This window comes from Lampris incognitus, chromosome 10 (assembly GCF_029633865.1).
Source record: "Lampris incognitus isolate fLamInc1 chromosome 10, fLamInc1.hap2, whole genome shotgun sequence".
NCBI classification, from domain to species: Eukaryota; Metazoa; Chordata; class Actinopteri; order Lampriformes; family Lampridae; genus Lampris; species Lampris incognitus.
The window spans coordinates 51134368-51264707 of NC_079220.1; the positions used below are offsets into that span (position 1 = coordinate 51134368).

The 130340-nt window shown below is 44.8% G+C and overlaps 4 protein-coding genes across 5 annotated transcripts; 2 read left to right on the forward strand and 2 right to left on the reverse strand.

Moving 5' to 3' along the window:
* The first annotated feature begins 4799 nt into the window (after window positions 1–4799).
* On the forward strand, window positions 4800–5927 carry LOC130120153 (somatostatin receptor type 2-like). The gene has a single exon (XM_056288821.1). The coding sequence runs from the start codon at window positions 4800–4802 to the stop codon at window positions 5910–5912; it is 1113 nt and encodes a 370-aa protein (XP_056144796.1). The 3' UTR covers window positions 5913–5927.
* A 7020-nt stretch (window positions 5928–12947) lies between these two features.
* Window positions 12948–70567, reverse strand: usp22 (ubiquitin specific peptidase 22). Its single transcript, XM_056288820.1, has 14 exons — window positions 70171–70567; window positions 69275–69307; window positions 31229–31361; window positions 25731–25844; window positions 25516–25617; window positions 24103–24269; window positions 20483–20642; window positions 19708–19813; window positions 18474–18632; window positions 17308–17434; window positions 16390–16481; window positions 15850–15912; window positions 15251–15400; window positions 12948–15050 (listed from the first exon to the last, which is right to left on the reverse strand). Exons 1-14 carry the CDS (start codon window positions 70288–70290, stop codon window positions 15008–15010), a joined length of 1569 nt encoding a protein of 522 aa, XP_056144795.1. The 5' UTR covers window positions 70291–70567; the 3' UTR covers window positions 12948–15007.
* A 15188-nt stretch (window positions 70568–85755) lies between these two features.
* Window positions 85756–86704, forward strand: med9 (mediator complex subunit 9). The gene is made up of 2 exons (XM_056288624.1): window positions 85756–85885; window positions 86079–86704. The coding sequence occupies exons 1-2, from the start codon at window positions 85782–85784 to the stop codon at window positions 86296–86298; spliced, it is 324 nt and encodes a 107-aa protein (XP_056144599.1). The 5' UTR covers window positions 85756–85781; the 3' UTR covers window positions 86299–86704.
* Window positions 86705–87857: 1153 nt separating this feature from the next.
* On the reverse strand, window positions 87858–89430 carry LOC130119557 (dexamethasone-induced Ras-related protein 1-like). Of its 2 annotated transcripts, none has more exons than XM_056288090.1 (2): window positions 88996–89430; window positions 87858–88817 (listed from the first exon to the last, which is right to left on the reverse strand). In XM_056288090.1, exons 1-2 carry the CDS (start codon window positions 89264–89266, stop codon window positions 88291–88293), a joined length of 798 nt encoding a protein of 265 aa, XP_056144065.1. In that variant the 5' UTR covers window positions 89267–89430; the 3' UTR covers window positions 87858–88290. The 2 variants fall into 2 exon arrangements, with proteins under 2 accessions (XP_056144065.1, XP_056144067.1); XM_056288092.1 differs by having other exon boundaries at window positions 88407–88743.
* Between the last annotated feature and the right edge of the window lie 40910 nt (window positions 89431–130340).

A 130340-nucleotide genomic window follows, 5' to 3' on the forward strand; every position in this document is an offset into this window, starting at 1 on the left:
TCCGGCAGCAACTCAGTTTTCCCGGGAGGTCTCCCATCCAAGTGCTAGCCAAGCCCACACCTGCTTAGCTACCGTCATTTGGCAGAGCCAGGGTACACGTTGGTAAGGCTGCCGGCCAAAAATGATCCAGCTAATCTCTCTGGGTTGGCTTGTGAGAAGCGGGGGTGTAGTGTTCTACAACACTGACACACTTCAGCCTAACCCACGCCACCATCACTGTCCTCTATATCCACACCCCTTTTTTTAATTCGTTTTTCTTTATGTTAGTGGTTGGGCAAAACCATAAACACTGCCATAGCCACGAGGTGCTTGACATGATTAAAATGGGTTGGTCTAAAATTGTGTGAATAAACTTTGCTTTTCTTAATGATTCTGTATATGTCCCATAACTTTATTTTCCCCATGATCCCATTCCCAACACATATCGTATCAACACATATGTATGTATGTATGTATGGAGGTATGGAGGTATGGCGGTATTATGGAGGTATGTATGGATGGATGGATGGATGGATGGATGGATGTATTATGGAGGTATGCATGTATGTATGGAGGCATGGAGGTATGGATGTATGGAGGTATGTATGGATGTATGGAGGTATGTATGTATGGAGATATGTATGGATGTATGGAGGTATGTATGTATGGAGGTATGTATGGATGTATGGAGGTATGTATGGAGGTGTGGAGGTATGCATGGATGTATGGATGGAGGTATGGAGGTATGTATGGAGGTATGTATGGAGGTATGTATGTATGTCTGTACATTATCTTTTAAGATTAGCAGGGTCTGAAGCTAAAGTCATTTAATCGCTATTATGGACAAGATAGCATGCGCCACACAAGCTTTAGTTTGCTGCCATGACATTTGACCTCGAGGGACTTTAAATGGTCAAACTCAGAATGCTGTAACTCATGAAAGGCTGTGGATGGCCACAGAGAGGACGCTTCAAATGGACTTCATTAATCACTGATTTCCTGGTCGGCATCTCCAACCTCCCGTGCTTTTATGCAAAAGTCGAAGAAGCGTTTTTAACATTTATTTCAATGAATTTATTGCAATGAATGATTCACTCAGACCATCCAAAGGCTGGGACTGTTGGCCAGGGAGCGAGTTATGCATTAAGTTAGCTATTTCCATCTTCCTAGAAATAGGTGACAGAGTTGATTTTCAGCCCTTTTCATTACAGTTTCCCCAAGGACAGAAGTCGAGGACACTGTTCACCGACTCTCTTTATGCATTAGAGTCCAGTTGAAGCGTCCACCTTGTGAACTGAGGAGGAAAACGAGGACGAACTGACAAATAATTGCTTATTGCCTGTATCCTCGCTTGAATCTACTGAGAAATAATCACCAGAAAGACGCATTTTGCAATTATGCATAAAGTTTTTTCCAAAAAGGTGGGAACGTTTTTGAATGGCCAGTTAGCCAGTGGTTAAAGAAGCCGGTTTGAAGTGCAATCTTGCAAAATTAAGAGGCAACCAATAAACAACCTTAAAGGGGTTCTTATCTGGCCATTGCTTATGAAAACTGCTTGTAAAAATGGGTGAAAGGATTGCAACTGCGTTGACTAACATGAATCCAGTTTGAAGTGTTTATCTTGGAGAGGGAAGAATCAGAGTGGCAAAACGAAAATGGTTTATTTGGCTATTCTCCATTGGCATTATTTAAAAAAAATATAACTTGGGACTATCTGACTGTTTGCCACTGATTGGAATGAAGTTGGTTTTGTTCATTTTCGTGTAAAAAAAAAAAAGAAATTTTTTTTAGTTTTTTTTTTTAGCCGGCACTTTTACCACGGTCCCTAACCTTCTCGGCGTCCAATACCGGCCAGCCTCCCTCCCGTCTCACTGACGGCAAGATCGCACTTGAGATTTGAAGCGATACTCGCCACGCCAGGTAACGAGTAGGATCATCAAACTTGTTCAACGACCAAACACCCCCCCTTCTCCCCCCCATCATGGGGGCTGAGAGCGAGTCAATTAGCCGGTTGGAAAATTAACCCGGTGGGCAAACGGGGGCTCGCGCGGCGCCGGGTGCGTGTGAGCGCCGGACGTCAGCTGGGGGTTCGGGATGAAAGTTGAGGAAGAGCAGGTTGGACGGCGAGGAAGGCGATGCCCCGGTGACTCTCCGTCCTCCGCGGAGCGCGATCTTTGCGATGGCGAAGACCTCCGAGTAAAGGTAAGGTAAGAGGGGCGCACATCTGCTATAACACGCGCGGCGGCGGCGGCGGGGGTAAAGTTGCCCCCCTCCCCATTAGACGCCCGGCACAGGCGGCGCGTTAAGGGGGCATCGCTGGTTGTTGTCGCGAACGGCTCGTTTTGCTCAAGAGCTGCTGCTGCTGCAGCTGCTCCATCGCCATCCTGTTTTGCGGGGGGGTTTTTGTGCGCTGTATGAAAAACGAGTTGCGGTGCAGCGCAACCAAAACAGTCTGTTAATTAAGAAAACGCGTGCGACCTAATACCACAGTAGAGACATGTGCCCTTTATGCCGCCAGTTAGAGAGCTAGGGATTTGACGGTGCTCAACTCAGACCTATACATCCTGAGTATGCAGAGATGACCAGGGAACTTTTCTGCCAGCGCGTTCTTTTCTTTCTGTCCTCGTGAAACGTGTCGTTGCACGAGGAGGGGTTCAGCCAGGCGGAGAAACCGGCACGGGACATGTCAAGCAGCCCAACGCAGGGCAACAACTGCACGCCACGCTGTTTGCTTGTTGTTTTCTTTCTTTTCTTTTCTTTTTTTTGCCTCTCGTCAATTCTCTGCTAATTTCTTGGGCATCGCGAGCCCCGCTCGAGGAGCCGATACCTGTTGCGCATTGGAAAGCGCTTTCAGTCCATCACGGCTCGAGCAGCGCTTCATTACAGGCGGCCAGCCGCGTGGCGACCCCCCCCGGCGTAACGCGGCCGTGCGCCGTCTGCTCGTCTGCGCTCCGGCTCGCCCGGACCGGTAAGTTGCGCAGCATGCGGGGCTGCAGGCTGCATCCTTGCATCCTGCCTCATGCTGGCGGTGCGCGTCGGCTGCACGGGTCAGTGCTCTAACGCCGTCATTTAACGCACACAGCGTCATCCGCAGGCCTCGGGAAGCATTAACGTAACACACCGGTGGGCTATCGGCGAGACCCCCCCACACCCCCACCCCCACCCCGCGTCTCTTACATCTGGCACTATCCATTCAGCGGCCTGCAGCCGCAGGAGCGGGTCGCTATAACGGGACGTCCTCGTGTTGGTGGGGTTAGGATAGGTGGGGGTCAGGCCGTCGCTTTCTCGCGCGCGTTGACGAGTGACGGGCACTTTAATTGGACTCCGCCAAGGCCGACTTGATTGGATAAACAGCGATCCCCTCATTCAATTACTTAGATGGGGAGTCGTTTACGCCCGTGCCCGCCCCCTAATAAATAAAAGCCACGTAACAGTGCACAAGTCAGAGACCCCCCTACCCCCACCCACCACCCCCCGATGGTGTTTTCTTGGCACATTTGACCAAGCAAGCGTTTCTTCGGGCTGATGTTTAACGGGGGGGGGGGGGGGGTCTGTGAAGGGATTTCTGCAGGCAGCAGTGTACTTTAGTGGACCTGACGGGACACCTCCGGCCTGCCTGCAGGCAGACCACACTTAACCGGGTCTCCAGCACAGACTCAGGCCCAAGACAAGTCCGGGTGGATTTGGGTGCGGGATCCATACCACGTCACTCTGATCTTTTTAAATGTACAAAGAGTGAATCAGCACGACCCAGTCTCCTGCTTAAGACGTGCCTCCTTAACCCCCGGTTATAAGGATATACACAGACCGCCACGCCACCCGTAGCGGTCTATTCCGTTGCCTACCAACACGGGGATCGCAGGTTCGAATCCCCGTGTTACCTCCGGCTTGGTCGGGCGTCCCTGCGGACACAATTGGTCTGCGGCTGGGAAGCCGGATGTTTGTATGTGTCCTGGTCGCTGCACTTAGCGCCTCCTCTGGTCGGGTCAGGGCGCCTGTTCAGGGGGGATGGGGAACTGGGGGGGGGGGGTAGCGTGATCTTCCCACGCGCTACGTCCCCCTGGCGAAACTCCTCACTGTCAGGTGAAAATAAGCGGCTGGGGGCTCCACGTGTATCGGAGGAGGCATGTGGTAGTCTGCAGCCCTCCCCGGATCGGCAGAGGGGGCGCAGCAGCGACCGGGACGGCTCGGAAGAGTGGAGTAATTGGCCAAATGCAATTGGAGAGAGAGAGAGAGAGAGAGAGAGAGAGAGAGAGAGAGAGAGAGAGAGAGAGAGAGAGAGAGAGAGAGAGAGAGGAGGGGATGCATGCCTAATTAACTCCTGGTTATAAGAGGGATTATTAAAGGACTTTAGTTGTTGCAAAAGGACACGATACAGCAGGGCATTAACAGTAAAACTCCTCCGGGTTGGTCCCGTGCGTGCACGGGGATTCGGTAGTTCATAACATCCGGTCTGTGCACGGCTTCACAGTGACAGTATAGAGGGACAGATGCTTATTACAGCGATACGAGTGGCGTCAACAAAATGACACCGATGGACAGACGATACCTCATCCAAAAAAGAGAAAGGGGGGGGGAGAGGTACCCACATGCAGAAGATAATCACCACGGTTCTCACAAAATCAATGTCTTCCTCATCCTGGTCTCGCCAGACCGCCATCTTGCAGTATTTCCAGTGCAACTCGCGGTGTGTGTGCGCCAGCGTGGGAGGGGTAATGTTGTCTGTGCCATGCTGACACTGTGTCTCGTTTGTGCAGGTGGGATATGCCTTAGCCCGTGTGTCTTAGTGGCAGGGACAGAGAGAGAGGCCGCTGCGCATCATGGACACCTGGATCTTCCCGTCGCCACCGCCCAACCTGTCGGAGCCTCTCATGTACGAGGGCTTTGCGCAGGTCAACGAGTCGGACGTCGACGGGAACTACACGGACCACAGCTTCAACGGGACCAGCACGGTGGTCATCACCTGCATGTACTTCCTGGTGTGCACCGTGGGGCTCTGCGGGAACGCCCTGGTCATCTACGTCATCCTGCGCTACGCCAAGATGAAGACGGTCACCAACATCTACATCCTCAACCTGGCGGTGGCCGACGTCCTCTTCATGCTGGGCCTGCCGTTCATCGCCATCCAGTTGGCGTTGGTCCACTGGCCGTTCGGCCCCGTGCTCTGCCGCGTGGTGATAACCATCGACTCCCTGAACCAGTTCACCTCCATCTTCTGCCTGATGGTCATGAGCATCGACCGCTACCTGGCCGTGGTGCACCCCATCAGGTCGACCAAGTGGCGCAAGCCGCGCATGGCCAAGACCATCAACCTGGCGGTCTGGGGGGTGTCGCTGCTGGTGAACCTGCCCATCGTCATCTACAGCGGGCTGATCACCAAGCACGACGGCTGCTTCTGCACCATCGTGTGGCCCGAGCCCCAGGAGGCTTACTACACGGCCTTCATGTTTTACACCTTCTTCTTGGGCTTCTGCCTGCCCCTCATGGTCATCTGCCTCTGCTACCTGCTGATCATTTTCAAGGTCAAGTCGTCGGGCATCCGCGTGGGCTCCACCAAGAGGAAGCGCTCGGAGAGGAAGGTGACCCGGATGGTGTCCATCGTGGTGGCCGTGTTCGTCTTCTGCTGGCTCCCTTTCTACGTCTTCAACGTCACTTCCGTCACCGGCACCATCAGCACCACGCCCGTCCTGAGGAGCACCTTCGCGTTTGTGGTGGTGCTCGGCTACGCCAACAGCTGCGCCAACCCCATTCTGTATGCCTTCCTGTCGGAGAACTTCAAGAAGAGCTTCCAGAATGTCCTGTGTTTGAAGAAAGTGGGCGGGCTGGACGAAACTGAGCGCAGCGACAGCCGGCAGGACAAGTCTCGCATGATGAACGACCCCACCGAGACCCAAAGTACTCTGCTCAACGGGGACCTGCAGACCAGCATCTAAGAGCGGAAAGGACGGGCTAAGAGGAGACCCCCAGTTCCACACGCGCGCGCGCGCGCACATAAGGGCGCAACGAGTGGGGGGGTGCAGAGGGTGCAATGCACACAGGCGCCGCATCAAGCGGGGGCGCCAAAAGTACAGTGTACAGTAAATAATTTCCGGTTATAGGCCTATTTGTGTTTTAAAAGTTGAATATTTATAAATGTCATTACTTGGATGAGAATTTTGGATTAGAACATATAGTTACATTTTATATATTGTAATTACAAATTTTTTTTTGGCGTACGGTCTTTTGGCGCCCCCGCTGATGCGGCGCCTGTGTGCATTGCACCTTCTGCACACCTCCCCCCCAGGTTGCGCCCCTGCGCGCTCGCACACACGCACGCACACACACACACACACACACACGAGAGACGGAGGCACAGGAATGAACACATAGAGCCGGAACCAGCCTGTTATATTGCATGCTAGCACACTCTATGTACTCTTATTACTCTCTCCTTCTCTCTCGCTCTCTCGCTCACTCTCTCTCTCTCTCTCTCTCACGCGCACGCACGCACGTACGCACGCGCACGCACACACACAGCCGTCTTTCTTAAAATGAGAACAGTCGGCTGGTATAAGACCGATGATATCCTTATGTACAACATCTGTGGTCTGTGAAGTCAGATCAGACGGGATCAAATGTCCACTGAATATCAAAGAGTTCAAACAGGAACGTGTCGTTTGATAGGGGGGGGGGACAAAGGGCTGCTGGAAATTAAAAATACAAAGAAAGAAAACAACAGAAAACAACGCGCTGTTTCTGTATCTGCCTGTATTGTCGAACAAAGACGCTTGTTGTTGGTTTCCATGGAGATCAACAAATCCATTGTAACACAATCAGAAGTGCATACTATGGGGGGGGGGGGGTTGCTCATTGCCGTGTTTGCTCGGAAAGCTGAACAGACTGTTCCGCGAGTACCGACACCCAGAAAAGGTGGACGGTGACAGGACACCGACACCCACCGTGTCCTCAAGAGATATGGATTTCCCCTGGAGACCTAGGGCCACACACACGCACGCACGCACGCACGCACACACATGCATGCATGTACATATACACACGCGCACGCGCAGCAGAGGACGTTTCGAGTCCCCGCTGTGCTGCATGATGTCAAATATGAGAACGCGTCTCTGTGCTCACAAACTGAAATAATGTGGATAAAATGTGCAGCGTTATCCTTTCCGCGGACTTCTTTCAGCCTCACTGAGAGGCGGGGGGAGAGGGGGGGGTTAACCGGTGGTGAAGTCTGACAGCCTTTGAGTCAGTCACTGGTTGGATTGTCTACAGCTGGTGTAAAAGGTGAGCCAGTTTTCACCGAGGGCACGATAACGAAGAAGAAACCCGTGAGGCTTGCTGACGGTGATATTCCGCTTCCGCTGTTTAAAATATGGCTCGGCCATTCTGGACCTTTAAAAGTGACGTTGTAGGCGGGCGAGGACTTCCTCAGCATCCGATGGTGTCATGACTGTCAAACCGATGAATCGGGGTGTTTTATAATACGGCTGTTGAATTTTATATGATACCGTATATATATATATATATATATATATATATGAAGAGCATGCGCTGGGGGACGACGCTTTAAAGTGTAATATTCGGGGCCACATTTTCCTCCCGTTCGTCAGACACACGTGTACAACCCACATTACTGCTGTTGCATTGGCCTGGGACGTTGACCAGGTCGGCCACTAACCTACTGCTGCTAGACTGTAGAGATCACATGTGTACGTGTATATAGCGTAATATGATGTCGTGCTGTATAATAATGCTTGCCCCAGACGTGTAAATCATGCAGTACTGTCATTTTGCAATGTCAATATCCATCATAGCCCTTTTCCACCAACAGGGAACGGGTTCGGTGCCGGTTCAGAGCATTTCGACCAAAAATAAATTGGCAGCGAACCCGAAAAGTTAGTTCCGAACCGGCACAAAAAAAAAAGCTGGTTTTTCAGCGCGAACCGTGACGACATCAATGGGCGCGTAACATTCCAGAGGAAGAAGAAGAGAGGCGATAGCCTAACGGTAGATAATGAAGAAGAGAAGAGAGGAAATACTAGCCTAACGGTAGATAATGAAGAAGAGAAGAGAGGAAATACTAGCCTAACGGTAGATAATGAAGAAGAGAAGAAGAGAGGAGATAGCCTAACGGTAGATCATGAAGAAGCGAAGAAGAGAGACGATATTCTAACGGTAGATAATGAAGAAGAGAAGAAGAAAGGCGATAGCCTAACGGTAGATAATGAAGAAGAGAAGAAGAGAGGCGATAGCCTAACGGTAGATAAGGAAGAGAAGAAGAGAGGAGCTATCCTAACGGTAGATAAAGAAGAGAAGAAGAAAGGCGATAGCCCAACGGTAGATAATGAAGAAGAGAAGAAGAGAGGAGCTATCCTAACGGTAGATAATGAAGAAGAGAAGAAGAGAGGAGCTATCCTAACGGTAGAAAATGAAGAAGAGAAGAGAGGAGGCATCCTAACGGTAGATAATGAAGAAGAGAAGAAGAGAGCAGATAGCCTAACGGTAGAAAATGGCGAAATCGGCAGATAAGAAGGGTGCGCAGTGGTCAGCTGAGGAAGCTCAGTGTTTGGTTGTTACCTGGGCATCTCCCGAGTGTCAGGAGAAACTAGAGAGTAGCATGAGAAAGAGGAAGCTGTATGGCGAATTAGAAGAAGAGATGGCCAAGAATGGGTTCACTCGAACGCAAGAACAAATGATCAACAAGTTAAAAAAAAAAACTTAAGAAGGACTACCGAGACGATAAAAGAGTTGTCCAAAGGTGGAGCTGTACGACGTCATAACGCGATGCCATATTATTGCTAGCTAGTGGGTTCAATGGGATGTAGCTAATGTTTACTTCCGGTGTGCAACGCACAGAGTCCCCCTTTGATGACGTACAACGGTTCCGCTAAAAACCGGTCGAAACACGGGCCCGTTCGCCACACAACACGGATCCCGAACGGAACCGGTGCCTGAACCAGAGCCACTTTGGTCGAAAAGGGCTGTCAGTGTTGCAGAAAACTACAGCTGCTGTGACGTGGACATGTCAACATGCCAAGTGCTGCCCCCTTCAGTCGGCTCACCATTATGATTGTGTTACCCGAGTACATAAACCTAGGTTGTGCAATATTACGTCTGACACACGATTAGCTAATCTCCTGTTTTGTTTTTTTCTTCTTCCTTCTTCCTCCTGAGGGCAGGGCCGTGTTACAGAGGTCAAAGGTGACCCGGTGAAACACACAAGCTCCCACTCTATCCCCCACAGTCGGGGGAGGCTTCAGAGGAGATGAGAATTTGGGAAGGGCTAGAACACGAGGGCCCCTCGGGGCTCATGTGTTCCTTCTGGTGATCAGCGTCGTCACCCGTTTTCCTTCATCTGCTCACAAATCATCAGCTCGCCACATCTGGATTTCTGTTGCCAACGCTTGAAGTTTGTCAGAGCTTTTGTTCGGCGGTACACCAAAGCTTGTGACGAGCTTTTTCAACACGCTACCAACCCAGCCATGACCCCCAGGCTACATCTTTGTGTGTGTGTGTGTGTATGTGTGATCCTCTAGCAACCCTGCCTCTAGCAAAGTTAGCCATACACTACAAAACAACCCAACCCAACCGAGGCCTCTATCAGACGCGCCCTGTCTCGTTGTTCACGTACACACAACCGTTGCGGAGATCTGCCACCGCTCAGTTTCGACCACTTGCTTCCCGGCAAGCTGTGTGGCGCTCACAGTCTGTCGTGGAAGGCAAACTTGAATTGCTTATTTTTGACCTGTGTCTTTATGAGGACAGGTCATTAACCTATTGACACAGCCAGTGTGGTACTCACAACACAATCACCATAACACACCCTTGTAAACCTTTGTGTGTCAAGAGTGAATTTACTGCAGCTGACATTCAACGCCTGTGCTGTGATGACCGAGAGATAATTGCATATGCTCATAAACGGTTTGGTGGGCCACTCAGGGTAATGGGTGTTTGCTGCTGCTGCGTTGTGAATTTCCTCGTTCCAGGCCTCTGGGTATTTGTGGTGCGTCGTTGTTTTTTTTTTTGAAGGCTACGGCGCAGGTGCACAATGAAAAATCATGGCATTTCAATCGTCACGCCTCACAATAACACTGTAAAATAACGCTTTCCAGGATTCCCCCCCCCCCTCTTCACAGTCAACCTGTTGGATCACCCCCCACCCACCCCCCTTGGTGTTCTGGGACCTCATGCATGACGAATTAGGCACTGACCATAATCCATCCGTGGACTGATTCCGCGTGAAATTTGAATTCCGAGCACGCTGGGAGTGATCCCATGTTCTGTGCACTCAGGCGTGACCAGAGCAATTCCTTATCCGAGCTCTCTAGTCGGTGCTGTGTATAGCCAGTACTGCCCGGGCATTAACATCTTATTACACAGCACTCGCCTCCAATTGCCCACATTTCCACAACAACATTGATCCGGGGATTTAACCCCCCCCCCCAGGAGACGATCATTAGCACCAAACAAAATGGATGGAAAAAATCTGCGGAAATGAATTATGAACGCAGGCACCACGTAGACCTTTGAAGAGGCAGGGTTAGGGCACATGCTAAAACCACCACCCACTGAGCTGTGGAGTCAAGCACCCCGTTTACCCTCCGTCCGATGTTTACATACGTGTATGCTGGTGTTAACGTGTAAGCAGAGTGAAGGCCACAGCTAACCTCGAGACAGTCTTGGATATATAAGTGTTGTTTTGTTTTTTTTGCTGTGACTTATGCCGATACTGCTGACTGCGCTGGTGTCGGCCACTCAAAATCCTTTCAAAGTGAAACCATCGTGTCAGCACCTCCCTGTGGTTGAGTTTTAGTTATCGATGTTGTGGTACACACAACAACTTTGCTTCTGGAGGGGCGCCCGGGCGGTCTATTCCGTTGCCTACCAATAGGGGGATCGCCGGTTCGAATCCCCGTGTTACCTCAAGCTCGGTCGGGGATCCCTACAGACACAATTGGCTGTATCTGTGGGTGAGGAGCCGGATGTGGGTATGTGGCCCAGTCGCTGCACAAGCGCCTCCTCTGGTCGGTCGGGGTGCCTGTTCGGGGGGGGGGGGACTGGGGGGAATAGCGTGACCCTCCCACGCGCTACGTCCCCCTGGTGAAACTCCTCACTGTCAGGTGAAAAGAAGCGGCTGGCGACTCCACATGTATTGGAGGAGGCATGTGGTAGTCTGCAGCCCTCCCCGGATCGGCAGGGGGGGGGGTGGAGCAGCGTCCGGGACGGCTTGTAAGAGTGGGGTAGTTGGCCGGATGCAACTGGGGAGAAAAAAAAAGGGGGGGGACGTTGCTTCTTCAAAATGGCTACCACCTGCCTCATCCTTGCACATTCATCTGCTATGGTAAACATGTAAAGCAACATGAAGCAACTCGTTTTTTTCCGGAGCAACTCTTTGCTTGCCTACAAAAGTGCCCACGTTTTGGATATTCACAGAGTACGTCATACAGCAGCGACGGAAAGTCACGAGCATGTAAATCTTCAGGACTGTAGCTTTAACTCTCATGTTTATGGACCTCATGGTAGCAGACCCTACAGACACGACCCGCTGTTAATAAACACAGGTCACACAGTTGAAAGATCAACATCCGGTTACTGTGTAATTGGTGTGAAGTTGTGCTAAAGTCCTCAACCCCAATTATAACACTTTTTTGGGGGGGGGGGGTCATAAAAAGTGATCACTCTTAATTGGCATATTAAGGACTGCCGAACCGATTCTTGGGGTTTCCTCGTGTCATGTCAGTATTTTATGTATCTGAAATTATGTATTTGACCTACCCGAGGGCTGTGTGTGTGTGTTACTGTACCGGCTTTTGTAAATGTAAACCTCCTTTCTCATCTGTATTGACACAGTGTTGCCATTTCTTTAAAAAAAAAAATACTGTTGCTTGATCATTAAAATGTACAGCACTCTCGTGTGTTCTTCCAGCCCCCCCCCATTATAGCGAGCTAGCCTGTTTAGAGGTCACATCCTTGATAAGAGTGTTTAGCAGGACGAGACAGGTGTTGAAGTAGTGTAACGTGCATGGATAAGAAGACACGCTGGCCGCTAGGTGGCGGGTTTGACCCTTTAGTCGAGCGGTTAGCGACGCCTCCTGCGGTACGGGCGACACGGGTTCGCGTCCCGGCCGCGGCACTTACTGTGGCTGCGTTGTCCCCCGAATTCGCTACAGTACTTTGCAGACAGGGTCCGGAAGTGCAGTTCATGTACCACTGTTCTAGTTGTACAATGACGACACCATCGTTTAAAGAGAGACTTCCTGTTTCGCATTTTGACACGTGGGAACTGACTTGCTCTGTATTTAACAAGTTAGATATCAATTTATGTTGGTTTGCCATCTCAAGGTTTGTGCTTCATGGTTGGGGGCGGGGCTTCCAGTTACAGGACATCCTCTTTGCATCTTCGGACCGCGGACGCAACCTGTAAGGAATTTCGTCGGAGTCATCACGAGCTCCCAGTTACGAATCAATTTAGAAACGCGTAATCTTTTTTTCTGGATGTCTCAAAAACCCCTTTTTTTGTTTTATAATACGTCACATCCCTCCATCTTGACGCAAAAATGAACACCTTTACTTCCGTGAACCGAGAGCGCGTCCGGATAACAGCGGTGTAGGTGCTGCCCCCTGCAGGCCTGTACTTCCTCGTCTGACCACACGATGGTGCTAGAATCCAGATATTCAACCCGGCGTGGCTTCTTTTTTTTTCTTCCAACCGCCCCCAGGTAGAGACGTCCCCGTCATTATCGCCACCGTGGAGGTCACCGGAGAATAGGGGGGGGGGGATGCACACTCACTGGAAATAACACCTACACACTTGTGATTGTGCCTGTTCTTTTCCATGCCCCCAAGCAGACAACCTTAACGCTCGGGGAGATCATGTGTGAAAGACAAGAGCTGATGTGAACTAGATAGCGGCAAAACAAAACAAAACAAACAAAAGAAGAAAAAAAGAAAAGACAGCAAACACATTCCAGTTTTGTTCTGAGTTTAATCACTGAAACGGACAATGAAGCTCTCCTCTTCCTTTTCGTTTCAGCTGCGTCCCTGAATGTCCTTGGGTGGCCTTTATCTGCTCCATTATAACATCGAAGCGTTGGTGCGACCATTTCACAAGTTTGTGATTTTACTGTTCCGACCCCAACTAGTCCCATCTGGCTCAGGGTTCAAGGGGTTCTGCAGCAGACCAGAGGATATGCATCTTTGATTTTTTTTTCTTGTTCTTCTTTTTTTTTTTTGATTACAGAGCAGCTAAACAACCAGGTGTTGTGGTATTAATGTGGCATTTTGTGACAGGTCAGGCCCCTTCATCTTATACATGAGTGAAGAGATTTTTTTTTTCCCCATCGCATTTTTCATTTTTAGACATACACAATTAGTGACATTCAAACATAGACCACGACACCCTGGTGTGTATGTATATCACCTTAAGTCAGACTTGAGAGACAGCATACTGATTGAATAGAGCATATGGTTTACTGCACTGCAGAGGCAAGACACCACGAGCCGAACTAGTCTCCACCAGCCACACGGTTGCCATGGAGAAGATAACACTGATGGATTCAGAGCCGGGCTGTGGCCGCAATAGTGCCCATGTACGTGAAATTTGTTTTACCGTCTAAAATACCTCACCTCCATCCCCAATTACAGTACAAAGTTTATGATTAATGGGAAAAATCTTTCAGACACAGAAGATGGGCTGCAGACCTCAGGGCATTACTCAGTGCTTGGTCTAATATATCGCCCCTTCGCATGCAGTGGTGTTACGCGGGCTTCGGGTTGCGCAGAGCGTTCAAAATGTTCCGATGAGGAAGCACTGTGGCGTCCTCGGACATCCAGGACCTTATCGGAGGGTTAACGCGCTCGACGTGTCTTTTTCCAGAATGCCCAACGAAACCTACAGCTCATATTCAAACATACAATTTATTAACAGACATCACTGAGCCGATTTCATCATCATCGTCATCATCATTATACCAACGACTCCACAAGACTGAAAGAAGCATACACCCCAAAACATTTTTTTTTTCAGTACCAGGACACAAGGGACATGACTGCACTGCAACATTAAAAAAAAAAAAAAAAAAAGAGAACATGGACACTGAAAGGAACAGTAAACAAAACTCAAAATCGAATGAGTCGCTAAAAAAATATATAATCCCTGCCCTCAGCCAGACTTAAAAACAAAACAATAAAACAAAGTGATGGAACATGGGCACGCTCAGGTCCAAGTGTGTTCAGTTTCCATGGCTGCGCTTCCCCAACAACTGGCATAGATAGCGTGTCCTCCAAGTCCTCCCCATGTTTTTTTTTTTCCTCTTAAAAAATAGATGTATACTAGATTCATACAGTTTTTCATAACTAAATTCACAAACGATAAGAATCAATACCATACCTTTAAAAATGTTCTTGCAAAGTCAATAATACCTTGGATTTTGTGTAGTTTAATTTTTTTCTTTTTTTTCTTTTTTTTGCATTCAGTTCCATATGCATATAACAACATACAGTCCATCTTCCATCATGACTAAGTTAAACGCTTGGTCAGTTGAAAACAAGAGCACCATGGGAGAGAAATGGGAGGGGAGAAAGTAAATTAGAATACAACACTGTTATAAGAATCCAGATGGGCCCAATCCACATGACTGACACTCAAGCTCTGCCCCCGCAGCAGAAGGGGGGAGGGAGTAAGATGGAAGTGCATGGCCTCTTTCCCCTCTCCTTAATCCTGAAACTGATAACGCCCAACTCTCCCTCCTCAATCCCTCCTCTTTCGCCATTCAGTTTCGCCAAGTAGATGCCAAGAAGTAGCTCAGTGCGCTTTCTTTCTTTTTCTTTTTTGAAAGGTTGCATGATTGAAAGTTATTTTTTTATTTTATTTTTTTATTTTTTTGTCAACTACCTCCCAGGTGGAAGGAGCAAACTGGTAGTCAGAGTTTCAGGTAGGTTTGTGTGTGTTCATGTTTTGTCCTCTGTCCCCCCCAGTCACCTGGGATTCTCTCATAAAGAGCAGTACTTCTCCATGGTCAGTGGTCGCTAGGTAAGGCTACTCGTACTCAAGGAACTGTTTGTGGTAGAACAAGAGATACCTTGAAGAGAGAACAAACAAACAGAGGAAACATTTGCATCATCTGTTGGTCTTACTCTTATTTTTGCCTTGTCTGTTTTGTATTTTTTTGTGATGCACTTCGTAACACTGTTTTAGAAAAGTGCTAAAAATGAAATTATTATTATAGTGTTCACTACCAATCCTCTCTGATGATGACTAGTGTTTCGCTTGCTTCCTTACCCTTCACTATCCAGCACGTCCTTGATGCTGGCCTTGGTGATGATGGCGTCGTCACATTTGAACCACTGGTCCTTGTGTTGGCGGATGAAGCTGGTGTAGTGGCCACTTTCTAGCGTGCCTTGGTGGTTCACCACTGCAAACAAGGAATACCTGACAGCAAAGTAAGCAAAAAGGGGAGTAAGTGGTACATCTGTATAATATAAAAGGCTAGTGGGCATGCCAGAGGCAAGCTCTGCTAGTGCTTCAATACTTCAAGGACATATCTATGGGCATGTTACGAAAGGAAAACCATCAGTGTTACTGGGTAGTAAATTCATGGTATATGCGCTGGAAAACCAACGTTATTGTTACTGCCATGGATGATAAAAATTAAACCATTTATAATAGACTTTAAATGGATTTGATTTGGAGAAGCAGCAGCGGGATGCTTCAGGTCATTAGCATATGCTACTGTGCTAGAACGGAGACAATAAAGAATTAATCAAGCTGCCCACATCACCACTGGGATGTCAAAGAGAATTGCTACCATGCAATTAATGAAGATTAAACATGACCAGTTCAAATATCTTTTACTGCAACATAGTATCCAAGGTACTTACTTATTGTCATTGTTTAATACATCTACAGTTTGTTGATACTGCCCGTTCATTCTGCTCTCTTTACTGTGGGGGAGAGAAAAACAGTAAAAAAAAAAAAGGATATCAAAAACATACTAGTATTTATCTTAAATGCCTCAATAAAGATGTTAGCGTAAAACAAATCCACTAGATGGCATCAGTGTCCAATCTATGAGCTCAGAACGCCTCCCTGCCCATATACCCATTGAGGTGCCTCTCTGAACTAGCTGAATGGGTGCACCAATCAGGGGTGGGGCAGCACTGCTGTTGCATGCTTCGTAGAGACTGGAATATGTAGGGTGTATTTGGAGCCATGTGTGTGTATACATGATACTCTATTCATGAGAGAATGCGCTTATATACATGCATTGCAGACTACGATACCGGAAACACTGATTGGGGGAAAAGTATTTTTTCTCTCTGGATGTATGTTGGTCATCTTAGATTGTTTATCTCTCTGTACAGAGGCTGAGGGGCTGTGGGGTATAAGCCTGCTAAATGCTTTGGGAGCAGGGGCTTTACCTGGAGGCCATGAAGGGCGTCATGTCCAGCTCTAGAGGAAAGGACACATATGTAGTGATCTTTCTCCGCAATTTGGCTGAGTGCTCAAACCGCTGGTCATGGCCAGGAGTGGGACGGTGAGAGGGGGAAGGAGGGGAAAGCCAGAGCCAGAGAGGGAAGATCAGCAAAATGGAGAGGGAGAGAGAGAGAGAGAGAGAGAGAGAGAGAGAGAGAGAGAGAGAGAGAGAGAGAGAGAGAGAGAGAGAGAGAAAAGTGGGGGATGGGAATAGGAGGGAGAAACATATTTAGACACATTGGTCTTCTTCTTATTACACACAAATGTAATTTTAATAGAGCGAGCCAGAGATACCTCTTGTTGACCCTGGTGGTAAGTCACACATTACGACAGACACAAGATGCAAACAGGCACAATTCAATCTCAAGACAATCCACTTGCAGCATGTTCCCATGAATATCATAAATAGATTATAGGCTTCCAATACTGTATGATAAATAAAACATGATTGGTGGAAGAGTGCATAGGTCATTAAAATTCCATCTCTAGTACTCCTGGGAATGTGAGAGAAAGGGCCACAATATAGAATGGGCACTGCACCACCAGCACATTATGGACACACCTACACCGAAACCACCTAAACACCAGAGGACTTGTACATTACATCAAATTTGAATGGAATATGGAGGGCTGCACAATTCATCACACATGATCTTGTACCTCAAATTTTTGTTATCGCAATTCATAACCAGAGGATTTGGCATCTAAAATATTCATATTTTATTTCCCGTCCTTTAGCTTGCACATAGCAATTGAAATACATGCCAATATAAGATGTACAAATCCATCAAATCAAACAATCACCCACTGACAGATAACGTAACTAGTGGGGATCGGTGGCATGTTGTTACAGGCTGACTCACTTTGAGATGGAAACACGCTACAATGGGAAGCTTCTTCATTGTCAGCTGTTTGGTGGACTCTTGGTAACTATGGCAACCACCGCATTTGATTTTGGCACTGCTTCCTAGATGCTCAGGCCGTGTAAACCTGCAGAGTGAGGGGTGGAATGGAGGGGGGGGGGGGCGAGGAAAAAATGAGTGCAATAGAGGAGAGAAGAGAAGAGAAAATATGTGCTGTAACATTTCAAAGGTTTCGGGAGGGAGTGCACATTTCAAGAGGCCCGTCTTTGACAGCGTTGCACCAGGCCCATGGCATGTCTTTTGCACTCAGCCACCTCCGCCTAGCGTAGGATGTTTGACAGGAAGATATTAAAAAAACTAAGTTTAAGTCGGTGTGACTCGTCTCAGTATAGGTTTGCCTGCTGAGTGCTGGTGCAATCTGTCCGTCTGTCAGTCAGTCTACCCAAGCAACAACCTTGCTGGTAATGCCAGCCCCTCCATCACCACGGCAACAGTACCATCAGTCCTGTACTGTACGTTTAAGAGACTTGCTGCAGCAGCTAGGGGTGTGCGAGGGGCTGCAGTAAAAAGTAGGGAGGAGAGAGAGCTAGGGGACAGGGAGAGAGAGGTTGAGAGATAGGTAAGGGGTAAAGAGAGGGCATTAAGGAAAAAGGGGTAAGATGGATGGGGGTTGAAATAAGGAAGAGGAAAAAATGTTGCAAACACAAAGAGGCAGAGAAAAAGGCATGAGAGGTCACACCTGTTCTGAATGGTAGCTAGGTAGGATGACTTGGTGGGATACGAGACCCAGGGATAACAGCATGTGAGACCTCTTTGTAAAGGGTGGAGGGAAGGAAAAAATTATTTTAACTGGAGGAAGTTCATTAGTTTGACACTGGTTAAGTTGGATAGCTGGAAATAAGGATAAAGGAAACTGAAAAAAAAATCTGACAGCAAGAGGTGAAGATGATACTGGCTGTTTCATCCAAATATTACACCACCAGCAGCTAATAGTACAACACTGGCCAGGCTGATTCCTTTTAACTGTCAGAGTTCAATAACTATCGATACAGGACCATGGCATGATTCAGTGTGCCATAATAGAACACATGGTTTAAAATGGTGGAAAATAATTTTGACAGAAAGAGAGGCAATTTGGGTGGAGGCTGCTGAAGTTCAAGCCATACCTGCGTAGGCAGTCTGTGAGTGTGGTGGACCCTGACAGGTGGCTCTCTCCATTGACCGTGCTTCCGTCACCTCCGGGGCTGAGGGGCCAGAAAGGTGTGGACGAACCGGGAAGGTCCAAACTAATATCCCAGAAAGGGTCTATTGTCGTGGAAACACCGCTAAAGAAAAGGGAGAGTAAGGGAGTGCATTCATATGGTTAAAAAGGTGGTGTGCTTGGGCGTGTGTCTGTATGTGTTGTATGTATGAGTATGTTTTGTATGTAATGTATTAACAGGCCTGAGGAAAAGAAAGTGTCAAAGGTGGTATCACATGAGCTTAAAATTCGTGCAGACTCTAGATTCCGATCATGTTTAGGTTTAAGCCCGGTGAGGGAAAGTGGTTGTGTTTGCTTAATATACACTCCGTTCTTCCAGAAACATTTGCATTTCAAAGGGGTGCTACATCAGACAATTGGCTTTACATAAGGAATTGCAATGCTGCACTCTCAGGCACACACACACACTCATACACAAGTGGCTCATGCATTGTCAGCCTTGATTAGATGAGTCACGATGCTGTAGTTGCCAATGGTACCAGCAGGTGGCTACTCAAGCCAGTGGGGGAGGGTTCTTTCAAACCATCTTATCACTATTAGATAGGCCTGTGATCTTTCTGCGTACATTATGGAGCCAGGTAGCACCAAGTCAGACTTTGCTTGCATGGTAGCCTGGGCGAGGTGCTTTGCAGCTCAGTGCAGTGTTCTAGTGTCAATGTAACAAGACAGCTATAGGGGGCAGGCAGGAGGCGTTTTGGTCATGTAGCTGTCTAGACAAATCTCCACCCCCTCCCAGCAGTTCCACACAGACAAGGCCTTTAAATAAGAGCAATGGAGAGAGAGAAGAAGACACAGCCAGTGGCTCACCAGCAGTGTGAGGAAGGTGTCATCTACAACAGTAGGCCCACACCACGGTATAGTGACTGGGCACCAAGAGCGACAAGAGGTGAGAATGGCAGTGGAGGAAAGCAGGGACAGGCAGGTAGGTGAAGTTGACTGATGGATGACTGGGTTTAGTGGGGGAGGGGGTAAGAGAACTAGGGCAGAGGAAGCGCTGTGATCATCGTTGAGCTCACTGGGCAGCAAACATCATATATGGGCCGTTATATAAGCCACTTGTGTCTCTTGCATTGCACTCTTTGTTTCCAAAACACAAACAGGCAAACGCATAAGTGCACAAAACAAAAACAAGGTCTTACTGGCATACTTGACAGGTAACATCTGATTGTAGGCCCCCAGTGAAGATTTGGTCAATGATACAGTTACAGTGGTTTGGATTATTGGCCTTTTTCCCGTTGTCGTCTCCTAGGAAGCAGAGAGCAAAAGGGAGACAAATGAATGCACAACCGCATGCTCAGAAACAAACACAGATTAAACGGACAACCTCTCTGGTACCCCTGAAGGACTCTCCCTCGCTTTCCATTTCCCCTGCAGCAGTGCCTGTCTAGCACCTCTAAATTCCCTCGATCCCTCCCAGCCAATCAGTCCAAGTCTTACTACATGGTCTGTGGGTGAGTCAGCCTGTCACTGTGCTGCAGCAGGGCCTATTGACATTCCCCACACTGCTTGCTTGCTATCCCCTTGGTTCATGCAATTGTCAGTCTCCTTCAGTATGTTCCCTTCAGTGAAGTAAGGTGCTATGAAACGTGGATTAGGTAAAAGGCGTAGCTCCATATACCGAATTGGTGCCAGTGACTCAGACTCAGTCACACCTCTCCATCTCCGAGCTAAAAACTGCTCTCAGTGGTCTACCATCAGTGAAAACCTCAGGGGTTTCCAATTCTATAGCTGGCTTGATGAAAAGGATTCAGCACACGTGACCTTCATGTGAAAACAACAATCTAACCTCAAACAAGAATGTGAAAATAACAGAACATGTATTTATAAGAAGCCTCTTGGCATTTATCCACGCCCTTCCAGTGTAGAAGAATGGTACTTTGACTGGGTGAGGGGATGAGAGGTGGTGGTACGTACGGGTGGTGTCGCCTTTGCAGTGCCGGTGCAGCACGTCCAGCGCTGCAATGAGGAACTCATGGGCGTCTTGCTGCTCGTAGCCTGCTAGGTGGCGTGCGTGGGTCCACACCAGGTGCAATAGCCGGAAGGGAATGTGGGGTGAACGGTGGCCGGAGTAGAACTGCAGGGCAAGGGAGGGAGATGGAGAGGAGGAGGAGGCAGATGGAAGGGCAGGAATGGTTAGCCCATTTGTTCCCCCAGGTGATCGAGTCCAGTCCATTTCATCTTTGGTCTGTCAGCATGAGGACTGGAACATTTGCTTCCCCCACACTCCCCCCCCTTCCACAACACCACACTAAATCTTAACATGGATCTTTTGAGGCAGAACCAGAAATAACCGCTCATGTTTATTATATGACTCCTCTCTCTCTTCTGCCCACGCCTTGTCACATGAATGGATTCTGCCACACTTCTCCTCATGTCGCTTACACTAACAGCAACACATCCAGAGAGGGAGAGAGGGAGAGAGAAGGTGCGAGATGAAGAGAAAAGTGGAGTAGAAAAAAAGACCAGAGGAAGAACAGCCATCTGTAAGCACGGCTGGGTCTTCGGGTTGCCATGGAAATTGGCCTGAGTGACAGGCCAGGTCAGGGTCAGGAGGATGCGGCGAGCGGGAAGCGGAAGAGCTGAGCGGAGCGGAAGGGCTGGTGGGGCGCTAACGCTACAACACCATACCAGCCACAGACCATTAATGCCAGCGAGCACTCTCCAGCAGCTTGGGCACAGACTCATACAAGTACACACCCATGCACAGTCTTTCTTCTCTCTCTCTCTCTCACACACACACACTCACACACACACACACACAGGCATGTGCAGTGTTTAAATCTCCACAATTTTCTGTGAAGTCTGATTGAGCTGTGCGATGGAAAATGTGCCACAGTGACGTCTATTTTTGAGTCTCACAGACTTTTGGGCCCTCTGCAGTGGTTTGAGGCAGGCTGTTAACACAAAAAAACGTGTGAGAAGAGGGGGAAAGGGGGAAGATGAGGAGGTCGATCAAAGCGGGACACAACTCTCACCTCCGCAGATTTTTAAGTTATGAATATTTGTGCGCGCGCATGTGTGTGTGTGTGTGTGTGTGTGTAAGCATCAAGTGTGAAGAGAGCTTATTTTGCTGATGTGTGAGTGGGTTCGAAAAGAAGGCGGTGGACAGGAATAACACGCAAATAGTGAAGCGCATGGACGGCAAGAAGAAGTGCAGAAGTAGAGAGACTTGGTAATATTAGTGAGACTTTCATCCAAGCCATGTACACAAAGGAATTGAATTCTTTCACTATGATCTAGGGGTGCACAATACATAGGTCAGCTTATCGGAATCAACCAATATTTGCTTAAAAATGGTTTTACTGGTATTGGGACAAATCTGAAAATCACATAATGCGCCGATATACTTAACTCATAATTATATATCATGAATGACAGGTGCTGATAGAAAGACAAGTTGCACTACAGCTTTGTGATGCTGAAATGGAGCAGATTTCCCACCTTTTTTTATTTTTTTATTGCCCCCCCCCCTTTTTTTTTTCTCCCCAATTGTACCTGGCCAATTACCCCACTCTTTCGAGCTGTCCCGGTTGCTGCTCCACCTCCTCTCCCGATCTGGGGAGGGCTGCAGACTACCACAAGCCTCCTCCGATATATGTGGAGTCGCCAGCTGCTTCTTTTCACCTGACAGTGAGGACTTTCACCAGACGGACGTAGCGTGTGGGAGGATCACGCTATCCCCCCCCCCCCCGAACAGGCGCCCCGACCGACCAGAGGAGGCGCTAGTGCAGCGACCAGGACACATAACCAACATCCGGCTTCCCTCCCGCAGACACGGCCAAGAGACACCCGACCAAGCCGGAGGGTAACACGGGGTTTCGAACCGAAGATCCCTGTGTTGGTAGGCAACGGAATCGACCGCTACGCTACCCGGATGCCCCTGATTTCCCACTTTTGATATTTACAAAAAAAAAAAATGTTTTCACTTGAGGCAACAGTGTGGTCATCGGCATTTTACCTGCTAGAGCAAGCAGTTTGAAAATGTTATGCCAAAATAAACGGTAGATTAGGTGTAGTGTTTAGTACTGCACTGGGACAGGCACCAACCAAATATAGCAGTGTTCACATGGTCGTACTGCAATGAAACAAAAAACATCAGTATCAGCTAAAATGACCATAGAAATGATCGGTTATCGGGTGTCGTGGCGGTCTATGCTGTTGCCTACTAACACAGGGATCGCCGGATCGAATCCCCGCGTTACCTCTGGCTTGGTCAGGCGTCCCTACAGACACAATTGGCCGTGTCTGCGGGTGGGAAGCCGGATGTGGGTATGTGTCCTGGTCGCTGCACTAGCGCCTTCTCTGGTCGGTTGGGGGTGTCTGTTCGGGGGGGGCGGGGGCAGGGGGAATAGCGTGACCCTCCCACGCGCTACGTCCCCCTGGTGAAACTCTTCACTATCAGGTGAAAAGAAGCGGCTGGCGACTGCTCATGTATCGGAGGAGGCATGTGGTAGGTAGTCTGCAGCCCTCCCCAGATCGGCAGAGGGGGTGGAGCAGCGACCGAGACAGCTCGGAAGAGTGAGGTAATGGACGGGTAACAATTGGGTAGAAAAAGGAGGGGGGGGGAATCCCAAAAAAAAAAAAGAAAAAAAGAAAGAAGAAATTATTGGTTATCAAATAACTGCAAAAAAAACCCCCTCATTATTGTGCATCCTTACAATGGTCCATGAATTACCATCTCATCTATCTGTTGCCTTAGCGATCTCTTGCCTTAGCAACTGTTGATTTCTTGATAAATGACTGCCTCTTTTGTGATCGAGGTGAATGATTATCACCTTCATGTTATATGTTTGTTTAGCCAACTCAGATGCAGTGGGCGTAGGTGAATGGTCATTGAGAGCCTCGGCTACTGTCGCTGACTCAACCCATTACAGTGCACGTTGGTGTGCACGCGCAAACACCCACGCACGCCAGGAAATGGAAAGGTGCGAGCGAGAAAGCGAGGCAAGTGTGGGAACAGATAGGCACCTCGGCAGCCATTACATAACAATCGAGAGCAATGAGTTTATCACATCCAAAATGCTTTACTGAGGAAGAGCACACAGAAGGAAAGTGTTTAAAGATTATCCTTTTCTCTCCCACAAGATACACACACACAGGAGCCTTTTGGATTAAGTGGCTGAGATCAAACTGGCCACAGTTTTGCAGTTCTACACTGGCATTTTACAACGCCGCCATTGTAAATGAAAAAATTTCCCCCTTATTTCATCAGCATAGTTTATTTAAAGTTGAATAACTGCACTCGGCAGCTTGTTCATCTACGGGAAGCTCTATTCATTTTTGTTTTCCAGACCGGGAGGGAGCCCCTCTCCTCCTCTCTCGCTCCCTCCACAGCCTAGTCGAAAGAGTGACTCAGCTTTCTGCAGCGGGTTACACTGGGAGAGATTATTTCATATAACGTAGTGGGCAAAACTCTGAAGCCATGGCTCATTTTCAAACACAACACTGCACTTCTTATGCTTCGCCTTTCGGTGGCGCACTTAAAGAACCCGCAGGACAAACATGGACTCACATACGCAGATGACGCAGCTTACCTCCTGAAAGAGCTGAGACATCTCGCACACTAGACAGGAGTTTGATTGCATCTCGCACTTGTGTCTGTCAGAGAGAAAGAAGTCTCGCAGCAGCGGTGTGTGTGTAAGGGCCTGGACGATGCAGTTCATGAAACACGTATTGCCTAAGTTTATTAACCCTCGTAAACCTGAAGGGCAAGAGAGAAACAAAAAAAACAGAAGGCACAGTAAGCAAAAGAGAATGACATCTTATAATGGTCAAACACAAAAGCGTCTGTTGATTCAAACTGCTGCCACTATTGGACAGATGCAATTTTGAACCACCCATTGATAATTCAACCACTCTCCATCCCTGGACTGACAGGGGCTCTTAACTGTGGCCAACTTGCCTATCAGCAATTAACAGAGAACCACAGAGAGCACTAATGAGTCAACAGCCAGCAGCTCCACCCACACGTCTGGCTTTCTGGCTATCGTTCACTACGGAGACTTTTACTTTCACTGCCTATACTGCAGGCTGAGCCTACTAGAGCTCCGTGTTCATTTTAAGAGAAGGCCTACATTGTAGATCGTGGATGTGGTCCAGGTTGGCAGTGTGGAGCGCTAGAAACTTCTCAATACGCCCGGCTAAGTGTGATACACGAAAAGACCTGGGCATTTTCAGACTGAAACTGTTGTACGGCTTAGATTTTAGCAATCTGCTGCTCATGGGGTCTGCCAGCAAAAGCATGTGACCTGGACCAGACCTGAAAACTGTGAATGGACCCCAGGGTCAGGGAGGTTGAGAGTAGAGAACTGTTAATTATCCAATAAGGGTCAGGGGAACTGGTGGGGCCTAGTGATGTGTTGGTCCCTGTCCAATGGGGGCAGTTTTGGTACCATTAGGCCAAGGGAGCGAGATCTCAGCCAGGGCTTAAATACCTTGGATTGTTCCTGATGTATATGAGTATAAGGTACTCCCACATAATCTGCAAAACATACAGCGGTACCAACCAAACTGCTTAGACACACAAGGACTGGGTAGCAAGAACAGGGAAAACGGGTTGGTAGAAAAGGCAAGATAGAAACACAGATGACACACATGACATTAGAGACATTGGGGCAATGAGAAAGTGACAGAATTCTGAAAGGAAAGTAAAGGAAATAAAATATAAGGGACAAGACACGTAGATGCCAAAGGTGGTGTGGATCTGTCAGAGAGAGAACAATGTGTTGTCTCTCACAGTGTGTGTGTGTGTGTGTGGGAGGGGCTGTAGGGCCGCCCACTCCTGTTCATCACTCTCGTTGACCTCTAGTGCCCTACCTAAACAAGCAAGTAACCCAGACTTCACTTACACCGCGGGCGCATGCACTTACACACAACTGCAGAGAATCCCACAACGCACACAAGGGTGCCGTGCCATTTTGGACCCGTGGACTGGGTTTATTACCCACCTATGGTGCAGTTTGTAGTGATTTTCCTCCGCTTTGGATTGTGCCGTAGTAATTCTAGCTCCCTCTTGGTGGGCTCCCATGTTGTGTATTTCTCCCCTACACCTGTGGACACATTGAGAAAGGAAAGTAAAGGCAGTCGGACATCAAGATAACCATGTTGAAAACGTGATATAGTGGAATAAAGTGCATTAAGTTCTCTCTGGCAGAAACTATACCTTGCAATTTCCAGGCTTTCCTCTGTTCTTCTTTGGCAATCTGCTCCATGTCTTTGTCATATATGTAGTCTTGACAAACAAAACAATATATTCCACCGTATAATAAGTCTATCGCTGGAAGCAGGAGGGACAGAGGGAAAGAAGAACAATAATTAGAAATGGATTTTTTTTCCCCCACCACAACAATACACCTTGGGTTTTATTTCAAAGTCCAACCTCATTGGTGCAGCCAGCCTCAAGACATGTGCTTCTGTTACCCTGCACTTTCCCCACTCATCCTTCTATTGATTTGGATCTTTTTGTCGTTCCATCTCATTGCCTTGCATCGGACAATTACATGAGATAAGAGGGGGTAGTGATGGAATAGGTGCATGTACCTCTATCAACCCCCAGCCACCACCAGTGCTTTTAACTAACCCACCATCCCCTTCCATTCTGAAACTCTGCAGCAACAATACCTGGATTCTGTTGCCGTGACAACCTATTTTTAGCCTTACTGGACACTTGTCTGTTTTTGATGCTACCGGCGCTGTAAATGTGAAATTTAACAAGGGTGCCTTACAAAGCAGAGAAGGGCTAACACATTAAAGAGGAAAAGCTAAATGGATTATGTTACATTGTGGTTGTGTTGATTTGCGTATTAATGTGCAATTAAGAATCATACAGTGCAATAGATCAGTGGTGCTCAACTGGTGGGTCTGGTTCTGAATGGGTCGCGGAGTGTGTGGTCGGAAAAAAAAAGACTTCTATTTTAACACTAGAAAAGCTAACCCTTTTTTTGGGGGGGGGGGATTTTCTCCCGAATTGTATCTGGCCAATTACCCCATTCCTCCGAGATGTCCCGGTCGCTGCTCCACCCCCTCCGCCAAGCCGGGGAGGGCTGCAGACCACCACATGCCTCCTCTGATATATGTGGAGTCGCCAGCCGCTTCTTTTCACCTTACAGTGAGGAGTTTCACCAGGGGGGGCGTAGCGTGTGGGAGGATCACGCTATTCCCCCCGTCCCCCTCCCCCCCAAACAGGCGCTGCGACCGACCAGAGGAGGCGGTAGTGCAGCGCCCAGGACACATACCCACAGCTGGCTTCCCACCTGCAGACACGGCCAATTGTGTCTGTAGGGACGCCCAACCAACCAACCCTTTAATTTATTCGACACCCAGGAGAACATGAATATGCACCTACCAGCGGGGGGCACCGTTACAGCAAATGTTTGCAGTCAAAATAATATCTACTACGTACTTTTAATGCAAAAGTATCAAACACCATTCTTGTAAACTGTAATCTATAAATCCTGTTGTTGTTGTTTTCTTTGTTGCAAAAACAAAAAACAACCAAATCAGTCTCAACACTTCTATGTAGTAGAAAATGGGTTTATGTGATAATTTATCAGCCAACAGACGCTCAAGCCTTTCCTCCCTGTAGTTGAAACGGGGAAATCTCATGATTTCTTTGAAGCGGTTGCTTGCCATTGTTTCTCCGAAAAAAAACCACCCACCAGAAGCTCTCAATATCCAGGCTTCTGCTACCATAGATTCCATGAGCATTTACAATTCCAATGAAAGCTTTTAGTTCATTCATAGACGATCACAGACGCTGCGCGTGTTGGCCACAGTATAGTCCCTGATGTGTGTCCATGTCAAATATGCATAAAATCTGTCACTCTTATTGGATATTTTTGTCTTGGTGTAATCAGTTGGCGCTGTCTCCATTAGAATAATATGCGAACGCGGCCTACCTGGTCGCACACTGGCTGTTCAACCCGAATCACGCCATCTTGCGCCCTCTCCCGTCTCACCGCGTGCCACTGCTCCATCAGAAGCCGGCAGCAGAGCCGGGACTTCTTGTGGACACATTCGTTTTGTCGTAGCCACGACGAAGCGTTATTCAACAAATCGTTTACTCCCAAGTGTGTCCCCCGCTTATCTTAGTTGAGTGCGTAGAGTTTTACCTCTTCGTAATTCCGCCCACAATTCTGCATTTTCCCCACAAGTCAGCTTTATCATTGTCATCACACTATTGTTCTAAGGGCATATCGATTATAATTTGCATTAAATTAGTTTCGATGGCAGGCGAATTAGGCCATTGGTACTTACAGTTGAAATGAGGAGGCCATTCAGCTCTTTAATAGTGCGCTGCAGGAGGAGAGCAGACGCAGTCACACTTGAATACCAGCGTATATTCGTCTATTGTCTGGCTGAAGTTGTCGTCAATAGCCAGAGTCAATCTATCCTACTTTTAACAACGCATGCATTTAAATCACAAATATTTTAGAAAAGTTATGGACGACCATGTCTCTTGCATTTTTAGTTTTGGAGAAATATTTTTAAGGGCCTGCACATATTAATGTGTGCTTTAAGGGCAAGCCAAAGCAGAGGAACAGGTTGGAAACCGAGCATGATCACCCCAGACTTTGAAACTCACATCCCCAACTATCTCATTCACTTCCCCAAATGCTTGTTAAGTGAAAAGAGCCCGTTTAGTAGGCCTACTCAGAGAGATGATCATATTATATGTTTACACATATATGATAATGCGGGTCTCAAGGTCAGACCAGTTGAGAACCAATGCGATAGATCGTGCAGAAATAGTGCCATTGAGGATGGTCTTGCTAAGGGCCTAATATGAAAAGGATAGCGTGGATGAAGATGACATGAAAAGTAAATATGACCACATTTGGAAAAGGAATGCTGAATAAGAAGAAGTTCATCTATGGGCAATAACGAGAGAGAGAGAGAGAGAGAGAGAGAGAGAGAGAGAGAGAGAGAGAGAGAGAGAGAGAGAGAGAGAGAGAGAGAGAGAGAGAGAGAGAGAGAGAGAGCTCCATGAATCTAACTCAACAGAAGATGGAGAGGAAGGAGCAGACAAGAGAAACGGCAGAAGAAAGGTGTATAAATTGTAGAAGAGGCTGCGAAAAGAGTCCAATGAAGGGATGTTTCTCGCGTCAAGCAGACTGGGGAGTTGGGATTAATTCGATTACAGGTGCAGGAGAACAGTGTGCCAATATCGGAGAGGCTCCTGTTGAAAGCTCAAAGCTAATTAACACTGTGGAGCACTGCTTTTGGTTTGTGCGTGTGTGTAAGTGTGTGGGTTTGAGTGTGTTTGTGTGCATATGCACATGAGGGGGAAAAAAAGAAAAGAAAATCATGCATATGTGAATGCTTAGGTGCAAGGGGGGAAACCCTTGTACCCACATCAGCACAAATGTAACACAACCCCTGCAAATGCATAAACCCCCATAACAAGCCCTCAAGAAGATTAACATTAGCCTTACTTTCTCTATAGCTTGTTATCCTCCTTGGGATAGTATCAAAATCACATTCATTAGTGGCATTGTCTTATTTGGGGCCCATAATTAGTGTGTAAGTTTGACGCTGGGGTTTCTGGTAGCAGCGGATTAGAGATGTCTACCCCTCCCAGACAGCAGAATGAAGGGGAGTAGAGCAGCTTAAACCCATGACATTTGACTGGCTAAAGCGCTCCCAGTAGAAAGGCTGCGTGCAGTGGTTGGAGTGGGGTTTAGCTTGCTGTCTGCTACAGGCTCGGTGGAGGAGGCTGCACAATGTAATGCTGTAATCTCTTACTGATAATGGCTGATAAAGGCAGAAGGCCAAGGAAAGTGCATGTGAATGTGAAGACTGCAATGTGATGGGATGGTATTAAGTCTATTTGAATCTTCCCTGCAATTTCACACACATAAAGACCCTTTCTCTGAGACTCAAAGATTACATTGCAGAATTTGATATTAATATTCTGGGAACACGTTAAAATACGGCGCTGTAATCACCTGGTAACTGAGTAACAACCCTGGAACCTCTTGGAATTGGCGGTTAATTGGTTTCAATGCCCAAGAACTTTCTCAAAAGGGATGTCAACTGTGCATTTATTACCAGGTCAGTGCTGTCCTTTTACTGAACGATTCCATCGTAATTCCCCTCAAAACAAAGTGTAAAGTAGAGGAGTGCACTGAGTAGAGTGCAGATCTCTGCCATGCATACGTACCTCCTCTTCTCCGGTGTTCGAACTTGGCAACAAACCACCCCTTTTTTCACCTACCAGGAGAAGGTAAATACACACACATACAGGCAGAAAAAAAGAAGTGTTTTTCATGCCATTATAAGACTTTTGTGCAGCGCCCAAGTTGATTGAATGGGAAATATGGGGAAAAAAGTTGTTTATAAGCAGGGCTCAAGCTAAAAAAAACTTTAAAAAAAAACCTACAAAATAAAAATGTTTTGCCTGTCAGTCTGTGGATGTGCAGCCACCTAGGCGAACCCTTGCATGAAAGCGACCGACTCTGACATGAAATGACAGATCAGAGCGGGCAGCGACAGACAGCAGTGTCGATCGAGCAAGCTACAGAGTGAATGAAGTGAGGGAGCGGGGACAGCAAGATCAAACGTTTTTTGAAGGTTTTGAATCATCGCACCCATGTGAGGTTCTTCATCATACAGTCATAACTGTGCACAAAAATTTTAGGTTGACAGGTCCAGTAGTTTGGCAGATTAGCCAGATATACTACCGCATGGAGGGGATGGTAAACATTAATGCCATCTTTCCACAGGCAATTACCTCATCCTTCTGGCACCATCAAAAATTAAGAGTGCATAACTGACCAATTTACCAGGCATAACATAGTAATACTCCAGCTTAGCACCATATCTGAGAGCATACAGAGCCTTCATAATTGATCAATTATTATATATCAAGTACTGCAGTTTCCCAATAACTTATTGAGATAGTATATTTATTGCTGTATATACAAACCAATGAGCAACCAAATCTCAGGCATACTAGATCAAAAGAGAAAAAAAAAAGTTAAGAACTCTTACATTTGGCCTCTTAATAAAGTCATTCAAGGGCAGCAGTGCAGTTTGCATGCTCAAGGCCTGCGGTGATGCAAGCTGCTTTGTCAACTCGAAGGGAAATGGTGGGTGTTTTTGGGGTTTAGTGCAATGTTTCCAGAGCAAATGGTTTGAATCAATGTTGTTTTGAGTATGGCTAGGGATAGGTATACAGACAAATCCCCATCTTTGGTGGTCTAAAGAGTAATGGTATATTTGAGCCAACTTTCCAGTTGTATTCCGCTGTTAACTGAGATCATAGCTAAGGTTAGTTCCATAGAAGCCTCTTGGCCAAAACAAAAATAAATGAAAATAAAAAAAAGCATTTATAAAAATGAAGTGTTAGTTCTTTCCCCCCACTTTGACTATCACACTTGGAAGTAGCAGTAATAGTGACAGGATGCATGGTGGGAACCCTGTCTTGGATGTTGGAACCGATAACTTTTCAATACTAAGAAATTCCAGGGTTGTTACTCGGTTACCAGGTGATTACAGCAGTATTATAAAAGGGCTACCAACATTATTTTGGCACATCATTGGTGGAAAACACTCACACTGACCCCGCCAGCCATTGGTCAAGTTTCATCTGAGTTACGGGTCCCTCCAAACACCAGCTCTTTATACTTTTCTCTTTGAGCCAGCAAGTCTTTGACTTACCTAAGTTGTGTCGCTTGTTTTTGGCGTGCTCGTGGATGTGTTTCTTAGTGAAACAGCCGAAGAAGACGCAGTAGAGACAAGAGTGGAGCCGGTTTAGGTGGGCACCGCACATGTGACAGATACACGACTTGGCCTGGAGGGAGACAAACAATGGGAAAAGACAGATGGGGATGGAGGGGTTGGTGGGGGTAGGGGTGGGAGCACAGGCGAATCGGTGTTATAGAGTACGCACATTAAAAAAGTGCTTTGTGTAATTCTACCTGGATCTTGACCTTGTGTAATTCTACCTGAATCTTGATCGGCAATGTGAACAAAAACAACAACAGCAACAATAACAATAAAAACTCAAAGCAAGCAAGATGAAAAAATCCAATGAAAAGGTAGTGGACCCAGCAGATTTACCAAAATCTGCAAACACAATCTGCAAATCCTTTGTAGATATTCTTCAATATGAATACTGTTTGCTAAGGACTGTGAGCATGACGAAGTGTTTTGAGAGACAGGAGGTCAAAAAAACCCAAACAAACAAATAACATCTTAAAAAAAAAACTCGGAACTTTAAGAGAGGCAGAGTGGTGTGGATAGACAAAACTTGAAAAGCGATGTCTCTGATTGTAAATTCCAATTCTCCTCCACATTAAGTCAAAGATTCCCAGCAGTTGGGCACAGTGCCCCCCATCAGTATTGAAATGAAACCATGGCAAAAGCTGATGGGTCCCGTTTCTCAAACTGCATGTGACTGAATAAAAACAGCATATTTTTACACTTTGAATCTCTCGCTCACTCTTACAAACACAAGCAAAATGCATGATGGGATTTCATGGATGGCAGGCTCACCACACAAGGCAGAGGCGGTGTAACTGACATACATTGACAGCGGTTGGAGTGTGTAATTGGTTTGAATGCAGCACTCTGAGATGACTGGAGAATTTGTGCTCTACAAAGGCACTCCTTTTCGGCAAAGACGATAAAATGAACTCTGCATGGGTGATACAGGAGAGGGGAACGCTTATACGGGATAGAGGAGAAGTGGGCAAGGAAAGAAACAGGATGGGTGATACACGAGAGGGGAACATTTATACGTGACAGAAGAGAAGCGGGCACGGAAAGAAACAGGAAGCACAAGCCTGAGCCTCCTTTCTCACTCTCTAGGTGTGGACCAAAAACAACAACATATTTGAATGTTTAACTCCATTATAGGAGAAGGTGCACATATCATGTGAGAGGGGAGCTAAAGTGCTACAAATCTGCACCAACTGTAAATAACATCAACAACATTTTTGCAGTTGGAAGGAGCATGAGGGGCAGAGAGGGAGAGCGACGGTCAGATGTGCAAAATGAAATCTATGAGGGGAAAAACAAACAGGTTAATGGTCATCATTCTGACAATCTAGGAGAGGAACACGATACAGTGGCAGGTTGTACATCTGCACTTTCTATGTAATAACTGCAATAGAGGAGCCGAGAACACGGATATGACTACAAAAGAGAACCAACACCCTTATAAATATATATAAATTAAAAAAAAAAAACACTCTGAACAGAACGACAAAACATTTCAGGCTGTCGCTGTAAACCCATTCAGCAGGAACCCCAGCTAATGAACACTGCAGAGGAGGCCAGGTGGGCAGGCAGGCATGCAGTAAGACTAGTAGTCACTTGCAGACTAGCGGTCTAATGTGACAACTGGCAGCCTGTTGAACCTGGCACCTTAATTACCACATAGGGGACAGTGTTGTTTTATGACTGTGATGTAAACAAAGAAAGAAGACTCAACAGCTACCCGGGTCCATTGGAAATGCAAATAAGTACATATTTCACTCCCCCCCCCAATTTCATTTCATTTCATTATTCCGCTCATGGTAATGCACAGCTCCAGAAAGAAACAAGCAATTCATGATCAAACACAACTCAACATATGATCCCAAACACACAAATTTAAGGGCTATGGTTGCAAAAATACAACCTTAATAGTCAAATACCCAGTATTCTACAACGCAGTTTCTTGCACTGTTGCCAAAAAGAGCAGATTGTGCAGATTGTAGACTTAAATGCCTTTTTGCAGTCCAGATGTTGTGCTTTCACTCAAATGCCATGTAAACATCAGAGGAAAATTGCTTGCATAGGTTGTTGGTATTACGGTAGTGGGTGCTGTATATACAGTGCAGTCTGGCGGACACGATGGTGGCGGTGGGGGGGGGGGGGGGTGTCAATGTTGAGATGCGGACAGAAGGGAGAGTAGTCAAATCAAAGCTCAATGTTCAGATCTGTTAGGATGTGTTACCCACTGGGCTGAGGGTTGAGAAGGAAGTAGGGAGTGAGGGGAGGAGTGAAGCAATGGGGAAGGAAAATGAAAATTGAAAAAAACCATAGCTTTTCTAGTTAGAGTCATCTATTTTCACCCTATGTTTACAGTGAGGGGATTGAGAATAGTGTGTAACAAAGGATGGACGTGTGCGCACACACACACACACACACACACACACACACACACACACACACACACACACACACACACACACACACACACACACACACACAACTTAAACTTGCCCAAAATGAACCAATCAACCCTGTCTACCTGTAGCCATCTGGCGGTTTAGAATACAAAGGTAGAACCTAACACCATTTGGACAACACTGAAGCCTATTGTTCAAGAGTAATAAAAGTTTCACACGATCAGTTTCACTTCCTCCTCCTTGCATGGCACTTGGTATTGAGAAGTTTGCTGGGGAAAGAGAGGGAAACCTTCATGATGAGTAAGAGGTGGAATGCTGCACTGGGCCTGCTATAGAAATGACTTGCACTCGTATTGCTTTTTGTGGCAAAATCAGGCAGTCTCCAACCTATGGACTGACCCCAAGGTTAGTGTGTAGGTTAGATTACCTGGATTAGTTTCCATATCCTCACAAAGGAAAATGTCTCAAGGATGAGTGGCTATGACTGTTGGCCTTTACAGAATACTAAAAAAAATGACTTGACGGCAGGAGAACTTTGTGGAGAGCAGTCTGAATTCATGTCGAGACAGGCCAATATGACTTTGATGGCCCTGTTAACTGCTGCCTGCTACCTGTTTCCACTTTACATTTCAGTCCTCTGTGTAACACATTACCAAGGTGTTTAATGTATTGATTATAGTACAGAAGAGTACCAGGAACACCCCACTGTATGCTAGGGTTGCATAGGGCTCGGGGGGGGGGGGGACCTCAGTACAAACATTTCTAAAAAGGGGCTACACTAGCATTTAGCAAAATTCAATAGTTTAAGAAAAAGTGCCCGACAACTGCTTTCTAGTGCAGCAAAATGGCTTCCATCCATTGGAAAACAAGACTATGTCTTTAAAATCTGAAGAGACATTTTGCATAGCATACCGTATGGCCTGTGGATGTGTGGAACTGTGAGTGAGCAACAGCTGGCTGTGTAGGCTCAGCATTTTAGAAGAGGAAGAGAAACAAGATAGCTAGGTATGATGGCAGTGGTAGATAACACTACCTGTCCCCAACTTGCTGAGAAGCTGAATATGGCAGAACTGGGCCTTCAAAGCCAATAATAAAAGCAAACCTAAGGATATTACATCGCCATATTGCAAAAGATGCCTCAAATGTCGTTTTGCAATGAGAAGCAACCCACTGAATTTAGCAAAGCCTCTCCAACAACCTACCCTTTCCCCTCAAGGAATTTGAAGCCAAAAAGATGTGATAAAAGAAAGATGCAAAGCAAACGCAGATTAAGGCATTTCAATGGTTAATTAAAATAATATCGTTCTCAAATCTGCTACTCACTTGTGAGTCAATTCAGGCTCATTTGATGAAAAACTGGTTAGGGAGCTATAAAGTGATAAACTTTATAAAGATATAAACAGGTTCAAGCCTAATCCTTATGAGTCTGTCAAATTAAGGATTTTAATAGATTACGAGAACAAAATTCACCATTTCTAGATGCCCACGTTTCTGGCATAATATTTTCACCAGTTCTCATTTCCTCATCAGAAATCACAGTCGGGCAGAAGTCGCAGAACCCATAATGGCCTCACAGCTTCAGCAAGCCAGTGCTTGATTTAAGAAGTGTTTGAGACGCAAAGACAATACAACAAAAACTAAAATGAAACCAAAAGACTAAAAAGAGAAGTAGCCGAGTTCATTAGGTTCCTACAAGTAATGATGAGAAAAAAATGGATTCAGAAATCTGGCACAACAACTGACAGGAAACATTACATTCGATAATGAAAATGGCTATGTCAGAAATATAAAATGACACCCTAAAAATAATTAAGTGGCTTTGTAAATACCACAATAATGAAAAACTATACCATCTTAATAAAATCTCTGAATATCACTTAAGTGATTGTTAGAGTTGGACATATCAAAATAAATATCTAAATGCCCAACAGTTAATTCATCTTAAATTTACATCCATTACTTAAGTTTATTTCACGAAAAAAAAAAAGAAAAGCATTTGACTAACAAATAATATTTTTACGATGTATTTTTGGCAAATTTCAATCAAAATAATTGTATTGATATATATTTGGTAAATTTCAATCAAAATATTTATATCATATTGATCCGTTTCAAGAACTGCAATTATTGCTCATTCCAAATCAATATTCTTCATCTTTAACAACGATTTAAGAAATTAAGTTACGCTAAACTTCATAACCTGAACGCCATTAAACAATCACGCGCAAAGAGAGCATCCTCACAAGAAATCTGCTTTTCTATCTGCACAACACATGGCACTGGCAGCAAGCAAGGGAACACCGTGGCATGAACCACTCCTTGCAAATCCTGTTAAGTAGCCAACTAGCAAAAGTTGATGAAATATTGACCTCTCTTCGTTCATACACCACTTTTTAAGAGTGTAATTTTCTGAACGCTGTCGCACGTTATAGGGTTTTCCCTACAATTACAACACATAGGCGTTGACGGCGCAGCTAGCGTGATCATAAATGACAGCAAAACGTGGTAGAGAACTCTCAGCATTGTTTTTTTCCAATTTTAACAACAGAGAATCAATATTTTCCACTTTCACTTGGAAATATCCCTTTCACAACCCAACTCTAAGGAGGTACCTATGTTCACGTGACCATGTGATTCCAACACTGGAAAGTGGATTTCATTCTCAAAAAAAACTGAATTTGTTCACATCAGCCTTAAATATTTCCATGAACAGGATTTGTGTTTTCTACATCTGTGGTTTGCATTAAGCCCTGTGATGGCCTGGCGGCCTGTCCAGGGTGTCTCCCCGCCTGCCGCCCAATGACTGCTGGGATAGGCTCCAGAATCCCCGCGACCCTGAGAGAAGGATAAACGGTTCAGATAATGGATGGATGGTTTGCATTAAGTCCCATATACGTTGGTCTTGAAATCACATCCATCAAAAGCACATTCTATGGTTTCATGTCTTTTCAAGTAGGAATTAATATGGTGAAAACAGTATTTTGTTACAATGTTACAATTTCCTTGGGCAGACGCTTTTATCCAAAGAGACGTACATCTGAGAGTTAATACAGCACAAGCAAGGATCTAGTCAGGAGGTGACAATGCAAGTAAGTGCCAAAAAACTAGGTTCAAGTCCGATAGGACATAAGTGTCAACGGGCAGCGCACAAAGGCAATGCATAGGGTGCATATATCAGGCAGCATGGTGGTGCAGTGGTTAGCGCGGTCATCTCACAGCACAAAGGTCCTGGGTTAAAACCCCGGGGTTGTTGAACCTTGGGGGTCATTCAACCTTGGGGGTTGTCCTCTGTCTGCAGTTTGCATGTTCTTCCCGTGTCTGCGTGGGTTTCCTCTGGGTGCTCCAGTTTCCTGCCACAGTCCAATGACAGGTAGGTCAGGTGAATCGGCCATAATAAATTGTCCTTAGGTGTGAATGTGTGTCAGCCCTGTGATGGCCTGGTAGCCTGTCCAGGGTGTCTCCCCGCCTTCCGCCCAATGGCTGCTGGGATAGGCTCCAGCATCCTGCAACCCTAGTTGGATAAGCAGCTTGGATAATTGATAGATGGATGGATGGATATTAATATCATCAGGTGTGGAGGTGTTCGAGAAAGAGCTGGGTCTTTAGCTTCTTACAGATGGAGAGGGCTTCAGTGGATCGAATGGAGTTTGGCAACTCATTCCACCACTGGGGAACTACAGGCGAGAAAAGTCTAGCTAATGACTTAGGGCTCTATTGTGGCAGAAATGCCAGGTCCCTTTCATTGGCAGAACGTAGTGAGCAGGACTGAGTGTAGACCTGAATGAGGGAGTTGAGCTAGGCGGGAGCCATTTACATTGCTGTTTTGTAAGCAAAGATTAAGGTTTTGAATTTGATGTGGGCAGCAACTGGGAGCCAGTGGAGGGATATGAACAATGGAGTGACATGTGCTGTTTTGGGTTGGTTGAAGACCAGATGCGCCACCGCATTCTGGATCATTTGCAGAGGTTTTAAAGTGCATGCAGCAAGGAGTTGCTGTAGTCAATGCGTGATATTACAAGAGCCTGTACCAGGAGTACAGGTTCTTGTAATAGAATAAAATCAGTAACAAATTTTAAATCTGAAAGACTGCAAAACTTCACACTTCAGTTTTCTGCAAATTGTGGGATCTATGCAAGTGTGTGTGCAGGCCACACAGCATAGGCACTGTAAAAACTACCGCGGTATATGTTTTTTTCAGTTATTAAGTTCTCTTTCTAGTTACTTTATGCAATGGGAAAGTCCTAATGTTAGAATCAGTGACCTTTTTTTAAAATTTATTCCAACCAACAAACTTCTCAGCTAACGTATGAGTGATACAACTACCTAAAATTGGGTGTAAAAGGAGCAATTTATTCTTGTTTTAACACTGCGCAATATGTGCGTGCATGTCAAGCTTTTCCATCGGTGCCTACCGCTCCACACCTGTCACCGGAATGCCATACGGCGGGGGCGGGGGACCATTTGTGTAAAGTGGCAGTTCGTTTACTTGGGTGATGGCTGTATACATGGACAAGCACAAGTGTGAGTGATTTTAGATACTAACATCTGCCTATTGTACCGCAGCACAGCAGCTGTTAAGTAGACTTGGCTATTCTTATGAAACTGATTCACCTTTATTCTAATAAGGCATTTTATGTATTTTCCTAAGAGGAGAGCCCTACTTGCTCGACTTATGTTTTGTAATATTTTGGGGGAACACTTGATGATGGCTAAAGCAAGTGAAGTTGAATTTTTTTTTGTCAACACCAACACTGCTAAGGGAGAGAATTTGAATGTAGGCAGATAATCTTAACAAAAGAGTGGCAAATGCCATCCATTTATTATAGTGTTCCAGGAGGATTAAATGTGTAAAAATTGAAACAAGGATCCCCACATATTAGTTTGGTTTACACAAGTTCAAGAAAGCAAAGAGTAAGCAAAAGAAGTTACACCTTGATTTTGACCACTGTTGATTGCATTTGCCAGAGCATTTATTGGAAACATAAACAGTGACTAGTAGGGTTGGGCATGGAGAACCGGTTCCAAATTGGAACCGGTTCCAAAATTCCGATTCTGCCTATCAGTTCCTAAATAAATTTCACTCGCGCTAAAGTTAGTTTCAGTTTCCATGGTGGCGACACGCAGCTTCCGTAGTTTCCACCTCCGCAAGTTAAATGTGCATCATCATGGACCAGAGTAAGCGGTGGTTAAAAGTGTGGCTTCATTCCACCTTGAAAAATGAAGGGTTGGCAAAATGTCTGTTGCAAAATTATTTTGTGCAAGGGATGATGCACAAAAAATATGGCCTAACACCATCACAGTGTACAAATTAACCAGTGTACCAGGTTTGACACGTTGCACCGGTCTCAATCTCTTGTCTCGGCATCCTCTTCAGCCAACCCTGAGCAAATAGCAAGCAGCACCTCGTCGCAATTGGGTAAATGAAAATTAATAACGTTTGTCTTATTTGCAACAGCGAGACAGCAAACAACTTATACATGAGCAAATTGCTATAAACTGTATGCAAACACTGAAATTCGTTTTTTCCGTGCTGAACGCTTGCGTGTACTGCCTGAGAAGGCAGATATGCTCATTTTTCTAAACAAGAACTGTTTCTAATTTAAGGAATTTAATACCTGGTAGTCTGGACCGGGTTGTGACTGTGTCTTTTCTTCTTCATCTTCATGTATGAAAACAGTTGTTGTAAATGTAAGAATGACACATCCACATGAATGATCCGTTCTTAAAACAGAATGGCTTGTATAAAGTTGTTTTTTTTTTTAATAATTTTTTCTTCTGTGAAATAAGTATGTGACCTGTTTTGACCCTGCCTCTCAAAGAACCAAAATCGAGAATTGTTAAGAACCGGAATCAAAAAGCAAAATTGGAATCGGGATCAGAATCGTTAAAATCCAAACGATGCCCAATCCTAGTGACTAGTTACAAATTTCACAGTTGGCATCCTTCCATGATGGTAAATATTTCAAGCTAAATGCATGTCATGCTAATGAAGAGTTCAGTAGGCAGTGTACTGGGTACTTGCCGATGTGCCATCTGAACAGAGATCACAGCTAACATCAATAAATTTGCCTCTCCTTGTAAAGCAAATGATGTAAAAAAAAAAAAAAGGGTGTGAAACTGTTCTGGTGCCTCTGGAAAGATCTCACAACATTGGAGGAGGGAATTTCTTTTCTTTTTTTTCTCAGATTGGTACAAATATCAGAGGTACTGTTTTTTGTGTTTCAGCAGAAGATCTTAGTGCTCATTCTTTGAGTGGACTCGTAGAAAGCTTTTCTGGACATTATATCTGAAGGTTTTGTATTGGGGACCATTCTGACTATCAGCAAAAGGAAGTGCATTCAGGAGCTTTTCCACCAAGAACAAAAGAGAACTATGATTTATATGGTCAGTCTAAAGGGAAATCCTGCTCTGGTACACTGTTGTGGTGTGAAGAAAGGTTGTCCCATAACTGGGAAATTTTTGTAATTGAGTACCCACCAGATGTCCTACGCAATCTTTTTGAAGGCATAATTCCGTTGGAATTGGCACGATGTCTTAATGTGTTCTCCCGCAAGCAGTATCTAACCTTGACAGAACATAAGTCCATAACTCAATTTCCATAGAGATGGATTGATAAAACGGAGCCCCCCACACACCTATTCCAACAAAATCTATCTCTCGTAAAAGTATTTGTGGGAATGCACATGAGAACTGGACATTATTAAGATTATTACCATCAATTATTTTGTGAAGATACTACTGAATGATCCAGCATGGTAAGTTCCCATGAAGTTAAAATTTTACTGAGCTTATAGTATCCTCTATTCATACTGAGCAAATTATTTGCTACCTAGACACACTTATATCAGAACATCCCCACAGGCTGCTTGAAGTTTTCCCAGAGCAAAAATTAACTTCAAAGCATCGTTTTTTGAAGCATTATCCTGATAGGATAAGAGGGTTTGGTCCTTTGGTTAGCCTCTGGACTATGCGCTTTGAGGCAAAACATAGTTTCTTTAAGCGAGTTGTTAGATACAAACAGCTTCATAAATGTACTGATGTCACTTGCCTCAAAGCACAAAATGATGATGGTAAACTTTTCACAACCAAATGCTTTGAAACCTGCATTAAGTGTAACTAAAACATCATCTCTTCCATTAGAATTTATTGATATGAAGGAAATACAGCAGTCTTTCAAGGAAGTTTGTCCAACAAAAACCTCTGAAGTTGGCCAATGTAGTGATACACCATGGAACTAAATATGCTACTGGGATGGTTTTGCCTTATGGGTCAACTGATGGTTTACCTTATTTTTTCGAGATTTCAGATTGTTATTGTAGGCAGCAATCTCAGTTTCATTGTGAAATTACTTTAAGGCTGCTATGATGAACATTTAAAGGTAGTGATGATAGACCACCCTGGGAAAATGGCCCTGCTACAGTGTAGTAAACTTGGTGACACATATCCCTTGATACTATATCTTGTGGAAGGCAAACACATGGTGACATTGAAATGTCACATTGTTTGCCAGTGTTAGGTGAAAAGACTCAAGACTCTTAAATGTCCAACAACTGTCTTCATTCAGGTTGTTTTTTCCATTTTTGTCCAGATGGATTTGGTTGTATTTAAAGTTAATATAGAACATCGGCGTGAAAAGCTTACACTGTCCTCAGGAATACCCAGCACTGTGGAGTAGTTACATAAGACTGTAAAGAAGACATTTGGTCTCATTGAGGATTTTACCCTGCATTACTTAGATGAGGACTTTGGTGATTACTTCACACTCCATTCTACCAACCAGATTTAACACAAGGAGACAATAAAAGATGTGATCATTTCATCAACAGTGCTTACATTGACTACTCACACTGAAAACCAGACAGATGTAAGCAATTTGAATGTCAGTTCAAGCATTGCTATAGATACAAGGACAGATACCAGACAGATGGCACATCAGTGTCTTCACAAAACACTGTTAGACTATCCCCCCGTGTAAGCCCTCATAGGACATTATGGCCATGTGAAATTATCATTCCACTTTTCTCTATGGCAACAGAGGCACTACTGAGAAATGCCAATGAAGAATTTGCCAAATGGCACTGTGCAGAACAATACTTGGGTCAAGTCTGAAATCATGGAACTATTAGCAGACTAAATGTACAGCTACACAGCCTTATCCCACAGGCCTTCAGATCTGTGAGGTGGCAGAGGCTTCAGTCCAAAAGCACCCATATCTGACAGAACCAGGCAGTCATATTGGCTGGATATATAGCCTTGGGTGCAAGGTGGGAAATTACAGTTCAAAGCTGCGAACTCTTGGACTTCCTGAGGTTACCCGCAACTCACTTCAGAACAAGCACCCTGATGATGGGGCACCTACAAACAACAGAGCATGGAAAGGAGAAGTGGTGTTTCTCCTACACTATCTCCCGGGAGACCGTAAGGAACAACAAGAGATGGACTGACACCAACTGACTGCAGAATCAAAGAAGACAGAACAGCCATCAAGGACTTAATGTGCAGAACTTTTGCTCATAGAAGACATGATGTCATCAGCCTACAGATTAGCATCAATGATATCAAGGACAGATGGCCTGCCTTGTTTGATGTCTCACAAGTGAGTATAAGGAATTTTTGTTGCAGAGTGGTCAACACAGACATTACAGACAGAACATCTGCATGTGTCAGTTTTACTTCCTATTCAAGGCTATGTAGAACAGTCTTACATCCGATTGATCTTTATATTGACTTCAGTTTTGTCTCGATTGAAGTGACAATAGATTGAGTCACTGATTCTTTTTCTCTTTTCAATTCATCTCTCTTTAAGGTCGGCACAGTTTCAGAGAATCACCACACTGAATCTTGAGCCAAAATTCATGTCAATGTTGGACTTCTAGTCCTACAAACTATTGTCCCTGTTTCAAGCGAAGAAGGGTGCTGCAGGAGAGCGACATCGGGCACAAACGAGTATTCTACTTCGGGTATTAAATTTTTATTCCCCACATATTCAGTTACTTCCTTAACTGCCAGAATCATAATTCCACCTGCCTCATTCACATTTCTCTCCTTTGTGTAAATTAATTACCATCACTAATTGCTTTAGTTAATCATGTATCCCAATCAGACAACTCTTTATCCCCTCTGACTCTCCTGCATCAATTTATTTATTCCTTTATTTATTTTGTTTATACCTTGTTTACTTGCAAACTTCTCATATTATTCCTTCTTCTACCCTCCTTCCTTCCTTAACAGTTCTTGCTTTTTCTTCCTTAGTTTTCTATCCTTAAATCTCTCACATCTTCTAGACACCCCACCACAACCATTTATATTGATCCATCTGCTTTGGCTTCCTCGTTCTTCTGCACCATATGCCAAATTTTCCATGTTTTGTTTTATTCTTGCATCTACTGTGCATCCCTCCACAAATACCAGCCTTCTACGCTGCCAATCTTTCATTTCTCTAATGTTAATTCAATTGAAACAGTTTTGACATTAAACTTGGTACAGTAAAGGAAAACTCTGCTTGAATCTACTACTACTACTACTTTCAGCTGTTCCTGTTAGGGGTCACCACAGCGGCTCATCCATTTCCATTTCTTCCTGTCTTCTGCATCTTCCTCTGTCACACCAGCCACCTGCATGTCTTCCCTCAACACATCCATAAACCTCCTCTTTGGCCTTCCTCTTTTCCTCTTCCCTGGCAGCTCCATATTCAGCACCCTTCTCCCAATATACCCAGTATCTCTCCTCCACACATGTCCAAGCCATCTCAATAATAAAATGTATAACTCTGTACATTCAAGCAGAAAACTCTGCTTGAATGTACAGAGTTATACATTTTATTAGTCGTAAAAAATACTTTTCTGCAGCGTGGAATCCCCATTCAGCGAACACAAGAGGTCGTCATCTGATGTCTCATCGACCATCTGGAAAAAGATGCAAGTGCCTTGATCAAGGACTTTGTTGTTAGTACAATATAGGGGTGGGCAATATGGCAAAAATATCACAATATTTTTCTGGTAGGATGACGATCCACAATCTTATGATTCTTTTTCATGTTGGCTTTAAAGACTATTTTGCAAGTTACTTAACAGTACAACCAAATTAATTTCCCTATTTAAAAAAAATAGCACTACAAGGTAACAAAACATAAAAGGAAAAAAGAATGAAACAATTTTTGTCCAGGTAAAATGTCACTGCATCAGTTACCCGTTTCCAGCACTTGTCCTGTTATACAAAGTGCCTTTCTCAAATGCCGTTGTTAAAGTTGTTGGCTGGACCAGCCAGCAGAGCCAGCCCTACAAACGCAAATGCCCCTGACTGACTGACTGACTGACTGACCAAGTTATCAGTTTGACATACTTGGGCCGCTGGATCAGGTGACCAACGACATCGCTGGTAAATATGGAAGTGGGAGTTTTCTATAGGCTGTGAATTGGCATAGTGGTTCACACACTAATGAACATAACATATTGCTGTTCATAAATACTGCTGAGATGCCTCATTGCAAAAAAGTCAAATTCACAAACACCAGCGCTAATAACCACACACAGAGTGGAAATTAGCATCTTCAGAGATTTGGTGGCAACTGAAACACATTTATAAGGGGTGTCACACCCAGACTTTCCAGTGATCATGGCAGCAATGATTGCAGCCAGGTAATCATTTAACATAAAAAATAAATTGGTGCTATTTAACTGTATAAATAATCAGGGTTTGAAAACTGTTGTCCAGTACAGCCGCTGTTCACAGAACCAATGTCGAAACAGCCACTTTTAAACGTAGTCCAGCCATATGCTAGGTTTTAATCTAGTCTTAATTGTTTTGACCTTGTAGCCTCTGGCTCTGTGGTTGTAGCTGTACTGACATGGGCTCCCCTCACTGTTTGACTGTCAGCATACCCTTTTGGGTGATTTCTTTTGAGGTGGTTAAAAAGGTCTGTTGTGTCGCCACCCGATGTGTGAACCTTATCTTTGCAATGTTTAAAAATAACTGTTTGCATCGTGTCCGTTTTGGAAAATCCAAACCAGTTCTATATTACCGATGTTGAATTCTTTTTAGGGACCAACTCCTCTGTGTTTTCATCCATGCCAGTACGTTACTAAATACAAAGGAGGAGGGGGAGGAAATCCAAGGCACTACCTACTCTTTACTATTATTGGTGTGTCTCTAGGGAAGGCCTGAAACGGACTACGAAATAGTGTGATTTAAGATTTGGCTAAGAAAATAAATGCTGCCTCCTCACTGCTTGTCACTGCTGTTTATTCTATTACTATATCTTCTCAATATTCTACCCTAACCTCTTTATTTGTTCTACTGATTTTGCTATTTTCTGTGCTTAGTTCACTTACCGCTACATTCTCTAGTTTTCTTACTCAAATGACACTTGTGTTTAGTAGGCAGTGTCCATTCCTAGTTTGTTTACTAGCTTTGAGCTTAGCCTAGCTTAGCAGTTAGCTCTATTGCATTTGCAGTCAAAGCAGCCTCATTAAAACAATGGTGTGTGGTGACTGTGCCACAGTTACAGATAGGCTGTCTCTACTAGAGACGTGTCCGTTAGTTCGAGCAGCTTCTTTCAGCTAGGATTACGTTAGACGTGACAGGCACTCCAGATAGCCTGACAGCAGACCTGCTATTGTTAGCACAAGCTCAGCTTAGTTGGCAGATGCAGCAGATTTTGTCTCTCTTTACCAATGTGGGAAGGCTCAAAAGAGCAAGCCACCGGTCATGTGACTTGGTCTGCAGTCACCGCCCCTCACTAGCCCTGTTGGTAGCCCTACCGGCCAGCGTGCCTCTCCCATTCTTGCCGACAGAGAAAAGCAACACATGCTAGTGATAGGAGACTCCATTACCCGCAGTACCAGATGAGCTTCGTCAGTCTTGGTTCACTGTTTACTTGGGGCCAGAGTATCCGACATAGAGGATAATCTTAGGGTGCTGGCATCGCAGACGTAGAAACAGGGAACCCAGGCACACAGCACAACTACTTTCATCAAAGAAAGTTGAATCGGTTCATCTGGACACAACATTTATTGACAGAAATGTTTCATCACTCATCTAAGTGACCTCAAGTCTAAACTGATGGCAGGTATCCCCACCCTTATAAACAATACAGTTGCATAACTGAAACCAACGATCAGTGTTATATCGAAATACGCGTGACCATCAACTACAGTTTCAATGGCCATGAAGAGGGAACGACCATCCCTGAACTGAGGGGGGCTAAGAGTACATCTGTCACCATCTTACAATGCTGTGATTGCAAACATTCCCAAATCCTCAGTGAATAGTACACATGGCCAACATGTCTAGATGAACTGATTCAACTTTGATTTTCTTACCTAGATTATTGAGCATGCATTAAGACATACTTAAATTTGGTTTCATAAATATCAGATCACTGTCTACCAAAGCCTTACTAATAAATCTGACTCGAATATAGTATTGATATGATTGGATCATGTAAAACATGGCTGCAACCAAATGTTTTCCTTTCCTTAAATGAAGCCTCTCCACCTGACTATGCTTGTGCCCATGTAGCTTGGGCAAATAAACAAGGTGGGTCTGTTGTCTTAATATATAAGTCCGTTTTCAATTTAACTACTAAACTTGAATCTAAATTCCAACATATTGAGAATCTCATTCTAAATCCATCTCCCTCAGCCACGAATAGACTGCTCAGTCCACATTGTGATACACTATGGATCTCCTGGCTCTTACCATTTCTTGAAGAATTTGTCTCAGGTCTTGTTACTCATTTTGATGAGATTCTAATTCTTGGCGATTTCAATACTTATCTGAATAAGGCTGCTGATCCTCTAAGTAAAGCCTTTCTGGCACTTGTTGATACTTCTGGGTTCACTCAGTTTGTTCGAGTCAATTCATTGCAGTAATTTGGTTTTATCTAAAGGGATAGCTGTTTCTGATCCAACTGTCTTGCCAATGACATCTGCTGTGTCCTATCATTTTCTCATTAAATCTGAAGCATTATTAGCCTGTCCTGTTACTGTCGGCACAGATGCAATTGCCCCTCGTCACATTGGTCCATTCACTGTAGCTGCATTTGGCCAGCAGCTGCCTTAAGTCTTGGCTCCTTTCACTGTAGAGACTGATTCTGTTGGAACATTTCACTAGTGACTTAAATGTGGCCCTCTCTAGTCTCCTTGATTCAGTTGCACCTCTCACTACCAGAGTTAGGTGACTACAGAGGCCTACCCCCGGGTTTAACAATGAGACATGTGCTCTTAAGCGGAACTGCAGCAGATTGGAATGTAAACGGTGAAAATTGGAAGGTTTTTACTTATCTTGGCTTGAGCATTTATTGAAATACAAGCATGCTTTGGCTGCTGCGAAAGCAGCATATCTTTCTCTCTTAATAAATATTAATAAATATAATCCCAGATTTCTCTTTGAGACTGTAGCTAAATTTACTAAAAAGCAGCCGTCAATTAGCTGCTTACCATTCGCAGCCCATGAGTTTCTAGACTTTTTCTGCAATAAGGTTGACAAGATCATACACATAACTGATCCTTCAGCTCCAGCTACTCCTGCAGATCCTGTCTTGCCAAGTTCATATATATAGAATGAGTCCCTGATGGTCCCCGTTATTGCAGATTTTGAGACTCTCTTGATACTTTGACTAGGCTTGTGTCAGCTTCTAAACCAACTACTTGCCTACTTGACCCCTTCCCAACAAAACTTTTTAAAGACCTCTGGCCTTTCCTGGGACGTACTACTAAAGAGAGTTGTGTATCAAAAACTTTCGACCCATATAGAAGAAAACTTTCTCTCTGAACCTTTTCAATCAGCTTTCAGGGCCTGTTACTCCACTGAAACTGCTCTGACCAGAGTGGTGAACGACCTACTAGCTATGGACTCGGATTCCACCTCTGTGTTTCTAATGCTGGACCTCAGTGCAGCCCTTGACACCATTGATCACTGTATACTATTAGAATAAATTGTAATTTTGGTGTCTCTGATTTAGCTTTCTCTTGGCTGAAGTCCTACCTATCTGGATGAACACATTGTGTCTGCTATAATATTACATTGAAATTCTTTGACGTTAAATATGGCGTACTTCAGAGCTCAGTTCATGGCTCTCTACTTTTCTCTCTTTATATTTCACCTCTTGGCCAAATTATATGCAGTCATGGAAAAAAATTCCATTGCTATGCGGATGATACTGAGCTATGTGCCTATAATGGCTGACGATCGTACTCAAATGACTAATTTAGAGGCCCCCTTGGCTGCTGTGAAAAATTGGATGTAACTAAATTTCCTGCTTTTAAATTCAGATAAAACAGATGCTGGTCGTTGGCCCTACTAGACACAGACACAAATTTGATCAAATAACAATAACAATTGACAACTCTGATTTCACAAAGTGTGGCAGCCAAAAATCTTGGTGCTACGTTTGATCCCAGCCTTTGATAAGCACATAAGAAATCACCAAGACTGCCTTTTTTCACTTACATAATATAGCTAAAATTCAGTCTTTCCTGTCTATGGCTGATGCAGAGACTCTAATACATGTATTTTTGATCCAGACTCGATTACTATAATGTTCCGTTTTCAGGTGTGCCACATGCTAGTTCTAAAAGTCTTCAGGTGGTTCAAAGTGCTGGAGCTAGAATCCTAACTAAAACTAGAAAATCTGACCATATTACACCAATTCTTGCCTCCCTTCATTGGCTTCCTATCCATGTTAGATCAGAATTCAAGGTGCTTCTGCGGACTTGTATAACCCTAAATAGGCTTTCCCCATCATACCTGTCTGATCTCCTTAAACTGTACACTCAATCTTCAGCTTTCTGCTCTCAAAATACAGGGCTCGTGTTTACCCAAAGTAAAAATGAAGTTCGCTGGTGTCAGGACCTTTTCCATCAGACCCTGTTCTTTCGGAATAACCTGCCTGCTGGTGTCAGACAATCAGTCTTTTGAGTCCTTTAAATCCAAACTTAAAACTCATCTTTTTGCCTTAATTTATAATTACTTGCCTTTAAATTCAATACTTTATAACCTGTATTGAATGGTGGATCGGTTTCTGTCTCAATGACTTTACCAAACACTCTTCTGCTGACGAGATTATAGAGTATAGATTATGGACTATTACAAACTGTTTTCTTCTAACGCTTCTTTTTCTCTGTATGATGTCTTCTCCTTTCTCTTCTCCTGTGTATATGAATGGTGTGATGCGAATCTCCCGTGTGCACATATAGCCTGTTCTCCTCCCAGGTCTCTATGGTGATGGTGGTCACCCCCTGAACATTGCTTGGCATCCCCTCATCAAAATTTTTTTCTATTTATTGTTTCTTATATGTCTCATAAATCCATACAATTCCATTATCCTGTTTCAATGTTATATCCGTCTCTCACTCAGATGTGAGACTAATGTTTTTCCTTGTCTATTCTCCCGCGTATATGAATGGTGTGATGTGAGTGCATGTGTAGTCTGTCTTTCTGTCAGGTCTATATAGTGAAGGCAGGTCGCGTGGCTCAGGTCCTACGCTGTTCTGGTGGCATCTCGACACTGCTTGGCATCCTATCTTATAATTCCATTATAATTATGTTATCTTCTTTCAATGCTGTATTCTGCAAATTGTGTATACACATCATCCATTGCATGTCTGTCCGTCTTGGGGAGAGAGATCCCTCCTCCGTTGCTCTCCGTGGGGTTTCTTCCTACCTTTTCTCCTTGTGAAAGGTTTTTTTTAGGGAGGAGTTCCTTATCTGATGTGAGGGTCTAAGGATGTTGTATTGCTGTCAAGCCCACTGAGGCAAATTTGTAATTTGTGATAATGGGCTACACAAATAAAATTTGATGACTTTGGATGCATGTATGAGCCATAGAACTGCCACCTTATAGAATCTGCACAGTAGCACAACACTAACCATCTCTCTGTAAAGGCATACCGTGGAGACATTTTAATCGTTCACGATATTATATTGTCATATCGCACACCTCGGTACAATAGTTTTTAAAGTAATAAGGTCCAAGAAATGCTGGTTTACAGTGATTTTGGAACAACTAAGGTGCGTTGTGTATAATTTATTGATAACAAATAATCGTTCTTCCGCCAAGCAATGTAGTTCTTCAGCGACATTTAGCAGAATGTTTGCCAAGCAACACACAGATGCAGTGGAAAGCATGCTAATCAGGCTAATCAGGCATGCGTAAAGATTTAGGTCATTATTAGCATTTATCTGGACATTACCATCAATTTTGCAATTGGTGTAGTGTTCAATTATGTTAGCACTCCTCTTTGTTGGTACAGGGGTATTTGACTCTGGACAGGTGCATTTTAATTGTGTGGGGCCAGAAGTATGATATTGCTCCAGCATAGGCTGTGCAATATGACGATATAAATTTAGTGACGACAGAGAAAGTCTATAAAGTCTAAGTCTATCTTCATATTATCCTCTATCATTTATTTTGTTGTATTGCAAATCACACTCTTTACAGCAATATTTTTCGTCAGTTGGAGTCTGTCCAACATTTGCACAGATTACATGAATAAATTACTCTTAACTGGCTTTTTTACTCGCGAAGCTTTTATTGCAGGTACAGTAATGTAACTAGTGTAGTTGTCATCAACTCTCCACCGCTGTCTGTCTCTCCTCTGCTTCGCTGAGCTCTGTGAGTGGAGGGGATGAGCCCCGCCCGCGGTGAAAAAGAGCAGAGGAGAGAACACGGGAAACATGCGACCATAAATGACAGCAAAACAGGAGAGACTGTTTATTTATGTTATTTATCTAATTTATGTGCACTTGTTTTATTTCAGCTCAGTGTGAGTTTCTACTGCGTTTTGCAGTCATTTATGGTCGCGCCACTCTCCTTTGCTCTCTGTGGTTCAAGCAAGGGCGAGGCTGCCCCTCCAAGCACACATGCAGCATATACAAACACTTGGGGGGGGGGGCACTGACCAGAAACCATTTATTCATTGAATTTACAGAAAATGTGCTACATTGTGATATGTGTCATTTATCTGGCTATGAAATGAGCTATATAGGGATATGAGATTTTGGTCATATCATACAGCCCTACTCCTGCATCTTGGGCTCCAGTAAGACTGCAGGGACAATTCACATTTGTGTTCCGTCACTGACATGATTTATCTTTCGTCTAGGCCAGCATCAGAGAGACTTTGTACAGTGGTGCTTCACAAGCAGTGGTTGGTGTTGATTGTCTCGGTGCCAGCTGCTTTACAAATCCGTGGCAACATGGAGCCAACGAAGTTCACCCCCATGGGCTTTCTATTATACCTAACATTAGGAGAAAGAGAAAAAAAAAGTTCTCATGTCGCAGCTACATTATAATGACATGTTTCGATCATCGGCAACTACTATGCTCACTTTCCCCTAGCTGTTGTCACTTGCTAGTGATATCAGTTTTGTTACAGTGTAGGCCAGTTACTTGCTGAGTAATCAAGCTACACTAACAAAAATGATAGCAATTGATAACATAACTATAGAAAATTGAACATAATAGGCTACAAATAAAACCATGCAGGTTAGTTCAAGTTAAATTGTTAACTTACCATAGATCGTTAGCATAGTTTGTCTGCTTGGAATGGAGATAAAAAGCTGGTGGATTGGGCGGCAGCAACAAGAGGTATTTCTCAAACGAACCGACAGGACACAGCGGGTTCCCTGGCTGCTCAAACATAAATCTCTGTAGGCTCTCTTTGTTTCTTTCACCGGCATCTTTGTGGCATTGTGTACTTCTGACTGTTCTCATCCTGGCGGATGATAAATGATTCAGGCTTCAGTTGGCGGTTGCCCTCTTTACCTCTGCATCCCATATGCAGCTCCACATCGAACCAGACTTTGTTGATAAGACCCTCTGGGGTATGTTTGGATTCAGTGCTTGAGAGTGCTTGATTTACTGAAAGTCTGCTTCCGTTAATGCTTGGTGGTGGAATGTTTTGTTGCGTCCTTTTCATTACTCCAAAGAAAATGTTGCTGCGAGTGATAAACTCAGGATCTTTCAACGGACACCAGGATCGGCTGATCATTGATGTACCGGTTAAACCCCGCACGTAGGCCAATACAAACATAGGGTTCACCTTTCATGTTTTTCACAGTTTTTTGCATAAAACTAAAGGGGAGCCTGATTTAGCTCCATTTTGGTGATCGTTTTAAAATCAATAGCCAGATCTTTCTCGGCACACAGGTCTGAAAAGAGCGAACGGACCACACAGTCTTAACAGTCCCGGCTTCGTTTCTTGACTTTTCCATGCTCAGCCCACCCAGTAAATCCAAATTCACAACAAAATCTGGCATTTTGAAACAATTTGTATGGGCGACTAATTGGCGCAGTAAACTTGAAACTGTAAAGTGAGCACAGGTGTGTGTTTTTAGAGTATTTCACGACAACTTCGAACGTGACTCAGCCAATCATAATCAAGGACTGGAACTATTCATTTCATAACAGGATTTTTAACAGCGTTAGTTTTGAAGTTTCAACTAATATAATCACGGACGACTGTGAGACAAGGTCACAAACATGCAAAGGAAAAGTATAGCGAGTGAGCAGCGAGGGATTACTTTTTGTGTCTCTGTGTCCCTGGCTTGTAACATGCAGGCTGAAAGTGAACTCTAATCAGTTATCTTTATAATGTCTGCAGGCCGCAGCCGATGCACCCATCAGTGTACAAGAGGAGTTGGCAGAGGAGGTGATGAAGATTTATCTGCTGTGGAACTAAGATGGGTCAGTGGATGAGCCTACTGGTGTAGGGATCGTGACTGAGGGCATCACTGTCCTCGGCAGTCATGGGATCTTAGCAGAGCCTGCTGCTATCTGTTGGAACTACCCTATGCTTTGGATTGGAGATACCCCAAGAATCTCAAATATAGTTTTGAGGCATTCCCAAAAAGCACTGCTGGAGCTTGATCCTGGAACCCTTTCAGTCTTTGAGACCAAGGCTCAAAGACTGAAAAATTACCTATGTACGTAGTTGCCGACTACTGCTCAGCAAGATGCTCTCACAACATGGGAATTTTTTATTGGCAAGGTAGTCTGAAAGTTTGGCTGCTGTATTGACTTAATGCTTACATAAGAGTCGAGAGTTTCATTGATAACAAAATTGCATTCTGGACTGGTATCGTTTGCTGTTGTGTAACCTTAATGTTAAGTGTCACTGTTCTTGGTGCATTTCAGCCATATGCAGAGTTCAGTTCAGCCTGTTGCTCTCATAGCATGGACATTTTCACATGCTCATTGGTAAGAATACACCTGGTTGAAAGTTAAGCTAGATAAAATACCTAATAATCTTATTATTATTATACAACCTAAGTTGAGCTTTCCATTAATGCCAAACAGCCTCTGTTGGCGGGCATTGTTTTTCTATTGTGTGGTGACTTAAACTGATTGAAGGGCTCGTTTGTTCTTGGTGCATTTCACCTATGTTTGAGAGACCACTTACTAATATGCAGAGTTCATGCCATTTGCAAAGTAAATCAGGTTGAATTTAGACTTCATGTCATGTGTTATATAAAGGTCAAATTTGATGCATAAATAAATATTTAAATTGTCAATTCATGTACAATTGTGCTGTTTATCATTTGGTTTCACTGGCAATATTGACCTCAAGTAAAGCACTCCTGAAGAAAAAAAAATCAAGTAAATGTAAAATTTATTTTGATAATGGTTTGTTCAGTACGAATTGAATTCAGTTAAAACATTTAGTAAAAGTAGCAAATTTTTTTGTTAAATACTAGTCTCATTTTAAGTTACCTAGCATTTTTAACTATACCTACTCATTTTTTTAGTGGTTACTATTGCATTGACTTGGGATTTTAATTATACCTACTCAATTATGTGTCATAGTACTGAATGTAGTTTTTCAAATCTACTTCACTTTTAACTTACATTTACTCAATTCAAACAGTATATTTAAATGATCTGACAGCTATAAAATTTACTTAATATCTGTAAAAATGTTTCACCAAAAATACTGACTACATCATAGTTTTAAGTTTTTATAGTTCGCAAACTTAAATAACTTGGGTAAATAAGGTTAAGTGCTGAAATTTGAGAGACTATGCTGAAATTTTTGAGACCATGCTATATTGATTGAAGGTGTTAAATGTTTAAAGAGGATAAGAGATTAAAACGACAAGCAAGATAGTCTAGCAGGGTCTTGACTACCTTTCTACTGGATTTTGTGTTTCAGATATTTTGGAATGCAGTTATATTTTATTCATGCCAAGTTTTAGGTTATCAAGAGATCCACTGTGGTATCAATATCGAGGTACCCAAGTCGGTATTGAGGTCAAAATTTTGTTCTCAAAACAGGGCTAATGTACACACACACCACCCCACACTGTACACACAGCCAGTCCCACACACAGGACTTTGTTTTGGCTGGGCCTTAGTGGGCGCCGTCTGGATTGTGATGATGGGGCAGTATAGGGACATTCAGGGAGGTAGACACTAAGCTCTGTTTTTATTAAAACAAGCCCGTGAGCAGGCAGCCTCTGTGTGTGTGTGTGTGTGTGTGTGTGTGTGTGTGTGTGTGTGTGTGTGTGTGTGTGTGTGTGTGTGTGTGTGTGTGTGAAAGAGAAAATACAGGGGAAAAAGACGGGGCGGGCTGGTTATGCGTCTACATGTGGTATGAATGCGGACTGATGTCCAGAAGAACAACAGAAAACATTGACAAAGATCATAACAAACATCTACAGTCTTCCATCTTGAGTGATGTCAGACTTATTTTACTGATGTTGAATGAGAACCAGTGGAAAAGATAGAAAACATAGCAATACAATGGAGGCGTGACTTGAAATTGCCTGATATGGACAAGACCTGATAATCAAGCAAAATCTTAAAAAGGACAGCATAATTCCAGTAAGGCACGAGAGAGCTCAGCTCTTACTGACCTTTTACTTCAGACACTTAAAGCAGGTGGATGCCGAAATTCTCAACCCACATCCTCCATTACCGCCGCACTCCCCCTACCCCATTTATCCCTCAGGAGAGAGATGCTGTTGCTCCCCACTCCTCCTGCATTGCAGCAGCACTTCAAGTCAAAAACAAGAGGGTCTGCCAATGCCGCGCCCTTCCGTCCTCCTTACCCTCCCCTAGCCTCCACCACGTTTTCCAGTCAGAGAATACATCTCCCCCCACCCTGTTTTCTCTAGTTCCCAGGCTCTCTATTCTTCAGTGTCAGCAGTCCTGTGTCTCTCCGCCTGAGGCTTTTAGTGTCCTATAAGATCACCTATTGATCAGCCGCTGGCTCAGATGACTGGAACAAGTGTCACACAGGGAGCTAGCTGACCATCTTGCTGGTAGAGCCACCACTGGGGATGCACAATGCCACGCAACCGCTGCCAGGCTCCTAACTATCCTCGAAATTACCCATGGATGTATAAAGTTGTTGATTGATGGAAGAAGAGGTCTTGGGAGGTGTCAACAGGATTATAGATCTCCAATAAGGCTACAAAGTGAGGATCAGATAGCATTACATGCTTGGTTGGGTCCACTGGGTCTGTGAAAGGCCTGCTTATGATGACTCGTATCAAATGGCAATAAAGGCACTAACCTTGTTAAAAGTCTAGTTGCAAACCACACTGCACCAGAAAGAAATGGTCTTACACTTAGCTTCTCCATCTCCTCAAGCATTCTCTTGCATCTTTGTCCACATTCCTCCCACAGCATTTAGACAAATACATTCATATATTCCGACAGAGCCAGCGATGTGATGGCCTGTGAGTCAGGAGGAGAGAAGGAGGAGGAGGAAGAGGAAGCGGACAGAGGTCTGGCTTTACTGAGCACACTCCAGCTGCTGCACAGGATGGAATGGGGAGGGGAAAGGGAAGTCAATGCAGAGTAGACCACTGCTATAGGAGAGCTGTGACTCACCATGCTGTTTCACTGCTGAAAAACCATGGCTGGCTGAGACCAGGCCGTTCATGAGCATCTTGACACACACTTATCAAAATGAACGCTGGAAGGGCACACCCACTACCCTTTATGTGCGCACACGCGCATGCATGCACGCACACACACACACACACACACACACACACACACACACACACACACACACACACACACACACACACACACACACACACACACACACACACACACACAGCTTTCATTTAACGTGTATGACCTCATGAGAACTGGCAAGAGCACAGGGATGCATAGACATCATTCCACACTCTCTTGAACAGTCTTACGTACACATTCCTCCCTTTTTCTATATTTAATAGGAACATGCCTTGGGGAGGCTGTGGAAGGAGGCTGATGGTGATGCTCCAGAACTGTGCTGTCGACTGACCTCCGGGGAGGCAGCCTGTCAGGGCCTTGGCTGGATGATGTTGTCATCCCCCACTCCCAGCCTTCACCACCATCCCCCCTCCCCCCTCCCCCATGACTAATGTCTGGCCTGTCATCCAGCGTCTCACTGAGCGGCCCAAGACAGAAACACAATATGACTCTTCTTACTCCTGTTCTCTGATCCTTCCATCATCCACTCAACATGCCCTCCAATGGCAGCCCATGTAGTCTATGCACAAGCGTTCCTCCTGCACCTCTAACTTATTCCAACAAACTGAAGTTGCAGGAGGGAGAAAGATGCATAAAGAGTGCAACATGAATCCATAGTCTATCACATGCAGCTAAGATTAGACTTCCAGAAATCCATGATTCTATGATCTCAGATCTCTTTTTTTTTGTCCGTTTGTTTTGCAGAAAACTGAACAAAACCTAAACTTAGGGGCTCATGAAATCCTGCAAAAAAAAGGAACAAGCATTGCATGCCTTAGCGGTGTGACTCAGCTCTTTCCATGTTTTTGTTGCCATGTGACTGAAGATTTAAAAATGGCACCCATGAGTTGGGGTCAGAAATTAATACTCGCCAGTCGCCAAATGTCTGGCGAATAAATCATGGAGACCACCCACCGCTCTGGCCGATAGAAGAAAAAAAAATCACTTTCCTACACACGCTGGATGGAGAAAGCTGCTGATTTGCTGTCACTTCAATCCAACAGTATCTGTCTGCAGACTGCAAGAGAGGGGCATAACATCCAAGACACACCCCCACAGTGCAAGACCCCCCCCCCCGTGTTGCAGTCCGCAGACAGATACTTCTTCAATTTACTAGATCTGCCGTGCTGCATGTGTCATGCGTAGTACGTAATTGCATCAGTCATCAAACGGCACGATTGTTTCATTACAGGATTTGAGGTACTCGTTGTCATCCGGGCAGTTGAAACAAACCCAGCTATGTGGAGATTTACCGCAGGAGTGGAGCCCCCAGGAAAGAAAAAGAAAACAAGCGAACATAAGGCTGAAGAGACCACTGCTGTCACGGCCGATACGAGTGCTCCCTCCTCGCCTCATCCGCCCAAACTGTCATCGAACGGGAGACAAGAAAGAGGAAAATTGCTTGGGAGCAAACTGTCTGAAGAAGACTGAACATGCTACTACGGAATAAAAAAAAAACATTAATATGAACTATGACTCTGAATTTATTACCGTCTCTTATTTTTACTGGTTATAGTTAATTCCTCTGTTAATTCCTGCATGTCCTCCCTCACCACATCCATAAAGAGGAGGTTTATGGATGCGGTGAGGGAGGACATGCAGGTGGCTGGTGTGACAGAGGAAGATGGAAAGGACAGGAAGAGATGGAAACGGATGACCCGCTGTGGCGACCCCTAACGGGAGCAGCCGAAAGTAGTAGACTGTGAATTACTCTATAATTGTTATATACTCAAACTCCTTAACAAATGATCTTACTTGCACTTAAGGCGAATACCACTGCATTTATTAGTTCAAATGTGCTACACTTTACTGTTAACAGTTGAATTAATATTTCTGTATACAGCTAGTGTTACTACTATTACTATGGCACACTGCAACAATATTGATTGAGAATCGCATATGAGACCAAGATGACATGCTAAATAGTAGTAATAGCAAATTACAATAGTAAAAAGCAATTTATTTTATTGACTGGTACAAAAAATCTGTCTAGCCAGTAATTTTCCCCCCCCATCTACCAGCCACCTTGGCAGGTAAACCAAAAAGTTAATTTTGGATCCTGGCCATGAGTCTTTTACGCCCTGTGACTTTTCACTTCAATGTTACATGTAAAATCCTTGAATTGGTGTTTTTGCATTAAAAAAAAAAATTGTCCAATCTTTGAGCCTGAAGAAGACACACAGAAAAGTCAGTCCTTTCTATCACACTTCACCGTTTGGGTTTACGTTCTTGCTTTACATGGCCAGCAATGGAACAGGTAATTTTGCATCAACCGATGAATTTTGAATTGTAGAATTCAAGTTTTAAAAGCATAAACGGTTCAATCAACAGAGGCAGTTTACCTAAAGATTTGCAGATTTTGTTTACATAAAAAGCCGAATTAAATCTAGTCAAACTTTTTTTTTTTTTTAATGGCCACAGAATATTGCATAAAATGATCACTCACAACTGCAGCACTCTAAAGAGCCGCGACAGAATTTTGAATTTCTTATTGCAGATTCCAGGGGCGGTTGATTAAAGGCCTTGCTGGAGCCTAAAAGTCTCATCTTATGGATTCTAGTCACTCGCCACCCTCAAGCGGCGAGATACAACAGAATAGAATGTGGATGGCGTGGAATGGATCTGAGCAGAGAGGCTCATGGAGGAACAGCTTTGATGCCATGATCAAATGGGGGCTTGATGTTACCGAGGAGGAGCACGCGAGTCATGTACGTTGGGGTGATAAAGGGAGGTTTGCGGTACACGTGATAGGTCTACTTCATTGCGAGGTACGGCTGTGTGAGTGTGTCTGAATTTGAGTATGAGCGTTTCTCTCATTAGGGGAGGTGTGCTCCTTGTGTGTTTCCTGAGATCAGAAAACAAAGGCAGAGCAAGAAAGGCTGTTGCTATGCTAGTGCTTAATTAGCTTTAGGATAATATACGAGCACCAACGAAAATGTACAATTACAGTGTGCTGTAACGGCACACATTTGCAAAATTATTGTGAAAACTGAGCTCTGGGATGACTAGCTCTGCCCATCTAGCAACATGTTTAATCCTTTTGGTGCACAAACATATACAAGACAAGCATGATGCCTCAAAAAAAAAAAAGAGTTAGAAATAGGAACAGGCAGCTCCATAAGATCTCCAAACCTACATTTATCCAATTCACAAGTGGGCTAACTGAAACTACAGCACACTACGTACACTAGTAGCAGGCCAGGGCTGCCAAACAACGGTCAAAAACACAAACAAGAAGGGAGAAAGGGCAGCTTGGGGAGAGGGCAGTGTGCGAGTTCGTTTGTGTGTGCACAGATGGTTAACAGTCCAGCTCCAGCCTAACAAAAGGCTGCACAATCATTTGTCAAGCCTCACAGTTACCAGATGCCCTCAACCAAACCTCTCCGCTAAACAAACAAATGCAGATGCATGCACACGGAACGAAGAGGGAGTGCTCAAATGACTCACAACCCCAGAACATAGCATCTGAGTGGTCCCCTTGGAACTACACCTCCTAGCCAATCGGGACACATGACGGCTTCTTATTTATCCCCTAGGTACCAATCAGGGTCTACAGAGCGCATAACAGGAACTAATTACCCTCAGGAAAACATAAACGGCAATAGACTGTCTACTTGCACAGAGGGACCCATTGGCGTACAATACTCCTTTAAAATCATTATATACTTTTTTTGGAGATTTTTTTTTTTTGCCCTACAACAGAGCTTGGGCTGGTAGAGATGTACCATATTCTCTGCCTTTTTTGTTGCAGGGACAGAGACGATCTCCAACAAAAAGCCTAGTATCCAACAAAATGTCACTTGGGCGCATGGTTTTAACAATGGGGAATAATTGAGTGTCCACACTAGAAGTGATAGATTGCCTTTCGGTTTTGGGCCTGGCTAGCCCCCGGAGAGAGATTGACAGCTCATTAGCCAGATGGTGGCACTAACAGAGGGCTAGAGAGCACCGTCATTGGTTGGCTGGGGCTGTGATCAGCATGCTTTGCAGCAGTGATGTCCTCCCGGTGCCTTGAGGACGGACAGTCAAATCAGAGGTCCGTTTTCTTGTCAGAAGGCAATCTGGAGAGAGGGAATGAGGGACAGCAGGCAAGAGAGATATATAGATTGAGGGTGCGAACTTGTCCGGTGCAGATAGCCGGAGGGCAGAGGTGAAATAAGCTCACATAAAGGAATAAAATAAAAATCAAACATACACTTAAAAGGAAGATTCACAGATTTTCAACCTCATCTCTGTCCATCTGCGACAGGGATGGCAAATGAAAAACATCTGCCGTTGTTCCCAACTATTTCTGCGTCTCTGGGGTGGCGGTGAAACGTTTTTTTTTTCTGGCCACCAAGTGATGTGTTGTGATGTCATTCGGCAGGCAGAAAAAAATAAAGTCTACTCTAATCTACCCTTGAGACGCTGTTAAAAAAAAACCAAAAAAAAAACCCACATCCTTGTTCGTTCCGATGGTGGGAATGACATCCTACAACACTAGCGCATTGGCTTTCACGGATGGTGATACAGAAGCTAGTGTGCAGCAATGCATTCTGGTACAATGCAGGCGCTGTGGGAAAGGACTGAGAAAGACAACACCGATTTGGCTCCATCAATATCACGTGAGGATGTTATTGCTTCAGTCGACAACATTACCCATCAGTGCCTACTGCGCGTACACAAAACTATCAGCGAAATTTCCTTTTACTTGTAACTCCAGTCCACATACTCTCAGTTACAACCAGAACACGAATACAAGTCTAAGGATCAGACATTTTTTATCAGACCCTCAACAAAAAAAGATGTAATGGCCACAGCACAGCAGACACAGCTGCAATCCCCCTGACCCCCCTCCCCCAAAAGAACAAAATCTAGAAAATTAGACTGCAGTCTTCAGAACCTTGTCCATGCATTTTTCATGAGGCTTCCCTCCACTGCTGTTCTCAAGACAAAGTTTAACACAGTCAAATTAACAAGCAGCAAACACGCTCCATCACCAACCTCTTTTCTGTGCCCACGTTAATACATTATCTACTTTACAAAGCAATGCTCCCTTGTAAAAGGCAGCTAAAGCGTGGTCAAAGACAAAGCCTTGGTCCGTTGCCAAACAGCCTCTTTCCCCAAAATGTCTCTTTTCCTTTCACCCTTGGTGAACTAAAAAGACGGCACGGGTAAAAGCATTGTGGCACAACACATCCTGCACAGTCAGTGCAATCAGAGGAATGCCAAGTGCTTTCCACCCCTATCTAAATGTTATTAAATCAGCTATCAGTGTACATCTGAGGCCTGGAACAAACAAGTACAGCCGCACACACCCGAGAGGAGATGGGATGTAAAAGCTCGATTCCCTGAGCAATAATGGGAGGCAGAGGGAAGCCACAAGGTGACAAGGAGCACATGGCAGAAGTATGGGATGGGGATATAGACCTTGTCCAATTTACTCTGCCTGAATAATCACCCAGTCTCAGCCATGCTGATAGACGGACTGAAAGCCACATCAGACAAGGCCTGGGAACAAAACAGAATGGGGGTGAGAAATATAGGCCCGGATGAGGGCCAGAAACCAAGATATGACATCATCCATCCCACTGACTGGTGACGCTGAGGCGGTGGGATGAGGGAAAAAGCAGAATAAAGGAGAGCGAACGAAGAAGAGAGAATGGGTGCATTAGATATTTGGTGACAAATTTGCATGGAAATAGGACATAACTGTACTGTAATTATAAGATACATTATGATTGTGAAATAAGCATCACCACACACGTAGTTGTACACCTTAACGTATTTTGCAAGAAACAATTCAATGATACGGTGATGCATTATGTAACACAAGCTTTTTTCTGCACCAAGTCACAATTCAACCTCAGACCTGAAGAGAAAAGAGGCAAACAGAAGGGGGACTAGATTTGCAAACAGCAATGAGTGAAAGCAAGAAAGAGCAGATAGAGAAGGCGTGGGAATGAGTCCAGAGGAGGCACAAACGAGGTCTACGGAGGAGGCTCCAGGGGTGGATCCTGATGCTTCAAACGTATGCTGATAAGTCAGGGAGCAGGCCTGTGATGTGATACAGACCGATTTGACAGGGAGATCTGCTCACAGCACTGAGATCAGCTGCTCTCTCCGGGATGGGCTGTGCCTTGTGCGTATACATTGTGTGCCTGTATGCTAATGTGTACGCGTGCGCATGTGTGTTAGGGTTGAGCGAGGCGGCAGAAGAAAAGCAAGCCAATGTGACATCCTTGAAAGAAACGCATCCTTCCTCTTAAATTCTCAGCAACACACCAACAGCTTTATTCCGCATTCTCCTGCGCTACCACATCACAAGCACAGAACACAAGATGAATGTGTGTGTATATAAGGGAGGGGGGTTCTTCTGATCATGAGATGAATTATGAAAATGGAGGGGGGGGGGTCAGTTGGACCTCTAATCATTAATGATTCTCAATTACACAGATATTTTTTCTTCAAAGAATCCTTGCCCCACGCCCAACCCTTCAACTTCTACCTCGCATAATGGATCTGGGTTAAATGCTTGGCAGATCCGCACATGGTGGAAGCTCCAGCGGCAGTGGCACCAGTTCTTGTTGCTGGTAAACAACCGGGTGCGCCGAGCCCAGGGCTAGAACTTAAGAGGAGTCCATCCAGCCTCACGGACAGGCACACAAAAACAAATAAAGAAGACCTGCATGAATATTCATTTCATCTTGCCGCCTTCTTAGCCATTCATAAACTATAAATTATGAATGGACGCTAGGTTGGAAGGATGGAGAATCAACTGAACCGCAGAAAACAGAAAGTCTTCCTGAACGCACTGTAGGCAGAGTACTCTGCACTTATAAACCTGCAGTACGCAAGTTTTGTCTCCCCTTCTGGCAAGGAGAGTAATTACTTCTCTTCTTTCAGCGCTTTCCAACATGGAAAAGCTACGCCAACGGATATCAGCGTTTGTCCTTGCTGTGCATCTCTCTATTTATTTATTTTTTTCAATTTAAGCCTTCCTCTGAATGCAGAGTTTCGGTTTTTTTTCTGGCGCATCAGAAACTTTTTAGATGCGTCTTAGGTTTTTCCACCATTGCTTCCAAGCCCAGAAGCTTTCTGGCAGAAAGCCCTGAAGGCCAGTCATTCAGAGGCATGCAAATGCTTTTGTCACATGGAAATTCAGCTCTGGCAAAGCCGTCATCACTGGTTGACGTAAAACGCATCACTGCCGGTGATCCAGCACGGGAAAGCCGCCACAGACACCAGATTTAAAACCATGGTATACGAGGAGATTTACCTGGCAGGATAGGCTTAATCATCATTATGTGAACTCCTTTGGCAAGGGCTTAAATGTCACATTCATTTAGATGTAAAAGCCCCACATTCTAACTTTAAGTGACACTAGCCAGTCTGGAGAAACATAAACCTCATGAGGAAACACATCAGAAAGCAGTTCCGACAAAGGCACACTAACAAACTTTGCTGTATGCATGAAAATATTGTGTAAAATACAAAACAAACTCATGATGGACCGTCACAGAAAGTTGAATCAGTTCATCTGGACATGATGTTTATTGAGAAAGGTTTCATCACTCATCTAAGTGACCTCTTCAGTCTCAACTGACTTCAGGTACTCCCACCCTCAATAACAATACAGTGGCATAACAACAGAAACCAACGATCGTTTTCATTTGCAAACTGCCGTGACCATTAACTAGTTACAATGGCAATGTGTGCTATTCACAGAGGATGGAGAATAGTCGCAATCACAGCACTGTAAGATGGTGACAGATGTACTCTTATGCCTCCCCTCGGTTCAGGGATGGTCGTTCCCTCTTCATATAGACGGTCTCTTTGACTCACCGTTCAAACCACCGTTCCTCCCCATCAAGGATGTGCACATCCTCATCCTTGAAAGAGTGGCCACTGGCCTGTAGATGGTGTAGACTGTGGAGTCCTGGCCTGATGTGTTAGCTCTTCTGTGTTGTGCCATCCTCTTGACCAGCGACTCTTAGTTTGTGGTCCAGTGGATGATGAGTCAAATGGCAATTTGTACTGATCAGTATGTGTTGGTTTACAGTAAACATCAACAATCAAATGTTCCCTATCATCAATTATAATTTCACAGTCTACGAAAGCTAACCTGTCATTTTTCATATCCTCCCTGGTGAACTTGATGTGGTCGTCCACAGAGTTAATGTGGTCAGTGAAATGCGGTACATCCTGAGATTTAATTTTAACCCAGGTGTCGTCCAAAAATCTGAACCAATGGATAGGTGGTGTCCCTGAATAAGACATCAGAGCCCTCCTTTCCACTTCGTCCATATACAAGTTGGCCACTATATCATGGCCAACTTGTATGTAGTTATGCTAACTGGGTGTCTGCAAAGCCAGGAAGAAGCTCAAACAGTGTACCAGCCGACTGAAGAGAGGAGAAGGCCAACAGCCGCCTAAGCGTAAACGAGTGGTGATTCAGTCAAGACGTTTTCCAAACGCCGCGTCTCAGTTGCTTTCAAACTCGAAAACCTCCTGTGCCAGAAACTGGTCCACCCTAAGGATCAGGTCTCCTGGCACAAACAGCAATATAGTGTATGCTGTTAAATGCCAGGAGGATTGCCGTGACTTGTACATTGGTGAAACCAAACAGACGCTGGCCAAGAGAATGGCACAGCACAGGAGAGCTAACGCGTCAGGTCAGGACTTCGCAGTCTACACCCATCTACAGGCCAATGGCCACTCTTTCAAGGATGAGGATGTACACATTCTCGATAGGGAGGACCGCTGGTTTGAACAGGCAGTCAAAGGGGTCATCCATGTGAAGAGGGAATGACCATCCCTGAACCGAGGGGAGGCCCTTACAGTACATCTGTAACCATCTTACAATGCTGTGATTACACATTTCCATTGTAACTAGTCACAGCAATTTGCAAATGAAACCGATCTTTGGTGTCTGTCGTTATGCCACTGTATTGTTATTGAGGTTGGGGATACCTGCAGTAAGTTGAGACTGAAGAGGTCACTTAGATGAGTGATGAAACATTTCTCTCAATAAACATCACGTTCAGATGAACTGATTCAACTTTCTGTGATTTCCTTACCTGGATTATTGAGCATGTTTTAAGGCACGATGGATAGATTAAGAGTTGAAGGTAAAAGTGAAGATGCCAGAAAGCAATAGGAAGTAGTTTAGAATCACATTTTCCTCCCAGTAAGTGGTAGCAGCCTCTCTTACTTGAGAGAAGCTGATAGATAGCAAACATGGTGAGTACAGTCAATAACTATTCAAAATAGTTACTCGACCAATCAAAATATCCCCAGTAACTGACAGCCCTTCACATCAGCTGCACCTCACCCAGAACAGGACATAATGAAACAAGAGGAACAAAACAAGTGTGCAGCATCATGTAAGTCATTAGCCAATTATTTCATACTCATTAGCACAGCCAAAGACAGTACAGACCCATGCATTTGTTTTTTTCTCACTTCCTCCTCTAATGGGCTATTTTCTATGCACTGCTCAATTTGCTTTAATTGTCTTGTCCAAGGGGCATTCTGTGTCCATGCCAGACAAAAATGGTTATGGGATGGCAGTATACTTACTGTTTCTATACAGGAGATGATGCTATAGACGGACCCAAGGTCTAAGGAAATCAAAATCACATTGAAGCTAATGAAGCATTTTAACCAAAACCAAATAAGATTAGCAAAATAAAAATGAGGTGCAGCCCAACAACCTCGGGATAGACAACAAGCCATGTCTGGGTATTTCGTCATCATCACAAACTCATACAAATCTGGCATTTGTTCCACTGTTTGTTCTCCACCTGGGATCATGCATGCAGAACAGGTGACAGATTTTCCACCAATGCTACCACACATCAGCTGGGAATTGATTTTAGCTTGAGGCACTGAGAATGACAGCTTGCAGGGTAGATGTAAAGTACATACGAGAGAGGGAAAAGAAGCCAAGAGGAAAAAAAGGTGGTGTGAGAGAGAGCAAATTAGTGGTGTAACAGAACGTAGTTGATCTGTGATCCATATGGACTGCCCCTCAGGTTCGGCACACATGTGAACCGCAAATTAATTGCAAACTTTTTAAAGAAATAATTTCCTGAATCTCAATGCAGAGTTACAGTGAAAAGATAGACAAGACAATTGTGTGCTGTGTTTTACTCTGAATGACTGGTTGATGCAAAAAAAAAACAAAAAACATTGTGTGTTCACGTGAAGAGGGCATGTTGAATACCAATGAATCAATCAGGGATGCTCGCATTGTAAAAATCGCAGTGCCAGTCATGGCCAGCGGGGGAGCGGAAGACCTTGAGAAGCCTATATTTTAAGATTTTATCTAAACGTTGGGAATTTAAGACCACGGGCAAAAGTTCTTTACTTTTAAGTGCTTTACAGACTAAATGGAAAGCAAAGCTATATTTGTCTCCCTTTTTTTTTTTTTTTTTTTTTGCCAATCCGAAAAATGATCTGATCCATGACTCAAAACCATGATACAATTCGAACCGTGAGTTTTGTGATCTGTTGCACCCCTTGAGCAAAGTCGAGGTAAAATGCAGAAAAATTGTGTGCGTATACATCTATCCTTCTCTGAAGGACGACGTCCCTCAGTTTCCATCTGCCTGGCTGCCACATCTCTGCTACAATGCCTCCTGTGTGCTTGCCACTGTTACAAGATGAATACGTAGCAAGCTACAGTGATTAAGGCAAAGGCAAATTTATTAATTAACGTGAATTTTATCTACCATGCTGACATTAAACACAGCATAGATGGTACACATCATCTGAAACAGTCATCAACACATCATGAACAGATGCACGGTGACTTGTTTCCATTTCATCTGTTCCACAGTGAACATTTCGATAACAAGATGCAAATATACAAGGCTTTATGGAAAGCTGGCCCCTCATTCAGATTTGGACACAAAACAACACAGAACCTTCATGTCCATAGGCAGCCCACGGTATGTCACGTAATCTCTCCTTGGCCATCATGCCATCTTTTCTCCCAGTCTGCATCAGTAATTCCGCCACTGTACCATGGGTACCCACATCATCATGGGCAGAAAAGAACCAGAAATACACCTAAATAGAAAACCCTTTAGAACAATATATACTCTACATAAACTCTACAGTATAGCGTTCATAAATGCTACCGTGTCCTACATTGGTTAGTCATCCTATAACAGAAATGTAACGATTCTGAATGTTGCATTCAGGCTAACAGCTAGGCCTACATTATACAATGCTAGTGCCTGCATAACTGCACTCATAAGGCAACATAAGCAAATGTCAGAGACCAATCCTCTTTATCTTTACTATGGTACGACCCACAATTTTTAACCATCTACTGATGAAGGTAATTAATATACAAACGTCCCTTGAAGTGTTCTTATTAGACTATTGTAATATACTGACACAAACAAAGCCGGGTCCAACATGTTACAGTAATGAACAGAAGGTTCCTTTACATGCAAGGCCATAAGTGAACTGAAATGCAGTGTTGTTCTTGGAGCAGCTAGCCCTGGGGGATTATTTTAACTAGTGGGTTCTAAACCCAGGGGCTCAGTGTTCATGCCGCATCCCACAAGATAGGTGAGAGGCAGAGAGAGGTCTGGGGTAATGGCAGAACGAAAAGGTAGCGGAATCTCACCGTGTCCAGCACCACCATGTTCCTATCGACAGTTCAGCATGGTAGAGGCATGCAGAGCTTTAATCAGAGGACAGACTGTTCCTGCCAATATGACAGTCACGGTGTGCCTTATCCTTGTCTGGGTTTGAAACAACAACCATCCTCACTCAAAACAACGCTTCATTAGTCCACAACTAGGGAATCAGGCATGGCTTTTATATCAGGTTTGACCTATGCCTTTGTTACTCATTGGTTGGATGGTACAACCACATAAATGAACACCGGTTAACAGAGAACAAGACCCTCAGGGGTGCTGCTCCGCTGACCATCTTTCCACTGAGCGATAGCGCTGAAGTGACTAGTCGATTAAATTGATCGACAGAAAATGAATTGATTACAATTTTGGTAGACGATCAATTGTTTGGTATTTTTACCTGATGGATGACAAACATTTCCTGGTTGCAGTTTCATAAATGCTAACATTTGCTTGCCTACCTTTGATTTATATATCATCGTGAACTGAACATGAGGTTATTTTGGCTGTTGGTTAGACTAACAATTTCAAACCATCGCTTTGGACAATGGAAACATAAGATAGACGCTCATCAACATTTTTTAAATTTAACTGACACTGGCTGATTAATCAAAGAAAATAATCAATAGATAACCAATTTTGAAAATAATTGTTAGTTGCATCTCAACTGAGCAGCTATCCAACTTGCAACATACTTGAAAAATAAATATTGAAGATAGTTTCCTGCAAAAATTGACACTGTGGGGGGGGGGTTTAAAGGGAGGTATGGGAAATAGCCCCATTTGAAAGATTTGACCTTGAGCAAAAGACAATAGCCATCTTTATGCTGGTTGTGATAAAAAAGACCATCAAACCTTTGTCACATTCTGACAAATGTGTCTACCTCTATTGTTTTAACAAGTTTGCATAACAGGCAGCCACACAGTTCTGCGGATCATGATGATAAACAAGACAGTAGTGTTTGGCTTGGGTAGAAACAGTACCAAAACAGTGGGGCTTTCAAATCAGACCATAGCACAGAAAGGACACAGGACAATGAACCTGAATTCCACCAGCTAGCCACCCAGAAATACAAAGACAGAAAATAACTGTGTCGCTGATTCATTTCGGCAAGATTGGTGGCAAGTGCCAAAAGCTAATGGCCTACCTAAATGAGCTGAAAAGTGGAAGATGCTGAAAACAACTATCCAATCACAATGCATAGGTGAAAGTCTACCTATATGGTATATAGGGGAGGTTTCTACAGAAACATTACACCATGAAGTTGCATTTATCGGTCTAATTCCGCAGTCTAGTTTCTGTCTTACCTTCCACTCAACTGGAATGATACGCTAAGTAAGTCTGTCTGAGGCAATTGGGTGGCAGTAGCAGTAGTAGCAAAAAGGTGAACTTGGTATTGCTTAATTCTCAGAGCCTTTCACCTAGTTCCCCTCACATTCCCAGGCTTCCTGAGCTAATGCAGACCCGGCCTGTGGGTTACCTTTGGGAGAACTGTTCCCGTTGTCCACACAGTAGGCTTCAAAGGAAGCATGGATTAATTACTTTGAAGGAAGACTCAGACTGCAAGGTTAATCATGATGGTGCACAAAAGAAGGAGAGTGTGAGCATTGTATTAAAAGCCAAGCCTTGTCATTACAGCACCGAACAAACAAAAGGGTCATTGACCATCCTGCATGAGCCATTTGCTTTCAGACGCTCTTAAGAGACGGCTGAGTTGTGGTTCTGGCCACTCTGCTCACAGCTCATCCTCCCACCTATCGATCTTGCTTGTTACAACAATCTGACAAAACAGATGCAAGGACTTGAAGTTGTTTTTTTTTCTCTAGCTGCTAAGGGGATGTTTATTTAAATCCCTGAATGTTGTAACAGAGGAACATTGGTGGGACAGCATAAAGGAGAAAAGACAAGCCAGGATTTGGTATTCTCAGTCTTAATTCTACAATGTGTCATTGTAAAGAGGGGAGGTTATGTATGAACTCACCAATGCTGTCCATCCCGCATCATTCTGAGGCACCTATTTTGTCACAACAGATAAAAATGTATGACACGTGTAAGATGTGCTGGGATAGCAAGTGCTAAAATTAAAAGTAAACAGCAAAATGTATAGCATAAGACCGATACTGGGATAGGCAAACCGTCATTTTCCAAACAAACAATCATGACAAAATGAACAAAACATAATGTAAGACAAAGAGGAGTTCGGGGGAAAAGTAATTTCAGTGGGTCAATTTTGTTTGACATAAAACTACATCCTTGCCACATGGGGGTTGACAGCACAGTTTCGATTCTGTGCAGGCCGAGCAGGGTGGGATGAACATTTAAGCGATTGGCAGGAAATGGTCATGAGCTGACGCCCAAGCATCCAAACTCGTGAGAGACAGAGATGCCGAGGGAGAGTTAACCAAAAGGTGTCCATGAACGCAACGATCCCAAGAGCTCTGCGTGGGGACACAATGGGCAAATTTGGTCGGGTAGCTTTAGCCCCCAGCCACCAATGTCTAAGAACGCCTGGGTTAGCTAACTAGCTAGCTACTCAACATCAAACCGGCTGGTTTACCTCCTTCACAAAACACCAAAAGGCATTAAACGGAGACATTAGCATATGCACTTCGTTCCCACTTTCTACAAGCGCAGTCCGGCTAACGAGCTACCGGTAACTAGCTGCTAGCAACTGGAGTTACTGGAGTAGCTGGTCTTCAGCAAAGACTTGGATCATGTTCGACCAGTTCAGTGGGTGGGTGTTTCACGTGGGGGTCCTCACAGTCGCACTCTGCGTCTATGCATTACTGAAACCATTTTTTTTTTTTGGTGCCTCATTGTTTTCTGAAGCCAACGTTGCAGTTCCTGTGTTTTTTGCTTTTTGTTTTGTTTTTTTACCTTTCGTCTCCTGGTCTCAGCAGTGCCACTCCAAACAAAGCATTGGTATATGACTCGTAGGTTTTGTTTCCAATTGTCCACCTTATAACCGTTCACATGGGAGCACCCGGCCGGACTCATGACAGACGCAACATTCAATTTAGATTTTGTTTAACTATAATGAAAAGTCCTCCTGAAGAATAAAAGTCTGCTTGCTAGCTAGCTAGCTAGCACGAACTCTCTCCAGAAGCGGGTTTCCGTTCGGAGCTGTGACAGCCGGGGTAATATCCAAAATCCAAAAAACATCTGACAAACACACTCTCTCGTCAGCTGGCGACGTATGTGTCCATGTAGCTAGTTTCGATAGACCTTTTAATCCAGAGCTCTAATCTTGTTACTGTTTTGACAGTTGGCTTTTCCTTTAACGTTAGCTTCACTTCCACTCTCAGCGATTGGCTAGCTTTCTTTTTGTAGCTAGCCCCGCTAGCCGTAAACCACGGGCTCGCACAAAGCCCGCCCAACGCGAGACGTGATTTGCCGACACGGAGAAATGACGTCACGACGTCGCGTTGGGAACACTTTGGGTGTGCTTGTTTTGCTACCCGGCGCGCTCCGGGCAATTTAATTCGCCGTTTCGAAGGCGATGATGTCGCGCTGACAAACGAGACGCCTCCCGTTCGGGATTGCCCGTGTCATAAAACCAGCCCAGCAATTAGGCCACACCTCTCTGCAGCAGGAGCGTGGTTATAATTGGAGCAATAACGTGCCTCGTCTTTAAATAGGCGTAATCCTTAAGAGAAGTCGTGTGGCTATTGGCCGTGACGACGTCAGTCAGTTTTGATCGGTATTATTGTGCACCGCCGCACCACTGGTTGATGCAAGCAGGTGATTGTCTCTGATTACATGCACGGCGAAACATATTTAGGTTTTGAAGTCGCGCTGTCGCAGGACGTGCGAAACAAATTCATTCAATGCGCGCCTCACTGAAGGAGAAGGTCTCACGCGTCAGTGTGAGGATACGGTCAAATAGTGCGCCATTGCAATATAGTTTATTAAAGGCTGCCATCTAACGGTTGCATTGTGTACTGCATCCAAGGGCGTTCGAATTACGTTGCAGTGAAGCGTTTAACTGTTGAAGACAAGTTGAATCAGTTCGTCCGGACACGACGGTTCTGTCAGTAAACGTTGTGCCCAGATGAGCTGATTCAACTTTCGTTGATTTTCTTACCTAGATTAACTGAGCACGAATAAAGACAAAGCATGACTGCCCTAGGTTGGAAGACGTTAGGTTTGTTCAGTTATGTTTTGATTATGATTATTGTAACGTGCATGGATAAGTAGACACGTTGGTCCTTGACTATCGGGTCTGACCCTTTAGTCGACTGGTTAACGTTGTCGCTTGCGGTGCAGGAGATAGGGGTTCGCGTCCCGGCCGTGGCTGTTCTAGGGCTGCCGCCCGAATTCGCTACAATATTTGTGGTAAGGGTTAGTCATTTTACGCCTGAGCGAATCGCATATAGTTCAAACCAAGTGGCAATGTAATTTATTGGGCCGATTTCCTCCCTTAATTCCCTAATTTGACTCACGAGCACCAGCTGTCAAATGTTTTCTGTTTTCAGAAACCCGGCAGAGAGGTATATTTGCAGCCCATTCATCGTGACGATGCTGGACATAAGAAGTCTAAAAAGAGGAAGAGCAGGGAACTCTGCACTGTTTCCGACTTGCATGTAGAGACAAATTATAATGTGTCATTTTGGTCCGTTGAGGTAAGAGTTGCACGAAAACAAATTATGATAAATCGTATTTGTACAAGAACGATGGAAGAATTACTGTCTTTGTGCATGCCCAGTAATCCGAGTATGGAAATCACAGAAAGTTGAACCAGTTCATGTTTGTTTCTATTTGAGAATGACGTATACTAGAAATGTGGCAGCATGGCGCATGAAGTACTCATTCGTGGGTTTGCTTCCCTCTACTGTTCATTCGGGGTAGTGCAAGTTCAGCGTTCAGAAAATGAAAAATGGTGTTTTCCTGTAAAAAGTATGAATGCTTGTTTACGTGGTAAGCTTCCCATTGCTCACTGGATCTTGACTGGCAATTTCTCAATCTCTCAGAGTAGTATATTCTCATTTTTCATTTGAGACAACCAAGAGAATTTTTTTTAAGTTAGTCTTTTTTCTTCTTCTTCTTCTTTTTTAACCCAGAACTGAAAGGTCGAATAAACATTTTCCTTTCTCAGCCAGCTGGAAAGCGTTTTTAGGGAATGACATGCATCTCTCTTGGGGACTGTACACTCATGATGCATCCTGTTAGTCAAAACCACACTGATGCAAAATCCTCTTTAACTGAAAAGTACAAATGATTTCATCATTTGTTTTGTTTGTTTTTTCCAGCCAGGAGTTTTGAGAGCTGCACTAGAGTGCTGAAGTCATTTCAGTCAATATAAAATCTTGCACATCATTTGAGAGGGAGCAGTAATCTCCAAGGTGTAAACAAATCACAGGCCGAAATTTATGCTACTTACCCAAGAATTAAACACTGGAAAACTGCTGCAGGATTGTGATGTTGTGTGTGGATTGATTCAAAGTTATGATTTACCTTTGACTGATCAAGACCATATCTAAGTATCTCTTAGCAAAAGATCCAGTTATATCTTTATTTTGTCATCATTAGCAGTGTTGTTGAGTCACAATGTTAGTCGCCACCCACCGTTTTCTTCTAGTACGTCAATGGATGAAGAATTGCATGATGGACATTTAGTTTCTGGAGCACATTATGAGTTAGTCATCTGATTTTGGATGGCCTTTGACCAGTTAAATCTGCATGTCTCTAAACAGCATATTAAATTTCACGGGCAGTTTGATTATCACTATAGTTGTGATTTTTTTCTTTCCAGGAAGGTATACAACCTTCCCCCATACCTTATGGCCGGTGCACATCACAGCAATATGAATATTTTCTCATATCTTTGAAAAATACAATATTGATTCTTTATAAAAGTTCAAATTAGTTCTGATCGCTGGATTCAAGTTCATTTTGAGCTATAGACACTCTCGAGCTATATATTTTGAGCTCTTTGCATGAAATATTTAAGTAATTATTCGTGCAGATGTATAAAAAAACTGCTTTCAACAACAAAAAAAGGAAGAAAAAAAAGTGTCAGTCACCAATGCAGGGAGGAAAAGCTTCACCTGAACTTCATTCTTAACCTGTTAAATGGACTGTTGTCATTATGTAGTAAGAAATATCAATGATTTGCATGAGGTTAAGGGCCTAAATATCCATCCATCCATTATCCAAACCGCTTATCGTACTCAGGGTCATGGGGATGCTGGAGCCTATCCAAGCAGTCATTGGGCAGCAGGCGGGGAGACACTCTGGACAGGCCGCCAGTCCATCACAGGGCCAACATACACACACACACACACACACACACACACACACACACACACACACACACACACACACACACACACACACACACACACATTCACACCTAGGGACAATTTAGTACGGCCAATTCACCTGACCTACATGTCTTTAGACTGTGGGAGGAAACTGGAGCACCTGCAGGAAACCCACACAGACACGGGGAGACCATGCAAACTCCACACAGAGGACAACCCAGGACGACCCCCGAGGTTGGACTAACCCGGGGCTCGAACCCAGGCCCTTCTTGCCTCGCAGCAAGAAGATCCTGGGTTCAAAATATGGGCTTAAATAAATATAATAAATTATGGGAACAGCAAAGCATTAAAAAATTTAATTGTTTGTGTTATGAGTTTATTGACAATAAGTTAGTTGTATATAAGTTCAAATGATGGAAAGACCCCAGTCAGTGGTCTCATGGATGCATTGGTCTCTAGCAGCGTGACTGTGTGTTGGTGCTTCAAGTGGGTCAGTAATTTTGGCTTTAGGTGTGTGGGTGTGTGTGTGTGTGTCTTCGAGATGAGGGCTTATACACGTTTGGGTTTGGCGATAGCCGTAAAAAACATCATGACAAACGATGGCGGTTTCAACATTACAAGCACAACAGGGTACACGTTAAAAGACCACATCGGTGTAGGAATTAAATATTGTCTTTTGAGCACACACACGTGTAGACGCACAACCACACATGCGTTTGTGTTTATCCTGCGACCAGCCTTGCTTTTCATCAGCGCCAAATTAAACAGTCAGTGATGTATATATAATGTGTGTTTAAAGCCCTCCTGGTCTCCTGGCAGCAATAGCACCTGCTGTAAGACAGGTAGTGTGCCAATGAGGAGACTTGGGAGATTTGAATGGCCAAGCTGACGTGTAGATCATTGTGACAGAAGTCTTAGATCATTCAGAGCATGACGGTGTCTCCTTGAGTATTTCCTGTCCCTTTTAACCGTAGCAGGGATGAAGGAGCGGATACATAATCCCCTAATAACCTTGTGAAATAGTAAATGACTAAACGGCCCGTCCACCTTTCCGTCGCAGCTTGTGCCAACTCGTCGGCCAAAGGTCCTCGACCCCGTAACATGGTACTCTTGGCAAGCCAAGGATGATGCCAGAAGCTAATGACACACTGCCCCCATCGCCAAAATCAAAGGGTGGTCGGTACAGTACTTCAGCGTTAGGTGAACTGATGCCAAAGCTAAGCCTTGGTTTTCCTCGTCCAAATTGAGGGTGTTATCCCTTGTCCTCTACTGTACCTGTTTTCACTGTGTAACGGAAAAGCCCTCTGAGACTTCACCCGGTGCACGGGCCTCAGATAATAGATGGATATATGGCATTTGCTATGAGTATATGATATGATGTGATATGATATGAGCCTGCAATATCATACATGTGCCCCCAGCCACAGTGCCTCGTGCCCCCGGGGTGAACATGTGTGAGACGTGGCCTGGGGCACCAGGTGCTTGAGGGTGGGTGCCCGTGTCCGGCTGGTGCACGGGGCCCGGGGGTGTGCTCGAGATCTGCAGCTATATAAATAGACTTGATTTAAACGGATGTTGGGGGAAAATGGTGGCTATAAGAGGTGGATTTCTGACGGGGTGAATGTCGAAGCCACAGAGGAATAAACTCCGGTTGTCTTGACCTGTCGTTGTGCCATGCCGGTATATTGAAGTCCCGTTTTGGATTTCAGATGATCGACAGATGAGCCAAATGGTCTACAACATCTGAAGGTTACAAAAGCATTGCATCGCATATATATATATATATATATATATATATATATATATATATATATATATATATATATATATATATATATATATATACACTACCGTTCAAAAGTTTGGGATCACATTGAAATGTCCATATTTTTGAAGGAAAAGAACTGTACTTTTCAATGAAGATAACTTTAAACTAGTCTTAACTTTAAAGAAATACACTCTATACATTGCTAATGTGGTAAATGACTATTCTAGCTGCAAATGTCTGCAATATCTACATAGGTGTATAGAGGCCCATTTCAAGCAACTATCACTCCAGTGTTCTAATGGTACAATGTGTTTGCTCATTTGCTCAGAAGGCTAATTGATGATTAGAAAACCCTTGTGCAATCATGTTCACACATCTGAAAACAGTTTAGCTCGTTACAGAAGCTACAAAACTGACCTTCCTTTGAGCAGATTGAGTTTCTGGAGCATCACATTTGTGGGGTCAATTAAACGCTCAAAATGGCCAGAAAAAGAGAACTTTCATCTGAAACTCGACAGTCTATTCTTGTTCTTAGAAATGAAGGCTATTCCATGCGAGAAATTGCTAAGAAATTGAAGATTTCCTACACCGGTGTGTACTACTCCCTTCAGAGGACAGCACAAACAGGCTCTAACCAGAGTAGAAAAAGAAGTGGGAGGCCGCGTTGCACAACTGAGCAAGAAGATAAGTACATTAGAGTCTCTAGTTTGAGAAACAGACGCCTCACAGGTCCCCAACTGGCATCTTCATTAAATAGTACCCGCAAAACACCAGTGTCAACATCTACAGTGAAGAGGCGGCTGCGGGATTCTGGGCTTCAGGGCAGAGTGGCAAAGAAAAAGCCATATCTGAGACTGACCAATAAAAGAAAAAGATTAAGATGGGCAAAAGAACACAGACATTGGACAGAGGAAGACTGGAAAAAAGTGTTGTGGACGGATGAATCCAAGTTTGAGGTGTTTGGATCACAAAGAAGAACGTTTGTGAGACGCAGAACAAATGAAAAGATGCTGGAAGAATGCCTGACGCCATCTGTTAAGCATGGTGGAGGTAATGTGATGGTCTGGGGTTGCTTTGGTGCTGGTAAGGTGGGAGATTTGTACAGGGTAAAAGGGATTCTGAATAAGGAAGGCTATCACTCCATTTTGCAACGCCATGCCATACCCAGTGGACAGCGCTTGATTGGAGCCAATTTCATCCTACAACAGGACAATGACCCTAAACACACCTCCAAATTGTGCAAGAACTATTTAGAGCAGAAGCAGGCAGCTGGTATTCTATCGGTAATGGAGTGGCCAGCGCAGTCACCAGATCTGAACCCCATTGAGCTGTTGTGGGAGCAGCTTGACCGTATGGTACGCAAGAAGTGCCCATCCAACCAATCCAACTTGTGGGAGCTGCTTCTGGAAGCGTGGGGTGCAATTTCTCCAGATTACCTCAACAAATTAACAGCTAGAATGCCAAAGGTCTGCAATGCTGTAATTGCTGCAAATGGAGGATTCTTTGACGAAAGCAAAGTTTGATGTAAAAAAAATCTTATTTCAAATACAAATCATTATTTCTAACCTTGTCAATGTCTTGACTCTATTTTCTATTCATTTCACAACATATGGTGGTGAATAAGTGTGACTTTTCATGGAAAACACAAAATTGTTTGGGTGATCCCAAACTTTTGAACGGTAGTGTATATATATATATATATATATATATATACACACAGACACACACACATATATATATATACATATATATATATATATGTGTGTGTGTGTGTGTGTGTATATATACATATATATATATATATATACATATGAAGTTCCCTGCTATGTAGTAAATATGCGTAATTTGATAGTTCTTTCTAATAAATACGGTAACACTTTATTTTAGGGGGTCGGAAATTACCTAGTAATTTCCTAGTAATAAGGTGGTAATCATCACACAATTGCTCAGAAATAAGGCTGAAACTACCTTGTAATTTCCTAGTAATAAGGTGGCAGTTTTTACAGGTAATTTTACAGCTAACCCTAACTCTAACCCTAACCCAAATTACAAGGTCATTTCAACCTTATTTCTAAGAAATGATGTGATAATTAGCACCTTATCACTAGGAAATTACCAGGTAATTTCCGACCCCCCTCCAACCCCCTAAAATAAAGTGTAACCAAAAAATACAATAGATTAAAGAAACAAGAAGGCAATAGAAATAACAGGAGAGAGGGGGAAAGTGACTCGCATTGGAGAAGAGTGGAAATGAGATGTACAGAGTTTGACTTAGTCTGCTTACTGCTTTGGCCGATGGACCTCAATGGTAAGACTTTTAAGAAGCCATTCAAGTCAAATATGCATGTTCTTTGGGCGGCACGGTGGCCCAGTGGTCAGCACTGTTGCCTCACGGCAAGAAGGTCCTGGGTTCGAACCCCAGGCCGTCCCAGGTCCTTCCTGTGTGGAGTGTGCATGTTCTCCCCGTGTCTGTGTGGGTTTCCTCCGGGTGCTCCGGCTTCCTCCCACCATCAAAAAGACATGCATGTTAGGGTTAATACTCCTGTCTGTACCCCTGAGCAAGGCACTGGGCAGAAGAACTGGAGTTGGTCCCTAAGATGGGTATAAATGCAGAGAACAAGTTCCATTGTAAGAACACGATGACAAACTAAAGCGGCTTTCATTCTTCTTCTTCTTCTAAAACGTCGCCGTGTACCTGTGTTGTGGCCGAACTAGCCAACGGATGGAGAAACGACGCGTGGATGGAGACGTTGAGCCGCAGACTGTGCAGAGTGCGGGTCAAATAGACTGCTCTCTCAGGACGAGGCGTACGGAGGCCTCGCCGTTTCGAGGAGTAAACAACATTGTGAATGCACAAATCCAATCTATCCCGCCCTCACACACTTGGGATTTCATTAGACGACAACAAGGCCACCAATACGTCTGACTCAGGGGCGAGCTTAATTCAGTTATAGAGGACTGCAGAATGAATGGCGCAGCCGCGGGCCATTTCTCTCGGGATGCTTAAAAAGAGCATTCTCGGAAAACACAAAATCTTACCGGGGTCTGAATGACATTTGCATCGGAGAGTCCTTCCCTCCCGAAGAAAATAAACTGTCCAGCTCATACGTTAGTTTATTCGAGGCTCGGGGAGAGAATAATGCTCTGTATGTGGGTTAGGCTCTGCACAGCGGGCTCCAGAAACCCGTGTCATTGCCCTGTTTAACGCGTTTCCTATGGAAAGTTCTGGTGATGAACATCAGACCTGAGACGAGCAGCCTCGGTGACACACCATCCGCCAGGATTATTTTAGACTTCAAACGGAGGGGCGTGCAAGAATTAGCCATCAAAGTGGGAGGCAGGTCATCTGGATTCTGCCAGCACTGTGTCACTGACACACTGAGATGACATAAGTGATGCAAGCTGCCAGCGGCCCCATTCAGTCACCATGGAGGCGAGGTGGGGCAAAGGAACCCGCCTGGGGAGCGTTACGGAAGGGTTTAGAGGAAACGAATCAAGGTCAACCACAAAGCCAGCGAAGCAGATCTCCCCGGATAGTCATATTGTCAGCACATGTTTCATCCGGGGCTGCAGATGGGATTTATATTCCGGACAATCGACTGCAGAGGGCCATATAGGTCTCAGCACTTGACTCCTTAAATGGGTATTTCTGTTCAGAAATAAGTGCACTCCAAACGCGAGGCCTTTGACCTTTCTCGCTACAGTTTGTTCCTGACTATTCTTGACTTGATCTTTCTTGACTTTATGCTTCTTCTTCTTTTTTTTACTACTTTATTGATCCCCTTTGGGAAGCTCTTTCTCCGCATTTAACCCATCCTGGCTGCGTAGCTGGGAGCAGCGCCCGGGGACCAACTCCAGTTCGTCTTGCCACATGCCTCGGGTCAGGGGCACAGACAGGAGTATGAACCCTAGCATGCGTGTCTTTCTGATGGTGGGGGGAAACCGGAGCCCCCGGAGAAAACTCACCGCAGACACGGGGGAGAACGCGCAAACTCCACACGGAGGACGACAACCCCCGGGGTTCGAACCCAGGGCCTTCCTCCTGCGAGGCAACAGCGCTAACCACTGGGCCCACCGTGCCGCCCATTCTCATGCACCATGACATGAAAGGATTTAAAGAAATAAACAAGGAGTTGTGTTGCAAGGTTGTGTGTAAAATTAAGAGCGACTCACAACTTTTCCTTTTTTTTTTCAATTGTGCCTGCGAACGGGGTGTATAGGACAGACGAACAACAGTCAGAGTGTCAAGAATTCGCGTGCCCAACAACCACGGAGCCCGTTTAGACCGCGACTGAATTGGGGCAACTGCCCATTTTGTAATTTTATCGTGTCCCCGTGTGCAGGCGGAGGGCACACTATGGGACTTACAATCAGTTTACGTCGAACCGATTGCTGTCCGATGTTACTATTTCATCTTCCCTTCCCAGTTAACCCTCGTCTGAATCACCGCAGGCCCCTTTTCACGAGGCAGAAGGTGTATATCGGGGCCACACACACACACACACACAAAAAAACAAATTTGTATGGCGTTGAAATAGCAAGGCGTAACATAACCGGCCCTCAAAGCAACAACAGGACTTGTTTAATATCCAGTCACTTTATACAAAATTGGTCTTTCCTTTTTATTCAGCCTTCCACACTGTTGCTCTGGCGCCCATGAAAGCGACAGAAACCTGTTATGCAGTCGTCGCCTGTGGCTCTTAGTCTGCTCAGGCATTTCACAATGTCCGCCGAATGAGTCAACCTTACGGACAGACAACCTCTCACAATGCCTTTTGGAAGTCTGAGTGCCCCGGAGAGGGTTAACACACCAGTCTATATTTAGAGGGTAAGGTGGCCAGAAAGCACATCTTACATGCACATCACTGTCCTCTGCAGAAAGCAGCCTCGTCCGCAACCTCCTCTCTCACACACACACACACACGCACACGCGCACACACAAACTGGTCAGACGGACCAGTTTTTTAAGGAAATTTGACGAGCCAGTTTTGCTAGCCCCCCTAGACCTGATAATGTCTGCCCACAAATGTGGTTTGAGGGAATCAGAGGGGTTTGTTGCCCCCGCCGGGGCAACCCCCACCTGTCTTGGCCTACCCGGTCAGGGGTGAGGTGGCGGCGCACGTGGTTTCAGAGTAAGGCCGCCTTTAAACCGGCCGACCGGATGTCTGGGACCCTTACTAAACAAGGCCGTACCGTCCCCACATTACACCGACGGCGCCGTGTGCTTGTGTAAAAGAAGGATGCGCGGGTAAACAGCCGCCTCCTGGTCCTCAGAGCCGAGAGGGCCCTCCAGACACACACCTGTGGTGTCGACTACCGACTGCCGCAGACACACTTGACGCCGGGGCGTCCACGTTAGGAGAAACATTTGCATACCTAAAGAGGGCAGCTATTTTCGTTACACCGAAAACCGCGTCTGCCAACACTCGCGGGGACCTTGGAGTCGCTCGCTCGGGTACCAGGGAATGTGAGGATGAATTGAGATGGAGGGCCGGCCAAGTAAATACTCGTGTCCCGCGCGTAAAGACACTTAAATATGGTCCCCCCTCCCCCCCCCCCTCTTAGACGCAATATGATGGATTTCCTCGGAGAGCCGCGTGGAAGAAAACTGAGACGAAATGGCCTGTTTTGAATGTCTTGCCGTTATGAGGGATCTACGGCCAGACTAAACCAATTAATCATCCTTTGTTTTTTTTTTTAAGTAAACGGTTAAATCCACACGCATAAGGGGGGGGGGAATGGAAAATGTAGCTGTACAACATATGGTATTCTGCAAGTATCTAATTACAGACATGTCTTTGACTGTTTGAGGGGTTTGGTGGTGTTCATTTTGTTTATGGTCAGAAGGGTCTTTGTACGTATATACTACAGTGTTATGGTATAAATGATATATTACAGTTATCCATCCATCCATCCATTATCCGAACCGCTTATCCTGCTCTCAGGGTCGCGGGGATGCTGGAGCCTATCCCAGCAGTCATTGGGCAGCAGGCGGCGAGACACCCTGGACAGCCTGCCAGGGTATCACACAGGGCCCACACACACACACACACACACACACACACATTCATACCTAGGGCAATTTAGTATGGCCGATTCATATATTATATATTATATATTATATATATATATAATTATATATATTATAATATTATCATATAACGGGACCCTTTAGTCGACTGGTTAACGTAATCGCCCATGGTGCGGGAGACCCGGGTTCGCGTCCCGGCTGCATCAGTTCCCAGCTGCCCCTTGAATTTGCTGCAATATTGCCCTGCGATGGCCTGGCGGCCTGCCCAGGGTGTCTCCCCACCTGCTGCCCAATGACTGCTGGGATAGGCTCCAGCATCCCCGCGACCCTGAGAGCAGGGTCCATCCATCCATTGGACAATATGTGTCCATCCATCCATGGATGGAATTTCCATCCATCCATTGGACAATAATTTCCATCCATCCATTGGACAATAATTTCCATCCATCCATTGGACAATAATTTCCATCCGTCCATCCATCCATCCATCCACTGGACAATGCATGGATGGATGAAAATTATACACCGCCTGCTTTCTGTCTTTGGCAATGGTCACCAAGGGATGCAAAGGAGGAGTTGCGATCATCACAGTCGAACGTGAGAAGACGGGACTGAAGACAATAAACAGAATCAAAAAATATAAGAGAGGACGTGTCTGTGAATGTTCTCATTCATCCAGGTCATGGTTATCCAAAGGAACTGAATCAAGTGCAACTTGACTTGGTTATACATCCGTGAAGACGTTTCGCCTCTCATCCAAGAGGCTTCATCAGTTCGTGCCTTTCTGACTAGACCAGCTTGGCAGACTAGACCAAGCCTCTTGGATGAGAGGCGAAACGTCTTCACGGATGCATAACCAAGTCCAGTTGCACTTGATTCAACTCCTTTGGATATAAGAGAGGACATTAAAAAGAAACCAGGAAAAAAAAAGGAAAATCTCTGATGATTTGACAGCGATGACATGTACAGTCCAAACAGTGAAAGTGGAAAACAGTGGAAGCTGCTATGTGGCGAGGCCTCAAACACCAGAAGTAAAACAAAGACCCAGAGATACGACAGCGTAGACGCTGTGAATAAATTGCCTCGGCGCTCTGGAGCTGACATCTGATGTGTGTGCAGATGGACAGGCAGAGGACACCCAAGGGTACTGTTAAAAAGATAGCAGGCCCGAGGCTTTGAGGGCCGGGGGGACTCTTATGTAACATCTGACTCACAAAGGCTCAGCATCGAGTGTTATCCGTAACACACTGATACTTTGTCATATGCGACACAACATGCACACATTAGTCCCTAGACTGTTCAGAGTTACGACGCTGAATATATGAGTGTGCGAAGAATTGTTCAAAACTGCTCTTCCTTGATAAAATTTGGGGGGGGGGGACCCCCCAAAAGCTTGTATTATGCAGCTTTCACGATTCATGACTTTTTTGTTTATATTCTCCCCTTCGGTGCTTTCTCCTCGTCGGTCGTTATTTGCATGTTTTAACACGTTTCAAATCTGTCACCGTCTTTATATGTTGCAGCTGTTGTGGCTTTGTGCATGGCCGTCACCCTGTCAAGTGTAACCTGACCAAATCTGGCGTGACGCAAGAATATCAAGCGGTATTCTGCAACGCTGCTGTTCTCAGCCGCAGACCGCTGAACAGGCGCGAGTCAAACAACAACAAAAAAAATTGTTCAAAAGTTGAGTCAAGGGACAAGGGTGTGATCCAGGGGTCGAGGTGGGCGACGACACCTTCCTGTCCTGGCTAACGATTAGCATCTAATAGCAGACAGGGGCTAAACTATAACTTGTCAGATTGCATAACGGATGGCAGCGACTGTCATTTTTTCAGACTATCATCGGAGGCTCTCTCTCTCTCTCTCTCTCTCTCTCTCTCTCTCTCTCTCTCTCTCTCTCTCTCTCTCTCTCTCTCTCTCTCTCTCTCTCTCTCTCTCTCTCTCTCTCTCTCTCCCTCCCCCTCGCCCATTTATTTCTGTCATGAAAAACACAACATTGTTTCACATTCATTTTAAAAAGTAACATTTATCAGCTCTTCCTTTCATTAGTTCATTTTCAAAAAGTAACACTTATTAGCTCTTTGTAACAATGAACATAGTATTGATGTTTCATCAATACCATGTTCATTGTTACAAAGATACAATTCATGTCATTGGTGATACCAGCTGCAGGGTTAAAGCACAACGAGCAGAACAGAGGAGCAAATAAATAAACAAACAATTAGTCAAACCGGTCCACAAACAGTGTTCAGGTAGCTGTTTTTGGCGTGACTTTGCAAAAAAATCTATTGAAAATCACGGGGGCAGACAGGCAGCAGGACAGATGTGTTTTTCTTCTCTACTGGAGGAGAGATACACCCGTTCGAAATGCCGGAAAGACTGGGATACTGTTAATGTGTGAACAGGGGTTCGAGGTCACTCATTCACTCAGTCACTCAGTGTTTAAGGATCACCGCACTGTGGCAGCAATTCAAACACCAAACTCGCTTCCGGAGTTTGGAACAAAATAATAATAATGATCCACAGTCAGTAGTGGTGGTTGAAGTGAGTCACCCCCTTCAATGTGAAGCACTTTGGGTGTCTAGAAAGGCGCTATATAAATGTAATGATGATGATGATGATGATTATTATTATCCAAACAGTTTTCCAAACTTTTCCCTGCTATATATTTTTGTCTAAAACTATTCACACATATCTGAATTGGTTTAGATACAATAAGACAGTAAAATGAGAAGCTACTTGAACTTTTATAGCGTGGCGGTAGTGTGGCGAGGAGAAGGCTGGGTCGGGGGGGGGGTAAGTAAGGTGCAAAGGGGTGGGAGAGAATAGGCTACAGCTCCCAGTAATACCTCAGCAGCACTGTGGTGTTTGCCAAAGCAGCAGTCAGTCCATAATTCAATCCGGTTCACACAAGAGTGCAATGTATGTATTGTCCCACTTGTGGACAGTTTGTACCCAGGTATCCTCAAAACGGTATACTGCTGGAAGAAAAAAAGGGGCAAATTAAAAAAAAAGAAGAAGCTCTTCTTGAGTAAAATCTAGGCTTCTAGTAGTATGCCAGAAGGACAATGACAACATGAGAAAGACCTCATTGCACTCATTGCAGAGCACATTCTTTTCTCCACTGTTTTATTTTCTTTTTTTATATAATTCTTTATTTCAAACTGTCAACATAACAAAAGCAGATAACACAATCAATTGAATAATGGAGAGAATATAACGATGAGCAGTGTCAAAAAGAAACAAAGCAAAACACATCAAGGATAAAGGAAGAAAACAACGCGAGTATGTGACAGGAAATTCACTTAAAAACATTAAAGACATTGCAAACATTCATTGCTTTGATAGCTTTTTTCCCTTGCTGTCTTTTTTTAATAATAATCTTTATTTACACAACTGACTTACAAAATGGTCCCAGTTTCAACAAGGCAGTGCATGATCAAGGTATTGATAAATCATAACAAATAAATAAAAATACAGAAAAGGATAAAGAAATAAAATAAACGCAGACATAAACAAAGTTAAATTAAAATAAATTACAAATCAAATTGAACCAAATTCATTACGTAAGGCTCTAGTTTTCACAGCTTTTGAGTTTGTACAGAATTGTAGTGTGTCCAGGTAGGATTTTAAGTAAGACATGAAAACAGTAAGGTTGGGTTTCTGTTCTGCAAATTTGCTGGCATGTATGTGGAATTTTGCTAATAGAGGAAAAATGTTAATGACATACATTTTCTTGACAGGCATTTCATCATTAAAGAGATCAAATACAATGAATTCCGTTTTGAGTTTGAGCTGAACATCTTAATTTTCTGTTTAACAACAGATTAAGGTCATACCAAAAAGTTTGACTAAAGGTACACTCTCAAAAAAAAGATGAATTATCGTTTCATCTGTGTGGTGGCAGAATGAACAGTAAGGATCAACATTTAGCCTATATTTTACAATAACAGAATCAACGGGGTAACGCCTGTGCAATATTTTCAAAGACACCTCTCGAACCTTATTTGAAACAAAATAGTTAAATTCAATTCAATTCAATGTATTGTCATTAAAAACAATGTGCAGGCACATGTTAAAAATGAAACGAGGGCTGTGGCTTCACCAAACAGTGCAAGACAGATACAGACAAGCACAGCAAACACAGTATAAGATATACACACATGAGGACCAAAAGCTAAGAAAGAGCAAGTTCTTAGTTCTGGGGCAATAACTATGTTGTTTTCCCCCAGTCTATAGTAATATACAAATTATTCCAAACAAAAACAGGTCTACTAATTGTACCCCTCTGGATTATTTCCCTTATACATGTATTATTAGTTTTTCTACTCACAAAAAGGGGGTTCTGAATTCCCCTATGCGTAATACTGGCGGAGCTCCTCGCTGCGTCGCTCACAACCAGCCGATCGTCGGTGACGTAATTTGTATGCGACAGAAAACAATGAACGCGATGGCGGTGCCTCAAACGAAGACGGAGAAAGAGAATGAAGATTATTCTCTGTTGCCATTAGTTCATGACATAATCAAATGGTGAGTTCGCCGACAGGTGGGGGGTTGTGGTGTGTTTAACGGCAGCATGTTGCACGGATGTTGGTTGTGACAGAATGCTATTGGTTAGCGTGTTAGCTAACGCTGTACGCTACATTAACCGATGCAAGCTAGCCCTGTGTGGAGCCGCTGGGGGTTAATTACGCGTGTCCCAACACTGTCTCGTTTTCTCCAGCATGGACAAAGACAGCCAGGATGTCCACCAAGAGCTGGCCAAGTTAAAGGCGAAGATCCAGGAGGCCCGTGAGCAGATCGCAAACATGCCCGGCATCGACACCAGTCCGGCGGAGCAGCAGCAGCAGCTCGCCACGTTGAGGGAACAGGTGCGCACTAAGAACCAGCTGCTGCAGAAATACAAAAGCCTGTGCATGTTTGACGTCCCAAAGGCGTCGTGAAACTGGAGGTTTCGTGTTTTTGGACTGCAAGAGACTGGTCCGTTAAGGATGGGGAAAGGAGGCTAACGCTGCCTTTGCAATCCTGTCAATGGGATGGACCGTCACTGACTGAAAACAATGAGCGAAAGGATGAAAGCTCTCGCGGAGTGGACTAAAGTGAATAACATGTATGCGCGAGTGAGCAGCGAGCCATACCTTCTAAGGCCTCTGGTGGATACAGTCGTTGTTCCTCAATCAATGGCGTGTTCGTCTTGATTTATATTATTCAGATTATTATTAAGCAAACTGTTAAATTGTTTTGTATAAGCAACAGCTCAGCTCCCTGTCTCTTTATATTTTGTAATAAAGTGGGGTACCCTTTAAGTTCTGTTTGACCTACATTTATTTTGACCTGCAATAGCGTGAAACAGCGAATCAAATGCATTTGGAGTAACTGTGTGACCCCCCCCCCCCAATACTATTAACCATTTCCAGTAGACACAAAACTTTAGTTGTTTGGCATACAGCGTGTGTGTTATTTCTGACTTGTTTTAGGCTTACATGAATATAAAACAGTCATAATGCAACAACTGCTCTTAAGACTGGGGATTAGACACAGTGTGAACGTTGATTTTATAACGGCATCAACAAGCCAGTGTGTTATTGGAGGGAGGCTACAGACAAAGGAAAACCTTATGTTTTACTCTGGGATGCCTGCCCCTTTCTTTAAAGACTTGTCCAAGTGATTGGTATGATCCCGTGATTTCACATGTTAAATGCTCTTCAGTCCATTTAAGTGAAGGGTGGAGATGGGTTAAAAAAAGAGATTATTATTAAAAAAAAGAAAAAAAGATTTCTAGTCCATGCATCCATCATGCTGCATAATCAGTTATGCAGGCATACTGATTATGCTGCGTGTTTTTGTTTATTTTTGCCGTTTTTAAGTGTCCCACCCCGACAAAAAATGAAAACTATTTAATGCCATGGGGGATCTGAAAATCGTCTTGGTGCCTCTCTTTGCAGCAGTGATAACAATGCTATTAATGAAAACGATAGTTTTCCATGCAAGTCGAACTGTTCATTTGGGCCAAAAGGGGGGTGCAGCACAACATCAGGAATTGTGTTCTTATTGCTTTGTAAGTGTAGTAAGAGAGTATAGAGAGAGGGTGCTCTTGGATCTTGTTTCAGATTTAGTCCCAGTTTCTGGTACTGTGCAGCAATTTACCTGCACGGAGAATTCAAATGTCATTAATGTAATAGTTTCCCACTGCCTGTTGCAGTAAACATGTTTTCTCGCCAATTCATCACGGAGTCATTGTGCTGAAGCATGCCCCGATATCTGTTCTCGATGTAATGATAGGACACATATTTTCATTTTAATACAGGCATTTTCCAACAGGGGAAACCGTTGCAGAATTGACACGGGGCCAGCACTGGATGCTGATAAATTGGTTGGTCCGCCGGTGGGGTGCGCTCTAATGCGAGAAGACAGAGAGAGAGAGAGAGAGAGAGAGAGAGAGAGAGAGAGAGAGAGAGAGAGAGAGAGAGAGAGAGAAAAACGCGAGACGACAAAATCTGATATCAATACGTTTTATTTTTCACTTTTTTTATGCAAAAGTAAAGCCATAATAAATATACATTCAGAAACAATTTTTGTTCATAATGCAACAATCAATTCAAGTTCCGTCTCGTTTTTTTTTAAAAACATAGCAAAATGTAAACATTTTTTTTTCTTCCGCAAATGCCACCCCCCCCCCCCCCAATACATTCTCAGGAGAATCTACAGCACATTCACATCATCTGTGGCTCCGCCGGCGTGCCGCTACACCACAGGGCCAGCAGCTCAGGCACTTCTCCGCTCGTGTCAGCTGCCCGCGCTGCTCGGCGCGCGTTGCGATCCCGGCCCCGAGCGCGTCCGTCCCGCCCCGCCCCGAGGCGGTGTCGTGCCCGCCCGCCGGGCGTGTGTGCGTGTTTACAAAGTGTCGGTAACAAGTCTCCACCGCCAAACGTCTCTCAGCATATGACGCAGCCCCGCTCCTTCGCCTGACTGCCCCCGACGGCCTTCTCCTTGATGTACATCAAGTCACTGTGCACGCTCGGCCGCCGCGCGAAGGGCGCCACGATGCCGAACGCGTCGCCGTCCTTCAGCTTCTTGCCCCTGAAGGACTTCCTGTGCAGCACCTCGCAGTGCTGCTGGGAGACGTTGCGGTGTCGGTCGGGGCTCATCTCGCTGGGCAGCTTGGCCATGGTGAACAGCGTCTGGAACATCTGGTCCACGTTAGTGTTCCGTTTCGCCGAGATCTCGAAGTAGGCGCACTGCTCGTCCCCGCCGGCGATCAGCCGCTCCACCTCCTCCTCCTGCACCTCCCGGTAAAAATCCCGGTCGCACTTGTTGCCGCAGATGACGAGGGGGACGTCCACGTTCTCCTTGGTTTTGTTTTTGAGGCACGACTTGGTCTCGTAAATCTGCCGCTTCAGGCGCTGCACCTCCAGGAAGGACTCTTTATTATCCAGGCTGAACACCAAGATGAAGACGTCGCCTGAGAGACAGAAAGGGAGGGGGGAGGAAACACAGTTAATATCCACAATTCATTGCAACGTCCGCATGCATGATTTCCTTCATCCGTATTTGCTCCAAATCAGATGAGTTCAGCAGAAATCAGCGTTGCCCGTGTCGGTGGTAAGCTCTGGAGAGAGACAACAAAAACCCCAACTTACCAGTTAGAATAGAGAGTCTCCTCATGGCAGGGAAGGGGTGGTTCCCGGAGGTGTCCAAAATGTCCAGCTGATACACGTCCCCCCTGATGCTGTAGAATTTCCTGTGGAAGTCCTCGATGGTCGGCGTGTACTGGTCGTCGAACCTCTCGTTCAGAAACCGGGAGATGATGGCCGTCTTGCCGACCTTGGTGGAGCCCAGAATCACCATCCTGTGGCAGTTCTTGGCGGGGATGTCGAAGTGGCTGTCGGACGGGGACATCTTCTTTATCATGCTTGGCAGCGATGTGGCACCGCGTGGGTTGTGGAGCAAATGGGGCGCTGCGAGCGAGGAGTCGCCTCTTTCCGGGTGGCTGGGCTGAGACGCTGTGCGATGTGACCTCGCTTGTCAGCAGCTCTCTCTCTCTCTCTATCTCTATCTGTGTCTCTGTCTCTGCCTCTCTTGCTCTACTGATCCTGGCAGGACGGAGCAGGCTGGGTATTTATGTGCCCGGCGCGGCGCACCGCCCCGGCGCGTCACCCGTTACGCACCGCGCTGCGCCCGAGCGGGAACAAGCTCGAAATTATAATATTACTACGGCGGTGCTTTTGCGTCAGCGTGTCCAGACCTCAAGATCAGACAAAGATACGGGGCCGTGTGTTTCTCCCCCCCCCTCCCCCCTCCCCCTCCTTAATCCTGCAGCCTGCCATGTCAACATGCAATATTCTTTATTGTTGTGTTTGGGGAAATGTGTGGCCGGCGCCTGTTTAAATTAAACTCATCGCGTCAGAAAAGCAGCTTAACCCTCCTTGCATGCACATCTATCCATATATCCACACGTGCGTGGCACACGGTTGCACGGAGCAGGGGTATCGGCGGGGTATGAGGGCAAAACTGCGGCCGAAGCAGGTTTGCACGTATCACTGAGCGTTGTTGCTCAGGCTCAACGTGTCTGGAAAAGTAGATTAAAAAAAAAAAAAAAAGAAAAAGACGCGCAGGACATGAACCTTTCAGACCGCATAGGGCACGATAACGCCTAATCTCGCCGCCGCCAACGTCCCTCTGATCCGCGAGAGGGTCCCGGGGGGTTTGGACTCCGATTTTAGGGGGAACAGATGGGGGCGCAGCTGCACACGTTAAAAGGAGGAAGAAGAAGAAGAAAAAAATACAAGCGTTGAAAACGAGTCTGATATGGGTCGAGAAGAACGAAGATCTTGGGCGGATTTTTGTCTTTCTGCCCCTTAAATACTGCGCACACACCTGTGCAGTCTCAGGTCCACGCACCTGCAGGGCCGAGGGCTGCTGCAGCCTCCGTGGCTCCGTTTCAACAGCCACTCCGGACAGGTGTGTGAACAGAGTGGATAAATTGCGTTATTCCAAAGCAGAGATTTTTACAGAATTAAAGAAGAAGAAGAAGAAGAAGAAGAAGTTGTTGAATGTTGCTCTGACCGCCGGCCTGAAGCGTTGGCATGGAAGGCAGCAGAATCACAGACTGTTCACTAATCCAGTGGTTCTCAACCTTTTTGGGGTCCTGGACCCCCTGCGTATTTTTGATCTACCCTGAGGACCCCTCCACCTGATCGTGGGGGAGGGGGGTTGCAATTTGATAGAAACAGTAGAAACTGCATTTTAAATTGCATTATAGCATTTATTCACTCTTTGGGGCAAAGATAAGAGCTTTCAGTTGTAACTTAGATATAGTTAACAAAACAGAATTCTTATGCAGTAACTTTCAGATATATGTAACAACACAGAATATGTATTCAGTAACTTTCAGATATATGGAACAACAGAATTTTTATGCAGTAACTTTTAACAATGCAAACGGGAGCGAGATCTCTTATTAAAATACAATAAATTACACTTGTGAAACAGATGTAATTAGAGAAAAAAGTCCTGTTACCCTTTATAGTTTAGGTAGATAAAGGTCTCAGTCACATTTGAGTAAAATAATCCTATTTCTATAAATGTCATAGGAACTTTTTTTTAAAGATATTTTATTTTCACGGACCCCTTGCAATTACACCGCGGACCACTAGGGGTCCGCGGACCCCCGGTTGAGAAACACTGCACAAATAGTATGGTTGCCCCTTTCAAGCAATTTGCCTCAGTGGGGCTGCTCACGGAGCACAAGACATGACAAAAAAGTGGCCTATCCAGCGAGGGAAATATAAAGAAAAGCGAGGGAAATCAGTGGGTTATCTTACATCCGGCCTCTTACACACAGAGGCTGCAACAGCGCTCGGCCCTGCAGGTGTGTGTGTGCACGCAAGAAACGAGCTGCACGTTAGACAGAAACTCGTCATCGCTGCCAGCCGAGGCGAAGGCCATCCTCGGTGGCCCGGGAGTGGCGAGCGAGCCCAGTTCTCAGGGTCAGAGTGAATCTGGGTGAAGAGGAGCCGGGAATGCCGGGCGGCAGGAGTCGTCCGAGCCCATTTGTATTGACTAACCGGTGAGCTTGGATCAAAGGACCCCACAGACGCTCTAAAGATAGAGCCTGTTGTTTGTGACTCATCCGCAGCTCATCCACTTTTACCACCTAAACCACCCCGGGGCCTTCACCCACCCTCCTCACCTTTAATGAATTACGGGGAGGGGAGACGGATTGAGACAGTGTTTGCAGGCGTATTCTTAGAGCGCCATCACGGAGAGCCGAGTCTTCATGTCTAATTCCTAATGTCATTGTTTTATGAACTAAGATTGCTGACGTCATCGAGCACGAGAACGTTCGGCTGGTCGGTGTCGTGCAAAGAACAAGCCGGAGGCACAGAGCAAAGTAGTGAAAATCTTGCAACAACAAAAAAGGTTACTGATACAATATGCAAGGTACCGAGCATGTATGTATCTCTCGAAAAGATTCATGGGATGCAGTGTAAAAATATACAAATGTTAGACTAGATGATTAGATTAGATCAAATCAGATTAGATCAGATCAGATTAGATTATAATTTGATTTCTTTTCGTACATTCTTACATGTCTTCATAAACTCCAGTTGGTCCAGAATTCAGCTTGCCCGTATCATCACCAGACCGCCTGTTCTCCGTCAAATCCACCGGCTCCCCGTCAAATACCGTGTTGACGTCAAGACCCTGCTCCTCACCTTTAAGGCCCTTAATAACCCAGCTCCTTCATATCTTTCTGAACTCCTTCATAGCCACACGCCCTCCCGCACCCTCAGATCCTCGTCTGCTCTCCAGCTCACTACGCCATTGGCCCGCTTGACTACCATGGGGACTAGAGCCTTCAGTCGTTCTGCCCCCCCCCCCCCCAGCCTGTGGAGCTCTCTCCCACAAGACATTCACAACACTGACTCTCTTTCAACCTCCACATCCCAGCTCAAAACGCACCTTTTCAAACCGGCATATTCAAGTCCGATCCACGCGTCACTGAGTTTTGTGCAGATGACGATTTTATACTCTGTTGTGTTAATTTTTTATTGTCTACCCCGCTTTGTTTTGAGTCGATGCTGTCTGATACAGCGCTGCTTGTTTGTTTTTTTTAACCGTGTTCTGTAAGGTGTCCTTGAGTGCTCCGAAAGGCGCCCACAAATAAAATGCATTATTATTATTATTATTGTTGTTATTATTTCATATCCCCAACTAAGGGCAGCACGGTGGCGCAGTGGTTAGCGCTGTTGTCTCACAGCATGAAGGTCCTGGGTTCGAGCCCCGGGGTAGTCCAACCTTGGAGGTTGTCCCGGGTCGTCCTCTGTGTGGAGTTTGCATGTTCTCCCCGTGTCTGTGTGGGTTTCCTCCTGGGGCTCCGGTTTCCTCCCACAGTCCAAAGACATGTAGGTCAGGGGAATCGGCCGTACTAAATTGTCCCTAGGTGTGGTGAATGTGTGTGTGTGTGTGTCTCTCGGCCCTGTGCTGGCCTGGTGGCCTGTCCAGAGTGTGCCCCCTGCCTGCCACTCAGTGACTGCTGGGATAGGCTCCAGCATCCCTGCTGCTCTGAGTAAGGATAAGTGGTTTGGATAATGGACGGATGGATCCCCAATTAGCAGCAGACAGTACAACCTTATGGCAGTACTCCGATACAAGAGCATAACAAAATATCCATTGCATGGCACATTGACTCATAGCTGTAATCTCTCCAGGTTTCAGTCTGGCCTGACACATGGTTGCGCTGACCTCTTTGCTGACAAACCACAACCTGTTGCAGCTATAACAATTGCTGCCTATTGCCCATGGCCTTGCAGACATGCTTTGGTTTTGCTATAATGTTTTTTTTGTGAAAATTATTTTGTATTCTACGGAAGGAGCGCAAGCCCAGTTAAGAGCCAACGGGCCCTTTTTCCAATTGCATGTTTTGTATTTGTGCAGACGACCGCAACTGCAAAGCCACAGCATGAGATAAAGTTGTGCTCGACATCAAGAGCTTTGGATAAAAGCGATCCTGCTGTTTTACACAGTGGGAGTCACCTGAGGGGTGAGGGGGGTGAGGTGGTGGTGGGGGGGGTGTTTGCTAAACCTTTCTGCATGCCTACTAGATTTATTATATACCACAGGTCAGTTATGGAGGGCAGGTGACAGCCAGCAACAGCTTTTGTGTACGTTAGACAAAATGCATGACTGACTTTATACTTGACAGATGGAGTCCTAAACCACGTGGTGTTGGCTGAAGGATCATTTATTCCACGGTGGCTTTGAAAAGCTGTGACATTTTTTTATTTATTTTTAAGCGAGATTAAACTTCCAACACTGGGAGGGTTGGGGAAAAAGGAAGAGCTTGCGTGAATTTGGGTCGTTTTGACTAGCGAAATCGCGAAGAGTGGAAAGATTAGGAAAATAAGTAAGTAGCTGGAGTCTTAGACTACTCGACAGTCCTCGACGGGATTCTCCTACGTATTGTGGCGAATTCGGTGGGGCGGGAACCGCCGCAGCCGGGACGCGAACCCGCACCACGGGCGACAACGTTAGTTAACCAGTCGGCTAAACGCAGTGTTTCTCTACCGGGGGTCTGCGGACCCCTAGTGGTCCGCGGTGTAATTGCAAGGGGTCCGTGAAAATAAAATATCTTTAAAAAAAAGATCCTATGACATTTATAGAAATAGGATTATTTTACTCAGATGTGACTGAGACCTTTATCTACCTAAACTATAAAGGGTAACAGAACTTTTTTCTCTAATTACATCTGTTTCACAAGTGTAATTTATTGTATTTTAATAGGAGATCTCGCTCCCGTTTGCATTGTTAAAAGTTACTGCATAAAAATTCTGTTGTTACATATATCTGAAAGTTACTGCATAAAAATTCTGTTTTGTTACATATATCTGAAAGTTACTGCATAAGAATTCTGTTTTGTTACATATATCTGAAAGTTACTGAATACATATTCTGTTTTGTTACATATATCTGAAAGTTACTGAATACATATTCTGTTTTGTTACATATATCTGAAAGTTACTGCATAAGAATTCTGTTTTGTTAACTATATCTAAGTTACAACTGAAAGCTCTTATTTTTGCCCCAAAGAGTGAATAAATGCTATAATGCAATTTAAAATGCAGTTTCTACTGTTTCTACAAATTGCAACCCCCCTCCCCGAAGATCAGGTGGAGGGGTCCTCAGGGTAGATCAAAAATACGCAGGGGGTCCAGGACCCCAAAAAGGTTGAGAACCACTGGGCTAAAGGGTCCGACCCGTTAGCCAAGCGAGTCTATTTATCTGCGCACGCTACACTACCCCCCCCCCTCTTCGAGAAGCGCGTCCCCGCGCTTCGGGCATATCAGCTCCCTCACGCCTTTGGGCGCATGCGCTTTTCGATGGCCTCACTGTCCCGCTTCTGAGAGCAATGTAACGAGAATTCAGGTGGGGGGGGGGATAGCCGGGAACGCGAACCCGGGTCTCCCACACCACGGGCGACCACGTTAGCCGGTCGGCTAAAGGTTCCGACCCGTTAGCCAAGGGCTAGCGAGTCTATTTATCTGCGCACGCTACACTACCCCCCCCCTTCGAGAAGCGCGTCCCCGCGCTTCGGGCATATCAGCTCCCTCACGCCTCTGGGCGCATGCGCTTTCGATGGCCTCACTGTCCCGCTTCTGACAGCAATGTAGCCGGTCGGCTAAAGGTTCCGACCCGTTAGCCAAGGGCTAGCGGGTCTACTTATCCGCGGTCGTTACAGTATCTTCCACTCGCAAGTTCGTTGTACGGTTGTTCACGTCTGTGTGGTCGCTCATTAGCCAGCGTGTGCGTTTGTCAGCGTTCGTTAGCAAAATGCATTAGCATTTAGCGACTGTATAGCTAACCCGGCTAACGCTATAGGCTTTTCTCCCCCGTTATAGGCTTTCGTTTCCGACGTGGAGACCCTGGAGATTTGCCAGATAGTGCGCCGAGCTGACGTCACCGAGTCAACGCTCCCGAGTTTCTGCGACCGCACCGGCGCACTCGCCGCCGCTGGACACCCGCGTGCCATCTCGCTCCGACCCCGCGGACCGAGAGACCGACATGAGCTGCTGCGACGGAGCTCGTCAAGGTACCGCACTTTTGGTTCGGTACCCAAGCGTAGAATCGGGCCCGCAGCGCCTCATAGGCAGGCTAATAAAGGCAAGTGGTCAGTCAATAGTGATAAAAAAACAATTTGAGAACTGTAGAATACGAAGTCGGTGCGTTTTTGTGTTGTTTCGCCGTCTAGTATAGTAACTAAGAGTGATATTGGCAGCGCGACCGCTAGAGGTCGCTTCATTTTAAAACGCAACTGTAGGTCGTAATAAGCTGCTCGTACAAACGACCTGTGGGGTCGGGGGGGTTATTTGAGTCTGTCCTCCACCAAAAAAAAAAAAAACGACACTGACTACTTACCTTTATTAGCCTGTCTATGGGGATGTAAACAAGTAGATAAAAACAGAGGTGGAAAGTATATGTGGCATATCTCCTGCCGCCGGTAGGGGGCGCTAAGTTAGGAAACGCTCCTGTGGGTCGAGGGTATACGACCTATGTGGTCGCAGTAGTGGATCTAGAGATTTTTTCCTGGGGTGGCAAAGGGGTGGCAAGACTGTGTCCCAGAGGTGGCAGCTGCCACCCCTTGCCACCCTGTAGATCCGCGCCTGTGTGGTCGTATGGGTTGGAGGTTTCTTTTCGAGGGAGAGAGAGAGAGAGAGAGAGTGGGCCCACTGGTTCTGTTGTTAAGTTAAATTTGAGGAAATCTGAATTTCATTTGGGTTGTGTTTCCCAGTTTAAGGGAATTATTTCTGTAACTCAAGTTATTGAAAGGAAATGAAAAGTGAAGTTAGACTAAATATTATTTCATTTGTTTACTTTTATAAGTGTTGTAAAACAAACAGGAATTCATTATTTTAAAACAGATTCCAGTATGATGTTTTGGTATTCCTTTTAATAGAGGTATTCAAACATAGGAGATAGATATTAGTGACAGTTCCATAGAAGGAGTGATACACTTATTTCAGTGCAGTAGCGTTAGTCTAATTGATCAAAGGTTGATTACCGTGTATAGATGTGATAGAAGGATTACGAAAACAACCTAATAATGTGTGCTACAGTTCATTAGCAGTGCATAAAGGGATTTGATAATAAAAGGTTTGTAAGGTAAAAGAGAAACAGGACCATGTTATCTAATCATTATTCATTGTACATTAAGTTAAGTGAATTGAAGAACTTAGGGCCCTTCCCTGATTAGACTAGGGATAGGTGGGCTACATAAATGGGTGGGCTCACATACATCTGTGATGTAGGTGAGGTTTTTCATACATGTACAGTTAAGGGCAAAATTATTAGCCCCCCTTTATGAAATCAAACAAAACCCTTAACTTTTCCATGGAAATTACCATCACCAAAAGTGTTTATAGTTTAATTGCTACCAAAAGAACAAAGACAAAATCTCCACTAAGCTTGATTAAGATGTTTTACTGGTGTGCTGAATTGAAACAAGAAAAAAAACAAAAATGACAGGGCCAAAATTATTAGCCCTCTGACAATTAATAGTCAATACTGTAACCTTTCTGACTCACAACTGACAACAACCTCTTATGGTAGTTCCTAACTAGGTTGGCACATGTCTCTTGAGGGATCTTAGCCCATTCTTCCATGGCAAATTGTTCCAGCTCATCCAAATTGTGTGGTTTTCCAGCATGGACATTAACCTTGAGCTCCCGCCACAGATTCTCAATAGGATTGAGATCTGGGCTCCGAGAGGGCCACTCCAGGACCTTGGTTTTGCTGTCCTTCAAAAAGTTTTGGACCAACTTGGATGTATGCTTTGTGTCATTGTCTTGCTGGAAGACCCAGCAGCGACCTAAAGCTAGACTGGCAGCAGATTTCTTTACACTATCCTTCAAAATGTCAACTTAATATTCTTTCTTCATGATCCCATGCACCCGAACAAGGTTCCCTGTGACTGAAGCAGCAACACAGCCCCACAGCATTATGCTCCCACCACCATGTTTAACTGTGGCAACTGTGTTTTTAGGGTTGAAGGCCTCTGCCTTCCTTCACCAAACAAAAGCAACATCCATGTGCCCAAACAGCTCAAGTTTAGTCTCATCAGACCAAAGGACAGACTTCCAAAACTCATGCCCATGTCTGAAATGTTCACGGGCAAACTTCAGTCTGGCTCTGATGTGCCGCTGTGCGAGCAATGACTCCGAAGCCCACCACGATGAAGAGCCCTCACAACAGTCACGAAACATCAAGTCCAGAAGAGGCCAGTTCAGCAACTATTTTCCTCTCCGAAGTTTTTGAAATCTTGCACTTTTGACCGCGCCCAGGTTTGTTTCTAACAAAATTTGTCTCCTTGTGCTTTGCAATGATGCAACACACAGCTGTTCTAGACACCATGAAACGCCTGGAAATGGCAGTATAGCCTCCCCCCTTAAGACGAGCATCCACTATCTTCTGTCTGAGTTCCAGACTGATTTCTTTACTGTTTGGCATGATGAAATTGCTTCTTACCAAGAATTTAAGAGTAGTCCCTCTCAATCAAGCGTTCAAGTGCCACTAGCCCTGTTCATTGGAGTCCGTTAAGTAAAGTTCAAAGCTGACTGATTGCTCAGGTGTGGTTTGAAAACAAAAAATCACGTGGGGGCTAATAATTTTGACCACCTCAATTTTCACTGCATTTGATATAAAGCAAACATGAAGATTTATTTTACATTCCAAAATGTACCGAATAGGGGCTTTAACACTGATGAATATTTTACAATGTAAGGTCTTGTGATTGATGCAAACATTGGGCAGAATTTTAGGGAAATGTTCCGTAGTTCCTTGGGGGCTAATAATTTTGACCTTAACTGTAGGTGAGGTTTTTCATACAATCGGTTGGAGGTTCCCAATTCAGGATCATAGTCCCCAAGAAAATGAATAATCAAAACAGGTTCTCTAGAATCTCCTTGTTATCAGTTTTCCTCTTTCTCTTTGTGTTTAAGGTGTGTTCACTCCACCTAACGCTATTGTCAAAATATCTCCGAGCGACACTCAGATTACATTGATTGCATTATTTTCAACTGGCCGTGTGTTGGGATATTTGACTTGATAGCGTTTGATGCCTAAAACTTGCCGCGGCTGATGACCTTTTTCAGTTCTCTTGGACCACTGGGAATGAAACCAGATAGGTTTACTTAAGCCCGGCTGTGCGACGCATAAGCAGTGGGTTTGTGTAACAAGGGCAGAGTGGACCGGTGCTTTGGCCATTGCTCAGTAATTAGACCACTGTGTTCCCAGGGCCGTGGCTAACCGGACACGTGCCGAGCAGCTTTTCAGCATGGCATCGCTATAACGCAGCTCAAACACAAACAAAGACGAGGGACCTCGTCATAAATACCCACACCTGTGTCTCAACAAATCCTTGATGTGACTTTTCAGATGACATTTTCGCGGTCGAGATATCGTTCTCGGCCGGTATTTGTTTATTGGACTTTGCATGCTACCGGTGTGAGTATGAATTATTCCTCTATTTGTTGCCTGTTTGCAGTGAGATGTTCCCGCATCTGACAGTAGTCCAGAGAAGAGGATAAGAAGCACATTGAGAGCCAGGTACTGTCTCGGTACTGTCACATAAAACACACTGTCCAAACACACCTCATATAGTGGACAGACATTTTAATGGCAGTCCCCAAGGCCTATTTTTCGAGTAAGCCCATTGCAGAAAGGACTTTACTCATTTGCTACACTGCTACGAATTCACACCTGAGTATACATCAGAACTTATTAATGTTGGCATCCGGGTAGCATAGCAGTCTATTCCATTGCCTACCAACACAGGGATCGCTGGTTCGAATCTCTGTGTTACCTCCAGCTTTGTTGGGCATCCCCACAGATGCAATTGGCTGTGTCTGCGGGTGGGAAGCTGGATGTGGGTTGTGTGTCCTGGTCGCTGCACTAGCACCTCCTCGGGTCGGTTGGGGGAGGGAGAACTGGGGGGAATAGCGTGACCCTCCCATGCGCTACGTCCCCCTGGTGAAACTCCTCACTGTCAGGTGAAAAGAAGCGGCTTGCGACTCCACATGTATCGGAGGAAGCATGTGGTAGTCTGCAGCCCTCCCCGGATCGGCAGAGGGGCTGGAGCAGCAAACAGGACGGCTTAGAAGAGTGGGGTAATTGGCCAAGTATAATTTGGGAGAAAAGGGGGGGGGGATTTATTAATGCTGAAGTTTAGACGTTACAACCTTTCTAGTCTCAGCAAATCAGGGGTTTTCTACAGGTTACACCAAAATTGTATAACCCATGGAAATAGGTACCACACAGGACACAATCACTACTTTTGGAGTTCTATATTTTTTTGTGTTATCACTCTAAATTGAATTGAGTAATTAAGTTCTGCCTTTATGGTTTAAGCAGAAAGATTTAATGAAAAACAAATACAAAAAAACTCAAAAACAAATCAAAATTTGTTTCGAAACTGCAACTCATACGACGTGTCATATTTTCAGTCTAATTTCTGGACAAACACAGTAAAAGGCCAAAATTAACAGACAGGGGTAAACAGATGAGATGACTATTTAGAAATAGTTGACTTCATAAATAGCTGAACGCAACTTCAACAGAGACAAAAGAACGAATTAGTAAATCACAAACTCGATTTCACATCACAGCCTTACAAAAGCCTTTAATTAAATCAGCGTGTATTTTACTCTTCAAAGCAACACCCGGATTAGTCAGTGTTATCTTCATGATGTAACCTAATCACCGGTGAGGGGGAGGGGGGGGACTTTAACTTCCTGTCAGAGGGCTTTTTTTTTGGAGGCGGCGATATCACGCTGTAGTACAAACAAACCTTGCCTCGCGTTGTTCGGTATTGCAGAGCTGTTTATTTGTTCGGTCCGATGGGACCGACACATCAGCGTCACCTGTGGGGTGAAGAGACCGGCTCTGGCCTCTTGTAGTTGCCGGACAAACAGCTGAGGGTCTGTCCCTCAGCACACACACAGACACACAGACACTCACACACACACACACACTCACACACACAGTTGTCTGTCACTTTTTTAGCCTTGCACAGAAGGAGATTATGACTGCCAAAATCACAGTTGCCCTGAGTCATGCAGAGTCCGAGCAATGTGGCCCTCGAGCAAGGTAAACACTGGGCTCTGCCCATTCAGACCACGGGCACGCACGCACGCACACACACACACACACACACACACACACACACACACACACACACACACACACACACACACACACACACACACAGAGGACTAATTTCCCTGCCGTCGCCGGTGTTTGCAGTGATTAGATAGTGAGGAGAGGAGAGGGCAAGCAATTTAAAAAGATGCCCAGGCCTCCTCCATGTATACAGGCGGCCTCATAATCTATGTGGAAATAGATAGTGTTTATGTTTAATGGAAGGACCAGCACAGCCTCAATAAACACTTCCACTTTGCTTTACTTGACACCCCGGCTACTGAAAAGAAGAAAAACACGTCTATGTAAACAAGGCTGAGATGCGGTGGCGCAGTTTCTCGTCTTTATCAATAAAAGTATTCAAGAGGCTGATGACGCAGGTGTGACACGCCAGGGAGCTGTAGTCCGAAGGTAATCGCCGGCCGAAACGCGGCGTTTTGGCCGCGAGGAGCCTCGGTTGTTTTCATATTTTGGCGTTTGACCTCATTATCAAACGATGCATGGCATGGCTGAATGATGGAGGCGAAGAAATGGAAACTCATGAGTTTTTTTCCTCTTTTAATCATTAACACCGACGAGTCCAGATACTCTGCAAATGCTGAGATTGTCTAGAACAGGAACATGGTGACACGCCATCACCAGCTCTCTCTGCACCATCATCATCATCATCATCATCATAACAATAATAGTGAATAAAATAAAAGGCATGTGAATTAAAAAAATATAATAATACATTTTATTTACGGAGCACTTTTCAGAGTGCTCAAAGACACTTAACATAAGTTTGAATTAATATAAAAGCAACACATCAACAAACATAAAACACACAACATTAATCGCACATTAAAAGCAAATACATTAAAGTTGAAGCAACACATACAGACGTGACAAATACTCCATAGTACAAATGTAAACATAAAGCCGAGGAGTTAAATATAGTGTGTGTGTGTGTGTGTGTGTGTGTGTGAGTGTGCTGGTGGAGATAAGCAACAACTCTTCAAATGGACCGGCACAGCTACAGCTTGCTAGGATTCTCTCTGGCCCACAACACAACAGTCAGAAGGCTCGTGTGTGCACCAAAACATTCATCAGTCCGCGGTCATAAAGCACTGAGCTTAAATCGAGCTGAGACCAGATTAAGAAATACTAAAAACATTATCGGCGGTCACTCGGGTCCAATATGGCTGTCCTTTAAGATGCCTGTGTGTGACAGCTTTTTACATGGAGTGGCTGATGTGCCTGCAGCCACCACAAGGTGCTTGGCAGGGGGTGGCCAGAGTCCAATGGCACAGAGAACCAAGAAGTTTGGGGACCACCTTCTGTTTCAGCCTTCATTCACCCTTCACTGCCGTTGTCACCCGGGGACATCTTCCACCAGTTCTGCTGTTGAGGTCTTTGTTGGATCGCACTTCGTCTGGAACCTCCCCCTTGACCTATCTGTCCGCCTTGGGTGACCCTACCAGGAGCCAAGCTCCGGACGGCATAGCTCTTGGGTTCATTAGTACATGCAAGCTTCTCCTCCATGACGAGGTGGTGGTCCAGGAGAAGAGTAAAAACATACGTACCATGTGACTGTAAGCGGGCCAAACCTTGACAACGTGTTAAAGGAATAGTTCAAAATTCGATGAAGTCGATCTCTATTCTGTACTCACCATTCATGTAGTAGCTACCTAGGTAGGTTTCATTCTCACAGTCATCCATCCTTTTCTTCATACTGGACATGTAGCTCCAGTTTGCCATCTGGAGTTCAATGCAATTAATGGGGAACGAAGCCAAAGTCCTCAAAATATCACTCCATGGTGTAGCCGAATCAAACATTATGCTACAAGCAGTCTATCATAGCGAATCTAGTGTTCGTTTAAAAAATTTAGACAGTTTTTTTTCATCAGTTACGGTCATTTCCTACTGTATTACTACTACCTGCAAGGCAGCCTACAGGCAGTTATCAGCAGGAGTCACTCTACCGCGACACAGCAAAGTAAACATGTAGAGGGAATCTAGCAATAAAAATGACTGTAAATTTTCAACATCCATCCACCATTATCCAAACTGCTTAGCTTGCTCAGGGTCATGGGACGCTGGAGCCTATCCCAGCAGTCATTGGGCGTCAGGCGGGGAGACACCCTGGACAGGGTGCCAGGCCATCACAGGGCCCACACACACACACACACAACACACCCATTCATTCCTAGGGACAATTTAGTATGGCTGATTCACCTGACCTACATGTCTTTGGACTGTAAACCGGAGCACCCGTAGGAAACCCACGCAGTCACAGAGAGAACATGCAAACGCCACACAGAGGATGACCCAACCCCCAAGGTTGGACTGCCCTGGGGCTCTAACTCAGGACCTTCTTGCTGTGAGGCAACCGCGCTAACCGCTGCGGCCCCATGCCACCCCCAGGTCTTAGCTTTTACAAGCAAATTCTGTCCAAAGGACAGAACAGTTAAGCAGTCATGACTTATGAGCATGTTTTGAATACTGCAGGGAAATAAGTAGGCTACTTTAACTAAGCTGGTGAGCAGCTAACAGCATTCCTTTGCTGTACAGTTTATGAGGGGCTAGTGTCACCCATGCCGATTTCTAGACATAGCAAAAAAAAAAAAATGCTTAGCAGACAGGCAGCCATCAGCGGGTGAGACACAAGTGAAAAAACACATCCACGCCGGATTCAGGCTCCCAACACTTTGGTTCAGTGTTTAGAGCAGTGGTTATGTCATTGACGGCCATGACTCTGCAGACTTGGATTCAAATCAAACTCTACACCAGCTGCATTCACTGATATGTCCCCTCTCTCCAGTTGAAAGTGTGCCATTTGGTAAAATCAGCTTAGAGAGAGTTCTAGAATGGTATGAATATCTGCAAACTCTTGGCATTCAATGGCAAATGAGGGAAATGTTGCAAGTATTGCTGGGGCTTTAAACCTGAGTGCATGTTTTTCCACTTGCACGAGAAGTCCAGCGCTTGGCCTTTGAGAAAATAAAAGTGTGTACCCCAGTTCCTCCAGCTGTCAGCAGGTTAACAGACAGGTGCACTCACACACACATTACAACTATGTTGCACATGCTGTGTAGTGCTTCTTGGTACTTACTGACACCTCACAACAACAATTCTGCTATCCAAAACAAAACAGAGGGAACAATTAAAAGTATAATGAGATCAAGATTTACTTATTTAGGCATCCATATTATCCCCCTTCTACCTGATTTGTATAAGGCCAATTTGACTCCGGCGTATTAAGCAGGATTCCACCCGCTGGTCCGGTTTCCCTTTGTAATTGCTGGGGGGGGGTACACCTATTTAAAATGAATGTTCTACCAAGCTTATTATATCCATTTCAAATGGTCCATTTATTGTTATAAATTTTTAACAGGACCACTCGAATTCACTAAGATAGACTGGTGGAGAATCTTGTTAGCTTTGGCTAAACTGTGCCATACTTCTTTTCCACCGAATGTAGATTGTGGATTTGTCCCCTACATTAATTGCATTGAATCTTTAATGGCTAACTGGAGCCATCTCCAGTGTGAAGAAAAGGATGAATGACTGTGACCATTAAAGCTACCAAAATACTATATGAGTGGTGAGTTTAAAATAGAAATCGACTTGACAAGTTTTGAGCGTTTCGTTTAAGTTTAATTTTTGCCACAAATGTTGGTCCGGGAGAGGCAGTTTGACTTTGCTGAGGGAACGGGGTCGGTCGGCGTTGTGTCTTAACGGCGATGGCGTGAGACCAGACGCAATCGCGTGTGAAGGTAGACGATTGATTGATAGATAAACCGCTGAATGAAGAACAACAACCCTCAGGTTTCAAACACAATGGTGTCAGGTTACACAGCAACACAGAGTCTAACAGCTTCAATCCAGGTTTCGTTGGTCCAGCAGCTGTATGATTTGGTAATTCAAAAATCTGTCAGCACCTTTTGTTACCTCTTCTCCACAACCTGATGTTGTTCTCAATCTGTGGCATGCTCTAGGCTATGGTGTAAAACAACACTCTGCATGAGCAAAGTGGACCTGAAGCCATACAAGCAAAAGTGAGGGGTACATTGGTTTTTTTAGAGCTCCTGATAGCGCTAAGCATCAGTTTTATTTCAGTGACTGGAACTGGCTTCCATCTACCGAGGTGCCATGTTTCACCCATCCTCCAAACTGTGTCCATATGGGAGTTATGATGGTTAAGCACTTCTGGGAAGGTAACACAGCTTTTTATGAACACCCATAATGTACTTCTAGTCTGCGTGTTCGTTCCCTCTGTGAGTTACCAGAAATTATCTAGCATCATTTCCTCTCAGTTGAGATCTGTGCACTGAGTGCAGTGGGGTTCAGCGGGTTCTCCTAGAGAGACAGCCTGACCTATCTGGAAAACTTCAGGCCAGGTGGCAAACCATTTGCCTGAAGGACCTGTGGAAAGGAATGAACCCACAAACATCTGGTTATGGAAAGGGACAGGAGATATATGAGACTGTCTCCTAACCCCAGCCTTGACAGCCTTGATCAATATTCATTCTCCCCATGCAGGGGTATTGTAACAGTAATGTGGAAACAGAAAGATAATTAGGGTCCTCATTCGCAATATGATAAAATAATATCTACACCAGCAAATTAAGATTTACACAGTAAGCATCTCTTTTTTTAAAATTTTAACCCCCTTTTTCTCCCTAATTGTACCCAGCCAATTATCTCACTCTCCACCCCCTCTGCTGACCTGGGGAGGGCTGCAGACTACCACATGCTTCCTCCGATACATGTGGAGTCGCCAGCTGCTTCTTTTCACCTGACAGTGAAGAGTTTCGCCAGGGGGACGTAGCGCGTGGCAGGATCACACTATTCCCCCCAGTTCCCCCTCCCCCCGAACAGGCACTCCGACTGACCAGAGGAGGCGCTAGTGTAGCAACCAGGACACATACCCACATCCAGCTTCCCATCCACAGACACAGCCAATTGTTTCTGCAGGGACCCCACAACCAAGCCAAAGGTAACACGGGGATTCGAACAACGGAGCAGACCGCTATGCTACCCAGATGCCCCATATAAGCATCTGTTTTGATGACCAAGGGAATATCATTACTAAGAGAAAATCCATACTAAGATGAATTCACTTGATCGCCTTCCTGTGATTTGTTGAAATTTAGTTTAAATTGAAGAACATTGATATAACACAGAGTAGTTTACATTGACCAATGCTGAAAAAAATCTCAGGTGAACATGCAATTAGAGGGAATTTTTGAAGTAAAAGTTTGTATAGTAGTAAGAGTTTGTATGGATGAACAAACAAACTGGCTGATATACAGTTTTCACACGGTATTTCTAGAACTGGTACAGTATCGAAGGCTTTAGTCAATACCAAAGGTCTGTTACCTCACCAGCCACACCATCTGGCAAATGTGAGTGCTTTAGTATAATCTTATAAAGGCTCAATATCTAATGTCGCCAAGTTAACGCCCTGTACAATATTATTTACGTAATGTAACTGTAATAACATCACTGAGTTCAAGAGAGACAAAAAGCAGTGGAGTGGGAATGAGTACAAAAACGTTTTGGTCCTGTTAAGTCAAAAGACATTGCATTACGTTTGTAAGCATAAAATATTCTGTTTATGTGCTCATATCGACGGATGAAAAAAGTGGAGAGGAGACCTTCCTTGCAAACCTGGGAGAAAACATGCAATGCAACATCCATTTCTTATATTAACCATTAGCACTCATTCTTACATAAGTAAAAATGTGGGTACAGACTTTTCCAGATAGATAGATAGATAGCATTGACTTGCTGATCCACTTCACCAGGATCTATAGCAACGACATCGGGATGTCCTTCGGACTGGGCAAGTACAGTCGAATGGTGGTAATAAGAGGAAAGGATGGTGTTGACTGAAGGGGTTGAATTACCAGATGCCAGGATAACAGACATACAGGACAGTTACAAGAATCTGGCTACTTCACAGGCAAATGGAAGCCATGAGGAGGCAGCAAGGAGGTCAGCTACAATCAAATACCTCCAGAGAGTCAGGCAGGTCCTGAGGAGCCAGCTCAGTGGGAAGAATAAGATCCAAGCCATCAACACATATGCCCTATGAGTCATTAAGATACCCAGCTGGAATAATAAGCTGGTCAAAGGAGGAGATAAAAGCCACAGATATCAAGACATGGAAACGCCTCACAATGCATGGAGAGTTCCAACCAAAGTCCATCAGCCTGAGACTATATGATAAGCGAAAAGTTGGGGGCCGAGGGTTAGTTAGTGTCCAAGCCACTATCCAGGATGAAACAAGGGACATCCATGAGTGCAGCAGAAAGAGGCCCCCCCAGGAAGAACTGCTGAGTGAGTACCTAAGGCAGCAGAAGCCAGAGTAGGGAGGAAGAGGAAGAAGAGGAGGAGGTATCATGGAAGACTGAGCCCCTCCATGGGCTGTACCATCGACAGATAGAAGATTTGGCTGATATCGAGAAATCCTACCAGTGGCTAGAAAAGGCTGGACTGAAGGACAGTACAGAGACCCGGATCATAGCAGCACAAGAACAGGCACTCAGCATCAGATCGGTTGAGGCAGTGGTTTACCACATCAGACAAGACCCAAGATGCAGACTGTGCAAAGACATACCTGAGACAGTCCAGCACTTAGTAGCAGGGTGTAAAATGCTATCTGGGAAAACGTACACTGAAAGGCATAACCAAGTATACAGGAATATCTGCACTGAATGTAGGGTGGAAGTCCCCAAGTCCAAATGGGAGACACTGCCAAAGGTGGTTGAGAATGGCAGAGCTAAGATCCTGTGGGACTTCAAGTTCCAGACTGACAAGCAGGTGCTGGCTCACCAACCAGACATTGTGGTCGACAAGGAACAAAAGACAGCAGTAGTGATCGATGTAGCAATCTCGAGTGATGGCAACATCAGGAAGAAAGAGCATGAGAAGCTAGAGAAATACCAAGGACTGAAGGAAGAACTAGATGGGATGTGGAAGGTGAAATCCACAGTAGTTCCAGTGGTAATAGGACCACTAGGGGCTGTGACCCCCAAACTGGGAGAGTGGCTCCAGCAGATTCCAAGAACAACATCTGAGGTCTCTGTCCAGAAGAGTGCAGTCCTAGGAACAGCTAAAATACTGCACAGAACCCTCAAACTCCCAGGCCTCTGGTAGAGGACCCAAGCTTGAAGAGGACACACACCACCCGAAAAAGGGTGAGAACATGAGGATTGATTCTCAAAACCCAACCCTCAAGATCGGAGTATCGACACTTTGGTATACAGCCACCCTTTCCTATTCAATACCATCAAATGGAGGACAAATAAGACATTTGTCCAGACGTTGAGTCGGACAGAGAGCTGAAAAACCGGACCATCCATCCAAAAGCCGAGCATATGATCATGTAGGGTAGACAATAGCCAGCAGTTAGGGAAGTGGATTTGTGAGGTAGGAGTAGCTGGATACATCAGCGAGAAGTGCCCAGTGGGTGTCCAGAGGCGCCGCCGAAAACTGCTGCACCCAGTCCCTTCCACCTGCCGGCCTTCCGGAACGGCTTCAGTCACCACCCTGTGAAAACACTTCAACCGCCACAATGCAGATGCACTACAGACAAAAGGGGGAGGTGGGTTGTCCACCTCTGATTAGAGTGCTTTAATATTTTTCCTTTTTTAAAAAAAATGTCATTACATAGATAAGTCCCAACTGGTCAACTCTATGTCAGCATTGACCTGGCAAGGTTCAGGGCTGATTTAAATCAGTAGATGGCGTGTTGAGCCATTTTCAACCCATGATATGCCGATTTTTATAAATATGGTGAGAAATGTCAATATTAACACCAGCATTGGTGTATTTCATCACCGTAAAGCCATTTTCAGTTTACAGCTCAAAAAACATGTTTAAGTGTTTAGTACCTCTTTAATTGCGTAATAAACATTTTTTAAGCTCTGGGCTGGCTAAGCTCTGGGAATTTATTGTAAATGTAATTAAATGATCCTGCAACCCTGAAGTGGATGCATGGATGGATGTAATTAAATGAAATTCAAGGAAAACAACGTGACTAATTGTCTTGATGTATTGCCTTAAAACACAGCCAGACAGAAAGGATGGCACTATATGACGTAGAAGGACAGAAGCTCGTAGCCAGGCACTAAACTCACCACACACACATGCATGTATGTATCACACACACAGTAATTTATCTATAGTTCTCTTAATTTTTATGGGTATATGTGCTCATAAAATGTGCATACATTAATGACATCTAAGAAAACCCTTGAATTGTGAGATTGCATTCAATGTCAGCAGCAGTACAAACTCAGATTATTGGCTATAAATACCCTTGGTTTTGCCAAGGGCGGTATACTGGCATGCACTGGTCTGCTGTAGAAGCGTTTCAAAATGAGGGGAGACCGCAAGAGTTTCTTTGGTGTGTATGTGGCAAACGAAAGGACGTTGGAACATTTATTATATTGTGGACAAACTCTCCTTGTTTCAAGACAATGGTGAACGGAACAGAATTTTGTAACATAATATGAGCCATGCAAAATAAAATTTACACACTGTCTGCACTGTCCATTTTCCCGGTGTTTTTGTTTATGTCTGCTCAGTCTAGTGGTCTCTCTCTCTCTCTCCTCTCTCTGTGGTGCCAATTTGGAAAACCGTTGGGACCCTCAGCTCTCGGTGGCTAGCGCGGATGTTCCTACTGTTTACTTAATGAGGCCTATAAGCGTGCCCTGTTGAACTAATCACATGGAGCTTATGCACAAGCTTGCCCGCTACACCAGTACAGTGGGCTTCAGCTTGTGTGTGTGTGTGTGTGTGTGTGTGTGTGTGTGTGTGTGTAGCTGTTCTGGTTTTCACCGTGAAACACTTTGACTAGACATGTAAACAGGAAGTCATCACATGGATAACAAAGCAAAAAACATACCAAAAGCAAAAACAAAGCACACACAATCAAAGCAAACACACACACACTCACACACACGTTCATACACATACACACAAAAAAGGTTTTCGTTAGTACCCCAATTGGGAAAACTTGTTGTTGAAAAGGTCTGTTGAGTCTTTCTGTTTCACGGAATAAGACTATGACTAAAGAGAGGTGGAGACATGGGGGGAAAAGCAGAAAGACATCATAACCGTATTAGTGTCTCTGTGTCTCAAGTCGTAACTGCTGATGATCAGTGCAGTATTAACACAACCATAAAAGCAGGTTTCAAATGTGCACATGTACACAGCTGATGTACATGTGGGCAACTCCTTCACAAAGCTGCAGATGAGGTACGGGCCTGTGATCTGTGATGTCAGATATTCAATAGAAAGCTGAATATCGAAACGACCACATCCGGAGTTACGCTAGCAGAGCGTCGTTGTCTTTATTGTCTTTATTCGCTGTGATTGTCCGTCATGCAACGCTGTTATTTCACTGTCGTTTTTGCCGGCTCCAGAGTGAAGCAATCTGTTCTGAATCTTGTAGCGTGGCTGTGTACTGGCTGGATGCATATTACAGAAAAATATATTTTTCTAGTGAGTTCTCTTACCCACAGCCGTGCTGTCTTTATCCCGTTCTAATGCCGAGTCCTTGAAATGAGCGTGTTGGAATTATTCATGTGAAAACGGCGTTGAACGCTGGTGAGTTTCTACCTCATGTTTGAGCTTAACGTAAAATGCATCACTTGGCAGCACCTGTGTCAAGTAGCTCAAATGTTGCGTCCGTCCTCGAAACTGTTTGTAGTTACCGTGTCCGTCAAGCACACAAACGCACAACCATAATGGCTCCGTGGGCATGGATAATCGCTAGGAGACTTGAACAGCGTATATGAAAAGATGTTCCGACTGTGAGATTGTAATCTTAAGGAAAGGGAATTGTATTGATTCGGTAAGAAGGGAAAGTTCTTGTTTATGGCCTTTTTTTTGTGGCCGCAGCACAATTTGTGAAAGAAAGAAGCGCTTTAATCGTAACAGATGAAAATTGCTTGGACTTGTGATTGCAGCATCGGCAAGTCCTCCACTGCCGTTTACCTGATGGCAATTGCTTTTCTCGTCGCACATACTACATGCAGCCTATCAGGGGAAGGTTGACTGAGGTCAACACAGTGCGGCTCACCCTGTTTCACATTCATTCACTGAGTTCATAAGAGACCAGGAACATCGCCTCATTACTTACACACATTTTCTGATTTGAGTGCATTAAATGAGGCTGAGAACACACTACCATCCAAACCTTTATTTATTTATATAATCACAGACGATCACACACAACTATGGATCTCACAAATGTTTTGTCTCTCGGTCAGATATGGGTTCACAGTTGATGAGTACATGAGGACAGGGCATTACAAACTTAGCAATATACACTACATGGAAAACTATGTGGACCCGGACATCACACCCACATGTGCTTGTTGATCATCTCATTCCAAAACCATGAGCATTCATATGGAGTTGGTCTCCCCCCCCCCTTTGCCACTATAACAGTCTCCACACTTCTGGGAAGGCTTTCCACTAGATGTTGGAACACGGCTGTAGGGATTCATTCCCAATCAGGCACAAGAGCACTTAGGTCAGGCACCGATGTTGAGGAGAAGGCATGGCTCGCAGTCAGTTTTCCAGTTCATCCCTAAGGTGTTGGATGGGGTTGAGGTCAGGGCTCTGTGCAGGCCAGTCAAGTTCTTCCACACCAAACTTGGCAAACCATGACTATATGGACCTCACTTTATGTATGGGGAGGCATCATCATGCTGAAACAGGAAAGGGCCTTCCCCAAACTGTTGCCACAAAGTTGGAAGCGCATTGTGGCAGAGTGGAGTGTGAACCACCTGTCCTGAGAAGGTCCAATTTATCTGTCTTCCATCCATCCATTATCCAAACCGCTTATCCTTACTCAGGGTCAGGAGCCTATCCTAGCAGTCATTGGGTGGCAGGTGGGGAGACACCCTGGACCAGCCACCAGTCCATCACAGGGCAAACACACACACATTCACACCTAGGGACAATTTACTACGGCCAATTCACCTGACCTACATGTCTTTGGACTGTGGGAGGAAACCGGAGCAACCAGAGGACACCCACGCGGACACGGGGAGAACATACAAACTCCACACAGAGGGGGACCCCCAAGGTGGGACTACCCCGGGGCTCGAACCCAGGACCTTTTTGCTGTGACGCGACCGCGCTAACCACTGCGTCCAGTCTAATTTATCTGTCTTTGGACAGATAAATTGGTTCCACTAAGACAAGGACCCACAGGGCTCACGCCCAAATACTGAAAATACTTTTAAAGGAGGTTTGTTTTTACCCCTGGTGTTTTTAAGCCTCAGTTCTAATAAACAGGCTCTTGTGACCTCATCGATTATACGTATCCATGTCTCTGTGCCGGGGAACTCCAGCTGTGGTGCAGACTTGCCTCACACACACACCCACACACACACACACACACTTCTCTAGAATGTCATTGTATGCTGTAGCATTAAGATTTCCTTTCACGGGAACTAAGTGGCCTAGCCCTAACCATGAAAAACACAGCCCAGACCATTATTCCGCCTCCACTATGCATTCGGGCAGGTAGCGTTCTCCTGGCATCTGCCAAACCCAGATATGTCCATCAAACTCCCAGATAGTGACGCATGATTCATCACTCCAGAGAACGCGTTTGCACTGCCCACGAGTCCAGTGGCGGTGTACTTTACACCAACCGATACTTGGTATTAACCATGGTGATCCGAGGCTTGTGTGCGGCTACGCAGCCATGGAAACCCATTTCATGAAGCTCATCCTACCAGTTGATGTACTGACGTCTGCTGGAACAGCCTGGCTGAACTCTGTCGAGCAACGCGAGATGGGAATTTTTCCGTGTGTCAGTTGGAAAGTGAGTCATGCAAAGAAAGCGAGAAAGAGACCGTTCTTGTGCTGATGCCGCTCCCTGGAGCAGTTAGGGACTTGGCTGAGCTGTTTTTGCTCCGAGACATTTCCACTTCACAGTAACAGACTTACAGGTGACCGGGACAAAGCTTTCAGGGCAGAAATTTGACAAACTGTTGGAAATTTGGCATCGTATGACAGAGACTTGCTGAAAGTCACATTGCTCCTCAGTACGGCCCATTCTGCTGCCAGTGTTTGTCTATAGAGACTGCATGGCTGTATGCTTGAATTTAATGCACCTGTTAGCAATGCACGAGGCTGAAATAGCCGAATACACTGATTAGAAGGGGTGTCTGCATACTTTTGGCCGTACGGTGTAATTGAAACCATCTTGCTGATGTTAGGACCTCCAGCCTCATAGGTAGCACCCCCCCCCTTTTCTCCCCAATTGTACTTGGCCAATTACACTATTTTCCGAGCCATCCTGGTCACTGCTCCACCCCCTCTGCCGATCCGGGGAGGGCTGCAGACTACCACATGCCTCCTCCGATACATGTGGAGTCGCCAGCCGCTTCTTTTCACCTGACAGTGAGGAGTTTCGCCAGGGGGATGTAGCGCGTGGGAGGATCACACAATTCTCCGCAGTTCCCCCTCCCCCCTGAACAGGCGCCCCAACCGACCAGAGGAAGCACTAGTGCAGTGACCAGGACACATACCCACATCCGGCTTCCCACCTGCAGACACAGCCAATTGTGTCAGTATAGGGATGCCCGACCAAGCCGGAGGTAACACGGGGATTCGAACCGGTGATCCCCGTGTTGGTAGGCAACGGAATAGACCACTACGCTACTCAGACACCCTATGGGTAGCACTTTTTTAAACAGAGGTTACAGTGCCTTACAAAAACAACTGTAAAAGACAGCATGCATACATGATTCACATATTTAACAATATGAACAGGCTCGAATTATGAGACGCAAATAAAAGGGAGAGTGAAAATATCAGCTGAAAGTAAAACAGTAAAAATTTTAAAAGACAAATGGAAAGCTAATTTTTAAAAAAAAATTAGGTATTGGGGAACTTTTTAAAGCCTTCAGTAGATTTCACACAGTGTGCATAGTAGACTATCCTGCGATTTGGCTTCCACTGTAAAGGCACAGTCACCTCCTGTTTGAACACTAGATCAGGGATAGATTGTGTGATTGTGTCACATCACAACATCAGAGCCGGGTTGCCGGACTCAAACAAGTAGAAACAAGCAAAGAAATCGTGATACATTTAAAGAGTTTGAACATTTAAACCAGATAATCTTTGCACGGACCACCGATGCCGACCAGACGTTCAGTCAGGACAGCGCCTGCAATCCTCAGGATGGGCACGTCTGCAGAAAGTCCAATTCTAATCGTCCATCATAACGGTCCTGAAACGTGAGGGGGGATCTATATGAGTGGAGGGAGGATAGGTTAAAGGAAGCTTTTTAGGCATGTCAACAAATTGGGTAGCAATTTCTTTGTCTATATCCTTGGTGCACGGCATGGTGGCGCAGTGGTTAGCGCGGTCGCCCCACAACAAGAAGGTCCTGGGTTTGAACCCCAGAGTTGTCCAACCTTGAGGGTCGTCCCAGGTCGTCCTCTGTGTGGAGTTTGCATGTTCTCCCCCTGTCTGCGTGGGTTTCCTCCCGGTGCTCTGGTTTCCTCCCACAGTCCTAAGACAAGTAGGTCAGGTGAACCGGCCGTACTAAATTGTCCCTAGGTGTGTGTGTGGGCCCTGTGATGGCCTGGCGGCCTGTCCAGGGTGTCTCCCACCCTGCCACCCAATGACTGCTGGGATAGGCTCCGGCATCCCCGCGACCCGACTTCGGCTAAGCGGCTTGGATAATGGATGAATGGATGGATGGATATCCTTGGTGCAGGCATTGAGAGAGATTTGAATTAGCGACTGGATGGTCATAGTTTCTCTTAAGAAACCCTTAACCTGCAATGCTGAGGCTGGGTTTTATTGTGAATAAGACAAACGTGCACGTGACATGTTATGTCAACACTTTTGTTATGTAGTAAGATTAAGAACAGGGCTACGCAAGGAGTTAATCAGCTGTGGGCAACGTGGGTTCGGTTTTGTTTTGTGTTGTTTTTTTCTCGCTACATATCTGCTTGCCGCACTTCACCGTGGAGAATTGCTGGTGGCAGACTTGTTGATCTAACTGCCACTTGAACGATGGACAAGCTGCCCTTTGCTGCCAGGGGGAGAGAAGAAGCACGCTGATGTTTAGACTGGCGAGCTGGCTAGAGCCGGTGCAAGACAGAAAAGTATGGGTCAACGTGAGCTGGACGAGATAGCAAGACAAGGTTGTTCCCGTCTTCACATTTGCACTTCTTTTTTTCTTTTTTTTTTTTACCGGCATCACCACTGAATGAAGAGTGCTGATAGTTGCGAGGACAACCTTGTGTAAACACCAGCAAAATCCAAAATGTAATGCGAACACTAAAACCACAACAAAGCGAAGGAGAGATGGTGTGCGTACAGAGTGTATTTCCATCCTGTGTTCCCACACCTAGGTGCAGCAGTTATCATGGTGATGGGATGCTTGGGCTTTGTGACAAGGCAAGGCAATTCCAGGCCATGTGTGTGTGTGTGTGTGTGTGTGTGTGTGTGTGTGTGTGTGTGTGTGTGTGTGTGTGTGTGTGTGTGTGTGTGTGTGTGTGTGTGTGCGACTGCTGAACTGGAACCTGCGGATCTGGAACAGCAATTACCAACCGTGTCTGCACACGGTGTTGTGCTGGGGAAATGGCGGGCTGGGTCAATTCTGACCCGAGCCACACTAATTATGTATAATAAGATCCGGTTGAATTAGTGTCCCAGAGGTTAACCCCAGCAAAGAGATGCTAACGTTCAGTGAGGTGAGAGAAAATGGCAGCTAATTATTTCAGCTCGTGTCCACACCTCTCGTCCACGTTTTGTGCCGTTTGTAGTCAAATTCCCTTACCGCGCTGGCGGAGGATTTCACTCATTTCCGCACAATTTACTCGATCGGCGCCAGGACTTCCCCCAAGAAACAAGCGCATAACAAGGATTTAGATCTTAAAAGGGGAATTTTATATCAAGGATTTTTTTTTTCCCCTCATCACAAGCAAATATTTTGAAGTTTCATTAGTCTGACAAAAAGGTTTCATTTGTTGAAATAGGCAAAATTATCCGCCAGAGGGAAATTTTGTCTTGAATTGTTATTAAATTAGGTTGGTAACGCTCAACAAAACGCGAATCAACATTGATCAAATTCAACTGAACCGGCAAGCAACCAACTAGAGTAACATGACTCACCCAGTGGGTCATTTTCTACAATGCAAAGGTGGACAGGTGCAAAGATAAAGATGCATTGTGCAGACATGCACAACACACACACACACACACACACACACACACACACACACACACACACACACACACACACACACACACACACACACACACACACACACACACACAAACCTCGACCTCATTTTAGGGCACACTCACTTGAACCGGCAAGCAACCTTCGGGTGGTAATTCAATCAGGCCCTCTGTTTGTTATGCAGCGTGGTACATAATTGATAACTTGTGTGTTCAGGCTGTCCTCAATATCCTCATCTGACAGCCATGTTTATGCAGTGTGATAGTGATCAACACTTCTGGTTGGCTAGCTGGACAACCCCGTGCACCCAACGCTTCTTTCACCTCGGAGGACCCGACCATCCGGAAAGCCCTACTAGGTACAAACTGTGAGTAGGTCCTGTTACATATTTGAAAACATCTGTCAACCTGGAAACCATTTCTGTTACCCGTGTAATCCTTTAAGGGGAAGAGGAAAATTCATTATTTAGTTATATTGACAGGCTTTTATGAGCGGGGAAAATGATAGGCATCAAAGATGCTCTGTTGTCTAAATAACCAGTTATTCAAACATGGATTTGGTGCTATTCTTAACTGAATTAGGTAGAAGTTTGCTACAATATAGTGGCAAAATTATAAGAAAAATGATTAGACGGCAATATGGCAATTGCACACAATAATTAAAATGATCAAGTTGATACTAAAACCATATTGTAGAGCACTTTTCCTGTAAAGGTGCAACAAAGTGGAACTTAAAAAAGAGGATACTGAGTTAACAAGCCTGTTTTTCATTACTTTTTTTTCCCAGTTGTGAATGGAGGAAGAAAACCCCCCCCCAAAAAACTCATTCTGCAACACCATTCAAACTTAAACAAGGAAAAATACAAGTATGCAAAAGCAAAGTTGTCTTATGTAATGCAGCGATATTACTCAACGCAGCAACAGTGGGTTATTGCTCCTAGACACACCATGCAATTTGTGTTGCTGTTATTGGGGGCTGTAAATTGGCACAGCAGGTCGTCTTTGACACTTTGGATGTATCCCAGAGGGGAAAAAACAATGGATCAAATTAGCCATACCAAAGCAAAGAGGTCAAACACTGAGAGATAGCCGTTCCCTTCTGGTCTGCTCACGGAAGACTCGTCGTCTTCTGCAGCACCTTTCTCTCCTTCGAAATACAAGTGTGTGTGTTGTGTGTGTGTGTGTGTGTGTGTGTGTGTGTGTGTGTGTGTGTGTGTGTGTGTGTGTGTGTGTGTGTGTGTGTGTGTGTGGAGGGGGGGGTTGTCTCTCATTCCATCTGATTTGTTAAATAGTTATGTAAGCTAAACTTGCAACCAGTATCGAAGCACTGCCACTAAGCACCAATATGGTCCTCTCATGTGCCGTAAATCCGCTGGACACCACACATAAATAAGGGCCTTGGTCCGCATTTCTGCGACTTGGCGCTCCCCCCCCCCCCCTCAATGGGGGACGCGCTTGTGTTGGAGACACGGTACAGTCCCACAAAACCTTTCTTTTTTTTTCTTTTTTTTTTTTTTGGCCCGCTACATTCCGCAGTTTGAACCCGTTTGTGCTTGGAGTGCGCGCAGTGGGAGTACGTGATGACGGCAGGTGCTCGATACCGAGGCAGATGGCGGCTTCTGCATATTTGGTGTTGGGGCTTGTGCGGTTGCGCCGCCTCCGGCTGACGAGTATTCCGTTACCGGGCGGAGAGCGGGCCTCCCTGTTGACACCCCCGCACGCAGTTGTGGACGCGCGGTCAGGTGGTTGGGTTCAGAGCAGGGCTGAGAGAACATATGTCACAAACATGTGGAATGGCCAACGCAAAACATACAGGAATCGATCCCTCGAATGAGGATCAAATTGTGGTGCCTGTTCCCAAATGCGAGGGCTTCGTGACACCTACAACTGCAATGGTACCGTACACGTAACCGTTATGCAAGTTAATTGGAAGGCGGGGGACAGGAACCTAGCATTTTTGTGTGTGTGTGTGTGTGTGTGTGTGTGTGTGTGTGTGTGTGTGTGTTGCAGAGGTAAAAGCCGGCTTGCTTAGCAACACGAAAGGGAGCATCTTGCTAGATAATGGCAGGGAAGAAGGATGGAGCTAGAGAGAGAGAGAGAGAGAGAGAGAGAGAGAGAGAGAGAGAGAGAGGAAGAAGGATGGAGCTAAAGAGAGAGAGGAAGAAGGATGGAGCTAGAGAGAGAGAGAGGAAGAAGGATGGAGCTAGAGAGAGAGAGGAAGAAGGATGGAGCTAGAGAGAGAGAGAGGAAGAAGGATGAAGCTAGAGAGAGAAAGAGGAAGAAGGATGGAGCTAGAGAGAGAGAGAGGAAGAAGGATGGCGCTAGAGAGAGAGAGAGAGAGGAAGAAGGATGGAACTAGAGAGAGAGAGAGAGAGAGAGAGAGGAAGAAGGATGGAGCTAGAGAGAGAGAGAGGAAGAAGGATGGAACTAGAGAGAGAGAGGAAGAAGGGTGGAGCTAGAGAGAGAGAGAGGAAGAAGGATGGAGCTAGAGAGAGAGAGAAGAAGGATGGAGCTAGAGAGAGAGAGAGGAAGAAGGATGGAGTTAGAGAGAGAGAGAGAGAGAGGAAGAAGGATGGAGCTAGAGAGAGAGAGAGAGAGAGGAAGAAGGATGGAGCTAGAGAGAGAGAGAGGGAGAAGGATGGAGCTAGAGAGAGAGAGAGAGAGGAAGAAGGATGGAGCTAGAGAGAGAGAGAGAGAGAGGAAGAAGGATGGAGCTAGAGAGAGAGAGAGAGAGGGAGAAGGATGGAGCTAGAGAGAGAGAGAGAGAGAGAGAGAGAGAGAGAGAGAGAGAGAGAGAGAGAGAGAGAGAGAGAGGAAGAAGGATAGAGCTAGAGAGAGAGAGAGAGAGAGAGGAAGAAGGGTGGAGCTAGAGAGAGAGAGAGAGAGGAAAAAGGATGGAGCTAGAGAGAGAGAGAGAGAAGGATGGAGCTAGAGAGAGAGAGTGAGAGAGAGAGAGAGAGAGAGGAAGAAGGATGGCGCTAGAGAGAGAGAGAGAGAGGAAGAAGGATGGAGCTAGAGAGAGGAAGAAGGATGGAGCTAGAGAGAGAGAGAGAGAGAGAGAGGGAGAGAGGAAGAAGGATGGAGCTAGAGAGAGGAAGAAGGATGGAGCTAGAGAGAGAGAGAGAGAGAGAGAGAGAGAGAGAGAGAGGAAGAAGGATGGAGCTAGAGAGAGGGAGAGAGAGCGTTTGATGCCACACTTAAACACGATTAGCGTGGCTATCGTGTGTAACAGATGTAATATCTAATCAAATGGAGCTGCGTGACGCCGTCCTCCTCTTTCATTGCATATTTCTTTCCCTTGCGCCTTTGAAGATGAAAGGGGAGCGCAGGCTTCGTGTGTTGTTTCGTCTTGGTGTTTTAGGAGTGACAAGGCCCGAGGTGGTTGGCCGTTGTATAACAGCTTAATACGGGAATCTCTGGGGGATCTTGCTGAATATTAAGAGAACCAACAAAACAAAGGAAATGCTTCCACCGAAAAACAGGATAGCAACAACATGTGCGTCCACCACATTTCGGTGCGCAGCTGGCGATACGCTGAGCGGGCAGTTGTAAGAGACGGGGGTCACCGGGAAGAGCGTGCGAGAGTTTATTACACTCATTGGACGGGTTTTGCCCCCCCCCCCCCCGAAAGTATAACACGTACTGTCCTGCAAGTTTCTGTCTGCGATAACGTTCGTCTCGCTGCAGCAACCGTTTGTCGCTCTGACCCCGGGGGAGTGAGGACGTCCAAGAACTGTGCGTTCATTACGGAGCGCCTGGGAAGGAAGGCAAGAGAGACGAGCGTGCTGTGTGTGTGTGTGTGTGTGTGTGTGTGTGTGTGTGTGTGTGTGTGTGTGAGAGAGAGAGAGAGAGAGAAGGGAGAGAGGGGAGAGAGGGGAGAGAGAGAGTCCTCATGCGTTTGTATCGTCGTCCCTCATTAGAGTTGATGCATCCCACCAACAAACCCACCTAACTAAATGACGGACTAACGTTTTATGATTCTCTAATTTTAAACAGAACAGGGCCAAAAAAAATAAAAAATCTTGCAGCAATATGAATATATGCCAAAAGGCCCCCCCCCTCTCTCGCCTTTGCAGACGCTATCACCAGTTAGTATTACAGCATTGCATGGCTCTCCCCTTTATGATTTCAACCCCCTCCCTTCAAAGTAGGGACAGAATTTAGCTGGGAAGCACACCGCCCCCCTCAGTCTCTGCGTTCTGTCCCCCCCCCCCATTATTTCTCTGCTCGTTCTTTCGCGTCCTCACCTTCCCTAACCGTTAGCTCGTGCCGCATCCCGCCAGAACATTTATGGCACGCATAGTGATGTGTATGATATCTCATATTCCACAAAACAAGCCAACCGCAGGGTTTATTTCAATTTCCCTCCACCCAAAACCCTCAACCCTTAGCGAAGCCCCTCCTCTGTGGATTTTCAAATAGTAATCCGTCAGCCGTGTTTGTCCTGGCTCGGTGTGCTTACGTCACAGGGAGGGTACGTTCGATTATGTTCCCCGCGTATCTACCACGAACGTGTCCTTTGGGAGTCGGTCTGAGAAGTCAAACCACACTTCTAAATGTCCTGTCAAGGCGGAGTATTTCAATCCAAAACCAACAGCAGATATGCTGCCTGACCGGTCGTAGCAAAGGATCAATTAACGTGGTGTTTGTTTTCACACAAGGAAGGAGTGAGTGATTGGTTATTGATTAGTGCACAGATTACTGTCGTGACTACCTCAAGCAGGAATGGCATTCAGAAAAAAACACCATCACATTGTGAATAGCCTATATGTGTATAGTCAAGGTATATGGTGTTCATATGGCAGTTCTGGAGCTGCTCTTATTTGGGTTATCGTTTTACCATACTACTATGTCTACTGCTAGTTCTTTGCAGTCTATACTAACACTGTCCAAATACCAAAATAATAAGTATTTAGAAGTCCTTAATTATCGGCAATTGTGAGCATAGAAACTATAGCTCTTGGATAACACACACACACACACACACACACACACGCGCGCGCACACACACACACAAACAAACCAGCAGGTGCTTCACCCAGCTTCCTGACCTCTTTCTATTCATGATCTTTTGGCTCCTGTTGTTTTGCTCCTTTTGTACCTCGATAACCTTAATATGCCTTAAATATGTCTAATTCTACTCGAATCCTGTCGTCTATCATTCAGCGATGTGGACAGCAACAAATGACACCAAGCAAATTAAACGCATTCAAACAGAAAGGTAACACATCACATTTGCAGACAAATTGGCCAAAGTGCACACTATTAGCGGCGAGCTCTGCGGGGGCTGCAAGAGTGAACCAGGCCTTTTGTGGTGTCATATGAAATTCAGCCTGCCAGCCAGAAATCTGGAGAGCTGGGTTAGGTGTGAGTCATTTACTTTGATTGACTCAGGAAAGCCAAATTATTACACAGGGCACCTTAATGGTTCAGGCTAGGCTCGTACACCAAAGCAATAGTGAATTAAGCCCAATCACCATTCTGCTCTCCGCAGGCCTCTATTTCCTGTCCCTTTGAACTCATCCTGATATGCAGTGCCAACATGTTTGGCTAGGCCTGAATGTGCATTTAGTCACGAAGCTGTCTGCTCCCACACTTGTATTGATCAGGTCATCAATAAGTCTCACCTCTGTATTACAGACTGACAGACCAGCTGTAGACACGCTGGGCTAAGAGGCTGGTGGAGGGGGCTCATGGTCCCGGGCAATCCCCCCGCTCACGTCCACCCAAATAGAAGTCGAGTCAGTCGATTGTCTGATTAGCCTTGAGGTTCAAAGATCACTGAGCACATCAGATGATGCTGCTTGAGTTCATTGCGGGTCAAGACGATTTACGTAATTTAAAAAAAACAATAAATGTTTTTCACATCTTACTGAGAAAAGTCTCCTGGAAAGAGATTCTCAGACCACAGCAGCATCAAAAACCCCGGTCTGTTTACGGCACACAAAAAGAAAATTTATTCATTCTTCGTGTGCAGGTCACTTCGAAACCGGATAGTCAAACACAACAGACATGATTAAGCACAATAAAATCTCTTTAAGACAGAAACCCATTCATTGTGTCATAGAGGGGCCAGGCAGGAAAGGAAATGTTAAGGTGTTTAGTCCAAGCTCTTAAATATGTGGGTCACAGAGCCGACAGGAAACGCACATGCAGACTGTTAAACAACAGGGGTTATTTATAGTCACAATATTGAAAATACACATATTAGGTTTCTACTACAGTACAATCATTGCTGCTTGTGCGCGTGCCTATACTTTTGGTTGATGCAGGTCAAGTTTGTATGTGCAATGCGAGGCAAAGTAAAGTCAAACAGATGTTTTATGGCTGTGCTGTGTGACTGTAAGTGGCTTTTTGAAAAACACGCTTCACGGCTTGGATAACACCTGTGATGAATTTTGTCCACTTTTGGAAATGGTCTAACAAAACTTTTACGTATTAGCTTTACCACATAGAAGTGGCACGGTGGACCAGTGGTTAGCGCTGTTGCCTCACAGCAAGAAGGTCCTGGGTTCGAACCCCAGGCCATCCCGGGTCCTTTCTGTGTGGCGTTTGCATGGTCTCCCCGTGTCTGCGCGGGTTTCCTCCGGGTGCTCCGGTTTCCCCCCACCATCAAAAAGACATGCATGTTAGGGCTAATACCCCTGCCTGTGCCCCTGAGCAAGGCAGGAAAGAGGAACTGGAGTTGGTGCTCGGGTGCTGCAGCTGCCCACTGCTCCTATACAATAGGATGGCTTAAATGCAGAGGATGAATTTCCCCACGGGGATAAATAATGCAATTGTTTAATATTTTCAGTCATATCTTAAGACGTTTAATAATATGACAGGTAAGACCATGTTTCAAGATACAAGAGAAGTCAAGAGAAGTTTATTTATTTATTCAATATGAAGAAAAGAAAAGATACAATATATCATTGGAAACAGAATACTACTACTACTACTACTACTTTCGGCTGCTCCCGTTAGGGGTCGCCACAGCGGATCATCCCTCATCATTGGAAACAGAATGTGAAGGAGAATTGCCTAAAACCTTCAAGGGGCTTGAAGAGTGGCATTTTGCAGGCAGCATGCTACAGGAAACAATTACAGCAATGCGGTATGCACAATTTCATCTGTTAATAACTCCAAATATAGAAAAAGACGGAGACACAGTTCAGCACAGCACCTGATAAAATGCATCCCATAAACACCCATGTTACACAAGTACAATGAATCAGTCAAAGTCACAAGACACACACATACAGCAAGAGCACTCATTCATGATACATTCAAGTATACACAAACACTGCCGCTAACATACTAAGAACATACACTCGTGATATGGCTTAAGAGTTTTCATGAGACAAAAAAGATAGAGAGAATAAACACAAATATATATATGTATATATCATGAAGAATTGAGGATATCAGCAAATGTAAAGAAGACCCACCGATGCAGCCAAACTTGAAATGATTTTCAAGCACCTTGATGGGGGGCAAGAGGAGGAGCTTCAAGGCGGCCCGATACAACATTCGCCCCCGGCTTGAGTATTCTAAACTATCGGACTCTGCGTATTGTTACGCCTGCAGACAGTTAAGCCCTCCTAATAGCACAGACACAGAACTTTTTATTCCATTTTTTAGAATTCAAAAAACAAATGATCCTTGCAGTGTGTTTTGTAAGCAACGAGGTGGAGCCAATGTATGGGTGGGTGTGTAATGGTGTGTGCTGGGATGAAATGGTTTGGAGTGGCAGTATGCAGTGGAGGTGAGACAATGAATGCCAAGTCTTCAGACACGGGAGCGTTTTGCTGATGGCGTGCCTCCGTCTCGTGTGTGTTCAGCTGTTCATGCTGGCTTTGTTGAGCAGACAGCTGGTTTCATGCGCTGATGATTGCGCTCTTTCATGATGTCCCTTATATTTTATACCCACTTTGGCACAGGGCCCACCATAACCTTGTTCTTCTTTGTCTTGGTGAGCTCACAGCTTTTCATGTCATGTCCTGTTGGGGGGCATGGAGCCCAGCTGTTTTTCCTGCCCTCCTTAATAGTCTGGCAGGCAGACTGGGGGGGGGGGGGCGTGGAGAGGCACTAGGTGCCCCGACCATCTTCAGGATTATCCTCATGCTATTGGGCTTTTGGGGATCCATCACAAGGATGGCCTTCCAGGTAAAGCCTCTGTCTGCCTTGTCAAAGTTGTCCAGACTCTTTGGTGGAGATGGGCTTGGTGCTCGGACTCGCTCTAGGAGAAACCTTGAGGAGTAGGAGCTATTGGGGTCCTTTATTGGAAAGCACCTCCAGATAAAGCAGGCATCCTCTTGATCAGTCTGTTAGGAAATATTTTGAGTAATTCCCTCAGAATTCATAATCAGAATCCTTTCAACAACGTAGGCATATATTGTAGTATTCTAACAAAATACTGTAGGTTTTCAACCTGGAAGCCCAAATACTTTTTAGTAGCGGCTATTTCTTCTGGCAATATGAGGCTTATTTTTGAAAATAAATCTGAAATAAATCTATAATATCACGGAAATTTGTAGATCAGTTTCATTTTGTTCACAAATTATCATGAATATTATATCTGGTTTCATGTTACCGTTTTTCAACTTTGAACTAAAACAATTACTGCATGATATCTACTTGGCGCAGTGGTTAACACGGTCGCCTCACAGCAAGAAGGTCCTGAGTTGGAGACCTGGGTTAGTCCAAGCTTGGGGTTATTCCCGGGTTGTCCTCTGTGTGGAGTTTACATGTTCTTCCCGTGTCTGCGTGGGTTTCCTCCGGGTGCTCCAGTTTCTTTCCGCAGTTCAAAGACATGTAGGTCAGATGAATTGGCCATACTAAATTGCCCCCAAGTATGAATGTGTGTGTATGTGTGTATGTTGGCCCTGTATGATGGCCTGGCAGCCTGTCCACGGTGTCTCCCCGCCTGCTGCCCAATGACTGCTGGGACCCTGAGAGCAGGATAAGCGGTTCAGATAATGGATGGATGGATATAGGCAGACCTTATGGAAAATATTGGTTGTGTAGGAGAAGTGATTTTGAGGCTCTTTTAAACTGGTGTGAAGACAAATTCAAAAAATATAAAGCCAGAGAATTCCATATTTTGGACTCTTGGTAGAATATATTGGGAAGTACAGGAATGGGGGGAGGTCTGAGGAGAGAAGAAGTACGTGTGGAGTAAGTATGAAATTGATAATTGTATGCAAATATGTCATGAAAAAAGGGGGGAAGGTTCTTTTTAAGGAATTTTGAACAAATAAACCAATCTGGAGATGGTTCACTTGATAAACATTGAGGACACCTAATTGAAGAAATAGAGGCTGAGAGGAATGTCTTCAATGTACACAATTTATTATTCTAAGTGCTCGTTTCTGAAGATGGTTTGTGGGCTCAAGTCTGGTCTGATGAGTACCAGCCCAAGCTATATTACAATAATTAATATACACATAAACCATTGAATAATATCACATAGTGGCTACCTCAGTGTTGCTCAAGTGACGGGTTTTGCCTAGTACACCAATACTCTTGGCCATTTTCATGATCATGGTCCTGATATGAGGTTTCCAAGATAAGGATTCATCAAGCAGAATGCCAAGGAATCGCGTTGAACACTCATTAGTTATTGGGATGTTATCAATTACAATTGGAGACGAGGCGCTAAAAATCCCTGATTTAAGACCGAAAAAGGTGAAGCTTGTTTTGTTTTTTGTTTTTTTATGTTAGGTGTTAGTTTGTAGGACTTAAACCAAACAGATAGCTTATCAAGTTATCCATTTAACACCTTAATGATGGCGTCAGGATATTTATGTGAATAGAAGGCACGTGTCATCTGCAAAGAAAATTTCAGATAGCTTGTCTGAAGCATTGGGGAGGTCATTAATATATATCAAAAATAACAAGGGCCCAAGTTAAGATAAGGTAAGATAAAATAAGATGTTAAGATTATTCTATCCTGGAGGGGAAATTGGATAAAAACAATACAGTGAGGTAGAGAGAGCAGGCACGCTCTCTTTCCCACACAGAGATACACTCGCACACAAATGCATCCATAGAAGTACAAAGACAACAGTGAATTTTGCCTTAAAGGTACAATCCTGAAGGTCCTCATTGTCGTTTAAATCGCTGATACCTGTGGTGGTACTGGCAATTTACGTGTGTAACTTAAAGCCTAAGCCCCCCGAGGTCATTTCCAGAATGAAATATCAGTGTTGTGTCAGCACTGTCTCCACCACCAAACACAAAACATGGTTGAAACGGATTTTTTTAGCTATCGGTGTTGTAGGTTGTGACAGTAAAGGTGTTCTCTAAGTTTAGTCTACCACATCTGCTGGTTAGCCATAACTGCTGTGTTTCTTTTTCCTACTTGCTTTTTTTCTCCCGCATTTGGTGGCTCTGGTGAAGACTAAGGGCCCTTTCACACTTGGGCCCTTTCACACTTATGTTGTTTAGTCCGGACTTTCAGACTTTCCAGAAAAGTCCGAACCAGATTGCCAGGTGTGAAACCTCTTGGACCAGGGTACAGGGATCAAAGACTAGGTCTCTGGTCCAAGCTCAGGAGGTAGTCTCGGTTCAGACCAAGGTTCATGAATGTCTAATGTGAATTCAAAGGTTCGGACTTCCGGATCAATCATAGGAAGTGATAAAACAAACACAAACAGTAACACCTAGCAACAGCGAGCGCGCCTGGCAACAACGAGCGCACCTGGCGGCAACAACGAGCCAAAAGTTCAAGTCAAGGTCCGCTGGTATGAAAGCAAAAGTCCTGAACCTAATGACTATAAAATAACAGATGTGAAAGCACCAGAACCAGACTCTGGTTCAGACCTTGGTTTGGACTTTCAAGTGTGAAAGGGACCTTTAAAGAACTTTGTGCCATATCATTTTTTTTTAAAACTTGGAAAGTCCAATCTGATAGTAAAACCAATAAAGTGAGCAACTACAAAAGTTTTAATAATGTGGTTATTTGTGGATTAGCTGCTGTGATGGAAAGTATCAAGAAGGACACGTATTGGCTCGTTCATCTTCAGGGTGGTAGCTTTAATTATGCGTTTCCCATCCTCCCTGTGTGTTAATGGACCAGCCTCATTTGTTGATATGAAAATAAATAAGTAAATGAACAGAATTGTGTAATGTGTGATAGCCACGATAAATATCTTAACTTGCACAGAACATACTTTACCACACTGAATAATCACATTTTTAACTGTAACCCAGAAAGATAAAATAAATCAAGACAGAAAAGTTATTGCACAACTTGAACATGCATATGTGCATGCACAGACATTCTCTCTCTCTCTCTCTCTCTCTCTCTCTCTCTCTCTCTCTCTCTCTCTCTCTCTCTCTCTCTCTCTCTCTCTCTCTCTCTCTCTCTCTCATGCTCAATCACACACGCACACTTGCAGGTACTAGTGTAAACATCAGGAAAAATAGACACTCAGATGTACTCAAGCACAAGCCAGAGATAAGGCAGCCGCCTACAGAACGTTCATCCAGCCACCCACTGCCCTCAATACATGCACGTTTACTAAATATATCCAATATACAGCCGTGCAGGCACAAGCTGTACCGCAACAATTAAAAACACACTACATAATGGCTGCATAATGGACCATCATTAACAAACGGCACATATAATGTGATCATGTTTTTTTTTTTAATCATCCTAATGAAATGCAGAATCACTCACCGTCTACAAACAATTTTCCCTCCACCATCTGTGTCTCATGTGAGCATTTTAATCACATGTATATTACAGAGTATATCCCTCCAGATAATAATTGGTAATACGCGACTGTGCTTGACGGTGATGGAGAATGGAGCGGGATGGATGCGGGGGTCACATTTAAAATATGGCTCCCTTCCCTCCTCTGAATAAGACATGCGTCAGGCCTTCTGCCACTTGCCTTTCTTGATACCAGATAAGAGAGAAATAGCCGAGCAGCTCAGCATGATTCATCGGTTCTCAATAAGCTGCCCGTGAGAACACTGCCTAGCAAGATTGTGATTTTTGATGATAAATCAAATAATACAAACTGTGACCTACATGTTGGAGGCTACTGCACCTACACCCATCCTGTTTGTTTAGTGGAAAGTCCTGTTTCTTGCTGTGAGAGAGAATTGAAATTTGGAACCTGAAGATACAGTTATAATGTACAGGGGTGAAAATTGGCATTATACTGATTCACTTTATCGGCCGATGCGTTTCAGAGATGAGCTTCCTCCGTAGGGCACGGTAGGAGACTGACAAAGAAGAGGTCCTCGGTGCGTATGGCTTACACTGTGCCCCGAAGAAGGAGCTTGTCACAAAAACACGTTGGTCAATAAACTGATTAAAGGGAACAAACTGTTGTCCTGATCCCGGTCATTATGTCCTGAGGGCTGAGCCCCATCTGTTTGAAAAGTTTGAACTGGATCGTTGAAGTGCAATCTAAGACACACCGATAATAATAATAATAATAATAATATAATAAAAATCATAATAGTAATGATTATGATAACGAGAAGAGGAAGAAGAAGTAGTAATAATGCATATTAGTATTATTAGTATTATCAGTACCTACGTTATTAGCATGTACGCTAGTAGAATGAAATTCTAAATTTAAAATCCAAATGATGTCACAAACACATAGTATCTATTATGACTGCATTTCATAACCAGTTTCAGTTTCTTTCCTCATATCTAGAATTTAAAAAACAATCCCATAAGAAAGGGAGGCTGCAGCACTGGCAGCCTCACAAATGGTAAAATGAAGTAAATACACTACCGTTCAAAAGTTTGGGATCACCCAAACAATTTTGTGTTTTCCATGAAAAGTCACACTTATTCACCACCATATGTTGTGAAATGAATAGAAAATAGAGTCAAGACATTGACAAGGTTAGAAATAATGATTTGTATTTGAAATAAGATTTTTTTTACATCAAACTTTGCTTTCGTCAAAGAATCCTCCATTTGCAGCAATTACAGCATTGCAGACCTTTGGCATTCTAGCTGTTAATTTGTTGAGGTAATCTGGAGAAATTGCACCCCACGCTTCCAGAAGCAGCTCCCACAAGTTGGATTGGTTGGATGGGCACTTCTTTGAGCAGATTGAGTTTCTGGAGCATCACATTTGTGGGGTCAATTAAACGCTCAAAATGGCCAGAAAAAGAGAACTTTCATCTGAAACTCGACAGTCTATTCTTGTTCTTAGAAATGAAGGCTATTCCATGCGAGAAATTGCTAAGAAATTGAAGATTTCCTACACCGGTGTGTACTACTCCCTTCAGAGGACAGCACAAACAGGCTCTAACCAGAGTAGAAAAAGAAGTGGGAGGCCGCGTTGCACAACTGAGCAAGAAGATAAGTACATTAGAGTCTCTAGTTTGAGAAACAGACGCCTCACAGGTCCCCAACTGGCATCTTCATTAAATAGTACCTGTTAGAGCCTGTTTGTGCTATCCTCTGAAGGGAGTAGTACACATCGGTGTAGGAAATCTTCAATTTCTTAGCAATTTCTCGCATGGAATAGCCTTCATTTCTAAGAACAAGAATAGACTGTCGAGTTTCAGATGAAAGTTCTCTTTTTCTGGCCATTTTGAGCGTTTAATTGACCCCACAAATGTGATGCTCCAGAAACTCAATCTGCTCAAAGAAGTGCCCATCCAACCAATCCAACTTGTGGGAGCTGCTTCTGGAAGCGTGGGGTGCAATTTCTCCAGATTACCTCAACAAATTAACAGCTAGAATGCCAAAGGTCTGCAATGCTGTAATTGCTGCAAATGGAGGATTCTTTGACGAAAGCAAAGTTTGATGTAAAAAAAATCTTATTTCAAATACAAATCATTATTTCTAACCTTGTCAATGTCTTGACTCTATTTTCTATTCATTTCACAACATATGGTGGTGAATAAGTGTGACTTTTCATGGAAAACACGAAATTGTTTGGGTGATCCCAAACTTTTGAACGGTAGTGTATATATATATATATATATATATATATATATATATATATATATATATATATATATATATATATATATGAATATTGTAGTGAATTCAGGGGGCAGCTGGGAATCGTCCGTAGCCGGGAAGCGAACCGTGCTAACCAGTCAACTAAAGGGTCCGACCCGTTAGCCAAGAGCTAGCAAGTCTAGGCATCTGTGGTCATTACACTACCCCCCTCCTTCGGGAAGCGCGTCCCTGTGCTTCAGCATACCAGCTCCCTCACGCCTCTGGGTGCACATGCTTCCGGTGGCCTCTTGGTCTCACCTTCCCACTTCTGACACCAATGTTGCGAATCCAGGAGGCAGCCGGGAACCGCCACCACAGCCGGGAAGTGAACCAGGGTCGCCCGCACCACGGGCGACTGCACGAACCAGTCCACTAAAGGCTCCGACCCATTTGCCCGTGCAACCCGGGTTCACTTCCCGGCTGCAGCGGATTCCCAGCTGCCCCCTGAATCCCCCCCCCCCACATTCATATTGCCAAGTAAACACAGAACACCTCTGCCACCATCTACCACAACTAAGGCTGTGACTACGCCTATGACTATGATTACTACTACTACTACTACTACCACCATCATCACCATCATGATTATTCAACCAT

What these genes read in the sequence shown, in the direction of transcription:
- usp22 (XM_056288820.1), bottom strand. Translation starts at nt 70,290, where the DNA reads ATGAGTCCGGCCGGGTGCTCCCATGTGAACGGTTATAAGGTGGACAAT. An exon ending in TAGCGTGTTTCCATCTCAAA is followed by an intron (nt 16,482 to 17,307) that starts GTGAGTCAGCCT and finishes GGCCATGACCAG; the next exon opens with CGGTTTGAGCACTCAGCCAA. An exon ending in GTATTAAACAATGACAATAA is followed by an intron (nt 15,401 to 15,849) that starts GTAAGTACCTTG and finishes CTTTGCTGTCAG; the next exon opens with GTATTCCTTGTTTGCAGTGG.
- LOC130120153 (XM_056288821.1), top strand. Translation starts at nt 4,800, where the DNA reads ATGGACACCTGGATCTTCCCGTCGCCACCGCCCAACCTGTCGGAGCCT.
- med9 (XM_056288624.1), top strand. Translation starts at nt 85,782, where the DNA reads ATGCGACAGAAAACAATGAACGCGATGGCGGTGCCTCAAACGAAGACG. An exon ending in GTTCATGACATAATCAAATG is followed by an intron (nt 85,886 to 86,078) that starts GTGAGTTCGCCG and finishes CGTTTTCTCCAG; the next exon opens with CATGGACAAAGACAGCCAGG.
- LOC130119557 (XM_056288090.1), bottom strand. Translation starts at nt 89,266, where the DNA reads ATGATAAAGAAGATGTCCCCGTCCGACAGCCACTTCGACATCCCCGCC. An exon ending in GAGACTCTCTATTCTAACTG is followed by an intron (nt 88,818 to 88,995) that starts GTAAGTTGGGGT and finishes TCTGTCTCTCAG; the next exon opens with GCGACGTCTTCATCTTGGTG.